General features: G+C 38.2%; 1 protein-coding gene across 6 annotated transcripts; it reads left to right on the forward strand.

The window, feature by feature from the left end:
* The first annotated feature begins 46417 nt into the window (after nucleotides 1-46417).
* Nucleotides 46418-109484, forward strand: ADGRG2 (adhesion G protein-coupled receptor G2). 6 transcript variants are annotated; one of them, XM_029964801.1, is made up of 30 exons: nucleotides 46852-46907; nucleotides 49148-49263; nucleotides 51199-51246; nucleotides 57641-57759; nucleotides 66358-66975; nucleotides 77032-77073; nucleotides 78284-78316; nucleotides 79830-79862; nucleotides 80788-80829; nucleotides 82393-82440; nucleotides 83589-83656; nucleotides 85084-85157; nucleotides 86141-86180; nucleotides 86301-86335; nucleotides 87028-87110; nucleotides 87766-87826; nucleotides 88266-88957; nucleotides 91008-91200; nucleotides 91536-91692; nucleotides 93733-93882; nucleotides 94108-94230; nucleotides 95359-95404; nucleotides 95510-95613; nucleotides 96192-96316; nucleotides 97083-97351; nucleotides 98161-98260; nucleotides 98562-98836; nucleotides 100658-100759; nucleotides 105502-105654; nucleotides 108965-109484. In XM_029964801.1, the coding sequence occupies exons 4-30, from the start codon at nucleotides 57642-57644 to the stop codon at nucleotides 109147-109149; spliced, it is 3969 nt and encodes a 1322-aa protein (XP_029820661.1). In that variant the 5' UTR covers nucleotides 46852-46907; nucleotides 49148-49263; nucleotides 51199-51246; nucleotide 57641; the 3' UTR covers nucleotides 109150-109484. The 6 variants fall into 6 exon arrangements, with proteins under 6 accessions (XP_029820663.1, XP_017939781.2, XP_029820664.1 ...); XM_029964803.1 differs by lacking the exons at nucleotides 46852-46907; nucleotides 49148-49263; nucleotides 51199-51246 and adding an exon at nucleotides 46418-46444; XM_018084292.3 differs by lacking the exons at nucleotides 46852-46907; nucleotides 49148-49263; nucleotides 51199-51246 and adding an exon at nucleotides 46478-46539.
* The last annotated feature ends 3329 nt before the right edge of the window (nucleotides 109485-112813 follow it).

The raw sequence follows: 112813 nt of genomic DNA on the forward strand, positions 1-112813 counted from the left end.
GAGAAGAGAGAGAAGAGAAGAGAAGAGAAGAGAAGAGAAGAGAAGAGAAGAGAAGAGAAGAGAAGAGAAGAGAAGAGAAGAGAAGAGAAGAGAAGTAAACCCACTCTTTGAACTGCAGCAGACAAGAAAAGGACAATGCAAAAACTTGGGGTATCTCTGTGCAGGTAACATAATCCAGGGAAGATCCAAGGATGCTTAGATTCTAGGTCAGAGAGGACCATTATAATAAAAATCTTGTGTGAGTTCCTACCAAACCATCAGACAAAACATCCTGCTGCATCCTCCTATTATAATTGCTGCAACAAGAAAATTAATGAGAGGAGTGCCGACAGCTGTCTTTTCAAACTTGTGTCTTGATTTTTCTTCTCAAACAAATTTTTTACGTTAAGGTGTCTCTATGAAGAGGATCTTAGATTTATGAATGAAGGCTGGATAAGTCAGATTGTCATGAGAAAAAGTCAGGATAAAAGAGGAACAGAAGATTAAAGGGCAGTTCAGAGAGAAGAGGAGGGATATGATAGAGTGAAGCAGTCCAGAAGAGACTGAGATGGAAAAGGGATATGTCAGAATATAAAGAGGTTTTGAAAATTTTCTGTACTTGTGAAGATTGAGCTGAGTGGAGCTGGCCTGAGTAGCCAACAAATAACTTTGTCAAAATATTCACTGTTGTTTCAGACTAATTAGTCTGTCTTCTCTGGGACTGTGCAGGAAGTGTGTTGTAGAAAAGCTGACAGAAAAGTCCCCCAAATTTCCAGCAAGATCTGTTCCCTGCTACTGCGATCCCTTCCCTTCTTTCTGGAGTAAAGCCACATGCTTCATCTCCTTCTTTTCACTGTCCATCCCAGCTTGGAAGATCCCACATTGCATTGTGGGAGGCTTCAATCTCCTGTGTTACAGCCTGGCTCTGTGCCTACATGCTGACAGGTTTTATGGCATCATCCTTTTGTTTCCACTCCATACCTTCCTCTACTACCAAATGGGTACAACTGCTACACCTTCCTCCATGACTGATTACATATCTTAAAATGTAAGGACAATGAAGGAAAATAAATGTTTCTTGGCTTTGGAGATTTGCTCATCTCTATCTTTTCCAGCAGAGAAAAAAATGTAGCCAAAACTGAAAGGAGGAGGAATTTAGAAGACTGAATACCATAGTTTTATTGCCCAAATCTTTTTATAACATAAATTAAAACATAAAATAATGGAGTGATATATAACTACTGAAAAGAAACACGGAAGAAAAGGATGTAACCAAAGTGGAGAGCTTGGAGAAAGATATCTGGTTTACATATGTTATATTCTTAGAAAGTTTAAAGATACATTTTGTTTTGGAAACTAGGAATACTTTTCCCAAAACCATAAAACTCCATCATGACCCAGATTATGAAAAGGCTTTTCCCTGGCCTTACTAGAAAGGAGAGTCCATAGTGGTTTGGAGGCTGTTTGACAGCCTGGAGCACGGGGCTTAAAATGATCTATTTTTTCTGGACTTGATTTTGAAGTTTGAGAATACACTGTCAGTCAGCAAACCGCAGAACACATGTAATCCAAAACAAAGCTACTAACAAATTTACAAATGCAACTAGATACAGGATTTTTCATAATGTCTATTCACATTGGGCTAAACTGTATCCAAAAGCTATCAAAGACACTAAGTTCTCCAAGATTTCAACACAAATTCTCAAAACACATGCATGTGTCGATATATATTTTTACACACACATTTTTAAATGCATTAAAAAAGGAAAAGATTACAAAAGTAAACAGAGATGACTGAATGGTTTCGTATCCAATTAATTTAAATTTAATTATTATATTTCCTGCCTGATTCTTGCACCAATGCTGACAACTGATGTAATGGAAATGTTGCTGTAAATTTTGAGAGCCTGATATAGTAACACGGATAAAAGTCCCACTGTTTCTCATGTGGTCATCTTATTTTTACAGGCACATTTTTTTGGAGGAATTGTTTCAAGATGTCACAAACTCAAGCAGGCAAAATTTAATCTAGCTGATTAGAGGTATTATATTCATAATGGCAAACAATAACTACACCTACCATTTGTAGAAGTATCTACTTGGGTCCTTACAAGACCAACTACCTCCATGGAGCACTTTTTGTGTAATATCAACTGTGAAAGTAAAGACTCTTGAGGGACTAGACAGAAAAGTATTGATTCTTAAGATGAATTTTGAATGAGTATTTTTTTTCTTGACTTATGAAACAGTAGGTCTCTTCCTCTACCCTATGAAAAGGTTAAATTCAGCAAAAAATACATTACATTATTCATAACTAGAACAAGTTCACTGTGTTCTTATTCAGTATTTTCCTCTTCTTGTAAGTGCTCTAGAATGGTCTTTGCATCATTCTTGTATGGTGCCCAAATGAAAAAAGGAGTAAACCTGAAAACTGAAAATAGCCATTGTAATCTTCAGACAAAGACTGGCCAGAGGCAGCTGTGTACAGCTGTCATTTGCCCTGCTCTCTGAGAAAATCAATCCAGCCTTCCCTAGCACCTGAACATTTCAGCTCTTGCCTCCTAACACAATTCTACTTTACAGATTGTTTTTCTTCTTGGCTTTCTTAGCTAAAGTGAATTCTGGGATTTCCTGGGCTGCTCCAATCCTGAAAAAGTGATAATAAAAGATTTAATACAGTTAAGGGACAAGTGAGTTAGTGTTAAATACATAGTGAAGTCAGCTGAAACTCTGCTAACATTTCCTGCGGGTCTTAGGTAACATTTAGGAATCTCTACTTTTAAACTGAAGTTTCCAAGGCAACTCCCTGCTATAATACTGCAGGTATCCAAAAGATGAGTCTTCCAACAGTCTAGTTTACTAGAACTTCACAAGAAACAAGCTTGATATGAAAATTTCCAGGGGTATTCTGAGAAATCAGAAGTGTGTGTGTAGGATTGAAATAAATATTTCTATTTAGATTCTGCACAAAGCACTCTTAATACCTGAAACTTAAAGAGTTTTAAAAATACTGGATTTTATCGCCTGATTCAGTTTCTTGGTAGACGTGGGGATAGGTGGCATTTTGGAAAGCTGAATGCAAGGACCCTCTCCAATGTTACACATAACTCTACCTGGCAGAGGTTCCCTTCACTCAGATCTGAGCCAGAACTGATGACCACTGTTATCAGTGCTGTTTCACACAACAGTGGCCTCCTAAGAAAGCTCATTTAGCCAATTCTTCCTGTTCCAAGCCAACAATAAAGAAATTAATTAGCAATGTTTAAGCAAAATTTCAAATTCAGATAGTCAATTTACATTCAATTAGTCTTTGTTTGAACCAGTGCTTTTACCTGGGATTCCAGCTAGCACTGACTGTTCCTTCTCTGTCTGACAGGGGTCTGTGAAGACACTGTGCCAGCTTCTTGTTCTGTCAGTGTGCTGCTTTACTTGCAATTGTCTCTCATCCTCAGCAGTAGCACTGGCACTCACAGTCTACATCTTCCCAGGCAAGGTTTATTTTTCGTTGCTGGCTTTTTAAAACTGATTTCCAGGTGTCATATACTCAAGCTCCAAAAAGCGCTTTGTTCTGTGTATCAGTGCTGAACGGTGTCTCTATAAACTCCACTTTTCTAACACTGATACTGTGCTCAGTTTACAGACATTTCTAATTGAAAAAAAAATCTGTCACTATGGGATACAGAGACTGTTTATTTGTTGGGTGAGAAAGGTGCATAAGGTTGAAGTATTCAACTCTGTGGCATGCATTTTACGTGCGTGACACCCACTCTGTCCATAAGTAATATATAAAACATTTTATATGCATGAATCATGTTTCGAGTTGTGTGTTCTTGTATAAAACAATGAAATTCATTTTTACAGTTTCTCTCCTATCATCTAATAACTTCAGTGAGGCCCTCACTTTTATGTTATATGTATCCTTTATTTAGTAGTCATCATTGCATACTAGTTCTTCCAAGCTGCTTGTTGAGGTAGTTTAACTAGGCAAATATTTCCCTATAAACAGTAAATTCCATTATAAAGATCATCTATTTATCTTCTCATAAAACTGTTTTCTGATTTTATTTTAATCTAATAATTAAAAAAAGTTCAAATAGGAGGATGCCAAATGCTGGGGATTTCAGATACTAAATAATTATGACAGTTGGCAATACTCTGAAATAAAAAGTTTGCAGTACATCATGCTTCTTTATTCCCTAACCTGTGATTTCAGATGTTTCTGTTCTAGTCTTTACCAAATCCTTTATTCTGTAGGGAAGTAAAATATCCCTGACAAATTTTGTTTTTCTGAAAGCAAACTGTTGCTATAGCAAAATCTGATGTTTCAAATTTGACTACAATGGAGGCTAAAGAAGAGCAAGATATTTTAGAACATAAATCATCTCTGCAAATTCACTGAACATTCTGTTTAATAAACAAAAGAGGGTGGAATTATTATTTAATTGGAAACTGTCCTGTTACTGAAAATCCTCTTTTTTTTTGTAGTGGAATCTACCAGCTCATGTTTTCCATTTAAAAATATTTACATCTCTCTTCCAGGTACAAAGTACGTATATTTTCTTGAACTGTATTCTTACATAGGTGTAACTTATCAGATGAGGTTGGCCTTGGAGTACTCAAGGAAACCACTGCTCTGGGTTTGTCTTCTTCTGGATACTCTGGGACAGCTGCCCCACACTGAAGAAATAAAGGAAGGAAAAGAAATGTCTTAATCTGAAGGCGATACTCAGTTCCCACCTGGTGGCTGGGCTCTCCTGCTCAGACAGCAGTTCCCATTGTCCCACAACCCTGATAGGAAGTCCCCTGATGTCAGTGCAATGCTGGGTTAGACAAAGTAATTGGCCAATACACGTGAGCTGCTTGACTCTCAACAAAGACATTTGACCAGATGAAAATAAAGCAATTTACAGGAAAAAAAAAAAGAAAATTATTTTGTGACTGGACATAGCATTGCAAATATTTGCCTTCATCTGGTATCCCAGCCCATAGCTGCCCCCAGCCTGATGGGAGCCTCTCAACTCCATCTCCCAATCACACTGGCTAAATCACACTGGTGCTGGATTTAAATACTCACAACATTTGAAAACATCCACACACAGGTCCAAACTATACCATGGAGCATGCCTGTTGGACATCTTCAGACTAGCAGCAATCCAGTCAGCATTAGGACCAAAGACAGTATTGAATCAATATGGACTCAGGTTAATTAACTGTGCTAAGAAGTAGGATTAATTTAGCTCAGGGACAGTGTTGCAAGCTCCAGAGCTTTATGATGCATGTGATCCCACACCCCTTCATTAGAAATGCTGGGAGCTAGTTTAGGGGCTTTTGCTCCATACTGTGTGGCACAGCATAGACATCACCCTTCAGTCCCAAAGAGTGTGTAGTGATGCTCAGTGACACGATGAAGTAATAGGCCAAATCATTTGTACACCTTGACCTCCCTCAATCTCAGAGCTGGATTTTGTAATGATTATATTAAATGCTGCTCCACAAAAAAGCTCTGTCTGTGCCAGGAGCAAGATGTTACTCAGCAGGGTGGCAGACTCTACTCAAGGGTAAAAAGTTGTTTTCCTCTCTTTTTGTTTTCATCAAAGATGTCAAGAACAGTGCAAGTGCCTTCCAAAATTGTATTTTCAGTCTTTACTAATGTATGAATGACAACAAATAAAACACTTTTCTTCAACTGGTAGCCTAACTTAAGTACAGACCACCATCAAAAATAAGTGACTACTTCCCACATTTGCATAGCACAGGACATAATCGAAGCTGCTATAAAGATGCCACATAGAGTCATAAGGATGACATTGTGAGGTAAGTCTTTAATTACAACAACTCTAAGTATTTATCCAACTATGAAGGACAAAGAAATGCACATCTTGACTATTTGGGAATTAAAATTTTTATTCTTTTAAAATACAGTACTGCAAATATGACCTCTTTTTCAACTGGTAGCTGAAAATGGCTTTTATGTCATCTAAGGAGTGCCTACTTTATGTATTCAAACAAAACAAGTTCTGAATAGCCTGTCAGCAATACAAAGTCACTAACCAATCCAGGAATATATTTCATGTAATTCTTTTAATGAAATGGGTAAACATATTTTAATAGAGCAAACCACATTTGAATAGAGAAGTTTAAAGACCAAGTAGAAAAAAACATTTTTTATGAAGTATTCCACTCCTTTTGGTAAGGCCTATCAATGACTGAACTCTCCCTCACTTAAACCTTGTTCTTCTGTTAGGTTGTGTGCACCACAGTGCCAAGAAGACACCACCGTGGTCCATCCTCCTCTCCCAGGAAAGGGTCAGCTATTCTTAAACTATTTCTAAGGGACTATTTTGAATATATTTGTTAATAATGGAAATTTTTACACGTCATGTGTGAGCTTCCTATTAGTTTACCAAGCAATTTTTTCCACTAGTTTATACTGTTCTGTGTGTTTTCCACATAAATGGAGTTAAAATAGTTGCCAAGGATGCAAGAAGCGACTACAGCCCAAAGTGCTTATTAATATTCAACTCAGGTGCTGGAATGGGCAACACCTTGTTCGGGAGAATTTTACTTGCCTGACTCCCAAATGGCATTGTTTAGATGCAGCTGTTCCCATGGCATGCCAGAAATGGTGACTGTCCTTATAGAATCTCACACCAAATTGTGTAGATCCAGATGGATAATGATAAATAGAGCTCATATGGTTAAAAGAAGTAGGGAGTGTTTTAATAAAACCTACCATTGTGACTGATGTGCTCGAGCACAATATTGGAAAAATTAATGAATTACTTGGAAATATCTGTGATTTCTTACAAACAGGAAAATTGTAACACATACCAATATTTTGAAGATATCTGGCAAAATTCTTCACGTGTCTTTAAATTTTATGCTAAGAATTAAATTTTTAATTAATTAGCTAATATTACATCTTAATTTTTAATTTTTTTTTCTTCTAAAACTATTCTAAGGAGTACAGACATTAGCAACAGCACAACACCATTCAAATGACTTTTTCAAAACACTGAAAGTGATTCAAAATGAAGAAAAACAGCTTACAAAGAGACTTGAGCCTCAAGATGGGTGTGCCCAGACTTTGAGGCAGCCATATTCTTGTGCAAGGGGACCAGGACGAGTTCACAAGGAATCCTTTCTGAAGATGGAGTCCAAATATGATATCCATATGGTGAGGCTGAGGTCTTACTCCCTGGCCTTGGTTAGTCCCTTACCAGCGCCTTGGAGCTGCTGTTGTGCATCTCAGGTGGTGCCACCAAGTTGAAGTGAGTCTGAGCCTCAGCACTGGCTGGGAAACTGCCTTCTTCCTCTGCAGTCTGGGTACTCAGGAGTAAGATTTTGTACTGTTCCACCAGGCATGGGGTGATCCTTTCTCCATCAGAAGACTGGAAAAGGAGACCTGAATAAAGGAGCTGCTGCTGTTGGCTGCCACCGAAACTCAGAGTTTTCTGTATGATTGCTCAAAGGGGACCTTCATTTTCCTTTGTAGTTGTAGGGAGAGCAGCAGTCTGCTGCCACATTCTGTCCCCTTCAAGACTCTGTCTAGTTTACCCTTTAATGTGTTTCTGAATATTCACAGTGTTTTCAGCTATTTTGTGCTAAACTGACCTTCCAAGGTAAATTTATTCCCATTGCCAAGTGAAGGTGGTTTCCAGGGGCTTACTTTGCAGTTGCTGCTTATCCCAAGACTCGAAACATTTCTACTTGCTTAGAGGAAGAGCAGATTATTTTTCCCATGTCCTTCTGCATTGCCTCAGTCTGGCTAACAGGATGGATGCCATGCTGGATGGATGCCCGACATTTGTGCTCTGTGCCATGTCCCCATCCCTGGCAGCCGTTCCCACTCATGGGATGGCAGGGGTGACACCCTTCACTGTCCCACTGTCCAAAAGCCACCACACCGCTCTCTTGCAGGGTGCCTTTGCATCCGAGTGTAAAATTAACTACTGTCTCTGTGTGCTCAGGGCCCTCTTCAAAGCTCTTTGAAATTGATGGGGATTTTTCTACCCACTTCAAAGGGCCTCGGCTCATGAGCGTGCAGCATAGGGTGCACCAGTTAATTTTTAAACTCCCATTACCCGAAAACTTCTTGTAAAGTGTACTGGAGCATAAGGCTGAGGACAAGCTTGCTGAAACACTTGACAGGGCACAGATGAACAACTGGGATTGAGAATTTCTTTCTTTGCTATTTATCTGTTTATGCCATGCACATGCTGTTTAGTCATTCCTTGTAATCATTTACCTGTGCTTTCTGCTGTCCTGCACATTTAGTGCTGGGTCATTCCCCTTGTGACACCTCACCCAGCGATGTGCAGGACCCAGCAGGGTTGTGAAGCAAGCAAGGCTTTCCTGAGCTGATCTTACATCTCTGAGCAACCCAGAAGTTTAAAAATTCCTGATCCGTACCACCACACGGGCAGCTCTGCAGGAACCTGCCACCGCCAGGGAAATCCGTGGGCTATGTGCTCACTTGTCAAGGTGCTGGGTGTCCATCCCTTCCTGCCTCCTTCTCTTTGCCAGGGCATGACCCCCAAACTACCTCCCCCACTTCTGCTTGGGATGCTTACTGTCACAGGATGGTTACTGGCAGGACAAGAAGTTATTCAATGGTGTGTAAAGGCTGCTGTTATATTTGGCTCTGCTTTGTGAGGTGTATAAATATATGATGTGAGATTAAAAAAAAAAAAAAGAAACAACAACAACCCACCAAAACCAAAGAAAGCACATTCCCTTTATTGACTTTTCCAGGAGAACTTCATGTCTTTGTTTCATACAGAGTCCTCTCCATCCGTCATTTTACATTCCAGCTCCAATAGTAATAAAATAAAGTTAAAAAAAAAAAAACAACAAAAAAGGTAATTTGAAAAGATGTTTTTGAAGTAGTGAGAGTAGGCAAAGAACATTTAATTTATAGAGCAAGGAATAAATAAACATACCTCTGAATTGAATTGTAGAGTAGTCTCCCAAAGAAAACGGTGGAAATCAAATCACTTGAATAATTTAAAACTTGACTGAACAAAGCACTCAATAATAAATGGCAGAAAAGAAGCCTGCCTTGGCAGGAAATAGAGTGGATGACTTAATCGGTCTTTTCCCTCTCTAGTCTGTATTTTATGGTTTGTTACTGTAGATGACTCAATGCTAACAATGCTTGGTTTATTTTCTTACAGTTTCAAGATGCAGGACAGTGTATGTCCATGTCATTACACTTTATTAATTATCCCCAGTTACCAGAAAAGCACTGGAGATGTTAAGCAGTGTGTTGTGGGAGTGTCTCTGTTTTAGGGCTGCATATGTAAGAAGAATGGCCAAGCCATCTGTCAACTCCATAGATTACCCTTTAAAAGCACCATATATGTCACATATTGCTATCATGCTTTTTCCAGCATCACAAGTTGCAGCAAAACTTTTTGTAGAGTGTTTTCAAAAACGTTGAAATTGGGTTTGTACCACTAAAGGTAAAACTCACTTTTCTTTAATTAACCCAGTGTAGTGTTACAGAGCTCCTGTGAGAGAGGGAAAAATATAGTGTGAATTGCTTCTGAAGTGGACCTTAAAAAAAATAACATATTCACTACAGAAGTGTTTATAAACACTTTTAAACGTGACTGGCACCTGTTGTTCTATCTTATTTGGCCACAAAGGAGCTTCACACTTCCTTAGATAAAACACACAGCATGTGGGCAGACATACTCATTACAGGTTTAGGAAGTGTTTATTGGACATTGGGTAAGGTAGAAAGTACATAACGAAGGAAAGACTGGACATAAATCAAGAACTTCACAACTATTATCACACTCACTGTGAAATCTTTACTGTTAAGAGAATAGACAAACACTGATCAGATAAACACAAGTGACTTAAATATGGGAGAGCCTTATTTGGTTCAGGGACTGGAGTAGATGAACTCTACGAGACTTTCAGAAGAGAAGAGAAGATGACTAAAAAGACTCAGTTTAGAGAAAAGTAGATGGGGACAAAATATAAAAACATCTAAATAAAAAGAAAAAATATATAGAATCTTCTACACATTTTTCTGTGTAAGAAAAATGGACTTGCAGAGAGGGAAGTGTAAGTTATACACATTGAGAACCTTTCTAACAGAATACCGAAAAACTGAAATATTTTGCTTGGATAGTATGAAAATCTTCAAAAGATGCCAGACGAATATCCATTTAGAATGATTTAGGTCTATTTGATATTATTTTGTGGTCATTTCTTCACGTTCCTTTCATCCCTCCTGTTTATGAATTTACGAATCAAAGGAGAAGGCATGTGTGGAAAGAAAAATCCTGGGAAGATAAGGACAACAGGGCTTACGAGACTGGTGTGGAAAAGACTTGCACACAATTATTTATAATATTGCCTAATTTTTACATTTTTCATGCTACTAAAAGAGACAGAAATTGGCATTTTGGAACCATTACAAAATTTTTGCAGTTGTCATATTTGGCATTGTAATCCAGAGCACTGACAAGATATGAGCGCCAGAAAGGTGCATTTACAGAGATACTGACAAGTCTGTGGTAGTCCTAGTCTGAGGATCCAGACGGTCCTGGGCTGTGTAATTTATTTCCACGAAGGGGTTACAAATAGGGCTGTGCTTAGCAGAGGGAGGAAGATGCCAGGAAAGAAGAACATTGCCAGTTCTCTGTGTTTTGAAAAGACTATCACAATATTTCAAAAGCAACATCAGCAAAAGTTTTTGTCATGGTTTTTCGGCCATATTAATGCATATTGGCCTTTGGCAGAGGGCACATTCCACATACAAAAGATCTGAGCCATTTTAATATTTAGATTAGCACAGAAAAAAGTCCTCTTATCTTCTTGGTTATTTCTGCTCCATAAACCTTCAATACAGCTTTGGGCTATCAGAGTTTCACATCTACAAGTGCCTGAAACAGGCTGAAAAGAATCAGTACCAGATATGTTGTGGATCTCTATCTCATTCATCCAAATTTTCAGAAGACCCAAATGAATACCACCTGTGATGAAGAAGCAAAATACTAGCTTTATCTACAGATAATATATCTGATGATGTATATCTGATTTTGTCACTACTAAAAGCTGTCTGCACTTTCTTTTTAAAGTTTTTAACTTTAAAATTTTTAACTTTTTAACTGTTTTGATAATAATCAACATAAACAGCTATCTGTTTATGATAGAATATGGGCTTTTTTTACTACTTCTTTATGCACTGAAAAATCTGTGGATTTTTTTTTTCCTTGCATGAGATTTATGTCTTCCCTTGTTTTATTGCTCTCCTTTTAGTTCCCTGTGTTCTCTCACTGGAAGGCACAGTATAAATAACTGAATACAAGCTATTCCCTCATCAGAGCTGCTATCCCTTACCAATACTAACAAGCATAACTACCATAGTGATGAACTCATAAAGTAAAGCAGAAAACACCTCCCAGAATGCCATCCATTCTCCACTGTGCCAAAAGGCTCTGGTTCGTTGTTCTCCACAACTCTGCTAATATTTTTTCAACAGCTGCGTTTACTAGTCAAGGCTGAGCTATTTTGAGAGTTCCTTGGGCAAAATAAAATAGTGGCACAAACAACTTGGAACAGTATCACTCTTATTTTCCAGATATCTTATTTTTCCCCTATACTCAGTAAAACCAGTGCAATACTAACTTCTTAAAGCTACTTCATAAAATTATTTGGCTGTCGATGTTACAGTCCCATGGGGTACAAAGCTCATTGATAGAAGCAAATTAAACTAGGGTTTTCTGCAGTCACATGTTCACACCCACTCTTCTGGTTTGTTTTATCTTCTTTTTTTCTTTTTCTTTCATCTTCAGAGATGATTAGAGTGGCCTCGGATGTTGCAGAAGAGAGTAGGTGAGCAACTGACCCTTCTTAGCTGTGTGTCAGAAATCCTCAAGTGAGAAGAACTACCTGTACCACAGAAACTCGAGGGGAAAGGCTTTGATCATGAGTCATAAGCAGAAGTTGCCAGTGGCTCCTGGGAACGGCAGGGACCCAGTGTGGGTGAGTGCTGAGGGCAGCATTCCACAGGGGCATGAATGGAACACCCAGGACACCACACCACAGCCACTGATGGTTTTGTCCTGGTGTTGGGGATTTAGATAACTCGGTGCTAACACAATACTTAACGTGTGGTGTGCATTTGAGCTGCTTGCAACAGGTTGGTGACATTTGATTTACACTGTCACAAGCCTCTGATCTCCTCTTTTAGATCGAAAGTAATAGGAGGGACCCAAATTTGTCTGTGCTGTACTTTTTCACTTACAATTTTGAACAAGTCACTTTGGCTGCTCTGATGTTGATGAAAGTAAGAAACACCCGAATATAGCCTCTTCAAACCAAACCAAACCAAACCACAACAAAAAACCCAATCCATTCTTCCAAACAAATACATCAGAACAGAGACAAGGCAGAATTTGGATAATTCTTAAATTTGGCAGATACATGCTACTAACTGAAAAGGGTGTGCATCACTCGGCTTCAGGATGAAACACATTCAGTAACATTTAAAGTTTTAAAGTACAAATTATAAGAGGTTGAAAAATTATTTCCAGGCTTGCTGCAGAGTATGTGCTAAGGTTTCCAGCAGAGGCTAATGGAACCACACCCCTCGTTATCACACATGGTGTGGTCTGGAAGAAACTTGGAGAGACTCTATTGCAATTATTGGCCTTTGCTGAAGCAGTTAGTATGAGAGAGATAGTAATTAGAAGCAACAACTAATTTCTTATAAAGCAAAAACCTCAACAAATAGAAGAGTCCCCAGTCCTCCCTGAAATATGATGGGAGAAGAGGTGAACGCTGAAGAGATAAAACAAGAACGAAGGATTGACATAGAAAGGAAGACTTAAAAAGTACTTTAGGATTGCAAGCCTGAGAATTTAAATTCAAACCTCTGCCGGACAGTAGAAGTTTTTAGCTCAAGAGACATACTTGCTTTAAAATTGTAATTCTGCTACATTCTACTGCAGTTAAACTTCCCATTTTGACACACAGGAAGTACTTGTCTCCAGCTGTGTCAGTGATCACCCCTGTGTGCTGGCTCAGGAATATTTTTCAGTAGTTCATTCTGAAGGTGTCCCAGATCCACACAGAAAGTCTATGCTGCTGTGAGCTTTGGAACTCCACCTGAGCTTCACTCCTGAGGCACCTTGATGTCCACACAGAGAAATTCCAGTACGTATATTAGAGGAGAGCAATTGTTCTGTGTATTCTCCAGTAGGAATAATTTGAGTCATTCGAGTGTATTGCTGTTGCTAAGGACCAGATCACCTTATCAATGATGCAGTTTGGTGGCCTGCATGGCTCCATATGATGACAAAACTTCCAATTCTTTTTTTCTTCTCCTCCTGCCTCTCCCCCCCACTTATACTTCCACATTTAAAACACTGTAAAACCAACTTGAAAATTTCAGTCAAGTATTCCTGATGCTACCATATTTCACCTTTCTCTTCAGAACAATTGCTTAATGGGAGATCTCTCTCTAGTTGCTGTGCTGAGGATTTCATACAAAACTTAAAATGAGCAAGTGCTTTGTGCTAAAACAGTCATTGGTGCTGCCTGGAGGAAGACAATCATGTTTCACAGTGAGCTCTCAAAATGTGTTGGTTTTGTGCACCTGAAATAAAACTAAATCCTTTCAAAACAGCAGCATCAAAATATATGGTATATCTATTGGCATATTTATTTTGAAATCATAGAATCATACAATCATTTAGGTTGGAAAAGACCTCTGAGATTATCGAGCACTCAGCACTGCCAACACCACCACTACACCATGTCCCTAAGTGCCACATCTACACATCCTTTAAATACCTCCAGGGATGGTGACTCGACCACCTCCCTGTGCATCCTGGTCCGATGCTTGACAACCCTTTCCATGAAGAAATTTTTCCTAATATCCAATCTAAAACTACCGTGGTACAACTTGAGGACATTTCCTCTTGCCCTATTGCATTTTACCTGGGAAAAGAGACCAACCTCCACCTGGTTACAACCTCCTTTCAGGTAGTTGTAGAGAGCAGTAAGGTCTCCCCTCAGCCTCCTTTTCTCCAAGCTAAACAACCCCAGCTCCTTCAGCTGCTCCCCATCAGACTTTTGCCTGTCTTCAGACTTCCAGTCTTTTCAATTGTCTTCAGACCTGCTCATCAGACCCTTCACCAGCTCCGTTGCCCTTCTCTGGACACAATCTAGCACCCCAATGTGTTTCTTGAAAGACTTCAAAACTGAACACAGGATTTGAGGTGTGGCCTCACCAGTGCTGAGCACAGTGGGACAATCACTGCCCTTGTCCCGCTGGCCACACTATTTCTGATACAGGCCAGGATGCCATTGGCCTTCTTGGCCACCTGGGCACACTGCCTGCTCATGTTCAACCAGCTGTGGACCAACACCCTCAGGTCCTTTTCCACCAAGCAGCTTTCCAGCCACTCTGCCCCCAGCCTGTAGCACTGCATGGGTTTTTTGTGACCCAGATGCAGGACCCAGCACTTGACCTTGTTGAGCCTCTTACAGTTGCCCATTGATCCAGCCTATCCATATCCTTCTGCAGAGTCTTCTGTCTTCTTGCAGATCAACACACACAGTCAATTTGGTGTCATCTGCAAACTGACTGATGGTGCCCTTGATCTCCTCATCAAGACTGTTGATAAAGATATTAAACAGGACTGAGCCCTGGGGAACACCACTTGTGACCGGCCACCACCTGGATGTAATTCCATTCATCACCACTCTCTGGGCCCAGCTGTCCAGCCACTCTTTTACCCAGCAAAAGGTACAGCTGTCCAAGCCATGACCAGCCAGTTTCTCCAGAAAAATGCATCAGGAAATGGTGTCAAAGGCTTTACTAAAGTCCAGGTAAATGTTCACAGCCTTTCCCCTCTCCACTAAGCAGGTCCCCTTGTAATAGAAGGAGAGAGATCAGGTCAGGCAAGCAGGACCATGGTCCAGAATTTTCAGTGAATAAACAGTAAAAACTTTAACAATGTTCTCCCTCTTTAGCAAGCATTTACTAATGGATTTCACAATAACAATTCATGTTTTCAGAATAAAATCACATGCAAACTAAACATGTTATACTCTGTATGGGAAAACCAACAGTTTTCCAGCTTCATTAAGGGTGGGTTGGACCCAAACTTTTTTTTCTGTAGTTATTAAATCATATTACATGTTTCCGTGTTGACAGGTCTGGATTTCTTCCAGAGTGCTATTGATACAGAAGGATGCGTAATTTCTGACACTGGCTAATTTTTGAACAATGATGTTTATCTGTTTTTCAGAGACACAGCTGTGTGACTGATGGCTTTATCTTATGAACAGGATGTATTAGTTTTACTAGTTTGCATGTGCAACATTTCAGGGTACCAAAATGACTATCTGAATAACCATGACAAATGTGAAAGCTGAATTGTTTGATTATTCTAAACTCTGGGAATGGTTTAAAAATATTTCTCCTGGCTTGTCCCTCCCTGATTCCATTCACTGCCTTCTTTCCTTTTGTATGGACAGCAATGGTTTGACAGGCAGGAGTTATAACATGGCCTAGAAGACTTTTTTGCTAATTGACATCTCTCAGTAGCCTACATGCAGTGAAATGAGGTCTTGGGAGTGAGTGAGGAGTTTTCCTCCTAGTGCTTTGAATACACCTGCAGTTTAAAATAATAACAATTTTACACCACCTCTTTTTGCACTTCCTTTGTGCAAAAGAGTTTCCAGGTAAGTCCACTCATTAAAATTTAGTTTTAGGAGAAAGTTCTCGTGAATCCCATGCTTGAAGCAAGACTCATCACAATGTTGCTCATTGTTAAGTTTTGATTAATGTTCCCACTCAATTGCTGACTCACTCTCTTTCCAGCATGAGCAAATATTTACTTTCTTTCTTTTTCTGGAGTATGTTCTGTAGAGCCCACTGCTGTAGTATCCAAGGAAATTTTCAACATCAACCAAAATATTACCAATAGAGTAGAGCTTTTGTGACATCCTTCTTTTAAGGGTGTCAGACTGCTCAACTTAACCAACTCAGCATTCACACTAAACAGCTAAGTGCTATTCTATTGTTTGTCACAGGAAAAAAGTAGCATATAGCACTGAGAAATATCTTACTGCAGGTCTGTGGCTGCAAGGTAAACCAGAAGTGATATAAAACATCTAGACATACTGAAGGCAGAGCTTATGTCTGCAATCCCTACAAAGACAGCTTCACAAAACCTATTTACAGTCAAATATTTGATGCTATCAAAAGTCAACCAGCTTGGGTAAGTTTTTTACTGTTTCTGTGGTCAATCTAATACAGGTTTTCCAGCAGTTCAACCACATCCATGAATAAATCGGTCTTCCTTTTCTTGCAAGTCCTTTTTTTTTTTTTAATAAAGCTTCTTTAGGCTGACTGAAATCTGAAGATCATTCTTGATGAGCATGTTGAAAGTAGAACATCATCCTCCAGCTTGATAGTAAAGCAGACATCTTATGCTCCTTTGCTACTTTATACTTTTCAATAAACTTTCAAAGACTACAAGATATGCCTTAACACAAACTGTCCTTATAGAAAGTCTAGAGGCAGAATCTTTCAAATTCAATGACCCCCTGTGTCTCTGGGTCACTAAATTCTCATGTCATGGCCATGAAGTCACTCTTCCATCAGTTCTTTGCAGCCCTTCAGGCTGATTTTTCTTTCTTCTAGCATCTTTCCCTTCTTCTTCTGCATCTTTCCCAATTGTCTCAGCAAAAAGTGTTTTTATTATGCTTCAGGAATACTCCTGATTTTCCCAGAACAGAGCTCATCTTCTGGGAATAGCTTTGCTCTACCTGTGGGATTTTTGGAATGCTGAATGAACATAGTCTTCAATTTCTTGAAGCTCTTCCTGGAAAATCTAAGCACCCATGCATACATTGAACTTCAAATGCAAAAAGAAACGTGCCAAAAGCCTCTCACCAGGGAAGGACTTTTTTCCCCACCTACAGTCAGTGGTTTCTACACTGACCTTTTTCCCAGTCAGAATGTAATTACAGTCCAGCCTTCAAAAACAGTTTTGCTTGAAGTGTCCTGTCCCTCGTTCCCTAATTTGTAATACACAAATTATAAAAAACAACCAACGAACCAAAAACCACTTTTAACTCCCTGCCTTCCATGAAACAAAGTGTCATTATAACACTGTAACTTTTATAGCTGATGTCCAGGATAAATACTGGTACCTGCTATTTAGAAGCCGGCACCAATCCTGTCTCAGCAGTGCCTCTGAAAGAGATTTCTTGATTGCTCTTTGGAATCAGCCATGGCTTCCAGTACCTCACTGCCTGCCAAAGAGCCTTCCCTGTCACCCAATGATCACCAGGCATGTCTTCCTGCCCTGGCCCCCGTGAAGAACACCCTGTTATTCTCTGATGCACAGGAGGTGCATATTGCAGTGCTGTTAAAGTGCTGTGGTTTACATTTTCACTGAGTATTTGAGTGGAGAATGCTTTGTTGTTATTCAGTCATCTTGAAATCACTCTTAACGCATGTCAAGTTAACCAAAGATGCAAATAAAAGCATTCATTCACCGAAACCAAGCAGACCATGCAACCTAAAAGTCTTACGAAAGACAAAGGTGAAGAAAACAGAAGAAGAATGCACTTCATCTGTTTGAAGTATGGGATGGCTGAACCTGCCCAGGGGCTCCTGCCTGCTGAGGGAGAGCATTGGGTAGGCAAACAGACCACATTCAGTGGGAACATTTCTGGGTTCCCACCAGTCTGATTACTAAGGTACAGACCAGGTATTGCATGTCTATATTCTAGCTGCCAAAGATCCAGAAGGCTTCTCTGTCATCTTTTTCCTTCAGTCTGACATAGACCATAGGCAAGAAAATAATTGCTTCTGCATGATGCTACTGCCCTTGAAGTCAAACCTGTCTCCCCATTTAGTGTTTGGGCACTTCTCTTGGTCTGTAACCCTTGTATTTCTTGGGTTACAATAGCTGCAGCTGGTCAGGCACTACCCAGAGCCTTCCACCCATTTCCCAATGGAAGTGAAACAGATGAGTGGTGACATGAAGGAGAATATGCTTTGAGGCAGGGAATTGCAGGAGGAGAAAATATGTTTCATGATGAAGGTAGCTGCCATATGGCAGCTTCCATATGAGAGGAAATATTGATTCAGTCCATGGGCTATGTGGCTCAGTTTTCTCTCTCTCTCAAAAGCCAGAATAGATCCCTTTGAAGAATGAGTCAAGGCAAACTCCCTTTTCTCTCCTGCAGCAGAGCTCTCCTTGCCTTCATTTGCATCTAAAATGATTTCCTGAGCCTTGAAATCACTTGAAATAAAAGTGGTTCCCTTTGTGGTTTATTTAGTAACTCCCAGGATCTCCCTTCCAGGTACTTGGTCTGTCCCTCCTGAACCTACATAAATTGCATGCAACTATATGGAGTTCCTGCGTGGTACTGAAAGGGACAGTGACTCAAGCCCTTCTAATTCTACAATGGGTAGAATGTATATGGGGATATTATATGCCTGCATATAGCAGTTGACCTATGATGTCATTCTGATACCTAAAAAAGTGTATATCATCACTTTTCTGATATGACTGAAGGACAAATACATTGCATTTCAATATTTATCAGTTATTACACCAGGAAGCATCAGCCCTTCAAAACTGCTATGCTATGAAGTACCAGGGCAGCTCAACTTCAATTACTCTTGAGGGTATACATGAACTGATTTTGAGTACTCATTTATATAAACCAAAAGTGTCTACAGTAGTACCTATTTACCACAAAGGGACACTTTAAAAACAAATTCATATATGTGAGGCACTCACAGTGATAAATGCTATAAAATTTTACATGTGGGAGACCTATTTTTAGAAAGCTGAGAGCATCTAGTTAAATATCAGGCAAAGGCTGTACAGATTACCATAACCTGTTGCACTCAGTACAACCTTAATACTTGCTTTTCCAGTGTTCCTCTGAGGACTTTATAAATAACAGAGATTTATTCAAGTTACATGATTCTTATCTGGATTCAAATGTATCTGCAATCTGAGGTAGCTCAGATGCATAGTTCCTTAATAAGAATTGTCAGAAATACTGTACTCCTCTCCCCCGGCAAGTCTGGAATTAAAGACAGCTTCTACAGAGTCAGCATAAAACTCCACTGGCACCATCAGAGGGGTGGGTGCTAGCGTTGAAATTCAACAGAAGAGCTAGAGATATAAAGTCGATTTTACTGCCATGTTGTAATTAAGAGCATTAACATTTCTCTCCTTGGCCTCTTTCTTAGGACTGACCCATACTTGGAACGAGGCGTCCCAGGAGCACGAGGCGATTCCGTAATAGAAATAACATGTCCTTTCTGCTTCTCGCCGCGCCGTTTCTGGGAAATTGAGTTACGTTCTGAGAAGATGAACCCAACCGACCTGTGCTCTTCAGCAGCGCATGGAGAGGCTGAGTTGCCATTTGGATACGTTAGCCTGGTTTTTGTGTGGTTCTTAGTTGGAGTTGTGGGAGTAGCTTTTGCTCCGGTCCCCTCACTATACAGGTGGCTTGCAGTGGTGTCTGACTGAGTGCTCAGCCCTGTCCCAGTCCCTTGTTCACATATAGTGTGGGATACAAGGGAATTGCTGTGCTTGTGCACTTCTAAAACTGCCTGATATGGGTGTCTTGTGACAGTTTCTGAAGACACTGAGGCATGAGAAGCATATTTGCTGTGTTATTGGCATTCCTTCAGTGTGAATCTGTAAAGGTTTGTGTATATAAAACTAATAAACGGCCTAAGTAGAGATTTATAACAGGATAATGTTAAGTGTTCAATACATAATTGTGTTGTTTATTTTCATGGTATATAAAACTCTGATTTATATATCCTCCAGTGTAGTACTCGTAACAATCTAGAACATATGACTAATAAATCTATTACTTGTTTTGTCTTCATTATAAAATGAATGTTAATATAAAATAAAACCAAAATGTCTAATTATCTGAACATGGAAGTCCTAGATTAAAATCATCCGTGAAAGGTGAATACTTCATTCCAGGACAGAATAATGTATATAATTCTAAGTATATAGATGAATGTACCTATCTAAGTACAGCTCCAATTTTTCAGACTTGGCTCAGTGTCAGCTTTTTTGAGAATTGCTAAGCAATTGCAACACTAGAAGCAAGTCTTACAAATACATTTGCTCCTTTATTCAGCATTAGTGTGCCAATGGCCTGAAGAAATTGAGCCTTCAGCATGCATTTTGCCCATTTCAACAGTAAATAAATTTAACCTTAAAACTCCTTGCACTTAACTGAGCCAAAGATCAGCCAATGTTTTCAAGGCTGAGTTATAATTTTTAAGATTTATTTTGAGAATGAGACATCTGAACGAAACCTGATGTCCAAGAAATGCTGAGCATACAATAATCAGGCCCTTCCTGTGCCTGCATTGGGAATTTGAGTCATACAATAACCCCCTGAAATTTCTTAGCACTTTTAATATAATGGTAGTGATGTTCCCTGCCAGATTGTGGTGGTACAGAGCATGATTCATGCTTCAAAAATATTGACTATTTTATTTGTTTAAGGTTAACTCACAGGATTCGTTAGACAGCACCTGTGGCGTGTCATTGATTTTAAAGTGCATCTTTAAAATGGGCAAGTTTTTCAGAAATTCTTTTATAGCAAAGGCTTCATAATGAAGGAAGTTCCTTTTTGCAGGAGGAGATAAAAATGTAGACTCTTGGGGGCACAAAAATAATCTTCTTGTTAAAGGACAGTTTTATATAATTTTTCCTGGTATTTTCTTGCATAAGTAACTTCAATAAAGCTATACTTGTTAGTGTTGATCAGTGTGAAAATGGGGTATGCATATTCCTGAAAAAGAAGCAAAAATGGAAGATATAACAGAAATAAATGACATTCAGTTTGCAGTAAGGATTCTTTAAAAGGTAATTTCAACATAATTTTGCTTAGGTCTACCACTCACCTTGTCACTTGTGGGAAGCCGCTATTTTGCATTTAATTTTCACAATTGCCCACAGATAAAGAAAATATTTATCCATGTGTGGAAACAGATCTTGAGATCTCTGTGTGAAAGTGATAGTTCAGATACATATAACATTTTTATTCTAGTATGTATGATGGCATTTGTCCCACAATTGCTTCCTTGTAAAAAATTTTAGTAACTTTTGTGGGTGCTTTGTCTTTGGTCTGTAAGAAGTGTTGCTAGTGATGCTTCTTTATGTCTTTGGGCAATGAGTACACCTCTCCCAGTGGAGTCACATATGTAAGGCTGGCTGATAAAAACACAGGCTTGCAAGACAAAGTCATGACCTTGGTGTTCAAATTCCATGCTTGTCAGACGCCTTCCCGCAGAATATGTGCAGTTCTGCTCCAAGCAAACAGCACCTACATTTCCTTCTGCTTTGTTCAGTGTCTTGCTAAAGCACTGCATAACACTAGGAAATCTGCCAAGTTTGCCTCCAGCCAAGCCTACTTTGAAAGACCCCTCTGGACTTCATTTGCACAGGTGCAGCCCTGAGCACAGAGGAAGATTAACAACACAGGTATCTGAGCTCTCAGCTCAGCTCCCTGTAGGGATCTGATCACCTTCAGAGAGAGACACACACTAAAAACCTGCAGGAGTTACTGCAGACAGGAGAAATTACAGAAGGAGAGCATAACACTGGTTTTTAATACTATGCATGTATGTAAGAGAACAATTGCAGTTAGTGGAAAGATTAAATGACTTCAACAAGCTTTGGATTAGATCCTACTTTTTTTGGTAACTTTTAGTACAAAGCTTTTGCCAGTACAAAGTAAACTGGTTAAATATTTCCTGTGACTCATTGAAAAGTAAATGAGCTATTTCATACAACTGCTGTGTTCATTTCAATGGATATAATCTAACACCAGTCTAACTACACAGGCAGAATTATGTAAATCACTACTGAGCTAGTAGCAACTGATAAGATAATTGCTAAAATACCATTTACAGGAAAGTAATCTGTGTGAAAAAGCAGTGTTGGATTGATGCTTATTTAATTGCTGTGTGATTTCAGTTCTGGACCCTTGTTCCTCAACCTTACCTGTCTAATTTAAATAATGAGATTCTCACAGAGAGCATTATCATATGCTGTTCTTGATATACAAGGAAATGCTTGAGATGCAGTTAACAAAGCAGTAACTCTATTACTAAAAGTATGAATTTTTAAGCTTTAATACTTAAAAAGTATACATACTTTATACACACTTTAAGTATGTTCCCCATTTAATGAAACACAGAAAAACTTATCATTGAATCTGTATATCTTCCACCACAGCTACACAATAATCATGAAGTAAGAAAATATTCCAAATACCTTTTCAAGCAAACTGCAAACCTAAGCTGAGAACCCAAAATGGCTTCTCTGGATTATTACAATGGAAGATTAAAATTACTTTTTGGTATCCTGCAGTCATAACACAAAAATAGATACATATATAAGAATTCATTTTGTTTCATTTTGGCTACTATATACAACAAAACAGAAAATTCCAAAGCATTTTAATTTAGGCCTTATATTTCATACAAAATTATAGAATTGCTCACTAGTAAAATAAAAAAATGGAACCAAAGTTCTTAAAATGTAGGTGAATTGTAAATCAACCAAAGCTGTTCCTGTGCTTACTAATTTAAGTGAAACCTGAGCCACTAAAAACCTAGAAAAATGTCAAGGTCATTGACAATAGCTTTGATTAGCAATAGAAAAGGGACACAAAAACAGGTTGATGATATGAAGGCATCAAATATTAAAAAGGAGTTATTGATTTAAGTGTGCTATTGCTAAAACTAAGTGGCAGTAGCTATTGACCAAATGGTAGCAATAGCTTTTTATTGACCAAATGTATGTTTCTTACATTGTATACCCCAAATCATTAGTATTTATCAGATATCCCCAGTTATCTTGTAAATGTTGCTTAATCTGTTTTGTTTGGGTTTTTTTTCTTTTTTTAATCTAGATTTGAAAACTGAATAAAATATGAGAATGAGCATACCATCCTGTTCACAAATCATTGCACACAGTAATTTATGTTTCTGTGTTCAGGAATGTGTAGAAAATGGAGAAAATAATATACATAATTCTAGGGACACCTTTTTTATATTCAAGTTTCCAAGAAGAGGCATCTATGCGTAAATATATCCTAGGCTGCAAGGATGTGCATCTGTGAACTGCAAGCATACATATCTCTGCCAAATATTGGAGATTTCTCCAGGAAGAAAGCCACAGGAGATGGGAAGTCCTTCCAAGTCAATGAGATATCCCTTTCACTGTTCACAGGGCTTGGGCTGCAGAAACAGGGAATAAGTAAAGAGGAGAAGACCCTGAGCTTACCTCTTGACTGGTCTTCCTTTCACTACATTCCAAACTTAGATTTTTTTTTCAGCAGAAATGCAAGATTTTACTGCCAGCTTATAGGACAGATGCACGTGCCAGGGACAGCTGTACATCATGAGAAGATGGCATAATCTCTTGAAGCGTAAGTTTTACACAGAGAGGAGGTCATTCAAAGGAGAAGTTGTTCCCCAGATAAGCACACTGCATGTTTATCCTTCAGTCTTGTGCTTCTTCTCTAAGTAGTTACAAAACGAATGACGAAGTGAAAGTCACCTTCCTGATAGATTGAACCTCTTGTCCATTACAGGAAGAAATTACTTCTTTGCACAGATATGGAAGAATTAAGAACAATCTAATTTTATGTTTGAAGAAGCTAAAACACCAGTGGAAACTATAGACAAACTAAACTCCAGCAAAGTGCCAATCCTATTTTTCATTTTTCAAATCTCATCTACTGTACGTCAACTTCAAATAAGTTGTATAGTTATACTAAGTTAAGTGTTGCAGGAAATCAGATCACATGTTCAACTAGTTGTCGTGAGCTTATGAACCTGATGTTTTTAATAAAAAAAGAGATATAGATTTAATATGAATTAAAATGAAAAATGTTGTCTTTACAAACTATGGTGGTTTCTAATTAGAATAGCTTGAGTGTATAATGCACCTCGGTGAGGGCTGGATTTGTCAATAGGAACCTTTAGGAGCATTTTAGGAGCCATTCTACAAAACACTGTTAAAATTCAAGATGTTTTAAGTGGAAAATTCAAGTGGACACACCTGAATTTTCCTTTGACAGTTTTTCTCCCTGGAATCTTACTAATGAAATGTGGTTACAAACTGAGTCATCTTTAAAACCTAACATTTAAGTAGGTTCTAAGTAATTTATAAACTATTTTAGGAATCATCCAATGCAAACATTGGAAACAACACATAGAGTGCCTATCTTTATTCTTGGTAATTAAACTAGAAATTCAGTTTTTAGAGTTGGAGCTTACTAGTAAATTCATGGCAGCAATTTCATACTATGAAAATACAGATATTTCACAGAGACTGACTGTTTTTAACCCTATTAGATTCACATACTGTCCGAATTTCCATTTAAAAGAGGGAGGAAAAAGAAACAAAAAAAGGAAAAAAAAAGAAAACAAAACAAACAAACAAAAAAAAAGAAAGAAAGGAAAAAAAAGGAATGTCTGATTGACAGAAGGGGGATGTTTCATGTGATTTCAGAATCAAAGAAATAAAGCAGTGTTTTAAACACCAACACTTTCTAGAACCAAGATGAGTATTCTCATTATATTCAGGTGGAATATTCACACACATAAGGTTATCAGGTGCCTTAATGCATTAACAACTGTGACTCAGTGAATCTCTCAGATAAGTATCTAGAATTCTCTGACATTTTGTGTCTTTATTTTGTAACCTCTAAACTTGGGACTATGAGGATTTTTTTGCATGCTTAGTTTATACCCTAATGATGATAGGGGTCTTTGTGGTGTGCTAAAATGCAAAAATCAATGTAATGTACTTCAGGAAAATAAGTATAAATAGAAAATACTAACACAGGAGTGGATTTAAACACTGGAGGAAGTAGCATAAGAAATAACTTCCCACTGACAGTGACACAAAAATGATGAGCTATCTTGTAAATCCATTAACTCTGTGACTCAGTGAATCTCTGAGGTTAACATCAAGGGCTCTACATAACAGTCTTTGACTTCCTGCTTTCATCCTGTAGCCTCTAAAATAATTTTTCTTTAACTCCAGGTGGTTGTAGCCCACTTTATCTCCTGGGAGTGATATGACAAATATATAATGTAAAAATCACTGAGGAAGCAAAATACTCACTTCAGATTCACCTTTGCCATTACTAGGTGATTTGAAGTTGTGGCACAGAGACTGCTGTGATGAAAGCAGACATAGAGCAGATTAGAGGTGATTTAGTGTGCTATATTAAAATGTGTGTGCATGTACAGAAGTAGATGAAAGGTGTTTTATTTTCACACCATGAAAGTCTGCAAATATTCTCCCGCCACTGTATGTTTTGCCTTGACTTTTAAGTGGTGCCAAAATTAAGAAAATAAGGGGTTAGCTTGGTTACAGAAGAAATGTTCTGTGGTATTCACAGTACAGTATAGCATTATGAAGAGATATACAGGCGTCAGTGAGTGAAGCAAGCACACAGACCAGGAGATGAAGCAAATGTAAATTTCTGCTTTCCCGCAGATGACTCCATGAGAAAGATGATGATGACGATTTATTCCTAGATTCACCAAGGGAAAGTGGTCCACAAATCATGAAGTACGGCGTGCTCAGGTAGGTGGGGGATTCACAGTGACAACTCTTTGGCCTGCACATCCTTAAAGGCTAATGAAGTCCCTGAGAGGATGTGCTTCAGGGCAGGATGTGTCAAGCTTCTTGAGAAGGCCTGCATGGCTGATATTTTTTGATGAGACTAAATCTGTATATTCAGACACATGGTGTGATTTCTGGTGTTGTCCTGTGCAGAGTCAGGAGCTGGACTCGATGAACCTTATGGGTCTCTTCCAGCTCAGGATGTTCTATGATACTACTCTTTTCCCTTCTGGCTCAGCAGAGACCCTCTCCCTGCCTGATGATGCAGAGCACATTCCGTTTGCCCCCCAAACTGAGTGGCACAGTGAAGCCAGCTGGCGTATGATGCAGAGGACTAAATTCTGGCTCTGTTCTGCGCAACACTGTCACCTGCGCTGCCTGTGCTGGACTCCCATTTCTCTCCAAGTTAATTTAAGACATGTTTCTGTCATTCCCCATTTGCCCTCACTCCCGCCATGCCTCCCAGTGGCACAGTTTGTGGCGGAACAGTCCTTGCATGCAGAAACTCAATCCAGGTGACCACTGCCTGGCACACGGGAGTCCCTGCAAGGTGAGTCATGCTGCAGAGGCACACCTTTTTCTTTATCAGCTGTTCTTATCCTCTAGGGCATGAAATATGAATTAAAATTGTTGTTTGTTTGTTTGTTTATTTTCCATAGGAAATAGTACTGATGAGCAAAGTATCTTGTGGTAAACATTTGCCACCCTCAAGAAAATCAGAAATTTTTCAGGACACTGCAAGCCTAAACAATTAATTGTTTTGACTGAAAATACCTGGGGTTAATGATAAAGTATTTTTACTTTTTAGAAGATTTTGTGAATGTTTTTGATATTCTGACACACGGACTACCAATTTTCTCTTCCAGTATCTACTACATTCTGTAGAACGAAAAAAATATAGAAAAAACCCCAGTATGTTGGACACAGAATGAATTCACCTAAAAAAGAGGACATAATCTTTGTGTGTGTACCTACCTCTAACAAACAGTAGCCTTTTTGTAAAAATAGGGTTGTCCAGGGAATTTGTTGTAACCTGTGGTTAATCATTGATCATCTTCCTATGTAAACCTGCAAGTCGCATGACTTGGTGAACAGCATATAGGAGGAGAATGTAATAAGTAAATATTTAGCCACTAGCTTATTATTTCCATTTGTATCATGTAGAGTAAACAGTACTGTGTACAAATAGCCACTTCCTTACTAAGAGAAAAAAAGGTAGTAATGCCAACAAAAAGTGATTTTTATTACAGAATAGATAAGAGGTTACATATTTTTCATGCTTTAGCTTCACTTATTATATAAAGACTCTTCTACTAGTGCATAGTTTAGGTATTGCCTTTGTTTGCAGTACAGTTTGTATATTTTCTTTGAAAAGTGTTGGAAAAAAACTGTGAAGGACTTGCCTTAAAAAAAGAGGTGAAGACATTGAAACTACCTCCAAATATATAAAAATAAGTGCCTCAGAAATGTTCAGGGCACTTTACCTTGGGATGTTTTCTGTTAAATGCTTTTCCAGTATATAATGTGTGCTTTAAAATGTTACATGCTGTTATTATGAAAACAAAGAGATTTACCATGATCTCATTGCATGATTGACAATTTTAAATGTAACCACAGATGCCTTATTTTCTGAAGATCCTCCTGAGAATCAAAACACCAAGAAGTTGACCTTAGCACCTGCACCCAACCACAGCCTTGGAAATATGTGTCATTATATAATCAACATGAGCAAACCATTGAGTCGAAATTGGGAACACCCAAATAGGCTGTGCACACTCAGATGGAAAGACAAAGAGCACGGATGTTGGTGTGTTATCAAACATACACAGTCCAATTTTTATGTAGAGTAAAATGCTGAAAATATTCATCTAAGAAACTTCAGCTGTAACTTAAACTTGTAACTTTACTTATATTCTGATTCACAATGTCTTGTTTTACAGAGTATCTGCTCTAATATATTCTGACATGCAGGAACAAGAAACTCGAGAATGTACTTATGTTGATTATTCAGTATTTGATAATTATCCTCCTTTTTTTTCTCCTGTTTTAAAGCTCTCAGGCATCTGGGCAGTCGACTGGAAAATGTTGTTAGATGTATGTGACTAACCATTAATCACTACTAATAGTGAAGAGCCAATAGTTGAATGAGATACTCTTTGAAAAAAACTCTGAAATTTATTTCCTGAGCTTTCTGGCACAAGCTTAAGGACAGCAAAATCTGTTCACAGCGATCATGGTGAACCTGTGAATTACACACAGGTAATTCCTACTTGAGTGAATTATTCACACGTAGAAAGAAGATCTTTTTGTAAGAAACCTGGCCTCATATATGTTATAAGAACAAAAAACTCCCAGGTGTACCCAGCAGTAGCAGCAATATCCTGGGGGTTCAGCAGTTATCTCAATTCACTTGAATTAGTTCACTGGGAGTGTGAGCCATCCCAGCTGAGGAGGGAGTTGCCTCCTGATCTGAGTTCCTTAAAATCTGCTGGACTAAGTAAGCATCATCCCAGTTCAAGCATCAGCTCAAGTATCAACTGATGACCACCTACCTTCAGTTTAAGTAGTACCTAATAAGAGTTAGAGGTGCTGTCTGGTGAATGAGAGCTGCACCAGGGAAACACTTCAGCTGTAACTTAAGAAAAGAAAGCATTAAAGGTAAGCAAAACTGGCAAAGAAAGACCAGAAAGACATAGGTTAAGGCCATATGATAAGACCAATGGTAGCACAAAGCCAGTTATTGGGTGGCCTGACCAAGGTGAAAAGATTTCCCACCCCCTTTCCAGAGAGATGTTTAAAATAAATCTGCCAGTACTGAAGAGTACATAAGCTTGAATGATGTTTGGTTTCTCTTGGAACCAGACTGGTATTTAATTTCACATATCCCCAACTCCATTACAATGTGTTAGCTTTTCATTCCCTTGTGTTGGCCTAAAAAAACATAGAGATGATTATTTTCTTTCAAATTTTTAGCTGAATGCATGTCTTAATGGAATAGAGATGTTGTAGGCTTGGGGTATTTTTAGGCTTGAGTATTGGGTTTCTTATGATATTTCTTCCTGAACTGTCACATTTATGTATGCTCTTGAAGAAACAATGTAAGAACTTGTTTATACAACATTTTTGAGGGCCATCCTGTTCCATTTTTGGTTGATTGGGAAAAGAGAAAAATTAAATCTGTTGAAAAGTCTGTCCCTCAGCTGTCTTGGTATGAACTGTTTATTTTTTAACAGTTTTCTCAATACTGATTTTCTGATCCATAATGCATTTGAAACTCCTTGGACCATGGTGAGTTTGGGCTCTATTAGTGACTTTTTTATTACACGTAATTTTTTATTACAGTAATCTACTGTTGCTGTCTACTTAGCTACAGGATATCTCATTGTTTATATGCTCATGCCAAGCTACTAACCATGCTATGTCACGTAATAATTTGGCATAACAATTTGAACGGTTTAAAAGCAAAAATCTAGTCTTTGGATTTCTTCAACCAGAAAAATACTGCTGATGCTTTCTACATACTCATTTCAGTGAAATTTTTTTTGCAGTTAATGCAGAAAAAAGTACACTGAATTTCTTTCCTGAGGCTGTCTAAGGCTAGGAAAGCTCAGATGAGAAAGCCCCTGGTTAAGTTGCCCCTTTCAGCCAGATGTCCTGTGGCCATGCTGTGGATGATGGGGATGGTTCCTTCCTTCCCCTTTGTCCTGGCAATGGTTTCCTACCATAACGCTGGTGTTGGCAGTAGCAATCATGAAGCCCATGGTCGACTGGCCTCAAGCCACTCCTCTGACAGTTATATAGTGTTTTCTGGGCTCATTTTCAGCTCCGTTCATGAGCTGGTCCGTCTCATGCTGGGGCTGCAAACTATCTCGGAGCAGAAGCCAAGCCCAGGCCCAGCAGTGAGTGCACGGGATTCTGGCTACAAGGCCACCAGGGAGGGCTCTGGCTGATGCTAAGTAGGTGTTGAAAAGGCCTCATTTGTTTGGGGGAGTGCATGGGCTGGCCACAGTTTCCAAGGTCTGGGACACCACACCCTTGGGTCTGCTTTTGCGAAGGCAGCAGCTGTGCAGTCCAAGGAAAATGGAATAAGATGCAGCTGCTGGGTCCAGAGGCAAGCTCTGCTCTGCCACTCCCTAATGCATCCCAGAGGCTGCTGCAGCTCCCGAGGCTTTGGAAAACATGTTCTTAACTCAGATGTGATACACTGACTCTCAGCCCTTATCAGATGTTGATTCACTTTGAATCATGGATACATGTTGAAAAAATGAATTCATTTAATTAATTTAAGACAGGAAATCACTGCTCATTACAAACACAAGTAACTGTTAGTCTTGTCGTTTATCCATTTTTGGTGTCTAAAGCTCTTAAGTATCTTAGCCCACATTACAGGCTAGAGAGATTTATAACATATTAAAACCAGAGCTCTTTTTCAGGCAATCAGCTTGGGAGACAGAAACCACAGACTGATTTTACTGTGTCCTGTAACATAGAACAGTCATATTAGTTTTAGATTTATTTAGTAAACAACAAATCTTCCCAGCTCAAAAAGCTTCTCTACCAAATGTTACAGCATTCTAAAAAACATTTCAAAGTAAGGATTTAGAATGGAAAGACTGATACACTAACACTAAAATTTCCAGGGGCTCTGCTCTTCTACTACTTCTCTTTCCAAATAAAATGGACTCGTCAAGATTATTGAAGTTGAACTTTGACTATATATTTAATTTCCAAAGTTCTGGAGTAAAATATCCGCTTTACCAGACCAGCTGAAATCTCACTCCCCTGAAATCCATGAAGGGTTGGAGTTTTGCAGCTGTGCTTGTGACGTAGAAATTTTAATAGCTTTGGAGAAACAAGAACTGAAGTTGACACATTCAAGTTGTAAATACAGTTTGATAATTATAGTGTCTGTGATCTCATGTAATAGTTTCTCCTTCTTATTGCAACATTTCTGTATCAATATTTTTATGTTGTCTCACAGCTTTTATTTACATATTCTGATGTAACCAGAAAACACTACAAAATCTCTGAAAATATTTTCCTTTAGTAATTATGGGATGCTCTACTTTAACCTAATCAGATTGCAAACCCAATTGGTTTAGTTTTAGAAACAGAAAGTTCTTTTTATAAGGTTTTTATTGTACATACTGGATGCTGCTAATAATTTAAGAAATAAATAGCATTTTAGCAGCTACAATTTTATTTAGGAGAAAGCTGCAGCCCTTAGAATTCCATCATTCTGGCTTACCGAGCTCTAGGTTAAATTACATAGGTTTTTAAATTTCCAAATATGATAATCACTTTCTTTATACTTCACTTATCCTTCACCAATGTGATCATAATAATCTGTGAAACACTTTTTCTCCTTCTGTGTTCTTGGGAATCTTTGCAGAGATCAAGAAAGAAGCTGTGCATGTAATATTTCTAAAAGGAATTATACAATCAGTTTATTTTACCAAAATGTCAATTACAGAAAATGACGAATATTATCTCTAAATTAGAGAAAGTAAAGACATAATTTAAGCTCTGTAAAATAACCCCCTGTTCTGAACCACCCCCATCCTTAGAAGCACCTTCTACAGTTGGAACTGCTGGTGGGTCTCAGAAGGAAAACTACCACAAATCTTCTATGATGTGTTTCTTCTGCTATTTTCATTAATGTTGAATTATGTCAAGGTGCATTTAGATAGGAATTGAAATACAACTAACATGTCTAAAATAAATTTCAAATATTATGATTATTGAGTGACTTTTTTTAAATAGTGAACCAAAGTAAGATTATAAAAATATTATTTGAATTTTAAGATGATTGGTTTCTTAAACAATGTGTATCTGTAGTTAGGTAACTAAAACACTTATTTCAGAGCACCACATCTTACAGAAACCTTAGGTCCAATCTTAACATCCTTTTTTATTGATTAAAGAGGAAAAAAAAGTTCCTTCTTTTTTTCCTAAAGCTTTTTTTACAATGCCCACATTAAATAGAGGCCTTTAAAAAATATCTAATGGTTTCACCATTATTTATTGTTAGCTTTAAATAACATCCAGCTAGCTCACATGATTTGTTATCTCCCTTTTATGTGTACCTGACGAGCTGATGGAACTGAAATGTCTTTCTATTGGCTGGATAGTTTAAATCCTCTCAGTCCTAAAATCCTGAAAATCCTAAAATTAAAAAAAAAAAATATTACAGAATTTTCAAGTCATATTCCTATAACAGAATAGACTTAAGCATTCACATCTGGATTTAGATGTCGAAGTCAAACAGCCTCTTTTTTTCTTTTGCACAGGAGAAGGGCAATGGCGAGAGTGAGTATTTGCCATTTTGAAGATCCACCTTTGTTTAGATGCCTAATACCAGACACACACTGCTGAAAAGCCAGATCAGTGTTCAGCAGAGTATGTTGTCCGACCCTGCAAAAATTGCCATGGTGCTTACCTTGCGCATTTTATTTTAGAAGATAGACTGTTTGGTCTGCCAGGTGAAAATGCCAAAAGAACTTCACTCATTTAGCATTATTGCAGCTCTTACACTGAAAGCCAGTTCTGCTTCCTCTTTGTGTCAGGTTGATGGTGCTTTCCCTTGACTAATATGCATGAGTGGTCATAGAAATACCCGGGGACCTATCGTTGCTGGAGAAATGAGTTCTACTAAGGGAGGAAGTGGAACTTATCCTTTTTGTAACACAAGTTCCCCAGTCTACTAAAACCTCCATAACTAATTCAGGATGGTGGGTTTTAGTTAGGTTTTGAATACAGTCTCTAAGCAGGCAACATACATTTCATCTACAGTTAGGTCATCATTCTGTCACTTGAAAACTCTTGGGCCATTGTCCAAGAAAAATCAGATGACTTTAGATACTACCGTGAAATCATCCAATTATTCAAAAAATGTTAGCAGTTACCTTGGCACCATTAGATATCACTAAGCCAAGAAGATGTCGTTATTGGAATACACTGGAAATAAACTGACTCGTATTTTGTGCAGATCCCAGGTTAGTTTGACAACACCTCTTGGAATAGTCATCAGTTAGTGAGAAAAAAGCTTGTAAATGTCACTTCTTAAAAATGCTAATTTAGAAGGCAAGGAAGTCATCAAAACATACAGATCCTGTTATTTAAGGAAAAAACAGTCTAGTTTACACTCACTTTAGATCTTCTGTGCAGGAATTCTAGGTATTTACACAGCCTTATGCTGAAGTTTGATAGGAGTTTTGTGAAATTTTGGCAACTGTTCCAGTCCCACAGTAAAGCTTCCCTGACTGGGTACTCGTTGGACTGCTGTGTTCAGGCCTGACACCCTAGATTATGGTCTTAAGGTTTGTGAGCATGAGTAGGATGTTGTTGCTTTTGGAATTTGACATCAATCTGTATGCTGACAAACTCATCTGGGAAGCATACCTCTTCTCAGAGGGGACTGACTGGCTTCCCAGTGCTGTGTTTCTGCTTAAACAGCCAGCTAATGACTGTGGAAAAAACAGTAGGTTGCAGTAGCTTCTCTCCACTCACAACATTCAGTACTTTGTGGACTACAAACATGGGAGTAAAGGGGAAGTTTCTTCCAGAAACACCTTATCTCAGGTAGCCTCCTTGCCTCTGATTTTACCTAACCTGTTTTTCTTATCCCAGTGACTCCTTGTCTTTAATCCTTTCTGCTTTTGATTTCTTGTGTACATACTGCATGGGCAGGGCTCTGCATGAGAAAATACGTTACTAACATTGCTCTTTACCTTCCCAGAAACGTGTGATGATTCAGATATATAAAAATAGGCTTCACGGAAGTTTCCCAACGAATCACATCTCACTTTAGCAAGAAGTAGATCCACACAGAATTACAGTCTACCCAAATACAGTGGGGTAGAGTTCTGTGGGTACAGATCAGAATTACCAGGATTTAGGTCATCATCACACACCATGAGTTCCTGGAAACAGTCTCTACCTGGTAAAGTATGAGAAATGCATTATGATGCTTAAAGAAGTGAGAAGCCTCGGACATGTATAGCCTATATACAGCGAAGTGATTTTACTGTGAATTAATTAAAACATTTTCAGTAGCTCCCTAAGCAACTATTGTCTGAAAGACAGGCTTAGATTATCATTAATCTTCCCATGCTTTTATCACAAATATTTTAATTTAAAAATCTATCTGTTCTACCAATTAACCTAGCAATATATATTTTCCAGCCTCTTATTATGCCATGTTAAGTCTTCACTGATTTTTAACCTCATTCCAGGAACCACTGACTTAAGCAATCAAATAAAGACCCAGATGTCTTCAGACAGGAAGCCTGAATAAATGCATTTTTCTACTTCCACTTTTGTTTTACTGAAGTCAAACGAATAAAAACCCTCTCAAATGCCACCCTTTCACAGAAAGAAAAGTATGTTAACCAGAAAAAGGCGTGGTAAAAACTCTGATATTGTAAGCACTATTTTTTGCTACCACCTGTGATCTAGACCACAGTGCCTTACAGAAAAAAAATACGCTTTTGTTCTGTTTTTTTGGATGTCCAGATATTAGTAAACTTGTTCTTCTCAGGCATCAGGTCCTGCCCAACTTCTCCAAAGTTTCTCAGTACCCAGTAGTGTTGTACAGGGTTTGCAAGTGAGGCACTGTTTCTTTGGGGTGTATATATGTGCCATACAAATGAGACTGGGAATTTTGTCACCTTTCAATCACTCATGTACAAAATGACTGAATTTTATTTTTATATTTGTATATCTTTTGCAATGGGATGTCTTATGCCTTCTAAACTGAATCTGTATACGAAAAGTCCGTATTCTAAATATCTGGACATAAGCAGTAGGTCTCCTGAGAAAGACATAACACAGTTTCATCCCCAAAAGTGAAATGAAAATAAATGCCATTGGCTTGTTAAGAACATGTCTGCTTCTATGACTGAGCCCTCAACAAAATTTGAATATATTAACAACAAACATCTAACTGCACATTTGGTGTGCATTAAAAGGGAGGAATTTGCTAGCAGTTACCATACAGTGACATCTGGCATCACCACTTCACTAAATTTAGAACAGGAAATGATTCCATTAACTGACACAGCAGTCCCATGAGCACTTGAGGTCGGGGCTGCCACTGAAAGGAGTGGCCCTGCCTCACCCCCATCCCTGCTGCTCCCTGCTCCTGCCCCAGAGCCATCCTCCATTCTCCATGCTGGAGCATCCTGCGTGGTCCCTCATCCCCTGGGCTGAGACACAAACGCAGGTGAAAGCTACCCTTGCACCCAACCCCAGTCCACTGGCTGGGCACATGAGTAGCTGTGCTGGTACAAAGCAGGACATGGTGTGAAAAGGGAAGAAGGAACCATGGAAATGGGCAACTGGAGAAAAGTGGAGGATGTGGTACACTGGCTTCAGCCTGTCTAAGGTGTCACGTGAAGCTGCAGCAGCAAACATTGACTTCTGCTTCACACATGCACAGGGACTGAATTGCTTTATATTTGCCTTCTTTATAATCAGATATTTTTATTTCTTGCTGAGGAAGCTCAGGTATATTTGGCAATTTCACAGTTACTTATTATGGAGCAATAACATTACTACAAATCAAAATACAACTTCTTATCTGAAAATACTGTAGTTTTTGGTTGGCATCCTTTCACAAAGGACTCTGCAGCAAGTATGATCAACCTGAAAATCCATTAATACTGAGTGGCTGTGTCTGGGGAATTTACACTTGCTCTTGCTAATGAATTGACCCCCAGAGACTTTCTATGCAGTCCTTAATGGTAAAGGTTTCTCATTGCTTATTTTTCCCCTGTAGAAATCTTTTTGAGGAATTCCTCACCCTTTAGGCTTACCAACTATTCCTGTGGGAGACTGCAGTATCTAAGTTGGATATATAGAACAACTCATAATTATTTAATATTTCTGAAGCTAAATATCAAACACATTACTAAGGTAAACCTCAATTAATTTTCAGGTTTTCTAGTTAAAAACATTCTTTATCTTTGACTATCATTATTCAGAATGCTTATTACATTTTACTAGCACATTTTATGAGAGTTTTATACATCCATTTGAGATTCTAGATTATTTAATCCTCACAGTTATGTCTCTGTTAATCCTCATTTATTCATTCATCTGTAAAAATGTCATTATCTCTCATTCTCAATCAAAGCAGTAGTTGAAAACAGCAGTATTAGCTCCCTGGTCTCTATTTCATTACTGTTTAAATGATTTGACAATGGGGAGAATATTCAGAGTGACATATCAGAGAGAGCTGCCAAGCTTCTGACTCAATATCTGACAAATTTTGGCATAGGATAGCAGCACATTTTTAATCAACAAAAAGCAAATAAGTACTTTTTTTTTGATTAAGAAAACAGTTTGTTCACTCAAAAACACATAAATGGAGAATTCTCTTGCACCCAAACATAGGGCTGGGAGATAGGAGGGACAAATGATCCCTTTGTTTGTCTCACATATTTTCTATAAATCATTGTCCGCAGAGTGAGAATCATCCTTTCCCTGTTTGATCTGATGATTTGACATGAGAATGTATTCCTTTTCTCCTCCCAGTCGAAATAAGCTCACAGCAACCAGACCTGTAGATACTGCGTTGCCCCCATCTCTTCAGTGCATGTTCAGAGGGTAGCTTGGGTAGCTTCTCATTCAGCTTTTTACCCTCTTGTGCTCTCTGTTATAAGATCTTGTCTGAACCTGCCAGAACCATAAAGAAATTTCCTCTCCTGCTCTTTGAATGATGGCAAGACACATTCATCTACCATTAGCAAGTCACTAGAAAGAAACCAGGTCATCTTTATTCCTATCCCAGCTCCACCCATTTGCTTGCAATTACACTGTTGTAATTCAATCTCCAACAAAATTTCTGACAACCATGTGCGTCAGAGATATTTATGCACCTCAGGAAACACTCCCTCCTCTTCTCCAAACTGCAGTCAGTCAAAAAATGTGGGCCCTGACTAAAGTGCAGAGCAGATGAAACTCAAATAGCAGTTGGTTATTCATGTGTGTGCCAGCAGCAAAGGAAAACTTTTCATGTTCCAAGCAATAGAGTAAAATATCCTGGGGCTGGAAGTTTTAAGGAAACATGAGCATCTTTCACATTAAAATTGTTTGAGCGGGATAGTTCCTGATGATGAGATAAAATCACTTACTGTACCTGTGCTGTAATCTGTACCTGTGCTGTAATCTGTACCTGTGCTGTAATCTGTGTTATGGACAACCTAGAGTAGCCTCTAGGTTGCCTCTTCCTGCAGGAAAACACTATCAGAAAATATCTAGACCCTGCAGGAAACCAGCTGTGAAAAAGTTTTCATTTAGTCAGGTCTGATAGCAAATTCCAAACCTTTAGCTTGTTTTTCAGCTGAAGAGTATGAAGAGGGGTGAGCATAACATCTAGCCAAGTGTCATGCCAGATTTACCTCAATATTTGAAAAGAACCAGGCCCTGATTTTCTCAGCAAAGGGCTGAGTGTCATATACCTGTTTTACCTGCAAACAAAATGAACCATGAACAGTTAAATGTTTTTCTGAGATCCCTAAGACAAGCTTTAATTTTCATTTCCCTGCTCTGGCCCTTAATCCATCTGCAAATAGTCTACCTGATACTATCAATACATGTAAGTATTTGGAAAGATAATCCAATTTACACTGACAATGGAGTCAGTGGAGATATGTGAGTTCAGTGGATCTAAGACAGCAAAGACTTGGGTGTTTAGCCCATGCAATGGTAACACACAGATGAACTTGCTCCCTCCTTTCACCAGCAATACTTAAGATTGATGCAAGGGCAGTGGATTTGTCCAAACAAACTGAATACCATTACTCAACAATCAGACACTCTATCTTCTTGTGAATCATAGTGACTTAATAATTGAAAATAATTCAAATGCAAATTAAAAAGTACTTTTCAGACAAAAGTAAATATTTTCAGATAAACTACTTGCTGAAAAGAGTCACTCAAGGGTACTTCTGAATTCAAGTTTGGTGAATACACATGGTTGCTACATATGTAATCAAACTCACTTCGTTTTTACATTTCAGAAAAAGTTGATGAATTTCTGCATATATGCTGCTAAATAATTAAAGCCAAACCAGATTTTTTAAATTACATTGATGATTATAATTTATTATTCACATATACACGTGGCTGAAAGAGAAGCATAAATTCACATAGATATTAAATATTGTACATACCTCACACAAGGAGTGATACAGGTTTCATGGTTGCAACTCAGGATAAATTTATGTTTTTACAAAAGCAAACTGAGAAGAGAATCAGGCATTAGGAGTGCATAGTGCAAGCTGAGAGAGACATATAATATTAACATATTGTCATATATTAATTATATATTATATCCTATATATTACATAAATTATACATTACACGTGGAGAGATATTTACAAATCAAGAGCTACAATGTCACAAAACAAGTCAGAAGAAGAATCCAGGTAGTAATTTCCATTATTCCCAGCCAATTACTTTTCTGTTCCTAGGTTTGTTGTATCTTAAGACAAGCACTTTTGAGATTTTTGGTTTCCAGCTATTAACAGTGACAATAAATTCCAATCATACAGGACTGCTTGAAGTCTCCTTTTGTCCCCCTAGTCTCATTACAATAGCTCGAAGACAGTGCTGAAACATCTGTTACCAGGATTAGATAAGTTACCAGGGCCTAAAGGATCTACATTTTCTGTATTCTTACATCTTTATATTTCAATAGCTGCATATTTTAAACCATAATTATGTTTTTAATGGAATGTTGGAGAACCAGTGCATGTAAAAGAAATCTGAAGGGTCAACAAATTTAAAGTAAATGGAATTAGAGATAGTCAACTAAATTGAGAGAAATACATTTTATCAGCTTTGCAGCAAAATGGCCATTTTTTTCTGGCTTCATGTAAAACAAAGAGCCATTTTTTCATTATACTATCCTTTTATTCCACAGTATCTTTAGAGAACCAAAGACCGTTGTTACAGCCATCCTGCTCTCCTTCAAGCAACTCTCCTTATGCAAAGCTCAGCAAAATGTATCTTACTGAAGCAAGTTCCATGTTTCCACGTCCATTTCCATTTGAATGGACCTTTCTGAATAAAGAGGACTGAATAAAATTCCTCTTAAGACCTCAGTGATGCTTTGGCAAACCAAAGAGAGTAATACACAGTGGCATAAAGAAGTTTCTGCTCAATATTTGCTGGAGGTACAAGGGACCACCATTGGGCCTTTACTGAAATGCAAAACAAAATTATGTCAAACATTAGTGCTGGGTATTTTGCATCTTTGCAAAAATTAACCTATAAACAGTACAGTAACCAAAGAATGAGATAATTTAGAGAAAATAATTTATCACACAGAAAAGATCCTAAAAATAAAACCATGTTCTTTCCAAAACACAGGAGTAGGTCCAATTCTATTTCCAAAAGATAAATACAAAGAATTAATTTCATCTATGTTCAGAAGATTTGTACGAGACCTATTAATCACTCAAATAAGTCCTCAAAACAAACATTTAACTCCACAAACTATGTATAGACTTTCTCCTGAGCTTTTGCACAAGAATGAAGTATACTTGAAATACAGATGTTATTATTTGGAAATTTTTTACCCTGAATAATATAAGCATTCAGGACCTTGATAAATTTTAATTTAATCTTGGAGGTAATATATTTCAGAAAATTATGTAACATCCAAACTTGTGGCAGAGCCAGCCTAAGTTTGAAGTTGATAAAAGATAATTTACAAGAAAAAAAATCACCATGGAAACATCCCACCCTCGGCCACAAAAAGCCTCCCAGACAAGTTTAGGGACTACAAAAAGGTAAGCCTGGCAAAACAAGATTATCCAACAACACAAAACGTAATGGCTTCTATGATAAAAACTTGTTTAATTCAGTTGAGTAATTCCAGTTAGAAAATCTATTAAAAAAAAAATAAAATCAAGTTTTGTGAAAGACCAAAAACTTTTAAAAATACATTCCAAACTATTTGAGGAGACAGGAAGAGAAGGGTAAAAGAAACATAAATTTCCTGGCACTTGAGGCTTTATGCACTTCTTTTTTTATCTCAGCCATCCAGTATTATAGGTTGTTTAATATTTAATATTGAGAACTATTTGACCTAGGTAGAAACAAGAAGTTGATTTTCTGCACAGAGAATTCAGAATGTCAGTCAAATTACAAGTAATGGCAGTTCTGAGGTTTATTAAAACTCCTGTGGTTCACTTAGACAAAGAGGTTTCTGGCTCCACTGAGAATGACGTATTAGTGGTAAAGTGGGCAGAGTTCAACACTGCAGAAGAGGGGAGTAAGTTATAGAATTAAACTGGGGAAGAAAATCTCCTTTGATACACCAAAAGCAGGTTGCTTTATTCAAAACATGATGGTATCTCATATTTTCCTCTGCCTTTACACCATCCATCTCTTATTTTGCAGCTGAGATGCACATACTTTGTTTAAAAGATACAGCAAAGCCAAGAACAGAGTTAAGAAAGGACAACTATGAACACAAGTTTTCCTCTAAGGAAAAGAAGAAAAAAAGTGTTGTTGGGGGTGAAAGGACTTGGCATAAAAGATAAAATCTTTTTAGCTTTCACAGTACGTACTTTTCCTAGTATGAGAGAGATACACATTGCAAACCATACACTGGAAAAGTGATCCCTGATAAAAAAAGATTCTTCTCTGTTGCCTTACCAGTTACACAGACCTAGGAATCAACAGGGGTATAGCAACCTCCTTGGCTTATTTTAACAGTTCATGTCGTGCTAAAAGTCTTGCCACACATTTAATGGGGAGCCACTAGAGTCAGTGTCAACTTTCAGAGGTTAACGCAGCTTTTTTTGCAAATTAAGTTTTAAAAAATGAAAAGCAAAAATGTGAAATGTTCCCAGAATGAGAATTTGCCTGCCAAGATCCGCACAGACTTATTTTTTTATGGACAGGTTACAACTCCTTTAAAATGTTTATTTAATGAAAATACAAATGTCAGTAGAATTTAGAGATTGAGTGCCATAAATAGAGAATTGAAAGGTTTAATTGTCCTTTCCAGGTGTTCTCTTCAGATTGCTTTCCTTGGCAACACTTCCTTGTAGTTTCCCGTAATGCTGATTAGCACCTTGGTCTGGGCTTTTGGGTATGTGAGCCTTTCACCACTCTCAAGTTTTTTACAATTCAAGGATCATTGTCCTTTGCTCGGCCAAAAGGATGTTTTATTCTGAGGGAAAGCAGAGTGTTAGCAGCATTTACTTCTCACAGTGTCACAGTCAGGCTGAGGCTGGAGGACATCTCTGGAGATAGTCCAGTCCAAAGTCCTGCTCAGAGCAGGGGCTGCTGCAGCAGGTTGCCCAGGACTGTATCCTGCCGTCTTCTGAACATCTTCAAGGGTAGAGACTCCACAAGCTCTCTGGGCAACCTGTTCAATGTTTGATGACTCTCACCATAAAAAAAAAATCTTTTTCTTATGTTTCAATTGAATTTCTTGCATTTCAGTTTGTGGTCCATTCACCTTTTACTCCAACAGGTAATAATGAAGGCTCTTAACTCCCCAGAATGGAGTGTTGCATGAGCACATATGCAGAGGGTATTGATGGGCTGATCATCCAACAGAACAGAATGTTCATCCTGCTGCTACATATAATCATTCACTCTTCATGTAAGAAACATGAAATTTCGTTTAAGAAAACTGTATCAAAGATTTCTCATTTCTTTTGGCCTGAATACCTAACAAATTGCCTTCTACCTTTATCCCATTGTGGAATGTAAATGCAATAGGGACATTGAGGTGGAACACAGTCTGACATGACATGGCTGTGTGTTTGCAAGCAGGACCTCACAACATTCAGCAGGGCCAAATAACATGGTGAACATAAATATCACTTGTCATCAGTAATGATACAAGAAGTGAAATGCATATTTCACTAGCAAGGTGAGGCTTAGAAGTTAACCACAGGAATACAGATTTTTTTTTTTGTTATTACTATTTTAGTATCCTTCCTGTACCTTCAGTAGGGAAGATTTTTCTTTCTTTCTTTTTTTTTTTTTTTTTTTTAATGAAGAAACTACTAAAATCAAAAGGAAATCTTACCTGGGTGTTGTACTTAGTATTTGACAACATGTGTAAAAATCACAGCTGGATAGACTAAACCTCCTTATTTAATGATTACATATCTAAGAGATTTCTTTTACATATTAGTTCAGTCAACATTCAGCAAACACTGTGCTCATGGTACCCACACCTATATGCCACTTTCTGACAAGAGAATATTAATAAGTATTTATTCTATTAGAATGTTAGATAGATGTATCTACTCCAAGGACTCTTTGCAAGATACAGATTTATTGGTCAGGCACAAATTTTTAACAAGACAGCCTCTTTTTCACAAATTAAGCTCTCAACTTTGTGCCTAATATGTGCAGTTTTAAGATGAGACTTTGGATCCTCCTCCCTTAATATGTTCAAATCCTTTCAGCATCACAGCTAGTCCATATCATTTCCATGTCCTAAAACTGCTCACTCGTTGTTTAGGTCTTTGTAATGCTGAAAGCAGAAGATAGGCTGAAGGACTCATAGATGATTTTATTTAATCTTCAGTGTTATCATCAGTTAAAAAACACCTAACCTACTTTTTCCCTAGTTATCTGTCATTTACACGACTCATAACTACTACATGATATTATAGAATAGGACATGAGTGATTTTTGGGAAGGACTATATTTATATATGAAGCAGAGAATTGTAACTGTTTTAACTGCTTTTTGTACCTCCAATCAGTTTCTGGTGTTCATAGAAACCTGTAGCATGGCAATGAAGAAGACAGAACCCCACAAAATTCAGAGTCATGGAAATGATCATAAAGTCTTTTTTGCTTTGATTTTAGATCAATTATGTTTCATATAAAAGGTGTTATGTTAATGTGATTCACTGAAACAGCCATTCTCCTAACTATGCTCCCTGGGATTGACCATATACACATCATAGGGCAAAGCAACCTCCAATCCTGCCCACTAGAGACAGTGAAGGAATAGGGAGGAGCAAGAACAGGACAAGTCCGTCCTGACAAGCATCTTTGTGAAACAACATCAAACCTTTATAGCATAAATGAAAAGGCAAACAGACCTTACTTCTCCCACTATCTCCCCTCTCCCCTTTCCCTTGGTGGTTACATATGTTTTTCTTCCTACTGAGACATGAATTACATCATCAGAACAAATTCCATTTAGATACATAAATTATAAACATGAAATGAATACCGCAATATGACACGGAAATGTCTAATCTCCCTAGGAAACATGTATACACATACACACAAAAATAAAGAGAGGAAGAGTTTAAATCAAAAATAATAATAAATTCCAAACCACTTAGAAAGCATAATATGAAATTCTGGTTAAGATGAAGTTAATGTGAATTTAGACCCTGACTTTGTTGGAGTCACTGGGGTTTCTATATTCAATCTGGTTGAATACAGGTGAAAATAAAATGCTTTAATTGTTAAAACCTTGAAATACAGTTTTTCTCCACTAGGAGGATGCATGGCCAAACTTTATATCAACACCAGTTTATGGTATCCATGCTCCTATTTTCTGGAGAATTCCAGGTCCAGAAACTATTAAACTATTAATTTTACTTAAGATGTTTTAATACGATCAATTTTTTCTGGAGACAGAAGATTTGACTCCTTCTCTTCAAGGGATGATCATCCTCTTAAACCTGCATTTATCACCTGCTGTTCCTACTAAACCAGTGTTCAGTATTGCACGAGCACACAATAAAGGAGGCATTGAGCAGCCTGAATTAGCACAACCCTTTTTTTTTTTTTGGCATTTTCTCAAAAGCATAACAAACTAGTGGAATTGAAAAGTTCTCTATTATTCAGTTATTCATTCTTGTTCTTCAGACCTGCTCAATTCTGTGTTTTCTTGGTAAGTGCATACGAGTTTGCCTTTGGCTTCCATGGAACACTGCCCAGATCTTGTGTAGTCCTAGAACTATATAGATGCCATGCTTGTATCTGAGTGATTATACATAGATTTCAGGGACTTTTCCAGCTAAGCACAGCTATACAAGTACACTGTGAATGAAGTTTTTAACTTAGTCTGGGTTTTTAGGTCATTACAAATCAATTCTGTTTAGTTTCTCTGTATGGTACTGGACACTACCCAGTTGTATGTAATACACAGTTTAAATAAACAATTAGAGATATAAATTAGGTAGAGTGTTTTCCTTTTGTAAATTACACAGTGTTTTCTCATAGTAAATGAATTTGGTCTAAGAGGAAAGAGAATAGGTATTTTGAGGTAACTCCTCTGCCCACAATTACATTTTAGTGCTTGAAAATTCAGCAACCAGCTGATTTTTATCCCAAAGAATATATCATTTGTCAGAGCTGTTGGGTGGACTGTGCTGGTTTAAAGGTAAACCAGCAGGGGAAATGAACTCAACTCAAAAGAGAGATTATAAGTCAGAATAACAATTTAATAAAATAATGCAATAAGTACAATTATACAGACAAACAATTGGTTTTAACGCACAAACCCCAAATATATAGCCCTGCACCTTGGGGCATGAACAGAGTGGTGTTCTTTGGGCCCCCTGAGTCCAAAGGAAAAAGTGAGGGGAAAACCTGTGGTGAGAGTGCTGTTGCAGTCTGGTCAAGAGCGGTGATTGCAGTCCAGTTGAGGGTGGTGGTCTCAGTCTGGTTGAGAGCGGTGAGCTGCAGTCTTCCTCTGGATCCCACGAGTGGTAAAAAGGTTCCAAAACTCCAAGTTTATATATTCTCCAGTTCAGGCAGGAATGCTCAGTCCTCCCCTCAGAGCGGGGAATTCCATAAAAGGGTATGAGGACAGGAACATCTTCCTATCTTGCAGGCCTCTACTGCTAACTATTTGTGGGAAATGGCATGGAAGGCTATAGAATACACAGTTTTGGGTTACACCCACACCATGATGAACTGGTCTCAGCTGTCCTAACTAGGACATAGGCAAACTTCTGTACACTGGTTACTATTCACACAACAAACAACAGAGAAAGCTTCCTAACTCTGCAGTACCGTCAGGTAAGGTGCCCGTGGGTAAGTTGGACTTCAGTTTCCAACATCATTCAACTTTTTAGCCTTTCTGAGGAGACACCACTAAGCCACATTATTGACCTCCAGACATCTAGATCAGAAGTGAAGGAGAAAGAGATATAATTCTCACAGGTGGTATAAGCTAGGTCCTTAAACCTTTAGGGAAGTGAAATATATTCCACTAAGCAAGGCAGAGAAAGAAAAATACCTCCTGTTTTTTCTTATGTGAGGAATTACAAAAGCACCGGCCTTGTGTTCCACTAGATGCCAGCTCCAAAGCATCCAAAGACACCACTGATCTAAGCAAAATGAAACAAATCTCTTCATCTAGCTCCAGCTCTTCTTTACAAGTACTTCTCTAAAATTATGCTCATCATGTGGACTCATCACACTCTGCATCCTCAGGAAGACCTACTGACTGTGGAGTTTGTAGAATTAGCCCCGTCTTATCTTTTCAGTAACACCGAGAAGAGTTGTTGCCTAAAGCTCCTAAAGCACATCCCTATCTCATCTCTGAAAAAACTGACCACTTCGGAAGCCAAAAGTAAACCTGCTCCTCATCCAGACATTAAATAAAAATTACCCTAAACAAAAACTGATAGTTTATTGAAGTTTTAAGCATGTGCAACTAAAATGTGATAACTCATTGAAATTAACTAAATTCCTCTCAATTAGTTTGGTAAGTCAAAGTAAATCCTGTACCTTGAGCTGAAAAGCCGCTTTCTGTATTTTCAAATTTGTATTCAACTTTAAAAAAAAGCAGACATGACAGCAACTCCTCTGTTCTAAGCTCTAAGCTTTTCTTCATTCAGACTCCCCCAAACTGAGCAAGAGGCATATGCCACAAAAGAATGTGTAGAAACACTTCTATATTATACAAGCAAGAAGCTATACGTAATCGCTATGGATGTGCTTTCCCAGCTACGCCCTTGGAACCAAGCTCTTCTCAGCAGTGTCTAATGACCAAAGCTCCTCCTCACATGCAGGGAGTAGTTCCTAAAAATTTTGGTATTAAATAAGTCACTGAAAATGCTGCATTTTCAGAATATGTTTCATTCCAAGCAATTAAAAAGGGGAAGAGGAGGGCCACAGCTTCAGCTTACTGCTGACCTGGTAGCTAAGTCAATTTACGATTTACAAAGTTCATTTACACTACCAACTGAAAGTATCAATCTTACTGAAATTAAATGAAGGCTGCTAATTCTGAAAAAATTACGGTTCGTTAGGGCTTAAGGTGAACCATACAAGAAAAAAGGCTATTTCAACACCGAACAAGTTGCCCATCAGAGAATTTGAAACAGTTTATCCGGAGCGGTAGTTCCCTCCGCCCGAGTTTGCTGTGTCCGGGCATAGTGTCCCCACGCTTACTGCTTACTGCTCGCTGCCTCCAGCCTGCCGCGGGCCACCCACTCTCCCTCCTGCTCTGCCCACAGCTCCCGGGACACCGCCCCGCACCCGCGGGCCGCCGGGCGGGGCCGAGCCCCGCCAGGGAGGGGGCGCGGGGGCCGCTCCCGGCAGCTCGCCGCCACGCCGGGTTCCCTCGGTTCCCGCAGCCCTCCCTCGCCTGCCTCCGCCCCTGTCCAGCGGCTGCCACAGCTGCCGGGGCCGCTGCGCCTCTGCTGTGCCCAGTGCTGAGCGAGCGGGCGGGACGGGACGGGACACAGGGACACGCACGACGGGACGGGACAGGACGGGCGGCACGGACAGGGACGGGCGGTCGCCCGGCGCCAGGTGAGCGCTGCTCGGCTCGCGGGGCTCCCCGAGGGCGAGGAGGGACCGCAGCCCGGCGGGCTGCGGGGATGGGAGTCGCCCCGAGCCGGGCGGAGGTGAGCGGCTCTCCGGAGCCGGGCGCCAGAGGTTCCCTGGGGCTGGGCTTTTCCGCCGACCGTGCCCGGGACGAGCGGGGTGATGGCGGAGGGTCCGCCCGGGGCGGCGTGGCGGGCGGGAGGGAGGGAGGCAGACCGAGCAAGTCGGATGGCTCCGACCTCCGCCAGCGCAGACCCGCGGCTGCCGCTTAGTCACATGCCGTCTCCCGGAGTGGCACTTGCGGGTGTTCGCCGGGCCGAGGGAAGCGCGGCCCGGGGGTCCGTGGAGGGAGGGCAGGGGCGAGCGCTGCGGGGCCGTTGTGACTCGCGCGGGGCCGGTGCGGGGCCGAGAGAGCCCGTCCGGAGTCCGTGCTGAGGGCACCACGCAGGTAACATTTCTCCGTGCTGCCGGTGGGGAGGTTTCCATCATCTTTCCAGTCGTCTTTTAAGCGCTTAATCAGCGGCGAGAAATTTTCAGTAGCGTGTTTAAATTGGCCTAGAAAGTAAATGATTTTGACGGACGCGTCAGTAGGGTTTGAATGTGGTTTACGAAAGAACCGGGGCAGCGTCCCGTTGGGGACTGTTTTGCTCGGCTGGGTCGGGGTTTGCTCTCACACGCGTTGTCTGTGGGAACGAGTGCAGAGAATATACTCAGCTTAAAAGTTTTTTCTGCTTCTTTCACATGCTTTCTGCAAGGAAACCTACATCCCTGAAAGTAAGATGTCTTCAGAGTCACCTTTTGTGCACAATAATTATTCCGAGGAGTTTATTTGTCTGGGGTTTTGTCACCTCTGCTGGCTAAGTGTATCAGAAGCATCCTTTTTCGACTGAGTTTATGTTTGCTTTGCAAGTGTATACATTTTGTCATTCGTGGGTAGTACTTATAACAGCACTGAACTCTTGCTTTTACTGTGTTACTATCTTGCATTGATTTATGTGGAAATGTAGAAGAAATGCTTGTAAACTAGTTCAAGGTATGCTTATCCAGCAAATTAAATGTGTGATTGTACAGGCCCAGGCTGGGTTTGACTTGTATGAAATCACAGAGTCAGTAAGGTTGGAAGGAACCATTGTGGGTCATCTGGTCCAATCTCCCTGCTTAAGTCAGTTATAGTAATGCTGAAAGTGTGATAGAATGAGCTTCAACATGAACCAAAATAGAGTTTATAACCTCTAACATGCAGATCTAAGTGTTATTCAATCCCAAAGCAAATTAGTTGGGTCTTCAGCTCTGTCACATGTGCTGAAAAAATAAAGCTGGTATTATGTGTCCCTACTCAGGACACGTTTCTCCTTTTTGCTTGCATAGGCTAACAGTGAGCACCATCACTAGATGAGAGCTGCGCAAGTTGATATTCCTGCTCTTAAGCTTTAAAGTTTAAGGTTATGCCTGAGCTGGAAAGCATACTCCTGTAACTGTTTCCATGGGGGAAACAAGTGGGATTTGTTCCTCTGATGGGTGACCAGTGATGTGTTTGTGGGATTAAACTAAAGAACAGAAAACATGTCTTTGCTTAGAAGGATCTGCAAGCACTTGTCTTCACCGTGGAAGCACACTTACAACTTAATGATGAAAGCAACCTCCAAAGCTAAATGCTTTGAAAGAGGGTGTAGGAAAGAAAGTGCATGTAAACAAACTTGCTTAGATACAAATTTGAGCCACAAAATTTTCTACTTTACTCTGTAAGATAGTATTATGTTATGTCTGCTGTGGCAGTCAGACACCAAGTGAACTAATGTTATTGATATCTTTATTAATATTACTTTAGCAGCTTAAGGTAATTCTGTAGATCAAGTGGAAGTTGTGAGCATGTTTTTTTTCTTCAATGCCTTCCAAATTTAATGTTAAACTCTATTTCTAATACATCAGAATAATACAGAAACTGGCTCAAATTACGGCCAGCTGGAGAGAGATAAAGGACTAAATTCCCATTCTCAAGTTAATTACTCAATTTATATGGGTTTTGTGCTGTGAATGCTTTTAGTCAGGTGTTCCACTGATAACTGCAGAGAGTTGGCAGATTGTGAAAGTTTTGGACTTCATGAGAGAATAACTCTTCTTACATTTGGACAATTTTTAGTTCTTATTATGTAACGTGATCAGTGGCCTTGGCAAACAGAGTATAGGTTTAAAACTGATCACTACACTTGAGTTTGGAATTTTGTGTTTTCAGTGGAACACTAGATTAGATTATTTGAAGGCCAAAATAAGGGTAGCTCATACAATTAATCTTGTAGACTTCAGCATGAATAAGGTATTTGGCCTGAACTGTTAGCTTTCTGATAAATGGCAAGTTTAGTAGTGCTTTTGTATCTAGGTTCAGTTAAAAGCTTTACTCTTTTCCAGATGCATGGATTTAGAGAATATTCATTTGCTGGTGGGTGCTACTCATCTTATGAACATAAAAAGAGTGAATCATTTCATTAGATAGGTTCTCAGAATTATGAGTATCTTATTCTTTCCAGTCATGAATTGCTGAAGTTACAATTTGGAAAGGATCTATAATTGTTCTATGAAAAGGATAGGCTTGTGTAACTATATGTTAATTAATAGGACTCAATTATTTGGGAGTCTTGCATTCCTTTTGTGTTCAAATTTCAAATACCTTTGAAATTTATTGTTGTTCAGGATGGAAAAACGATCCTTTGTAGCTGACATTATATCAAAGACAAAAAAAATGGATCTCAAGCTCCTCCCTGCATGATTTATCTTCAGCTATGAGCTGAACATTTTGTGTACCACAGGTGAGTGTTACTTACATCAGCTTCAGGACAGTTTTATTGCAGGTATTACGTAGTGGAACTGATACAAGATTTTAGAAGTGTGTCTGGCAGTTCAAGTCCCAGACTCGGCATTTTCTGGTTTTATCTATTTTTATTCTCTGCACTTTTGTCAATGAGCACTGTAGCCCAGAAATATAATTATTGTTTGACACAACAGCTGCTTTTCAGCTAGTGCCTTATAAAAACAGTGACTTTTTTCTTCCCTTCTAGGTCTTCTTCTGCTGGCTTATCATCTCATAAGTGTTCTTATCATCTCATAGAAAAAACACAGTTCGTAACATGATTAACTTATTTTTGTTTAAAAGAAAACCGTACAATGTCAGTTATACTAGGTGGAGCAGTATACAGAAAAGAAATAGTTTATAAAGTTCTCCAGTCTACTTAAAATATTTTTTCACTCTTTAGAATGTAGAGAAAATTACTAGAATTTATCACATTTTTGTTTTCTGAAATTTGCATGAGTACCTCAAGTGATGCCTTAGTTACCAAAAAAGAACAGCCACTCACAAATTAAGCACTGAGTATGTTCTCATTTATACTGTTCCTTAAAGGAATCTTTGAGGAGTTAAGATCTCAGAGATCCATCAGTAGGTTTGCCAGAAGTTGTCATGTTTGACAAGATGTGACACATTTAGAAATGGTAGAAATAGTAAGACAATGAGTAATGTGAGTATGCTCATTATAGAGATGTTATCGTGCACACACAGCAAAACTCAATGTCTTTTTACTGATGCTTTTAGTGTTTTAAATCTTCTCATTGTAAGTCTCTTTCTTTAGAGAAAAAATTACTGTGTCCCTCTGCCTGAATTTATTAGATATCTGGGCATGCTTGACTGTGAATGTTGCCAAATTCCATGTTTAATTTCCAAGTTCCCAACCAGACTTTGAGTATCTTTCTTTCTTTTGCACCAAATTAATTATGGACATAAACTGATTGAATGCTTTTCTGATGGACTTCATGTTTTGAAGTGACTTTTTTCCATCATTACTTATTCATAGCATAGGCCAAGTATTCATATAACTTGAATTAAAAATGCTTTCCCTTTTTCATCCTTATCTGTGTTTCAGCAAGTCAGCATGTGGTTTATTTCTAAGAAGGCTAATTAGTTTTTTTTGTAGAGGTGGTGATGATGAAAAAAGCCATGTGGAGTGTAGTTGTACAAAGTACATTTTTTGAGCTGATGTGATTGTGGGGGCTACACACAGAAATGGTTCTAGTTTAAATAAATTTTTCTGAAATTGGTTTGAAGTCATCTACTCACCTGTGTGATGACTTTCAAGTGTTTGAGAATGTTTATTGACTAACTTGTTTCATTTGTAGTAGTCTAATGTGGGCTCCAGTCAGAAATCTGACCTCCTTTCTTTCCCTAACAATTGATTATGGGGTTTGTCCTGGCAGTGGTACCATCTCCCGTTCCCTTACATGGACTTATATTGACCCTAAGAAGGAGGAGTGCTAAAGGAGGATCAGAATGCTGTTCTGGCACAACCCTGTTTACTAGAATGTCTTAATAGAGGTCCCCTAGATATTTACTCCATGGCACTGAAGTGTCAAAGTGACTATATTTCCTTAGACCGTGTAGGGTAGCAATGCCATATCCCAAAACAGAGTTGTAGCAGGACTTTGGAAGGTGCTTGCTTCAGTGCACACATCTTTCCAAACTGATGGGTTTTATTTCTTCAGTACAAACTATTAGTTTTGGTCAGTGGGCTGTTGACTGAAAGAGTCTGCCAGGTTGTTTAAAAGAAAAAAAAAACTAACCAGAAACCTCCACTAAATATTGTGCTTCTGAGCTTCAAGAGAAATTTTAACAGCTCCAAGTGCAAGATCCAAGAGATCTGTTAAGTCCATAAAGTGAGGCCTAGGATGAAATCACAATATAATTTCTTTTTTAGGGTGTTGCTGTTCAAGCCAAGGGAGCATGGAAAGGAGAGTGGAGATGAGTGAGCAGAAACCACTATTTACTTTTTCTTTTCCCCCACTTACAGTAAGATGAAACTTTCAGAACTCATTTTTGAAAAGTAGGAAAATTGAAAGCATGAGCTGGACAGTCTTCTTTCTGGCATGCCTGGCCCTGCTTGATTTTCACAGCCTGCTTACATTACTCACCTATTTGAATATTTGAGCTTTAGGAAAGTCTTTGTCCTTCCCTCTTTATCTCTGCAGCAAATTCAAGTCCTGTAACTGAATATAAAGGCTTTCCAAAACTTTTTGTCTGCTTTTTTTTTATGCTTATACCTTTGTACACCCTTTCTCATGGCTTTACATGGCTCAAGGTGCATGTCTAGTGTTCCTTTAATCTTATTTGATGCACCTGTAATGTGGTCTTTGTTGTATTTGGAGTCTTCTACACTGCAGAACACGTTTTGTGGTTTCCTCCTCCATTAAACCAATATACCTTTAAACCCTAAGTATTATTAATGAAAATGTAAACAACCTGAAGTTGAAATAACCAGACTTGTGACAAACATAACTACTTTTATTACATCTCTGCTTCTCACACATCACCTTGTAAACTCTTTGAAGTGGAAACCTGCTGAGGTGTTGTCACTGAAGGGCTTTTTAGTTTGCTCTGGAAGATTTAATGGAGTGTGGGCTCTCGAGGGAATATACAGCACAGACAAGGATTTCCTGGATAGTGTAAAACTTTTGTAAGAGCTAGAGAGAGGCCTCTTGTTCATCTGCCAGGTGGCAATTGCATATGAAGAGGTGAAACGTTTCCAATGTGGATGAGAGGGAACAAAAACTTGCTTGTTATTGTCCCCTGTTCCATTTTTGCACTACATATGACACAAGTTGCTGTACAACAGAATTAAGTACCAAAAGTGCTTTGTTTTGGCACTGATGTCCATGATGGAGAGCCATCCCATAGCATACCACACTCCTGAATTCACTTACGCAGACCTTAGTGATTAAATTTGCACTTTTACATGAATCTAAGGGGAGATCTGAGTTGGACTGAAGGCAGACCTTGGCTTGCACAGCTTGATAGTTGCAAAATAAAATATATTAAAAGGTCTTTCTGATGCCACTATCCTGCAGCATTGAAAGACTAAACAAAAGAATGGATTTCTCAGAGGGTTCTTCCTCCTGTTTAGTTCTATTAAGAAATGGACCACTGAGCCATGAGTTTTGCAGGTGACTGATGTCTGTAGCTAAGTGGCTTGTTGCTCTCTGTAAGCCAACTTATTAAAAAGTAAAATATTTACTATCTTTGAAAACAGTAAAGATTTATGTCAGGAGGACATCTTTGGAAGGTCCTTGAGCACATTACCATTACAGTCTTAGAAAAAACTGATGTTCTACATAAAGTGACTATATGTAGAACACATATGTATGCCTGTTTTTACAGCCGTGATTAACACTGGAGAAAATTAATGAAAATCAAGCTATTATCAGACAGTAATAATCCTAATAATGCTGTCTTCTGGAAAAACACATACCCACCCCCCCCCAGAACAACATTTTAAAATCAATGGTGCTGCTTCTGCTGTTAAGTCAGTGAACACTGTGTGTGCCAAGATTCACAGTGACATAAGACTTTCCAACATAAGCGTCCTCCCTATTACATCTCGGTTGCTTCAGCCAAAATTTAAAAATAACATACGAACTTTACTGCATTTTGGTTCCAGTCTGGAAAATATAAAGGGTTGATGGAAGAAGTCTACAGTCTTACATTTTTGGAAGTAACTAAAGACATCAAAAAGTTCTCATACCTGGGCAGTATGATTTGTTTCTCTTACTCTTTTTAGCCTTCTGTCTCCTGGTATAGGTTTGAATAAGGCAGACTGTTACAGAACAGTGGTCAGAAGCTTACCATTCATTATTACCCTCCTCCTCAGCAGTAGCTTCTATACATTTGGGAAATATTTTTATTGAAATCCAAAATTTTTATAGAGGATAACTACAGAAGACAGAATGAAGCACAGACACTATGACTGAAATAAGTGTGACCTGAACAAAGGAGTTTGAAGTGCAGCAGCAGACAGCATGATTAGAAGTAAATGAATGATTGCTTTGGGTCATAAGTTTCTGTAACCAACAATTTACGCATTGGTAGTGAGAACCTGCTCTGACTAAAACTTGGCATAACAGCTTATTAAATGTTAAAGACTGACAGTAATTAGATATTTTCAACAGGAATTGTGAAATTTACATGTATTTTTCAAAAAGTGGTTTAACAAAATACACTACGGAACACAACAGCTGTATTTATGTTTTGCACTTTCTTTGGCTTCAATCATATAGAAAATATATCTGATGTAATACAAGGCAAGCAGTTACTGAAGGTAAGTCCTATATGTCTTGATATGTCACCTATAGGTACACACTTGGAAAGCAGTAAAGTAAAATAGCATGGCATAAGCTAATTAGTATTAATGATAAGAATACAGACTCCTTTTTATACCATCTTCCTGTCTTTGCTTCCACTAAATGCTTTAATTTCTAGAGAATGTGATATTGATGCAGAACTGCATCATGTGTAACACAACATACAAAATAACCATCTAATTTTTAAAACTATATGTGTTCATTTGTTTTAAGAAAAGTTCTGTCAATTCTAGTTTGACTTTCAACTTAATAAGATGGTATGAAACGTTGTGAAACCCGGGTGCTAATACTATAAGATTGTGATTGGTCAAAATAGAGCACTCTTCATGGAGAACAAACAAGAGAGGGCAGATTTATGCTTGAGCCTTTATTTTCTCAATTTCCATCTTTTCTGCTGCCCATAAAGAAATGTTTTATATTCTTGTCTACTTCGGACACTTAGCTCTTTGTAAATAAAAGTGACTTCTTGTAAGTGAGAAAGTAAAGACAGCCTGTTACATCTTTACCTGTAGTCTGTGCATAGAATTCTTTCCCACTCTTGGGTGGCTCAGTAACTTGTACTTGATTAGATTTGCTTGATTTACAAGTGAAAATTTTTCATCCAACTGCAAAAACTATGCATATTCATGCTCCCTGAGTCATCTGTTATAAAGAACAATAAAAGTGTTCATTTGAACAAATGAGCAAAATGAATAACAAATGCAAAGAATCACTTATGCCCAATTCTCAACTATATATTTGCAGTTACATTACTGTTTAGGATCATCAAGAGTAAAGCTTTAGGATTCTAATACAGAGAAAGACTTAAGTTTAAGAGGAACATAGTGGCTATGGTGAAGTCATATTTTATATCTTGGTGTATTTTTCCTTTAAAAAAATCTATCAAAGCATCTTTTTCTTTAGTAATGGCTAAACAGCATTGTTGCAAAAAGAAAGGAATACCAATGTTTTTTTCCCAACTCTTTTAATTGTATATTTTATCCAGACTTGGAACAGTCTTGAGCTAGTGTAAATGTACAAAGTCTTGCAAAAAGTCAGTTGAGCTGTGACCATGTCAGTATTTCACTTTATACATTTACTCAGTTTCCTGCTATCTGGATTTTATTGCTTTCCCTGTGATATCAATCTTCATTCATAGCTTCGAATAGTTTCAAAGTTCTTAATGTGACTGTGTTCAGTCAACAAGAAGCTCGCATCTGTCCCCACTTGTCTTTGCTTGGGCCCATCTCAGGAAGTGAGAACAAAAAAAGTGGTCAAAAAACCCAGATGAAATAAAACCCTAAATGTACAGAAAGTATTTATTACGTTCTTCCATTTAAACACTGGACAAATATTAGCAAAGCTCACTCCGGAAGAGTTAGAGTAAGGTCCATTCAAACTCCTAAGGACTACATAGTGCTCAGGCAGAACTGGAGTCAGAACAAGGAATTGCTTGGCTCCTGTCCTCAAATTTAGACTGCTGTAATGCAGTTGTTATTTCTGGTGGATGGGACACTAACATTATTGCCCAATGAGATCTACCAGACCAAATAGAAGGCATGCTTGATGGTTCAGGAATAAACCTTTGTCTTGTCAGCTCATTTCATGTGTATGTGTTTGCAGAACTGAGGCTTAAGGAGAAAACTAAATGCAGGGAATATAGGAGCATTCCAAATCAGTATCATATGTGACACAAAGCAAGCAGTTTGCCTCAGTACTTGCTGGCATCAGTGGCTAAACTTGTGGAACTCCATCCCATTCACATTTCAACTCTTGATGTCAACGTAGTAGAGACAAGGTATGCTGGAATTTTTGTTTGTTTTCGTTTCTAAATACATTACTGTGGATAGATGGTTTAGTGTACAAAGGAAGAGATTTCCCCATAACATGGAAGAATAGATGCACAGCTTGGTTTTGCTTGGAAGTGACCTAATTTGAGACTAGAATGGGAAGCGTGAGTAAGCAGAGAAAGGAAACATGGCTTTTGGATGAGTATCTCTTTTAACCCTAGAAAATTATATTGTAGATGCACAATCTGTGAAGTTGACAGATGTATTTAAGCATGACAGTCATCATTATAAGGCTCTTAGAATAATTAATGTAATTGTGCTACTTCATTTGCTGACTGAACAACTTTATTAATATATGATTTTTAGGCATTCAGAGAAACAAGCTGAAGACAGATTTGAACATGTTTCCTGTGGATCTTTAGAAAGCTAGCCTGCCTTTGACATTTCATGCTTTTTTTACTTGTTTTTGTTTCATTTTGATCTGTTCCTGCATGGGATTGTGTGTATTAGCTATGACCACTGTTTTAGCATACAACTTATTTTCTGTCAGTTTTAGTATGTTTGATTTTTGTGGAAGCAGTATTGTAATCATCCAGATCAGTGTTTTTTAATGCAATCTGTATTACCTTTTTTTTGCTATGTAATACAATGTAATTATTTGAAACACTGGCAACAATGTTGCAGTGCTCTTAATTTTTGAGAAGCCTTTGCTTTATGCATCCTATGCTACATTGTTACATGTGTATAATTTATTGCATGTACATTTAATCAGTTTCCAAAATATCAATCACCTAGCAACTTCACTGTTTCTTAGTTTATTCCTCTAGCACTTCTCTTGCAGACTTCAGCCCATAACAATCATTTTATATCAACAAATATTTAAATTTGTGTGAATACTTGCAAAAAAACCCCAAAACATTTTAGCCCTAACCTTAACACAAATTTACAGCTCCTGAAAGGGTTCACCATTTACAGTGCCTGAACCTACTGCAGCCTGATACAACATGTACAGAAGCACAGTGCAGTTTGGGAGCAGGAGGATTGCTAACCAGTACACTCATACATGCACCAGACTTGTGATTGCAAAATTAAACTTCTGGTGTCGTGCAGAATGCTCTGTTCTACCATAAAGCTGATATATTAAAGATAGTCAATATGTAAAGGTTACTGCTGTGCCTTTGTTTCAAGAATCAATTACAGAGGCACTTGCAACTATGTATCTCTAAACCTTTTTATGTAAAAATTAATGCATGCAGAGAGCACCAGAATGTTTACTTAATGTTTTTCAGTGTGCAAAATATTCAGATATATCTTTTTTGAAAAGATCTTTAAAAAAATGTGTCATTTCATAGAGCATTATCTCTCATAATAGGAGGCACATTCTTTTTCCAACACCATGTCCTGTTGCTCCCAGTAGACAACCATCACCAGGAAGAAATGTGGGCAAACCAGGTGTTCATGGTATTCTCCATGATCTTGCTACCCACAGTGATTTGTGGCATTTTTTTTTTTTCAGTAGCTTCTTGTCTTGAGAAAGACATGAGGATTGGGAATCAAAGTCTTGCTTCTTCCTTAGGAGTTCACAGTGCTTCTGTTAAAATGTCACATGGGAGTCCCCTTCATGTGGGTAGGGGACTGAAGAGATGTTTTCTTACATTCTTGATGAGGTTAACGAAGCTTTTGGATAAGCTCTCCATGCTTGCTCTGCCAGGTTTTGGTTGGGTTTGTTCGTTTTGGGTTTTGTGTGTTTGTTTTGTTTGTGTGTATATCTTCCTTCTGCTGTGCCTTTTACAACCAGACGTGTCTATCTGGTATTGACCTTTTTAGCCACCAGTGTACTTGTAACAAACGTGGGTAGAGCCCTCCACAAATCTTCGTTCGTGAAGCCCAGCCATGATATCTCTTGGAGGTTTTGTTTGTTTGTTTTTCAAATGTTGAAAGTCTTATTTGTGCAAGAAATCGTGCTCTGATGTATTTGTGAGTCTTTGGAGAATTAGAGCTCAAATGAGGTTTTTTGGGTTTATTTTTGTTTTTCCTTTCAGCAAACAGCTCTTTCTTTCTTAGTGTCTTGGCAATATACAGAGTATTTGTGCATCTCTGTACAATATATGACCAATAGTATAACACGGTTGAAAAGATTTATACTCTTATGTTGGAAACATAATTTTTCATAATGTCCACATACCTACACTTTTTCTAGTAATTTTGGTTTATTTATTTATTTGTTTTCTTCTAGAATGGTTGTCTGGGGAAAACAGCACTGCTGTGTTGGCAGAATACAGGACATTTTCTTGAGATTCAGGATTTTTCAAGCAGTCCTTTTACTTCAGTTGTTCCTGGCTACAGCAGGCAAAGGTAAGAGAATTTTTTCCTGATTTGTCTAGTGTTGGTATTCCAAATAAGTCACATTCATCTTGATGAATAGGACTTTTGAATGTATTTAGAACAGGAAAGTTTTTGCCCTCTTGAAATGATGAGGAAAAACTGTCACTAACAAGAAATGAACCAACTGATGCTTAGCATTTTAGATGCTTTTTCTGTTTTCATAAAAACTCATTGGTAGTAACCTCTTTTAGGTTATGGATGAGGAGACAGCTAAAACACAATATGTCATAACAAGACAAATGATTTTCTTGCCATTTTTTTAAACTGCAAGTGTTCCTATTTTCCAAACATATTGTTAAATCTTTTACACTGTTCTTACAAAAACACCACAAAATTCTTTGAGCTTCACTCTATTTAGGGTCTGTATGAGCATAGAACATCTGCATTCTCTTGATCTGAATATGGCTAAGGAGAAGGTAGTAAGGTCCAAAACATGTAACAGAAATGACACATTTGAACTTGGCAATTTATGCTCTTTCTATAACAGTAAACGAAAAATAACTTTATAAGGTTCTTGTACAAATTGGATAACTTTTGTAATGCTTTTGTGTGAGGTAAAGTAGAATAAAGTGAGGTAAAGTAATTTGTAAAGAGGTAAGGTGAGGTAAAGTAATTTCTGTTTTCTCATGGCTATTCTGTAAACTGATGGTTAGTCTGTCACTACTCTGGACCTCAACTGATAGAGATAACAGTGCTTGTCATTCATAAAGTTTCTGTATATCAATAGTGTGTAATACATTTATCATGTTAGTAATATGCTCGAGGTATTAAAAAATTGGAAGTGTTTTTTGCCACGTACTTAATGCTGGTTTCAGAAGCTGCTTTCTGTGTCATGGCATGTTTTTACTTTAGAAGGTCAGAGCTTCTTTCAGTTCAAATTTACTGCTATTTTTTTTAATTTAGATGTGCCTGCTTAACAACATTGTACAAGCAATGAGATTCCATAGGTTTAGTGACTAGACAAATTCTGATTCTAATTCTCCAAATATAGTAATTTTCATAAAATGATTTTATTGAGAGAGAATCTGACATTCAGGTGATAAAACTGCTACTAAGATGTAGAGGTTTTAACGTCTTGTGCTTCAAGTAGTGAAAAGGACAGAGCTGCTCAGCAGGTGGACAGATGTCATAGAAGAGTTCTGACGAAGCAAGCAAAGAGGGACTTTGTTTTTCACGTCTGTACCACTTGCAAATGTCAGAAATCCTTCAAGAAAAGCTAGACAGACACAAGGGCATATTTATGGTTTCATCCTATTTTATTGGGGTTTTTTTGTTTTAGGCTGTTAGTACTGTCAGCAGCATCTCTACTCAGTTCTGACATCTGAGGTGCCAAAGTATGTGTGTTCTCCAAAAAATATGAAAAGAGAAGAACTGCTTGTGTTTTTTCTGATGCCTAGGACACTGGAAAACATGGCATAGTTTATCCTCAGATAAACAAATACAACTGTGAATAAAAAGAAGGGAGGAAATTAATTTTGAGGAAACAGTTCTTAGCTTCAGAGTTCCAAACGTTAAGCAGAATGAAGTGACCCCCATGTAGAAAGTTTAGAGTTTTAAACTTTTTATAAAGAACATTTATGAGGTCTAGATGGAATATATTGGTATACAAGATTCTTTTGACGTCATTTTAATGGACTGTGGCAAGCCAAATGTGTTACAGGTGGCAAACACTTGCAAGGAAGTTAATGACTGTTGTTACTGGTTAAAAGCCAGATTGTGCAGACACATAAACTTGTTACTATACTTTTTCATTAGAATACTTGACTGTATTAATGCTCAACTATACTGACACAGTGGTTATGTAATATAAGGAAAATAACACTGGTTCTCATGTACTGAGAGGATTTGCTCCTGTATGTGTAATTCTTCCTATCTATGATTGGCTATCTCTTGTAAAGACATCAATTGTCACCATCTAAAAATGTTTGAAAAAAAGAAAGATATTGCATTTTTTGTTTGTTTTCATTCTCAGAAAGTTTATTTTAAACATTTGGAAGTATGCACATGTGTTTTAGGATTTCTTTTAGGGCTTAAGAGAATATACTTATTAAGTGGATGCTTTTATTTCTAGTGAGGTTAAAAACCCCAACTTTTGCATCTGTTAGAGTTAAATACAGGAATAAGGAAAAATTTTCATGTTTAAAAGGGCTTATGTGCCCAAATACAGCAAATGACACTGAAAAATCGGCCCACAATTACTATTACATGGAGTTTCTTTCACTCCAAATTGTCATTTCCCCCACACACACAGTAATTTTACTTACTCTAGAGATGTTTGGAGCGTTCTTCCTACTATACTACCTTTTTTGTGCTGTGGTGATAAGGGTGTGTTCATGGATACTTTTCTGTATTGTCTGGACCCAAGGAAACTAATTATAAGTCAGGAATGCCACAGTATGAGCACAGCCAGTTCCAGCTCCCCAGTTCTGTGGTCAAGGGTGGGACACAGCCCACAAGTACTATTACTAGAGAAAATAAGTGATGATTAACAGAACTTAAAAGACTTTAATGTGAAGTTGTCTCCTACTTACATGGCATGCACCCACATATCAGAGACTTAGCCAAGATAATCCTGATAATAAACTTCTAGCATAATGCTGTACTGCACATATTCCACTTGGAACAGCAAAGTGCATTTTCTGACTATGGTTATGATTTCCTTTGTGCTTTTTCGGCATTCTTTGGGTAGATAAAGCATGTGAAATTTTCCAAGCCTTTCTTATAACATTTCAGATAGTATTGGTATTTATTCTCTTAACTTTGGCACCACTTTTTGGAACTTTTTTTTATAACTGTTTAGAGTAAAGTGGGCCAGCCTTTCCAGTTTCCAGAAGGTTAGACCTCTCTATGTAAATGCTTTTGCTACTTTAAATTAATTCTTCAGTCCTTGCATATTGATCAAGAGCAGTCTTTTTTAATTATATAAAGCAGACCAGAAGAATCATCACCAGATTGTTGTCATTTTGCATAATTTCTGTTGGCTACCTGCCTTAAGACTGTTTTCATCTGCAAGTGTATGCCCACTCTGCCTCCCTTGACAACTTTGATGTGTCAGTTCCCCTAAATAATGTAATAGGATTTAGCAGCCCTTTAATTCACTATTGGCACATCAACACTAATTTAACATTTAACATGAAATCAAGCCTCTCTCACCATTTTCTCACTTCCAAAGTAAAGTCTGATGATGATACTTCAAGTTTTGGTTAATATTTTTGCTCAGAAATAGTTTTCCAGTCTGTCAGTTTGGATAGTTAACAGTGACTTCAGGTTTTGAAGCTGTGTCAGGAAACCAGTCACTTTGGCCATGTCTGCATGCTCAAGATTTCTTACAGGAATTTTGGAAGCTATGTGAGTCATGCAAGTATATTTCTGACATATACTCGGAGGAACAGCAGCTGCATCAAATTTTTCAAAACATTCAGCAGAATTCCCACTTAATAATGAAAGACTCAAGCAATTATTTTTATTTGGAGAGACTGTGTCACAAGTGTTGGCATATAACTAGCTAGCTGTTTCCTTTATAAAATCGGTTTCCTCATGATCTGTCCGTGCTGTAAATTGGCAGATCTATTTTAATTGTAGTAATCCTTTTACTAAAAATGGAAGGTACATTTGAGCCTGTATCTAAAAATCTTGTCTTCTGGGACAATTTCCTCTCCCATCCAGTCTTTGTCACCCCAGCTTTTAAGCTGTTTTAAAAATTAGTTTTCCATGCTGAACTTCTGCTTTTAGACTCTGACAAGAGGCTGAACTGAATGAGTGAATTCATGCTGTGGGGTTGGGCAGAGGGGAAATAATTCTGCTGCTTGTTGTTGGGTCAAGTGCGTTTTTCTTTTCCATTGCCACTTAGAACCAATCTAAGAATTATCTCACCATTCAAAATCCACTGTCTGCTCATTAGGATTTTCACCTAATTCAGTCTGTACTCAGAGAGTTTTTTGTTTGGTCTATAGCCTTGGATGGCACCTACATGATGTATGTTGAACTTCAGGAATGATTCGGGGTTGTGAAAGGTTTTTGCTAATTAGTGTCACAGAGGAAGTCTTGAAGCTACAGTATGCAACAAGAATAGATATCGATGTAACTGGATTGATATATTTTGTGTTTAGAATGTTTTCTGGTAGCTTGTACCTATAAAGCTGCATTTGGAAGTTAGGAACTTTCTTCATGTTTTCATTTGTTGCTATTGAAAAAGAAATTTGAGAGCTCTGAGCTCAAGAGACAGAAAAGTTGTCAGAATTGGCCTGATGAAAGATGGTGCTCTGGTTGCTTGAAATTACAGAAGACCTGGCTGTGATCTTGACAGCTAACTAGGACTATGAATGTAACTTGCCCTGGAAAAAAACCCCTGATCCAAATTGCCTGGAAGTTTGTCTTTTTGCAGCAGAGCTAATGGAAAAGCTTTTTTTTCCTATGTTGACCAATCTTTTTCTGCTTTCCAACCCTGACCAATCATGATTAACCCCAAACCTCCTCTGGAGCATTCATAAAAAGTCTGCTTATATTGATAAATAATGGACTCCTTAAAGGTGTCAGTAACATATTCTCTTGCACTGACTGAGCATCTACCAGACTGTTTTATTTTTTTGTAGTTCCACTTCACCTTCCAAAGGACTTTTTTCTTATTTTGATGCTGATGTGTGCACCCTAAAAGCAAGCAATCATGATAACGATTATGTGATTGGAATGTGTATATTCCCACAAAATGAGAGTCAGCTCCAAAGAGCTTACATCTACAGCTACAAAAGTCTGTCCTTTCCTGTGTTGGGACAGTGGAGGAAATGAGGCACCTATAAGCACTGAACAGTTATGATCAAGTTTCAGTGTTTGGGGCATTATCTGGAACTACTTGTTTTACCAGCATTGACAGAGCCAGGCACATTGTTTTTTACCAGTAAATTTACTGTTGACACCACAAATTCCATTTACTATCCAAGTTGAACGCCAGGTTGCCACTATCTTAATGACACAGTATATTTGAGATTCACAGACCAGATGTCTCTGCAACTAAGTTCTCTGATAAACCAGTGGCTCCAAAACAAATTTTCTAAAAGTTACCTAAACTCATTCTCTACTAGAATATGGCTGTTTTCTACCTTTCTTGCTGTAACTGCCAGTATTCAGCTGAGGATTTAAGAATCTCAGGGTTGGGGAAGAAATCATATAGTCATAGAATGGGTTGCATTAGAAGGGACCATAAAGATCATCTCATTCCAACCACCCTACCATGGGCAGGAGCACCTTCCACTAGGCCAGACTGATCAGAGCCACAACCAACCTGACCTTGAACACTTCCAGGGATGAGGCATCCACAACTTCTCTTGTCCTCAGAGCTTGATGCAGCACTTCAGGTGGGGTCTCACAAGGGCAGAGTAGAGGGGCAGAATCCCCTCCCTTGACCTGCTGGCCATGCTGCTTTTGGTGAAGCCCAGGGTACGGGTGGCTTTCTGGGCTGCAAATGCATGTTGCTGGGTCATGTTGAGCTTCTCATCAACCAACACCCCGAAGTGCTTCTCCTCAGGGTTTATCTCAATCCGTTCCCTGCCCAGTCTGTATCTGTGCTTGGGATTGCCCTGACCCAGGTATGGAACCTTGCACTTGGCTTTTTGAACTTCACGATGTTTGCACAGGCCCATCTTAAAGCCTGTTAAGGTCCTTCTGGATGGCATCCCTTCCCTGCAGTGTGTCGACCACACCACACAGCTGGGTGTTGTTGCCGAACTTGGTGAGGGTGCACTCAATCCCACTGTCCATGTCAGATGTTAAACAGTTCTGGTCCCAATAGCAGCCCCCGAGGAACACCACTAGTCACTGGTCTCTCCACGGACATTGAGCTGTTAACCACAACGTTTTGAGTGCAACTATCCAGCCAATTCTTTATTCACTGAGTGGTCCGTCCATCAAATCCCTGTTTTTCCAGTTTAGAGACAAGGATGTCATGTAGCACAGTGTCAAATGCTTTGTAAAAGTCCAAATAGATGACATCAGTTGCTCTTCCCTCATCCATTAATTCTCTAACCCTGTCCTAGAAGGGCACCAAATTTGTCAGGCATGATTTGCCCTTAGTGAAGCCGCGTTGGTCACTAATCACCTCCTTCTTTTCCATGTGCCTTAGCACAGTTTCCAGGAGGATCAGCTCCATGGCCTTACTGGCCACAGAGGTGGCCTGTAGTTCCCTGAGTCTTTCTGTTTTACTTTTTTAAAAATGGCTTGGAGAAATATGATCTTGTTCAGAGGTGGAGGATGCAAGACTGAGACGTAAGAATGCAGTAAGGGCTATAGTGCTGCCTTCTATCTCTGTTTCTGTATTTTATCCAGTATCTATTAAATGCAAAATATATGTGCAGTCCTGGATATAGGACACACAACCTGTGTGGTGGACAACAAACAGGAGAAGCTGGAAACCATTGTGCAGCAGGAAAACAATGACTCATCTGCTGTCGCAGAAACATGGTGAGATGACACCTCCAGAATGCTGCAATGGATGAGTATAAACCCTTCAGAAGGGATAGGCAAGGAGAGGCAGTGGGGTAGCTGTGTTGCATTAGGAGTGTTTGGATTGTCTGGAGCTTAATGATGGTGACAATAGGGTTGAATGTTTGTGGATAAGAGTCAAGGCGAAGGCCAACAAGGCACATATCCTGGTGGGAATCTGTTACAGGCCATGCAACCAGGATGAAGAGGCAAATGAAATATTCCATCAGTACCTAGGAGAAGTCTCATGGTCACTGGCCCTTGTTCTCATGGGGGACTTCAGCTTACCAGGCCCCCTGTTGGAAATACAGCAGAGAGGAAAGAGTCGAGGAGGTTTCCAGAGTGTTTGGAAGGTGACCTGACACAGTTGGTGAGGGAGCCAACTAGGGAAGGTGCCCTGCTGGACATGCTGGACCTCTGTTGTTTGTGAACAGAGAAGGACTAGTGCATGATGTGGTGGTTGAAGGGTGTCTTGGGCAGATTGATATCAAAAAGGAAAGAGTTTTTGGTTTTTGGAGAAGTCGGCCCTTGGGAGACAGTCCTGAAGGGCAAAGGAGCGCAGGAAGGCTGGACATTCTTCTTCAAGAAGGAAATCTTAATGGTGCAGGAGCAGGCTAAAAGATGAGCCAGAGGGGGAGGCAACCAGCCTGGCTGAACAGAGACCTTTGGCTGGAACTCAGGAAAAAAAGGAGAGTTTATGACCTTTGGAAAATGGGGCAGGAAACTCGGGAGGACTACAAGGATGTCATGAGATTATGCAGGGAGAAAATCAGAAGAGCCAAAACTCAGCTAGAACTTAATCTGGCCACTGCTGTAAAAGACAATAAAAAATGTTTCTATAAATACATTAGCAACCAAAGGGCTAAGGAGAATCACCAGCCTTTATTGGATGAAGGGGGGAACATAATGACATAGTATGAGGAAAAGGCTGGTGCCTTCATGCCTTTTTTGCCTCAATCCTTATTAGAAAGACCAGTTGCTCTCTGGATACCCAGCACCCTGAGCTGGAAGAGAGGGATGGGGAGCAGAATGAAGCCTCAGTTGTATGAGGTTCAGCAAAGCCAAGTGCCAGGCCCTGCACTTGGGTCAGAACAACCCCAGGCAGTGCTACATACAGACTTGGGGAAGAGTGTCTAGAAGACTGCCTGAGAGAAAAGGACCTTGGGGTGTTGATCAACAGCTGGCTGGACATGAGCCAGCAGTGTGCCCAGGTGGTCAAGAAGGCCAATGGCATACTGGCCAGTATCAGCAAAAGTATGACCAGCAGGACCAGGACAGTGATTGTTCCCTGGTACTCAGAGCTGGTGAGACCACACCTCTAATCTTGTGTTCAGTTTTGGGCCCCTCATGATAAGAAAGACACTGAGTTGCTGGAGTGTGTGCAGAGAAGGGCAATGGAGCTGGTGAAGGGTATGGAGCACAAGTCTTATGAGGAGCATCTGAGGGAGCTGGGGTTGTTTCACCTGGAGAAAAGAAGGCTGAGGGGAGACCTAATCGCTCACAGCCTGAAAGGAGGTTGTAGCGAGGTGGGAGTTATTTCTTCTCCCAGGTCAAAAATGATAGGACAAGAGCAAACAGCCTCAAGTTGCACCAGGGGAGGTTTAGGTTGGATATTAGGAAAAATTTCTTCACAGAAAGGGTTGTCAAGCATTGTACCAGGCTGTGCAGGAAAGTTTTTGAGTTACCATCCCTGAAGGTGTTCAAAAGACATGTAGATATGGCATTTAGGGACATGGTTTAGTGGTGGACTTGGCAGTGCTGGACTTGCAGTTGGACTTGATGATCTTAGAGGTCTTCTCCAACCTAAACAATTTGGCGGTTCTACATGGTCATCCTTGGTCTTGTGCATGAGTTTTGCTTCAAAGCTTTCATGAGCAGCTAGGATTTATTGACTGCCTCCAAAATTGTCTCTTCCCTACCACAAAAAAACCCAAAATACACCAAAAGAGTAGATTACAAGGTTATTTCCTAATGTGTTGTTTTAAAAACTCCTACGTAAATGCCTGGGAACAGTACTATATGAAAGAATAACATTGGTATAAAAGATACTTTTAAAAATTAAATAATTTTACAAATCACCTTTTCTTTATTTAGATCAGGAAGATTTCCTGGGGCGATATAAAGCTGTCTTTAAGACTGCATGTGAAGATCCTTGGATTATGTCATCAAGAATTTCTCTGCATCCCTTGAAAGAATTCCTTGTCTGTGTGGACCTCAAACTGTATTCATCACACAGTCCATGGATAGCATATGTATACACTCAAGAAACACCTCACGTCAATGGCTCTGCAAATAAGTATGATCTTGGACTTATGGGAGATCATGGCAAATTGACCATATGGTTGTTTGGAAATCAAATCAATAAAACAGCAAGACTGCATGAAAACACTTGGAACCAAATATGTATCCAGTGGAAAAGTGACAATGAGGAGATGAAGGTGTTCATAGATGGAAAAAAAATATTAAACAAAAAACTAAGGGGGAAAGTTAATTTGCCTGGAAAAGGCCAGTTCTTACTTGGCTGTTCAAAGCTGCGAGGTGCAGCTGCATCACCTAACCAGGGTATGACTGGGGAACTGTACATGTTCAGAATGTGGGACAAGGCAAATATAACACAGTCTGAGGACTGCCAGGATAGTGGTGTTATAGGCTGGAGAAAGGAGGATTGGACCTATACCACCACAGTAGAAAAGGATAACTCTTTGCCATGTGGTAAGTACCATTGCATTGTTTTTGAAATAATGATTTAGTCAAAAGTTTCTCTTCCAGATTTTACAAAGCCTCAGTCTACTAATCATTCCTAGCTAAATTCTTAATGAGAACATGTGAGGACCTGCAGCTTTTGCTAGCTTTTATCCAAATGAAAAAGCATAGCAGCAGTTCTTTACAAACTTTCAACTTGCTTCAACTTTTGTGTCCACGTAATATGAGAGCAGGATGCATGCAACCAAAACTCCTTGGATTGTTTGGGCATGTATCAATGTCATCTTAATTAATTTACACACCTTCTGTACAGGGAATAAACACAGAGGAAAGCATTGGTGGTCCTCACTGTGCACATTTGCTGGGCCAGAATTTCAATGAGTGTAACTTTTTACTGCTTCATTGGCACATTACACCATCTTCAGCTGGTATGGTCTACATCTGTAAAAATTACTGGAGGCTTCTTCTTTATGAGTAATGACTCCTTTATTAAAATGGCCAAATGATTTCTCACACATTTCTTAAAATTCCCCTCTGCCCTGAAAAAGAACCATAAAAAAATCTTTAAATCAAACCAAACCAAGATTTTTTTTTTTCAGAGAAATTGAGTTCAAGCAAGAGAATAATCCTGTTTTTAGCTCTTGCTAGCCTATCTGTTGGCAAGAAAGACAAACTTGAATCAAGTTTCGGTGGGATCCAATTTATCAATGATATCAATGATATCATCTCCTAAGAGATTTTAAGGTGACTGGCTCAATTATATAAAAATCCTAAGATTTTTGTATAGCATCAATGATTCAGTTAAACTGTGGCACTGGTCTTAGTCTTCATCACCTTGATCCTTAAAAACTGTACTTATCTATTTTGTACAGATTCAAAAATATCTTTTAGCCATGTAATCTTATAACCACTGCCTGACTGGGTAGATTCAAAGTGTCTTAGTAAGGGCGTTAAAATGAGATCACCAGATTTCTTTTTCTGGGAGAGAAAGAAATCTGTTCAACCAACCAGGACTCATGGAGAATGCCCCTAGCACTGATTTGTAAGGAATGAAATGCCTCTGCTGACCCTGATGCTGTAGTTGGGAGCACATATTTGTTGGGTTGTGTGATTTGAAAAAGGAGCTGAAGAAAGGATGTCTTTCTTTTATTCATGTGTGCCCGTGTTTGAAGGAATACAGTTCTAAGACTGAAAGGGGGAACGTTCTGGCTACCAGACAAAAGTTTTCTACAAAGAAAGCTTGAGAGAGATATGTCGGGTCCAGAGAAGAGCAACGAGGCTGGTGAAGGGACTTGAGCACAAGTCCTATGAGGAGAGGCTGAGGGAGCTGGGGTTATTTAGTCTGGAGAAGAGAAGGTTACCTGAAGGGAGGTTATAGCCAGGTGGGGGTTGGTCTCTTCTCTCAGGCAACCAACAATAGGACAAGGGGACATGGGCTCAAGCTCTGCCAGGGGAGGTTTAGGTTAATGTTAGGAAGAAATTCTTTACAGAGAGGGTTATCAGGCATTGGAACGGCCTACCCAGAGAGGTGGTAGATTCACCATCCCTGGAGGTTTTTAAAAGGAGATTGGATGTGGCCCTTAGAGCCATGATATAGTAATTGGAGTTGCATCAGGGGTTGGACTTGATGACCTTGGAGGTCTTTTCCAACCCAACCTATTCTATGATTCTATGTCTGGGTAGTGTGGAGTGAAGCGGAGTGGAGCAGAGTGGAGCACCTGATTCTCTTTCACTGGTACACAGAAAGGACAACCTCCTTGTTTTCAGTTCCAGCACCTTCTGCCCTGAATATAGAGCTCCCGTGAGCATCACAGGGCAGCTTGGTTAGCCAATGCCCAACTTCAGCCCCAACAGATTAATGATTTTAGAATTCGTGATTTAGTGGCTTGTGGAATCTTTTGTCTGTCTGCAAGAGCTCTCTAGTGAGTGTGTAAGATGCATGGTTTCCAAAGCTCTGCTTCTTAGTGAAACTGCTGACAGGGGTTTGTTTTGGTGCAGAGGCCATCTCTACTGCCAAATATAAGTTATCTCCTCTAGATAATTTGGGAGATTAAATACTTTTCAAACAGAAGCTCACTGGGGTTTTTTTTTACAGTTTATTTGCCTCTCTTCAGTAATAGATGCATTTTAGCTGATTGTCCCTCCCCAAGTCATCCTGTGAAAAGCATGTATTTAGCAAATGCTAGTCCAATAGATAACAAAGCATTTACAGTAGGAATATCTAACGGTCAGTGTCAGGCGATTCTAATTGATAATGCTGCTAGTCTTATAATATGATTTCTTTCAATAAATTCCTCTGAACACCTGTGTAAAAATTACCTGATTTCGGAGGCTTCTCTGTTTTTTGCTAAAACAGAAAGACTTTGAGTAGTAAGTCTGCAGAAAGATCTGATTTTGCATCTGCAAAGAATATAACTGGCAAAGGGATAAAGCATGGGAAAGGACTGTGCCTCTTGTATAGGCACAAAAGGTGAAAAGGAAGTGGTTCATTACAGTCATAATTGTGCCGGAGGACAAGTTTCAGAATTTTTTTTTGTGACCGGGTTGGCATTTTGTGCCTACATAAAACAATTATTTGCAAAATATCAGTCAAAGGCTACCATAATTTAACTTAACATCACATAATTATTTCATGTTTCCTTACCTCCTTTTCCTGCCTTTCTTTTTCTTGTCTCTTTTGATGATTTTTCTTTAGGTTTTATAATTTATTTTAATGGTAGTTTTTCAGATTACCAGAAATTAATTTGATATTTTCTTAACCATGTGAGGTCTAATACGGACCAAAATCCTGATTCTGGTAAGATTTCCATACATGCTTAGCACTTGGAGGCATGCTCAGCTTTAACCAAGTAGTTCACTCCCAAGTGGATGGGATTGCCTTTGCAGTAGCTACGTATCTTATACATCTGAAGATTTGCAAGAAGGGTCATACCTGGCTGTTTCCCAGCTTGTGATGAGGGCTGATCACATTTCTTGGACTAATGGTACTTAGCAACAGCAAACTTTTAGATCTGAGTTGAAGATGAAATTCTTTCTTCCGATCACAGTCTTCTGGTTCTCCTCTGCTTGGTGTGGCCCTTGCAGGCTGGGCAGGTGTAAAAACTGCAGGTAGGGCCAAAGAGGGCATGAGGCCACGCACATTGTGCGTCACTGGCCTTCCACTTACATTCCTCAGGTTCCTTTGATAATTCCCCTCTTGCTGAGAATGACAAGTAGCATAATAGCTGTGATACGGAGAAAAGAGTGCCACAGGTTGAATGTATCTCACTTTACAGGTCATCTCCTGTTATTTAAAAATATATAAGTGAAGAAAGATGCGCTTACTATTCTAAATTCTAACTTTGGGAAATTTCCCTATCTTGTTCCTTGATGAATGATTCCTCTGTAGCTACATACTTTAATGTGGAGAATATGAATGGTATCACTAATGTCTCTGTATAATCCAACAAAAAAGCCTACTAAGCAATCTAAAGTTGGGGGTGATTCAAGAGAACAGACCCACAAGAAAATAAGTGAGTTTAAAATGCTAAATCCTTGAAAAGAAATTTTAGTCACCTGTGAGCCCCAGCTCTTCAGTTGTCATTTTCACATGAGATATTTGCAAGTTGCCTTTAATAATAACTTCACAGTGGGAAGAAATGTACTGTTTAAACATTAATCATTTCAGTTACACATTAAACAGTAACTTTCTTAATCCAAATATAAATATCCAAACTGTTAAGCTGTGCATTTATACAAGGAGCACAGAGATGATGGAATATCTTTAACTAATTTCAATGAATAAACAGATTATTTTTGGCATAACTGTAAATAGTATCACTGGCAGTAAAGCCCTGTCATCTCATTTGTGATATTGGTGCTCTAGGTTTTAGCAGGAGTCCAGTGCCTGTTGCTTTTGGTTGCCTTTGTTTTTTTTAATAACTAAAATTCAGACTATACTATGGCATTTTAGATTTTTGTAAACTGTCTTGTCCAACCTTCAAGATTAAGATATTGCCCCCTCTTTTTCATGTACCCTTTTCACTCTCAATATTGCTGAGCCTGCTACTGGTGTTTCTGGAAGAGGTTTCCAGGCTTCTGAACAAAGCATTTAATGTGGACGGGAGAAATGGGAAGTGACCAGTGTCCTGTGGGACTGTTTTGCCTTGGCATTCTCAAGGAAGAGGAACACTTCAGTTTGGGCTGTTGTTCTAGTCTGCAGGTGTGAGCAGTAGGAGGTGTGTTTTAGGTTCATATCATTCCCTTTAAAGATTTCCCAGTCTGTGTGCCCATCTGATGACAGGATCACCCTTCTTGGATGGGAGGGTGGAGTCCCAAGGCTTTATGTCCTCAGACAGAAAGTGGAAATGAAGCTGTCACTCATCCAGTCTGTATCCCAGCCTGTTGGTTACCAAATTTTGGGTCATATTATTATGTTTACTTAGCGGATCATGAAAGCAGAAGATGAAAAAGTAGATTATTTGCCCCAATACAATTTTCTTTCTAAAACCGTAAGGACAGAATACCACAGAAACCTCTAGAAGCTCTTGAAGGAAGTAAATGTGATGGGAAAAAAGTACCTAACTCTGGAGTGCCTTTTTGATGAGTCATGTACCACTCTACTTTGTACCTATTAACAGACTGCATGTTTAACCTGCTCTTTCTTTGCTCTTGTTCCCTTCCCCTTCTGTGATATCAAAGGAAATGGCTTTTTGGAAATCAACTTGCCAGAGAATAGGTGATTTGATCCACCTCAGTATCTAATGTACAGCTTTCTACAAACAGATAAAAACTATATTTATAATCTGATTTCCTAAAAACCATGTAACATGAAAGTTGAGTTAAAAGTAATTGTGCCTAAATATTCTGTTAAGGATACTAAAACTGGCCCAAGTGACAGACCTTGATGTGAAAAAGCACTGTCATTGTTTTCTTACATATTTTTCTGTCCAATGGTCACTGATAATTCATCCTTTCCACCACAGGGAGTCAGAGCAGATATGAGGTGTCATGAGGGGCACCAAAACATAAAATGAAGATTGTCCATAAGTTTTGTCCTAGAAGTTTATATACAGTGTGCCTCAAAATCTAACTTACATAGAAAATCAAGGTAGGCTATCCTACCATGTACAACTAACTAACAACTGTTAGTTGGGGAGGATTTTTATGTGTTATTATTATTAATGCCTTGTGTGACAGGATGGCTCATTTTGGCAGAATGTTTATTCATTAAAGGTTTCAAATGTTAAAGGGACCTAATATCTTAATAGAAAATATGGATTTATTTTGAATATGAGAATTGAATGTCATATTTTTGGTGCCTGTTTCTGTAAATAACTGGACTTTAGAGCAGCACCATTTTGAAGTTTTGCTATCTGAGCTTCTCAGGTTCTTTTGTGACAAGTCCTGTGAAACGTATTAATGCCAGGCATTTTCATTTCACTGAATGCAAACAGACAGTAGTTGCTGCACAGTACTGGTGATTGCTGTAATACATACCAATAACTATTGCCTGTAAGAATTTGTAGAAGAGGATTTGTATAGAATTAAAAAATGTAGTGTGGAATTGACATTTCAATGTAAAATGGTTTTATTTACTTTTTTTGTTTGTTTTTTAAACCAGAAGGTGATAATAAAAACTGGAATAAAAACTTCCACTTTGGCATTTTTGGTGGGAGTCAATTCCCCTGCCTGAATCAGGTGAAGTTTTGGTGAAAAAACTTTAGGCACTCAAGGTTTTGCTGTAACTTCTTATTTAGAAAATCTAATTTTTAAGTATTTCCTTGTATTTTTATGTGCACCTGTAAGTCAAAACTGATCTTATTAGCAATGTAGGGTCATGGTTATCTAACAGCCAAGTCCATGTAGAGCTCTAGTTCACTACAGCTCAGACTCTTTTTCTCCTCCTAAGAAAGCCGTGTAGTTGTTGTCTCAGCTTGCTCAAAGGATGCTTTCTGTAGAAGTTTAAAAGAGATCAAGAAGTGTTAGGTAAAACAGGATTAGTCAGCAGCAACACTGTTCCCCTGAGACAGGGGGACAAAAACAGCTGCCAGTAATTCACTTCTTGCATGAAGTGTTATCGGCAGCCAGGTTCCAGCTGCTTCTCACTTCTCCGCCCTGGAAAAACTGAACTGCTGCTGGCAGAGCCGGTTGCCTGAAGACAGGTGAATCAGAAAGGGTGTTGGCCTTTCCAAAACATTTAAGAAAGAGCGTACTGCTCATAAGTTAGATTGGAGGTAGGGAGAAGAAAAGGATTTTTTTAATTCTTCCAGTTGGAGGTAGAACAGCGGACACCCTTCGTGCCTTAAGGGATTTTTTTCTGTATGTTGTGTCTGAGTTTCTGAAAAAATAGCATGTTATGAGTGATAGTGCCTTTGGTGCAGGGTCCAGAACCATCTGTCTCATCTTGACCATTGTGTTACAAAGCCTCCTTCTGCCTTTCTTTCCCTTTGGCTGAATTGATTTTTCAGTTCTGTGTTGCTTGGTGGAACAGCTTTAGCAGGACGTGTAGGGACCATCACACCCTAAAAGAGCCAGTTGCTTAAGAATTAAGAGCTGTCATGCTAAGGAATGCTGTAAGCACAAGGCTGTTTTTTAGTTAAGGTCAGATGCTGGTCTCTCTCAGAGCTACATCTGTTTGTGCACCAAGCCTTAAGTACTTTTACTAGTGGGTTTAATCTACCAGATGGAAGATGCTAAAGTTACAGTGGTTCCCACTGTCATACAAAGTCACTGTGAAAAATGAAAGGGAAATGAAGGTTGGGACAATTTTTGCAGCTGTGCTATGGAGTTATGGTTGGCTAAAAGGTTTCATACCAGTGGAACAGTTTCCTCTGCCTACACAAAGGGGTTTCTCAAGTCTTGGCTTAGCCTGTAGCTATTTGTGTCAGAACAGTACAAAGTGATATGAAGACAGTAAGGGACTTGCTACTTCTACTTCTAATGATGCATATTAGTAACAGAAACTGGTGCTTATCTCATGTAAGGGAGTTGCCTTTTCCCTCAGAAAAGAAAGCAAACAGTTCTTGTGGGGTTCTGTTCTATGTCCTTTGCATCAAAAGCAAAGAATAATACTGAAATTTTTTGCCTATTTATTTGCTGTTTGAATTCTCAGGAATGTTTTCTATTAGAGAAAATGTAGCAAAGTATTACTAGAATATATGATGTCATGTTTTGGCATAGGATATGTTAGGTATATTGATTTGATGATCCTGAACTAACAATGTTGCAAATAAAAATCCACAGAGCAAATAAATGGATGTTTCATATACGTGTGGATTTTCTTGCTCTTATCAACAGTAAACAACATAAGGGAAATATATTTTCTCTTGGCTTGTAACTAGCACACCTTGAGTTATTTTACTTCCCTTTTTTCATGTCAACTTTAGAGTTATTTTGGATTGAACTTTAATTGTTCTCCAAATAAACCTTATTAATTTTCTTTTCTAGTTCTTAAACACAGCAAAGGAGGAGGGTTAACAAATGTGATATTTAGTAATATATGATAAGGTGATTCTGATGAAAGACTTGGTTAGTGAACTTAATTCTGCACCTTGATCAAGGACAAGTGTCATGAATAATTTCTATCAACTCTAGGCATGTGAATATTGTGCTGTAAGAGAAGTAATGGTTAGGTTTTTGTCCAGAAAAAAGTGCCCCTCAGATTATATGTGCCATCATCACTGGCTGTATTTGTCAGCTCCATGTTCATGGTTTGTGTTTAGCATATTTTACTCCCTGTACTGCTAGATCTGTTATTAAAAGCATTTGGCATTTTTAGAGTTCACTGTCTTCTCACTAACCTACAATACTAAATATGTTAGTGGGCAATTTTCTTACCTGCCTCAGGGTACTACTTGTGTTCTCAAAAATTCACAAAGCAAATTGAAGGGATATGGAGGATGTGAAATACAGTTTGCATACAGCAAGACTATGTCTACACTGAATCCACAAGGTTATGTGAGAAAGATCTTAAGGTCAGATTTCCTGGGCAAAACTTATTTTTTTGGTGGGCAGAAGAAGCAGTGTGGTGGTGTTTGCTGTGAAATTCTGGGCATTTGAGAGATGGGTTCCTTTTGAGAACTGAATTTCCTCAAGGGCCTTTTTGTTGGAGATAAGGGCTTTTACACAAGGTGCTAACCACTAGTGAGACAGGACCAGTAACAGGTAAAGTTTTGGAGATGCAATTCACTTTCTGTAGTAGGAAGATCAATTTGCCCACCTGTGGAAGGATACTTTCTTCTCTAGCCAGAAATTCACTTCTTCATGTAGAATTGACTCAATTATTTTTATTCACCCCATTCTACCTTAAAAAAACTATTTACCTATTTAAACAATACACAAGAGTTTTATCTGGCTACTCCTTCAGTTCTACATATTATTTAAAGTCATTATTGTATCTTAAAGGTCTTCCTGTATGGGATGGTGTGTTGCCACATGTTTTTCAAGGCCCAGGGTGATATTTTGAGTGGTGACACAGGCTGCAGTGAACATTTGTAGCCATGTGCTAGTTTTCTCCACCACAGGAAGCACATGGCACTTGCCTTGTGGCAGGCTTGCAGCAGTGGTGGGATTTAATTGATCTGCTAGGCCTCATCATTGATAGCCCAGACACCATCTTCTATTCCCGGGGGATTTTACTCATTTGGCTTACTTGATTACAGCACGTTTCACATTCATGAGTAGCTGTGTCATAGCTTTGATTGTCAAATCTACACCTTTATCAGGAGCCCATCTCTATATGGCATCTCTCTCTGGGAATCCCTAGCGATGCCTAAAAGAGCTGAGGAAAAAAAACTCCAGAGCAATTTAATTAGAGATGAGATTTAATCGTGCCTCCAAGGCACAGAAGTTACAAAATGCGCACGCCCCTCTGCCTCAGGTGCTTACAATTTATAATATTGTTTGTCCAATCCCAGGTTTTTCCACCCTCTGGCTTTTGCCCTGGTCCACCCCCAGCCTGCCCGTAGGGAATTGGGGCTGGGGTCTTTTCAAGACCACCTACTTCATCACTTGGTCTTCTTCAGAGCACAAAGAGCACACGGTTACCCAGTTCTTGAGTGTACTCTGTGGTTTAGGCCAGAGTACAAGTGTTCTTTAAACAGAATAGGCCTATCTTGACAAGAGACTAAACATTTTAATGGAATTCGGGCGTATTGATATGGGGAACTGGGGGAAAAGGGTTGAAGAATGTGTGTAGTTACTATGCTAAGGGTAAGGGAAAGGGTAAAAGAATAAATGCTGCTGTTTCTAAAGTCTACTTCTGCTATATAGCTACTTATAAAACTTATAAAAATTAGAAAAATCAAAAAACTAAAAGTACCTTAAGGCATCACTAGGGACATGTTTCCTGAGCCTGTTGAGCTCGAAACACCTTTTCATTCCCAGTCCACGTTCACCTGAACCACTTCCTTTCTGGCAGCCTGATCTGTCTGCTCATTGTTTAGATGTTCTTTGGTGGTGCAGCTCTTGGACACGTGAGTGTCTTTATGATGTATATGCGCATCATGATGTTAGTACATTCTCAAAGTACACCTCATGTAATTTGTCAAGATGTACAGAATAAGGCAACCCTTCTTACCCAAATCTGGTGCCTCCTGCTTTCTTTTGTTGCTGTTTAATTTCTCCAATTCTCTTTGTATTAATAAAATTTCATTTTTTGAATAATTCATCAGCATTAATTTTCCCCATTTTTACAAAAATAACCATGGGAAAGCACAGTTGTCTGTACTTGTTACATTTTGGTTGCTGCTGTTTCAGTCTGCTTCATCTTTGCTCAAGCAAATGTGCTGAACAGCTTTCTAAAAACACTGGCAATGGAAGGGTAGTGGGAAAGCTCATGGCCTAATCTGTATTTTTATAAGTATAAAAGTGATAAACCGAGTAAAAAAAACCAGTTCAATTTACAACTTCAGAAAGACTTGACACATATTTCTCAATGGATGCAAAGTAGTTTTGCAAACCAGCTTGAACTGAGGTGAGTAGCACATCTAAAATGGTTGTGTTTAAAAAACTATATGTATATATATGTGTGTGTATAAATACATATAACAGCTTCTGCTCCTAAAAGATCTTCTTCCTTTGCAGTTGAAACTACTGCTACGTTGCCTGGCAGAAAACAGATAACAGGTATATTTGGGTTCTGTGGGTTTTTTCCCCATTGTTCTGTTTTAGAAAGTGTGTAGGAAGATTGCTGCTGCTGTTACTTTTTAATTCATGGAGATAGCTGTGCATATGCAAATATTTTAAATCGATTATCCATATAATCCTGGTGGTTTATTAGCCAGTTTCATGGTGCAAATGGCAGCAGTAATTTTCCAGAGAAAATACAGTGTGAGCAAGTAATCATGAGTGATTAACATTTCAGAAACTCCTTGTTTACCATTTTTAATCAAAAAACCAATATGGTTTTACTCAGAAACTTTTGGTATCTGTGATTTAAGTCTTCTACAGAAGAAGGAAAGACTTTACACTATAATCAGTGTGTTGTAAGCAACGTTATAGGATGACTTTTGAACTTTGAGAGAAGATGTTGAAATACCTTAAGTATATAGTCCTTCATATTTGCATCCAGCTGTTCTTTGGATTATATTTCTGTGATAACTGTGCCTTGACTTGTCTGTGACACTATCAAAAACCACTCAGTGACTGAAAGGGCTAACTTTCAAGTGGCTATGTGAGTCAGATATCAAATTTCCTAATTTATTTTTGATCAAAACACTGACTGTAACAATATAAAAAATCTAGTGGCCAGTGTTTGCTATATAAATAGTTGGCTGGTTCCTATTAAGACCAGAGGTTCAAACTTGAAATCAGGGGTTTTTTAATGCTGCTTTTTTGTAGGATAGAAAAGAGAACAGATATGTATGGGATAAATTTGAGGTGGCAAGTCTCACTGTTATTATACAAAGTCTGAGAGGAGTTCTTCATACCCAACTGCAGCCATCTTCTTGTGTATGCTTGATTCCCATTCCCAGAATCAGCAAGACAGGACAGGCATGTAGCTTTCAGGCTAGTGTGGCATATATCTTGGGTCAATGATCTTTAGTTTCTTAATATTATACAATGCAAATTGTCCAGTATTTCTTGAAAAGAAATAATTTTGCATCAAAGTCTATTTTAATTAATAAAAACTGTAATTTTTTAATAATCAGAGATTGTTACATCTGCGTTTTTGACAACCTGGAAGTGTCATTCTGAAAAAGCAGGTGTTGGCCCTCTTCTGGTGAATGCAGTAAACTTTTGATAACATAAAAGGCTGCTGAGGATGATCATGTGTGTTATAATGGTCTTTTTTCCCCCCCTCTTTTTTTTTTTAAATCTGAAACAAAATCTGTAGATTCAGGAGAATCAGCTGCAACAACCATTTCTGGTAAGAAAATCAGGACTTCACTAATTTCTGCAATGTTTTTTATTTCCTGTTAGATAAATCTTCTGGTTTTATCTGAGGTAATACAGAAAAGTTTTAATATGAGTTCCAACATTCAGTGTTTTCATTGTTTATTTTTTGAAGAGAAAATTAATTGTTTCATTCTATTTTGTAATGAAATAGCTTACCTTGTACGTGAAAGCCAGTTGCTTTCTTGGTTAATGTATAGTACATATAGTACTCTGGATAGAAAAAATAGTAGGCAGAAACACATATTATTTTGTTCTTTTACAGATACAGTCTTTCTTTGGCTATGCTTCATCTTTAGCAACTGCAACTAATTCAATATTTGTTGTAATATATACCAAGCCAAATAATACAGATGAAAGCAGCACTTAGTTTTCACTCCAATTCCTCATGCTTTGACTGCATGTTAGTTGCATTAGAAAATTAGTTGTCTTCAGTGTTTTTACTTAAGAACCAAATAGGATTAGCATTTACACTGCCTATGGAATTGAGGGCACTATTGAAAATGCTCAGAATAGCTAGCCTAGTTGAAGTAAATGTATCAGAAAGAAAAGTTACTTTTCTGTTTCGTATAGAAATGCAGTAGATTGCTTTTTTTTTCCCTTGATATGCAACTATCTATGCAGAGGCACCAACTTGTCTTTATTTACTTCTTCTAATGACAGTGATGCTTTTAGTAACCAAGTTTGGATAGTATAAAATTCTTCTGTTGTGAAGCTGCTCTGGCCCATGTAAAAAAAGTCACTGTCATATTGGAGTGATACAAAGTGGTCCTCTAACCATTTTGTGTTTCTATGCTGACACTTAAGGTATGCTCACTTAGCACATCCTTCTGTAGATTTTTTCTATTGTCTTAATTTTTTTCCCTTTCTTTTGATGTAGCTGAAAAAAACTTTGCATCATTATTTTATTTATGTATGGTAACTGACAAAAATAGTGTTATCAGAGAAACGGTTTGCCAAAACCAATGTGTCATCTGCTTATGAATGTTGTGAGTTCATGCAGGAAAAGGCCCTTGAAATTAAGCAGTTGTTGCAATTGGATATGCAAAATTCATCTGCATCTTCTAAAGGAATAAAACCAATAAAAGGAACTTTTCGATTATCAACTGTTTTCTGTTCAGGTTTTTTAAATAATATGATGATTATTTCAATTATGGTATTGAAATAATGTGAACATCCTTAACAAGCTTTGTTTTGTTCTTAAAATGGAACTTAGATAAATAATATTCAGTTTGTGTTCAACATTATGCATACTTGATCTTTTTTTCTCAAAAATTCATAGACCTAAAATACTTTATTAATACAATTTTTTACTTCTTTATCTTTTTTTCCCCCAGAATCCTCTATTGTTACTTTTGTCACCTATCCTATTAATCCTTCAGGCAAGATGTTATTAATGATTCTTTTATTTAGATTTTGTTAGATTTAGCATTTTTGGCTTTTTTACATTTTTATTGATTTTACTGTTTTACATTTTTCTACTTCAGATATGTCTTCAGAGGAGACTACACAAAGTGCAGGTGAGAATTTGCATGAAGAGAGTAAGATTTCAAGGGAGATGTTTGCTGCATGCATGTTTTTGTTTTTTGTTTTTTTAAATAACTGGGATTTGTTTAGTCCGAATTATTTTCTTACACGATCTTTAAATTTGTCTTTATCTGCAATCTGTATTTTAAGTCCACATGGGTAGGGCTCTGAGGTGCATTTAACTGACACTGAACTTTTGACCTTTCTTTTTTGTTTAAGATGGCTTCCCAAAGCCCAAATTGGACGTATTTATTTTTTAGCAAGCATATAGTTTTTTGATATATCTACAGATAGAGTGTTTTCTATGCTTTCTGACTATTTAAAGTATTTTTCAGAAGTAAAATGTGCACTCCATTCCTTAGAGACACTTATATATGTTCTTGCAATGAGTTGCCAAATAGGATCAGTAAAGACTCAGTCAGAAGAACTTGCTACCCCTTTCTTTCCTGATTTTTGCATTTGGAAACAAGGGGCAGGTTCATCCCATGTCAATACAGGTTCCTCCATGCCTGTGATGTGAGCTAGAAATCCTGCTACTCTTCATTGCTGATGAAAAGACACATTTTTAGAACATCATTCAATTTAGGCTGAAGAGCCCATGTAAAATGGGATAAATGGGAATCACACTGTAAAAACACTGCTTTCTCCTCTGAATAATAGGGAATCTGGAGTCACTTTTTTTTTATGGGAATATAAACAAGTGATTGGATGGATCTTACTCTGATTGCTGCTTTTGTATTTCTCATGCTGCAAGTAACTTAATCCCCTTATAAATTGTCATATATTTACACTTCTCCTAGGAAGATGGAGTCCAAAGTAAAAATAAGAAAGCTTATTTTTGTGACATGTATTTCATAGACTTTTGCAGTTAAAATGTGAAAACTTTAAACCTTTTTTCTTTTCTTTTTTTTTTAACAGAAACTCTTCGAATCACTGATTATTACTCCACCACAGCACCAGGTAGGATTCATGTATCACCACTGCTCTTCTTTTGTGCTTCTCAAAATTTCGGTTTGCATTGAGTTCAGCAAGTCTGCTCCCAAATATTTTTAATAGGATCTTTTTTCTTGGTGTTGTGGTGTGTCATATTACCAGTCTGCCTTACTTCACGTTGAACTCCAGTCTGGCAGAAGGACTAATTCTAGAATGCTTGTCTAGATGGCTGCATATAGAAGAGTTTGGTTATTTTGTAAGTCAAATCAGCAGGTTACCACAAAGATGTAAGAACCACAATCTCGGGGACCACGTTTGCTTAAAAAAAAAATCCTCATGCTTTTTAGTAGAAAGAAGCAAACTGAATAAAGTCATGATGTTTGACCTCAGGGCAGGAAAAGTAGGACCAGGAGTAGACTGAATTTAATTTTTTGATTATCCTTGTAGGAGCCAGGTAGACCCACTAGAATGTATTTACCCTGAATTAGTGCAAGTGAAAGAGGAACTGGCTTGGAGCTGATACAAGTTTTGTAACTATTTCATTGCCAACTGCCAACACAAGGAACAGTAAATTTAGGATCATAGAATCATTAGGGTCCAACAATCAAATTTATTGGACTCTACACTGCTGTCTGAAAAACTATTTTTTTCTAGTAATTTGAATATTACCACCAGCTTACAATTCATATCCTCTGATGGTTGTTTATTGATGGTGACAAAATTGATGAAGCATCAAATTTTAACAGTTAGATGTTTGTACAACAGAAGAAGTGTCAAAAAAAAATTCCCATCTCATTTGGTATTAACTAATGATAACAGCAGAGAAGAAAGCATTTGTTTTCCCATTAGTGGGGGCCAATCTGTCTGCTTAAGTAAGGAAAGTTTGCTGCCATGTTGCTTTTATAAAAAAGTGTGGGAGTTTTATCTTGGATACAAATAACTTTCTGGTCCTTTATTTTGATATTATACAACAGAGTCATCTGTTTACAGTACCCTTGATTTAGGATCTGTGTTATTTCTTAGCAGCCTAGGTAGTATTAAAAATATGGAAATTATGGAGCAGTCAAAAGGCTGCTGTAACTAAACAAAGACACATTCTACTAGATGAGAGCATATGTGTTTGTTATCATCATAGTTGAATTCTGGCAGGTAAACAGTTTTAACTTCATACTATCATAAGTAGCCATAGCAGGATCCTCACAATCAGAAAATGTGCTACCTAGTGATTGAATTCTCTGATATTTGAAGAGCTTATTAATATGTTGATTTCTGTTTCTATTTGGATTTAAAAAATAAAAAAAAAATGAAAAAAAATGAGACCACTTGCATGTAAGTCTTTTGTGGAAACTGTTACAGAAAATTATTCAAAATTAATTAGTCAAAGCCAGCATGTTTCTGAATACCAAGTCTTGAAAAATGTCTTGGTAAGTGCTCTAAAGGAATGAAACCTAGTATGTCAAATATTTCTAAAAGGTAAAGACATTTACATTTAAAACATTAAATGATTGTAAATGTGTGTGTCAATATTGGATTTATGTTCAACTTTTTTACTCATTAGTTGTTTTTTTCCTCTTCCAAAAAAACCTACAGCAGGCGAAACCATTGTATGCAACATAACACATGCCTGTAATTATTCAGGTTAGTGGTTTTCTTTTTCCTTTTATTCTTACAGAAAATATGTCCAATTATTTTATATTCTGAATAATGAAGCAACTTTTAGTTCCCATGTAAAAGCTAGGTCTGTAATAAATTTTCTTGTGAATTTAGAGAGATTTTGTATAATTTCTAAAAATACCAAATGTGGGGTTTTTTTCTTTTACAGGAACATGTAGTCTATTATTTCTGATTCTTGTTTTCTTATCACACACAATTGCAGATAAGAATTACAAACCTGAGAAAAATAGAAACTACTATGCTATGGTAGATGCTAATGTCTGCCACACTGAGTCTAACTCTGTCAGGAATAGAAGTTGAAATACTGTTTAGGAGAATTATTTTAAGAGCCTACTTTTATTTTAAAAGTGTCATGTGACAGAACAGACAAAGGCAAATGGAAATGGCAGTCATATTCCCTTTGTGTGTACTAAAAAAAATAGTAAAAGATGAACAGCTTCTATGAGACATACTTAAGAAAATGAAGTCACTTCTGCCAAGTAGCCATACGCTGAGTGCTTTATGGATTAGACCCTGTGCCCCCCCTTCTTGTAAATTTTCCCTAGTGTTTGACACAGTCAACTCCTACATGATTTGGGTGATGTCATATATGCATTCCTGTTTACTGCTTTTTCTCTATAGTCTGCACTTAATGTGTGGATGCAGAAAGAAAGTGTTGTAGGAGTTCCTCTTTTTCTCCAGAATTGGCCTATGAGCTCTCAAGGACTGTTGAGTGATGGTTTGAACTATGGTATCCTGAAAGTTCTTTAATTCCCAAGAGAGTGATTTTTAAAGTATCACTTTGCCTTTATCCACACTTTTTATTCTCACTGTGGGAGTTGGAGTCGCATTAATAGTAATGTACAGTGCAGTTTTTCTGTTTTGGGGAAAAGAATTGCTAGAAGGAATTTAGTGAGAACTAGCAAAATTAAATATATAGAAAATAAATAGCTATTGGACTAGTTAATTTGTTGAAATAGTAAGTGAAGAGATGGAAGAACAGCTGCAAAAATATAGAAGCTAGTTCTTATTTCCCTTATATTGTAACACAAGACAGTAAATTTTTAAATTCTCAAGTTTACATCATGTGTTTTAGCATTGATTTTCTTAACTCTTTTTGCTTTTGGTTTTAGTGTTCTATGTGGGCAAGGTAAAACTTAAGGCAAGTGAAGAAAGTAATACGTCACTAAGTGTAGAAATTGTAAGTATTCTTTCTTTTAAAACTTTATTGTACAGAAGGTTGAAATTAAATTCTTTGTCTACACTTAAGATACTCTTACCTTTACATGATTCTTATTGTGTTTGCAGTACAAGGTACTATTTGCAGTGGATGGATCTATTCTCTCTTAAACAGCTGCTTTGCAACTAAATTTTAGAATTCCATCTAAGTAAACTTCCTACAGTAAGGAATTTCCTGTATTCTTTGTATAGCCACTGAAAGAGGGGGAAGCCGTGGGAAATCTGGAGAGAGGAACTGCCTGATTAAGAATCTATACTTTGGCATACAGGATCTTCATTTCGAGATTAATTTAGGCACCTGCCTTTAGAAGGCAAGCATCATTAGATGGCAACAGTGTGGGCATAATTAAAATTAGATTGCGCCCTGGAAATAATACATGTTGAGACTCTCATAAATAGTTTTATGCTTTTTTGCATATTTTTGATTATGCTTTTGCATAATCTTTCTATGCTTTTTGGCACGTGGTTAATCAGTTATTTATTTTGCAATAGGCCTATGTGACATGAGTGTGTCCACTTACACAAGACAATAGAGGTTTAAGAAGACAGTATCATGGAAAGCAGGGACCATATAGATGGAGCACTGAGTTTGAGCAGGGATATACCCCTGGCAAAGGCCACCCCTACACTGCGTTGTGTTTCAGTGGTGATAGTGCCCTGAAACTGTCCTAGGGTATTAACATGATGCCTACAGCTACTAGAAAAACTGGTGTACATCTCTTGAAACTCTTTTATTCTTTAGGATATTATTTCTTAGGTAAAGCCAATAGCATGTATGTTAGATGATGCTTTTCCTCATGGTGTTTACTGTTTGCATGAAATGTTAAAATAACTAGTAATGGTGGTAAGCAGAAGAGCATAGGAAGCAGATCTGTAAAGGATCTTTAGATAAACCTTAGTGTATCCCCAGGCCCTAATGCTATACAATATATATTTAGCTCAGTTCTATCATGTCTTTCACCTCAGTTCATGACTTCTTACTCCCAGTATTCTGCCCTCTGTTACTTATGTCTGTTATGGAGCTTGTCACATTGTTGCACTTATAGTTACAAAGTTAGACCAGTGTCTGGTCTAAGCTGTCTTTGTTGCAAACTAAGCCAAATTCCTCTTTTTCCAATATGAGATATGGTGGATTCACTATTGTATTGCCCATATCTTTCAAAAATCAGATCTTATTTTTTGCTCTATACTAGATCAACAATTCCTTTCATAAGTTGTGACAACAATGCTATGATAAATATTTGTTGCAGTGTACTCATGAGGAAACACATTTCTTATATTTGTAATTTCAGCCTATTAAAATGTGTGAAATGCACATTTTTCTTTTAAGGCTAAAAGTTACTAAAGGCTAAAAGTTGTACTTACCATTGGAATCTTTCTTTCTAACAGATTAATAACATAACCACCAGCAGTCAAATTAGAAAATTAATTGCAATTCCAGCATCTGCCCCCCAAGAATTGAGGTAAGTAATTTTGAATAAGGATTGAAATCTTTGTTATATTTGAAAAAGATGAAGTGAGACCTACCATGTGTTGAGCAGACTGCACTTTAAAAATTTCTGGAGTTGTAAGTTACTGCTCTTTAACATAAAGCTCATATTGGTTAGAATAGTCTTAGTTTATGTACCACTGGAGTTCTTTTAAAAAATGGTACACTTACTGATTTACTTTTAGGTTCTTCTGGTTCCTTGGGGCTCAACAAGGCCTGAAGTCCTTCTTGTTTATATGCTACTGATCTTAGTAATAGTAGTAATAATAATAGTAATAATAACAATAATAATAACACCACCTGAGAACATGAGTTGTGCTTGTTGAGAATTCCAGTCTGGCTGCTGCTCTCCATAAATAAATGGTTTGTATAATTTCAGGATAGGTCTGTCTGGTAGGAAGTTATGAAGAGAACTTTCACAGCTGCATGTTCTCTTATAAATATTCTTGAAGTCATATCTATGTTTTTATTTTGGTGTAGCTTTTTCTTTCACAGTCTTTGTAAGGAGGGGTTTGAATGAATGAATATTTACTGCTACTTCCAAAACTTGCCCCGAAAATCAGAAAGATGTAATTGGCCAACAGATCTTGTTTGTAGAATAAATCCATATTTCTTACTCATTCTATTTCTATGGCTTTGAGCATAGATTTAGAATTCTGTTCCAAATGCTTGCTTGCCAAAAGGCAACATTAAGATCTATCTTCTTCTCTTTTAAATAACTTTTATAATGGGTTCATGTTAAAATATGATGACAGAGGTTTGTGTAGTTGACTTTTAAAATGTTTAATGCTTTGAAAAGTGGTTTTACAGTATTAGAACCGGCATGACTTTAAAAAATCACTGATCAACTGCAAAAATATCTTATTTCTGTGTTATTTATTTTTTTATTATAATGTTGTAATTGTTTTTAGAAGCATAACTAAAAATCCTCCATAATGGTAACATTTTATTTTAAAGCATTTCAGAGTTCAACAAAACCTTGCAAGCAGTAAGTGAGGTAAGACTACTGATTGTTGTTACTGTTCGGAAAACTTTTTTCCAACTTACTTCTGACAAAGTATCACTCCTGCTTTCTCCTGATAAAACAACTTTTGTCTGTTATCATTTGTCATTACAGTCCTCTGTTATGGAATGCAGCGCAGAAAACCAGAGGTTTGTTATTAAATTTTTAAAGATTAAATATTTAAAAGCTCATATATTGTCTTGTGATATATGCAGTATGCATGGCTCTGTAACAGAAGAAAAAACAATCTTTCTAGGAATTTAAGCTTAAGAAACAGGCTGAAGAAATATTTGTAGGTTAACAAATTCTGATTTCAGTATTCTCCTAGCAATAGTGATTTTTAAAAAACTTTTTAGAGTCTGTTGGTTTTTTTTAACCAAACTGTGTTGCTTTCATTAATCTTCTGCTAAAGCACAGGCTTGTGTGGCATATTCTGCATCTCAGTATTAGCTGAACCCTGTAATAACTGGGAGCACCAGATTTCCAGAACTTGTGAATACAATGCAATCTTTATGACTACATTATTATCTTTACAAAATTATCAACTCTTTAACAGCTAACATTGATTAGGGAGGATCCCATTTTTAAGAATCAACAGTGTCTGTAGAGATAAGGGATAATAAGCTGACACAAAATGATGTATTACTCTTCTAATTAGCCTGCCATAGTGATTTATTGCATTACAAATATGCCCAAATCTGACAGGGCTTAGGAAAAATGTGCTTTCACCTTTAGCATTTGGGCTAATGTGCTTTCACTTATTATTTGATGTTAGTTTCATGTGTTTTAAAGATGAGCCAGCTCTGTTTCTTGAGTCTGAAGCTTTTTCTTCTCATTATAGTATACACTGCAACTTCATAATGAAACTGGCAGAGAGAGAGAATATAAGCAGTTTAACAAACAAAGTAAAAATAAGCCAACTTGGTAAGTCATGTTTTAAACACAGTCTCATCACAATTTTATGTCTTTACATGTGACTTCCAGGTAGCTAAAAGAAAATATTGTTACTTATTTTTAGATAAAAATATTTTTATTGTTGAACAATATAAATACATAAAAATGCAGCCTTCTGATTTTTGGGTGGGTGGGTGATAGAAATAACTTTTTAAAAAATTTGGTATGAAATTACTGGCTACTTTAATAAAGCACATTTTTGAAAGGATTAGGTGTAAAATTAGCTGAGAACATAAATGTGTTGCCAAAGTGATGATTAAAAGATTTGTTAAGTAGCCAAGTTTTCTTAGTGATATTGTGATAGTATGGAGTAGTATGGAGTAGCGGTTCATACCATTTGTCTCTGTTTCAAAAGCTGTATCTTTGTATTTTTGTTTGTTTACAATAAGAAAAAGAGAAATCTGAACTTGTCAGACTTTGAGCAAAAATCTGGGGGTATGGCAATATTCTAACTGTCAAGATTTCTTTTGTTTTGCAAAAGTAATTTCAGAAAAAATCAAAATAAATTATGCAGTAAATACTGTTGTTTACATACATAATACACAGGGTTAAATATTTTACTTAACAATATTAATAAGTGTTATGCTTCAGGATAAACTAGGTTAATGCTTCTTTGTCACATCAGATCAGTGCTGCTGTTCATCACCAAAGTATTGTTCCTTGACTGCTGAAGAATTACAAATGTAGTAAGTATAAACACAAAATTTGACTTTCTTATTTCCTAAATTTCCTAATACATTAGTACAGTCAACTTCCATGCTGCAGTGTAATAGCCAGGAAGGACTCCTCAAGAAAAAGCTGACAGTTATTTTCCTCTATAGCTTCTTCTCCATTCCTCCCTCTTTCCCTCCTTTCCCTTCTTTTCCTTTTGTGTTCAACATCAAGTCACCTCCAGAACAGGCAGCAAGGGCAGTGGTAGTATTTATGAACTTGCTAGTTAACAACTACAGCAAAATAGAATGTCAGAACCCTCAAAATGTTAGAGCATGAAACATCCAAGTTGATTGTTTTTTAAATATATCTTATTAGTATGTCCATATAATTCATATATATAACTTATTTTCTTTAAAATAGAAACAATGTTAAAATTAACATGTATTTTTGTGTTTTTTTTTTCTTTTACAGTACTATACAAGTACCACCTCATTCTATATGGGTTCCTTTCCCTCATTCTCCTTCTCTCTCTAAAAAGACTTCCCCCAAATCTAATACTTTTATTTCCTCCACTATGCTTTCTGCTAAACAAAGCCCTACAATTAGACCACTGATCACACCATTCACAGAAACTCCTTTTTCTGGACCTCTCTCCACATCTCCCACTACAAACCCTCTTGCTGAAACTTCTGTGTCTTCCACCATTGTTACCACTACACATTCCTTTTCTGAGTCTGTTGCTCAACCTACCACGCCAACTTTTTCTTCTGTAGCTTCTAATAAATCCGCCACTAGTTCCACACCTGCAACAAAATCTGTCACTAATGCTGCTTTCTCAATTAAACCTAATACTGCACACCTTAGCAAGCCTTTTACAATACTTTCTCCTTCTGTAGGTTTCACTAAACATTCTGCACTTTCCTCTTCTGAGCTTCCCCACAAACTTCCAATTGTAACTCGCCACTTTGAGACTATCACCAAATCTGTTGCACAAATTCCTCCTGCTACAACTCAGCTTATATCTGGTAACAAAAATATTAGTACAGTACCTATTCTTCCCTTTACTCCTTTCACAATGTCTTTGACCCCTACTGTTAGTCCTGTCAACCATTCTGTCTCAGCTTCTCGTCCTCATTCTACTGTTGATGGCCATGGGAGCACAGGTAAATATGACAAGTAAATTATTTTTTTTTTATCTTAATGCAATGTACTGGATTTGCTTTTAAACTTTATTAAACAAGGTTATATATATGCAAGGTGACCTGGCAGTTACTGTGAATACTTTGGATGTGAGTGTTGATCTGCTGGAGTGTAGGAAGGCTGTGCTGAGGGATCTGGACAGGGTAGATTGATGGATCAAAGCAAATTTTATGAAGTTCAACAAGGCCATGTACTGAGTCCTGCACTTGGTTCACAACAACTCCATGCAACACTCCAGACTTAGAGAAGAGTGTCTGGAATGCTGCCCAGCAGAAAAAGACCTGGCAGTGTTGGTCAACAGTGACTCAGCATGAGCCAACATGTGCCCAGGTGGCCAAGAAGGCCAGTGGCATCCTGGCTTATGTCAAAAATAGCATGGCAGGCAGGGAAGTGATTTTCCCTCTGTACTCAGCACTGGTGAGGCTGCACCTCGAATCGTGTGTTCAGTTTTGGACCCCTCACTTCAAGAAAGACATTGAGGTGCTTGAGTGTGTCCAGAGAAGGGCAACAAAACCGGTGAAGTGTCTGGAGCACAAGTGTTATGAGAAGCGGCTGAAGGAGCTGGGGATATTTAACCTGGAGAAGAGGAGACTCAGGGGAGACCTTATTGCTCTCTACAACTACCTGAAAGAGGGTGTAGCCAGGTGGGGGTCTGTCTCTTCTCCCTGGCAACCAGTAACAGGATGAGAGGAGATAGCCTCAAGGTGCACCAGGGGATGTTCGGCTTGGACATCAGGAAGAATTTCTTCACAGGAAGGGTTGTTAAGCATTGGAATGGACTACCGAGGGATGTGGTGGAATCACCATCCCTGGAAATGTTCAAGAAATGAGTGGACATGGCACTTGGTGCTACAGTTTAGTTGACAGGGTGTGACTGTTGGTAAAATGCTGGACTTGATGGTCTTGGAGTCTTTTCCAACCCAAATGATTCTATGATTCCGTTCCATGTGAAAAACCTGAGACAACTCTCATGAGGTGTACACTTATTTTAAAACACATTCTGATGCCTTTGGCCATGATGAGTGATATCTCACCCTACAAAGGTATTTGTAACTGTCATAGGTCAGGTACTGTGCTAAGTTCCCAAAAGAACAAATTTCTTTTTGGCAGAAAAAATTTATGTCAGCGAGCAAGGTAGCTATTTTTTTTAAACTAAGCTAGTATTTAAAATATTGCAAATTACTGTTGGGTCATCCTTAAAATACTACTATTGATTAGGAATATTCTTAGTGGCTATGTATTTTCATATTAAGATTGTACACATCTTTACAAGCTTCTTTTTGAATTTCTGACACTTTGATTTTATTCTACTTTCAGGCATCAAGTGGCTAAAAATCCAAAATAATAGGTTATTTAATATCACTAGTGGTCTGATGTGAGGATCTTTGCAATTAATAAAATGTGGAATACTGGCAATTTGAAACCTTACCTTATATTTTTATGAGATTTAAATTATTACTGTCTGCAAAGTATCTGACAGGGAGAAAAAGGGATTCTGTCTCACATAACTCGTTGAGAGACCTTACAAGCTGTGATAGGTTTGTTAATCACAGAATCACAGAATATGCTGAGTTGGAAGGGACCCACAAGGATCATTAAGTCCAACTTCTGACCCTGCACAGGACACCCCAAGAATCACATCATGTGTCTGAGAGTATTGTCCAAATGTTTCTTGAACTCTGGCAGGCTTGGTGCTGTGATCACTTCCCTGGGGAGCCTGTTCCAGCGCCCAACCACCCTCTGGGGGAAGAACCTTTCTCTAATACCAACCTAAATGTCCCCTGACACAACCTCAGGCCATTCCTTCTGGTTCTGTCACTGGTCACCATAGAGAAGAAAGAGGGCACTGTCTGCCCCTCCTCTTTCCCTCACGAGGAATTTGTAGACTGCAATGAGGTCTCCCCTCACTCTCCTCTTCTCCAGGCTGAGAACTTAACTTTTCTGCTTCTCAAAGCTTACTTCATTTGCTGAACATAGTGTTTAACTAAATGCACACCTTTTCTTTTGTCACAGGAAAAACACCTACCACAAATACAACTTCTGTATCCACCACCATTAGTATCACCACAGCTGAGCAAATCGTGTCCAAAATAGAAAATGATTTAGCAGCTGGAAAAGTAGAGCCAAAAGATGTAGAAAGGATGGTTAATGAGGTTAGCAGTGTCCTGACTGCTTCTCAGCCATTACCACCCCGAATTTCTAAAAGGTATGTCACTTTGGCAGTAGATTAAAGATGTGTTGTATTAACTGTCTTGATAAATTAGCTTCAGCAAGTTTCATTTTTTTAATAATCATAATCCAAAAGAATATTTCTTGTTCTTTAATGTACTTACAAAATAGAAGGACTGTCATTCTAAGTTTATCGACTCTGCTGTAATGTATTGCCATGGAAAACTATTTCTTTTTGTGTTGACTCCATAATAAGTGAGCAGAGTCAGCTGTATTTTACACTACACTTGGATTGTTGCTCCATAACCACAACTTGCCTGAGAATTTTCGGTGTATGTGCTTGGTAATACTAAGTGTACTTTTTCTTAACAGAATTATAAAACTGGTGGATTATATTGGCTTAAAATTGAAGCTTTCAACATCATCTGCTGAATTTGCCTCCCCTTCTTTGGCTCTGGCAGTTGTCAAAACCCACAGCATCCGCTCCAACGAAATGTCTTTTGCTGTCCAGGACTCAGCTGATCTCCAGGTTAAACACTGATAATTCTAAATATTTACAAATTGTCAAAGATTTATTTTTAAGTATTTATGGGTTTATATTTATATGAAAGCGAGTTTGTTCTGTGCTTATGTCACAGTTTCAGGATCTTTTATTTGTGTTCATTTCAGAGAAAAAATATTTTATTTTTTAAACCCTCCATAGTTTTTCCTTTCTATTGTGTAAATAGATGTAGGAGAGCAACCGACTTAGCAGAAATTGGCATAACTAATAAGCTGTTAGAAAGGGTGCAGCCAGAATGGACAGAGTGCTTGGTGGAATAACTTTGCCTCAAAAACCTGGAATCATGAGTCATTCATTCAGCCACCATGACAGTGCTGACATTTGTCAAGGAGCGTTGCCAGATGGCTTCATCTGGTAGAAGGAGATTAATTGTGGAGAGTTCCAGGAAAGAACTATTATGTATGTTGTTTGGATAATGAATGATACTGGGACATTTGTCACTTATGACTAGTTGGTCTCACCAAGAAAGAAGAGCTTAGAAAGTTTGAATCCACTTTGTCTCATTCAAAACCTTCTTCCTGGTTGAGGAATTAATAGTTTGGACAATACCAGCCTTGGAGGCTTAAGCAAGAAGAGATGGAAAGTTTTGCACAAATTCTGGCACATCCTGCCTCCTCAGAGATGGAAATAGCTTAATGTAGTGTGAGCCATAATTAGTACTGGACCTTTTCTGTGATACTGAAAGTGGTATAAAATGTTAACATTAGAGTTCTATTTCTTAGCAATATGTAGTGCACGAATGTGAGATGACTAGGAGGTGGTAGAGCTGAAATATAGCAACAGATAGTTGCTAAGTAAGGATTTTTTTAAAATTTCATGGCACTGGCAATGACATAGAGAATATTTGCAATAAGTATCATCTACTTCAAACTAGGAATGTTTTTGTAGAATTGATTTAGGATTTCTTTGGTGGTTGTCTAAACCAGTGATCTCTGAAGTGGGGTTTGAGTACCCACGACAGACTATTGCAGTGTGGGATGAAAATGTTACTTACATGAATAATAAAAAAATATATTTTTTTAAATAATGTTTAATATAATTTTAAATTTTTTTAATATATTTTATAACTTGTGTAATATATTAGTACAGTAGTACATACATATAACTTATAGGTAGTTATATACTGGGGCTCATGCTCAAAAAATTTTAGAGGATGCATGATCACAAGCATTTGGAGTCCACTTCTCTGAACAGAAGAGTTAAATCACACTGTTAGGGCACTGTGGGGAGTTCACACTGTTACTCCTATTACAACCATTCTCTGAATACTCAGATAATTTCTTTCTTCACTTCTACTGATGTTTCATATCTCTCAGGAACTCTGAGGTTGATGATATTTGTGACTAATGTGCAACAAGAGAATGCTGAGAGATTTTATACTAAACAAAGCTCTCTGGCCTCTAAGTACAGCATGCAAAACTGGGTGAAAGTTCAGATCTTTTTTTGTATAATGTTAGATCACTAAGCAATTCAGAAATCTGAATTGTAGCTTTTTTTTGTCATTTTTGCCAGATGATCAAAAAGTTAGGTTTTACATCCTGAGATTCTGCTTAATCTACTGTACTTAAAAACTTACTGACAAACAATAGCTATTTACACTTTTTCTGAATTCTTACATACTTCCTATGGGGTATAAAAATTCTTTGCCTTTGCAGGCTTCCATGCTGTGAAATGTTGATCTCCCTACACAATTACATAGGCCTACCTGGGTTGTTGCTCTTCACCTTTTTCAAATCAATACTATCCACTACAGTGGTGTGTTCTGTCCCTGTAAGCAAGTGGGTAAAGCCAGATTATTTTCAATGGTAGGCAGACCTGAAATGGGATGCATTCTTTTCAGTCCTGTAGATGCTATTTATGCCTTGGAGCAGGAGAGGAATGAGAGCAGCACTGAGTTTGTGACAATGATTAGAGAGACACATATTTGGAAATTTTAAACTGAAAATAAGTCATAATTTATTTATTTGGAGACTGAAATGAAGCATAATCCTGGCATTTATTTTTCAGATCTCTCTAGGAGCTCAGGCCGTTAATGATTTAAATAATCTCGGATCAATTACACTTCCTTCATCATTGCTGACAAATTTACCCACTGAAGAATTGGACTTGGCTTCTAGAATTATATTCAACTTCTTTAAAAAGACCACTGTGTTCCAGGTATTTTTTTGGTCCTCTGTAACTAAGGGTTTCAAACTCAAGCCTAGTGCAAAATAAAATATGAATAGATTTTTTCCACACAAAACACATTTTAAAAGTTCTGATTTAAAAAGTAATTGTTTTTTGTCCAGAGCTTACTCTGCATAGTAACCAAACTTGTGGGTGCTGTGCTCTAGTATTGCTTCCTTTAAGATTTTAAAACTGGATATTTTTTTGTCGTTCCAGGATCTCTCCTTGAAGAACGCATCTTTAATCAGCAATGTTATATCATCAAGTGTTGCCAATCTCACAATTCGCAACTCAAAGGCAAATGTTACTGTCACTTTACAGAATATCAAGCCTAATCAGGTATGATTTACATTTTGGCAGACTTAAAGTACAATTTCGCTGCCTCCACTGAAGCTGTTGTAGAGGAAGTAGGGTACTAAGAATACATATCAGTAGGTTTTTCTTTATTAGTGTGGACATTTCATTTTCATCCGGACAGTTAAAATCATTCATCTTTGCTTATTTACTACTGGTATAAATTTTGGTTCTCAAATTATTTCAGGTAATTGTGTTCTATCACCCAACCATCCAGCTTTTATCCTTTTTGCTTACCCTTCTGTTTTATTCTACAAAGAATAAAAACTCTTAGATGGAAAACCCTGGGTTTCTTTGGAAGATGCTGCAGTCATGACAACTGTAGGTTCTGTATGGCCAGAAAATAATATAAATTTTTTTCTTAGGGGAACTGAAACACCAGATTGTGTCATCTGGAAGTATTAGGACTCATACACACCATCTCTTTCTTAAATGAGCATCAAGGATTAAAGTCTTCTATCGCAAATCTTAACAGAGTTTAAAATACTAAATTATTATAAACTGAAAAATGTAGGGATTCCACTAATGCACTTGATGCTTTTTTCAGGAGCTGGCTTAGTGCAGTGTTTACTCGTGTTGTCATAATAGTGAGTTTTGAGACATAACCATAGAAGTATTAGTATTTATAGCAGAATGGTGAATTGCTTCTACTATTTTTAGAATTCCCATGAGTGGAGGGAAATCTATATGTAAACATTTAACAACACAGTAATAGAACGTGGTCAAATTTTTGCAAATGAAAAGGTTTTTCCTTTTATGTGTGGTCATGTCCTCAATATTTACAAAATCAAGAAGGATGAAAAATTCCAAGAATTTGTGTAGTGTGGGAAGACAATGAAAGAGCCTTCAGAATGTTCTACCAGGAACAGAATCTTTGCATAAGCATGAGAGCTAGTTCCCATATGGTGACTTGAAATTTGTTCAGCATATTTTTGCATCCACTTTGCAATATTAATCCATTCTATGCACCTACATTAATTTTGTGTTCATGTAAAACAGGCATATTTCCTGTATACAATATTTTTTCTTGCCTGCATTTTGTAGATAATTCATAAATCATTTGATCCTAAACTCATAGTTTGTAATTTTTTTTCCTTTTTACCTCCTGAACAGGATAATTCAACAGTTAGATGTGTTTTTTGGGACTTTAATAAAAATGGTAAGTACTGTAGATCACCCAAGATACTGTGTTGTTTTAGCTATGTTAACCCATGTTAATATAAATAAAGCCATTTATGAATAACAAAGCTGCTTTCTTTAACAGGTGGACATGGAGGCTGGTCACATGAAGGTTGCATAGTTAAAGAAAGCAGAGTAAATGAAACAGTCTGTTCATGCAACCACCTCACAAGTTTTGCCGTTTTGATGGTAATTATTTTCAAAAATTATACAATTTTACCCTGGTTCAAGAACACATTTAAGCAGGTGTTGTCTTAAGCAAATGAGGACCCAATAAGCACATACTACCTATGAAACAATACTCGGGTTCTATTCACTTCAGTGTCAGTACATATTCGGTTAGACACGTGCTTAAGCTACTGGTTGAATAGGAATCCGTGAGTTCCACTGGAGTAAAAAAATTCGTAAGTGCTGCAGCTTTTACATTTAGGCAGTTTTTTTATGTTCTAGGAAATAAAATTTAGGAGAAATCAAATTTAAACCAAGTTTTTAATCAAATGGGTTTTCACAATTAGAATCACAGAATCATAGAGTAATATCTCGAGTTGGAAGGGACTCATAAAGATCATGGAGTCCAACCCTCTTCTCTTTACAGGACTAGATTGGCTTTTTTGTTTTTCAGTTAACCTTTTATAAAATCCATGATGGAAAGAATGTTTTACTTTTTTTTTTTTCAATTGCAGAGGGAAATATGCATTTGGGATTTTTTTGACCTTTTTCCATTTAATAAACATGTTTTCTGAAATTAACTTCTGTTTCTGTTTTAGAACTTGTATGGAAATACTCCTTTGAATCCCACACAAGAATTGGTACTGACTTTTATATCCTACATAGGCTGTGGCCTCTCTGCAATTTTTCTTTCTGTTACTCTTGTGACCTACATAGCTTTTGAGTAAGTACCTGTTCAACTAAGCTCCCATTATTCTTCAATTATGATTGATTGTACTCTTCATTGCAAAGTCCTTTCCAACAGTTATGGAGTTATGGAATCTATCTCCATTAATAATGCACAAATTTGGCCAGTTTACCAAGAAGGTGTTGATTCAGTCTTCAGGAATGTTAATCTTATAAACAAGTGAATTATCATGAAGCTCTATGCAATCAGAAGTGAAGAAGTAGCACTCTGACATATTTTATAATGGATTATCATAATAGAAGTGTGAAGGAATGTGTTTAACATACAACATATAGAAAGCAGTGCAGAATCATAGCATTTTAAATGCATTTGTATTCTTTGTTTATTCTCTCATTATTCTGTCACTAAAGACTTGTCTCTATCAAAGCTTTAGAAGCCCAGTCAAAAGCCTAATCTAGTATAATGATAAAGAACAGTCACATTTTGGGTTTTGGAAGCACTGTAACAAGAAGTCCAACATACCATGTAAAAAAAAAATAACCATGATACTAAACTCAAAGACTCCTAGTTATTGTTTGTATTTATGTAACTTTTTCTAAAAAACTTTATCCATACAGGCCTCTAATTTGGAAATATTTTGTAAATTATTCTCTCCATTTATAAATCCAATATATGAAACATTATATATGAATGAAAACATATATTTTTTTCTAGGCATTTGTGCACTAAGGACTGCAAAAGAGGAAGTAAGCCAGGGATCCATGGACAATTGATGTCATGACACTGATTTGTTTTTTTTTAGGAAAATCCGGAGAGACTACCCCTCCAAAATACTTATTCAGCTCTGTGCTGCATTACTTCTGCTCAACTTAGTTTTCCTCCTTGACTCATGGATTGCACTGTATGATACACGAGGCCTATGCATTGCAGTTGCAGTATTTCTTCACTATTTCCTCCTGGTTTCCTTCACCTGGATGGGCCTGGAAGCTTTCCACATGTATCTGGCCCTTGTGAAAGTCTTTAATACCTATGTACGGAAATACATTCTTAAATTCTGTGTTGTTGGCTGGGGTATGTAATTTTTTTCCCTTTTGTATGCTAAGTAGATAATTCTTCTTACCAAATATATTAGTGAATGTGACACAGTTCAGAAATGAAAATTAAGCAATCATTAAATGTTATGACCTTGCAGTGAGTAGGTATTCATTATCAGTGAGCCTGATCCTGTATGTTCCACCTTACTGAGGTATGGACAGCCTCCCAACTGCAGAACTGAGGCTTCTGCAATGCAAATTGATAATGAATTTTCTTTGTGCTAATACGATAGAAACAATTTTTAATGGGCATACTTCCATTTCCATTTACCAGACAGATGGTGTGAGTTGTATTGGAAGAATAAATGCCAATAAGTGTATATATTGCATTTCTGGGATAGCACTGTCGCTAACAAAAAGCAGCAAAACAGATCTAACTGGATAGAGGATGAAGAGATCCTGGGCCTGATTGTTGTCTCTGGCCATTTGAGTAAACCCGAGTCAAGGCACTAAAATGAATGGAATTGTTTTCTTAGAACATATGTAAGAAAGAAAATCAAGTATCTGGTAATTGATATTTTAAATCAGTTTAATGGCATTTGTTGGCTTATTCAGAAAGTTTTGGAGCTAGATGTGGAGAACTCCTCTTGTTTCTTTGCAAGTTGTTCTCCTGAGCAGTTTGAAAGCTGCAGTTTTTAGATTCTTTCAGACAGCTAGTAGTTAACAGAATTCAACTGATGAATTTCATAAACAAGTTGTAGATTTCATAGAAAAATATAATTTGAAGTCCTCATAATACTGTCTTTGTCAGGATTTTCACTTTTATGTTTGCTCATAATATTTCAGGGTTACCAGCATTGGTTGTGTCCATTGTGTTGGCAATATCACCGGATAATTATGGACTTATAACCACTGGAAAGGTTTCAATAAATGGACCTGATGAATTGTGAGTTAAAGGAAGGTGCTTTGGGGTGGGGAGAGGGAGGTCCTACAGAACTGGGTTTTCTTTAAAGTAAAGGTGGAGAAGGGAAGGAAGCAGTGGTTGTGCTTTGGAATGATACAGCTCTACAGTATATCATGTGTTTTATGGTTATTTCCTGTAGGAGGGCCCATACCCTTTGACTAGAAGAACTTTTCTAAAACAGCAAAAGTGATTTGCACGTGCAACAAATTACATGTTTATGTCCTGTTTATTTTACTTAATTTCTCTTTCTGATAATGGTTGACAGACTGTTCTTTTGTTCTAGCTGCTGGATTAAAAATAGAATTGTCTTCTATATTACTGCTGTGGGATATTTTTGCCTGATATTCCTGATCAATATCAGCATGTTCATTGTTGTGCTGATCCAGCTCTGTCGTATCAAAAAGAAAAAACAACTCGGTGCTCAAAGGAAAACAAGTATTCAAGACCTTAGGAGTGTTGCTGGCCTTACATTCTTGTTGGGAATTACTTGGGGATTTGCTTTCTTCACAGTAAATGAGGTATTTACTTACCTCTTTACCATTTTCAACACTTTGCAAGGTAAGTTTTATCCTTCATGTGACAGCCACTTGCATATAATATAACAAACAAAATATTTGGAAATGTCATTTCCTTGATTCAACAATAAAAATTTAACTTTAATATGTGCTTGAACATGATAATTATATTAGAGATTATACTGCTTTACTGTAATATTATATTGCAGTTTTGTTATGGTAAGGTACAGGAAAGCTAGATAACATTTATAGGTATAGTATATTTATATTTATAAATATTGTAATTTAAAAAGTGTAGGCAAATCAGACATCACTAGAAGTGACTGTGCCTCTCTAGTCAACAGATCAATTGCGAATACTCAGTTCCTGTAAGTGTTCACATTATAAAGCAATAAATCTAGTGAAAACTATATCATTTCTCCACTTCTCCTAAGGCTTAGAGGGACTGTGTGACACTCAGCAAAGGGCCATTGAGACAGGCAAGGCTGCAACATCTAAAGGGTAGTGGCTTAACTCTTAAGCATGGCCTATAGTACTTAAGAACTGTAGGTGCCTACAGTTATCTAAGTGTACCTGAATTACTCTGCTGAAGTTTGGATCTGAACTTTTGCTTAAATGGCACTTAGATGACTGGGTGGGTGATTTCCCAGAGAGACTAAAGCAATGAAAATTGTGGTTCAGTGTATATACCTCTACTCTATTTATTGTGTTGATTTTTGAGTAGCTTACCCTTGGTAACATGAGGGGCTGGACCCACATTTTCCCAGGTCTTGCACAGGATTGTGTTGAACTAACACAAGACTAGATTCTGTGTGGTCAGAATAATCTGTTACATGAAACTAAGTTCCCTGTTTACCCAGTTTCAAGTTAGGTGGTAGGCAAATTTTGATATTGGAAGTGCATAAATAAAGGTGCATAAATTGTATTAATTGAATTAAGCTTATACTGGTGTTTCAAAACTGTTTCAAAATATTTGAAAGTGGCATAGAACCGTTTGGTATAGAGCAACACTTAGTTACGTTCAAAAACTAATCCTAAAAACCAAAGTTAAGAAAGATACTTTAGCAAAAAAAGATGTGAGTAATCTTTTCCAGTGGAATTTTATATATGCTTAATTTGCCCGAAAAGCAGTGTAAACATAACGTACATGTGTGTCTACACCAGTCTGATCATTTAGCTTTATCTCAAGCTATTTTCTATTCACTGTAAACCTAACTGGTCTGTTCTCAGGGAAATATTGCAGATGGACAATGATGATGGGCTTTTAAGCAGGGGAAGTTAGATGCTACCCTGTGTCACTTGGTAGAATCAGTTAGAGAAGCAGACAAAGAATCTGTAATATAGCACTGGCAAGAGACAGCATGAGCACCATCCCTTCTAGAAAATATTTGACTTTGGAATAGGGGGGATCTCATTGATGAGCATTTTAGATACAAGTTATTTTTCTGGTAACAGGTTAGCTTCTAATAGAAGATATGACAGTGTCACACCATGTGCTGAAAGCTGCACAGCCTGACAGTGTCGTATCACACCCTCTGTCTGACATTGCTTTGAATTCTTTTCCAAAAGCGTTAAGTAAATTTCAGGATCAACAGAATTTCCCCCTTTTTATTTGATAGAAGGAAACTTTAAGTACTTTGTGGATTTGATTGTATTCGTTGTTTTTGCATTTGTGTGTATGATTCCTCTAAGCTATAAGTATATGGAATAAGTATACTGCAGTGTTCAGTTGTAAACTTTTTCACCAAAGATGTCATTACTTTTGATTAGAAATTTAAAAGAAATGAAAGAAAACCAAAACACAGTTCATTAAGAAGTAGTGAAAGCAAATTTTGCAATATTCTCTAATGTTATTGGTTTGCAGGGTTCTTCATTTTCATCTTCTATTGTGTAACAAAGGAGAATGTCCGTAAGCAGTGGAGAAGATATCTCTGTTGTGGGAAATTCAGGCTAGCTGAAAACTCTGGTAAATATGATTTTTTTTATTTTTTTTTTTTTTTTTACTTCTGAATACTTACTCTCAGTGTTAATTCCTAGTATGTTGTAAAACTTAAAAAAAAAAAATCAATCATGTTGCTGCAGTTGCAGTTCTAATTTATTAGCCAAGGTATAATAAACCTCCCAAATTATAGTTTTTAAGAGTGGTAGGTGATACAGTTCTTACATGCTTCCATATGTTAGATGCCAGATCAGTTATTATTGTGTTGGAATCACCTTTTGGGGGTTATGTCTGTGTGTGTGTGTGTGTGTGTGTGTGTGGAGCAGGGAAAGGATGGGTGAGGTGAGGTGGCATGACAAGACTCTGGAACCCACATGGGGAAGCCCCAGAGTAGCTGTCAGTCACAAACAGCCTGGGAAAACTATAACACACCACACCTCCTGGAGCCCCTAAACCAGGCTCAGATTGGCAGGGACAGTGAGAACACTGCCCCTCACCCTGGCCTGGGACCCCACAGTGCCCGTGGGTCAGAGACCCCGCCAGGAGGGGGTGGCCATAGGGACTAGAGCAGATAAAACCAAAGGCATATGTTTGCCATGTGTGCCAGCCCTGCCATCTGGACATGTGAGAGCTGGTCTTCCACAAGGTTCCAATGGTAGCTATACGATCTGTCTCTCCCTCTTTCTTCTTCTCTCTTCTTGCTCCCTCTGCTTCTCTTTCTTTGCTACTTTCTTGATGCTTTGGGTGGCTTGGAGCTCGAGGGATTGGATTTTGACTTAGATGTGGAGACATTGGATTTTGACTTAAATGGTGTGGAGTAGTATATGCTGGGTCAGTACTTTGGTGGAACATTTTCGCCTAGCTTGTGTGGTGCCCTTTCGAACTTTTGCAAAGTTCCCTTATTTTCTCCCCTAAATTATTAATAAAAAATACCTCTTGGGAACAAGTCTGTAGCTTATTCTCTTGACGCTATCTCGAGGTATTAAAGAACCTTATATATATATATAAAAGTAAAACTCCTAGCTGAACCTGTGAGCTTGCAGCTCCTTGGGGTGGAGTGTTACATCTTTGGCGCTTGGAGCAGGGTTTACCTTTAGATGAAAAGAGGGGTTTTTTGTTTGGGAATAATTGCAAATTGCAAACAAAGAGACAAAGCATGTCAGTCGCCAGCAGCCACGCGGAAGGTGAAAAGAACCTAAACTGTTCCCCCCTTGCTGAGCAATTAAGAGATTATGAGGCACACCTAGTCCCAAAGAAAGAAAGAAAGATGGGCTGAGGAAAACTGGCATGATCCCAAGTTAGTCTCTAAGAAAATAAAAGAACTGGCAAGACAGAAGAAAAAGAGATGTGGTAAAAGAAAGACTTTAGTCTGTTCTTTGCTGAGACTTGTGCTGATGGCTGCTCAGAGAGAGAGATTTGTTACTAATCAGAGCAATCAAAAACAGAATGAGTCCTTAGCTGAGTTAAGAGCGGCTGTGAAAGCTGAGAGCTTAGCTCATCAAAAGGCGGAGTTGAATGCCTTTTGGTTGAATGCTGAAAAGAGATCGGTTGAAAATGTGACAAGTTGAACGAGTCCCCGTGAGAGAGAAAAAGAATTGTAGTTGCAAGTTGCCCACCTGAGTGGAGGGATGGAAAGTGACTCAAGCCTGGCTAAGGAGGCAAGATATGTTAACCATAATGCCACTTCCCACCTGGGTAGGGGAATGGGGTACGAAATGAAATCCCCTAGCCTGGCTAAAGAAGCAGAGTATCGTAACTGTGACGTTAAGTCTCTTGACTCTTGGGAGGCGAAATCCGTTTCTTTGAAGCAGAATTTTGATACAGTAAAGCAAAAGCTCCCCCTCCTACCCAAACTGTGTCCGCTTGTGAAGACCAGATTTGTGTATGAAGGTGAAGATGGGTAGGCAGAGCCCATGGTAACAACTAAAAAGATACCTTATTCCCCAACAGAGTTGTTAAAATTGCAAAAGAAATACAGTAAGCATGCAGGAGACAGTGAAACAGAGTACATTTGGAGAGTTTCGCTCACAGGTGGAAATAAGATAAAACTTTCAGATGAGGAAACATACAGATGCTGGGGCCTGGAGGTGTTTCTAACAATGCCTGATGGCAAAAAACCTTGATTCCTTACCCAGAGAGCAACTTATTGAGTAGAAAGACTGGACCCCTTTGAGAGCGGAGAACCTGTCGCTATGCCCACCTCAACACTTAGTAAACTCACTAAAAGCATACAATTGCTTGCCTCCAATTAATACACGAAAGGTGGCTCGTCCTTCATCAGCCCCCACCTATGTTGTTTCTTGCCAATCTGGACAGATTTAATCTCCTGATAGAAGGATTATCATCCAAGCTTTATGCCACACAATTCCAAGATCGGCTTAGAGCTGCTTGTGCAGGAGGGCTGCAGGCAGGACCTGGTCTTTCTTACATGGGGGGAAATAGCCGAGGACTTAATAAATTATAGTAGACAGATAATTAGTGCTGCAAATGAAGTGAAAACTCAAACGACCGTCCGTAGGATGGAGTGAAGGGCAAAGCCTCCACGATTTAGAGGCTGAAACTGGGAAGGCAAAGTCTCGAAGAGCCTATTGTAGAATGAGGGATTGAAAAAGACGGTATCCCTTGAGAACTGATGGACAGACAGTCAAGACCATTTTACAAATGATTGTAAAAATGTGGAGACAGTCAAATGATAGTCCCAAAAAAGGAAACAATGCTACTTTGGTGCCTGGCAAGTTTGAAGTATCTATAACCTCTTTAGTGGAAAAGTCGGGAAACTCCCTGGTAAATGAGCTGGGGGCGACAGATGGAAACATAACAGAAAGCTCACTGAAAACAAAGAGGGAGATATGGTAATAACCTTTCCCCTTGGTCCTTTATGATCCCCCTGCCACCTTGTCAGTCGATACAGGGGCCCAAATTTCTGCCTTGAATGAAAAAACTGCAAAAAGATGTGGGGTAGTCCCTGATAAAAAACAGATTTATGTTGCTGATGTGGTTGGCTGCAGCAGACGGCTTGAGTGAAATGCTGGTTACTGGGTGATGATTACCCCACTAAGGCAATAATGATATTGGGTCCTTTCCCTAGGAATATTATGGTATTAGACCTCCTTAAAAGAAAACCCTGGCTAGATTCTAAGAGGAATGATTGGAAATTTGGTTCCTCAGCTTTCTATCCCTTGCCTCTAGGAACCAGAAAAAGAATTGCAAGCCAAATAGCAATTGTTGCATAGGTAGCCACTAATGCCCATGGCAGAGAATACAGAATTGACACCAAATGGATTGTTCCCTCTTTTTAAGACCGGTCTCAGCAAGACCAAGTTTTCTTTTCTCTCCTCTCATACAAATGTCGAAAGAGGAAAGGAAGTGCCAACAAGACTTTTTCTGATTTCTGTATTTACCCACACTTGAGAGATCTACAAGCAGGAAATCCTAGAATTATAAAGTCAACTCTAGAAACAGAAAATAGCTGCAACAGAATTAGAGACTGTAAAGTAAAAAGACTAAACGTGTCACCTTTTTGTGTTAGCAAAAAGCAGTCTCTAGCATAAGATCATAATCATTTTGTGCCTTTAAGTTTTGTTTTGCTGTAATGTTTGTGTTTCTTTTCTGAAACAGCAAGTGCAATAGCTCAGAATAACCAAAGTATTGTATACCTGTTCCTACCTCCTCAAAGTGGATAGCCCCTGGAGGGAGGGAGAAAAGGGCATAACAAAGACTGTTGGTGGCAGCAAAAAGTTTTCTCCAGCTGCAGACAGGTGAAGATTTTGAGTTTAGTAACCACTGAAGTTTTGTAAGTTAGACTGAGTTGGTAAGAACAGTTTCCCCTGTGGCAACCAGTTTTTTGTGTATTACTGAATATCTCTTTCCCATGATACACCTTGACATTGCCCCTGAAGCCTGCTTGGTGGGAAGGATGAGGGTGGTAAAAGTAGTAGTCTAGGATATAGGTATTTGGTTTGAGCTAATGCCTAATGTGTTGTTATTAAGTAAGCAAAGATTCTTTAAAGTGCTGTACCTCACCAAAGAAGGATGCTGTCCACAGATACAAGTGGAAGAAGTTCTCTGGCCACTGCAATAACCAGATTCTGAACTCTTTCCCTGGATCCTGATTTGCTGCAGTTCGGGACCCACTGGGTGAGAGATAGTGATTTGCATAGAGCAGAGTTTCTATATTGATAGAACTCCTAGTTTATAGTTATTGATATAACAACTGCCCACTGTGTGCTTTCTTGCATACTTTCCTCTTTCTCCCGTCCTTTTTCTCCCTCTGTCCACTAGCTTGCACCACGGCTGCCTCTACAAGAATATGAGAAATGGTTAAACCTGGTCCTAGTGGTTGTTCCAACCCAGTGGAGTGGAATGTTAGACATTAGATCAGTAACTATTGAGTTGGAAGCACCTTGTGGTGGGGTACATGTGTGTGTGTCTGGAGAGGAAAGGGATGGGTCAAACCTGGGGTGGTGTCATATCCCTCATGGCAGGCCCCTGGAACCTACATGGGGAAGTCCCAGAATAGCTGTCAGTAACAAACAGCCTGGGAAAACTACTTTTATTAACAAAAGGGACAGGAGAAAAAGGAGCTATATTTAAATAATTTTAAACATCAAGAATCATTGAATTCTTAGGAGAATATAATTCTGTCTAGAATACTGTGAGAAGAGTGGATAAAGCCGTGCTTTTATTTTAATTCAGTTGCATTATTAACTATATTTTTATATATTGCTTGTATGAGTTGTGCTATTTTCTGTGTCATGTATCTGTTGTAGACTGGAGTAGAACTGCTACTAACGGTTTAAAGAAGCAGACTGTAAATCAAGGAGTATCCAGTTCTTCCAATTCCTTACAATCAAACAGTAACTCCACTAACTCTACAACACTGCTAATGAATAATGATTATTCAGTGCATGCGAATGGAAATGGTAAGTATAATGCCAAGTAATATTTCTCAAGCTATTTTTTCCTTGTCTTGAAACACAAATGCTATTCTCTTTTATGCTGATGTAAAGGGAAGTGCTGGCAAAATGTTATTCATAAGTACAGGGTCAGAATACTTCAGGATTTCCTCACAAATAATATCACACCTCCATTTTAGGGAACTATAGGCAAAGTTGTAAAATATCCATTTCTCCTAGTCACTGGGAACTCTTGATTTATGTATCATTTAGTGGGTAATATTTGTTATTATAGCAATTACTTACCAGAAGCTGCTGATAACACTTTTCTTGTCAGATGAATACATGACAAAAAACTTCAAGCACATTTTGAAACAGTTCACATTTTAAACCATGTTAGAACAAATATTGCCTAAAGAAGAAATAAATATAGGATAATAATATAGCTTGAAAGTCTGAAAGAAATCAAGTAGGAGGGAATATGAGGAAGAAAATTAATGGAGTGCTCATATGGAAGCTGCTTATAAGAGAAGTAAGAGAAAATGGAGACTATAACTTATCACCTCAGTGAAGAGAGCACTGCTGAGAGGGCTTCCTCACCGTTTGCTACAGAAAAAACATCAAAACTGAATTTCTCTATAGCCCTTTATTTCCCCTGTGGGGTTTTTAAGGATGTTTTTGCCTAACAGAAACATCTTTGTTGCAAGAAACAATTCTTCAGAAGTAAAATTACCTATCCTTCCTGTTCTGACATAGTACTGTCCTCTGAACTGTTACCCTCTGCTCTGTTCCTGATAAGTTGAAACGCAGGTGTATATAGCACTCCACTCAATTTCACTGGCAATTTGGTGTGGCTTATTTGTCTATTGAGAAAACTAAATATGAATCACCACTGAAGGTACTTATTAAAAAGTGATCTTTTTTCAGTGGACATAATCTAGTTTTTCACACTCTTGCTGGGCACATGTCATGCTGCTGATTTGAGCTCTCAGAAAAGACCATCAGTTTTTCAAAGAGAAAAATAACTTAAAAATCTGTAATGGATAAAAACTTGAGCAAATCTCAGAGGACATTACTCCTGTGTGCCTGACGTATCTTTCCCAATTGATTAAGAGTTGAGGCTAAGAAGTCATATCATCAGCTAGAATGTTAATTATGAATTTGTTGGACATACTCGAAGAGGTGGGGTTGCCCTCATTTCCTGGTCTATGCTGTCAGAAGACAGCAGATAATCAATGGGATAACCTCAGCAGATAACCTCTCAGATGTACAGAGTAAAAGCTATGGAATTCTTATGTGCTGCTCCCTAATAGATTACTGTCCCTTTGAATGTACTAACTGCACATTGAAAAGAAATCACAATACTTCAGGAAATGGCACTTGGACATGCCCTGAACAGTTTTCCAAACTGAGCTTGTAAAACTAGTTCCTTTTTTTTTTCCATACTCGTTTATAAAATCTCTTAATTTGGATACCACACAATGCAATAATTAACATACTTTGTATCTAACAGGTCAGTTAAGAACCAGAATCCAGTAACTCTCACCAGTAAAGTCAGGTAACATTCTAGGTAGAGGTATTACCTCTCAAAGAGAGAAATTTTCAGGCACAAAACCTTGCATGTCTTGATGGGTGTGTGTTTTTCCCCAGCTATATTAATTACTCTGATGAAAGATGCCATCTCTCCCTATGTGTGTATAAGCATTTGACTGCTTTTCTCAACAGAAAGAAAGATAACAGAGATGTTCTATTAAACTACTTTGTTGTAGCAACTGAGTGAATAGTCCTGTTGTGGCTTTCTGGAAAATGTTTTTGTTGTTTTGGATAGCATTTTAGAATGAGATGCTAAACTGATGATCTAAACCATTGAGTGATGCCAATTCTGTGGGACACCCTCCAATTCTGTCCCAGTTTATTCAGATAATTAGATCTTTCCAGTGTGACAGTCTGTGTGTCCAAGTGCCAAAGGCTTCTCAGACAAAGCAGCTAAAGAACATTGTTCCAGTGCACTCACAAACACAGATGTCTCAGATGATCCACTTCATTTTCTCCTGTATTTTATTGTATATTTTGAATATATTGTCAGCCTTGTACCACAGCATCCACTCATGTCATACAGATGCATGGCATACCTGAGAAACCTTTTAAACTTAACTTGATAAAGCAAAACTAAAATAAGAAGTATTTTGCATCTTATCTAGTGATATTTATTCCAAGTCAAGGTTTATATTTTGAGAATCGTGACCCTGACTGTTTAAAACTATGGAATCCTATTTGTCTCAGTTTAACTAGACAGAAGTGTTTGCTAAGGAGGGCGGGATACGAGAAAAACCAACCTCCACCCTCTAAGTAATTATAACTTCGAAATTAAGAGGCTCCAGTTGAAAAGGTGTGGAAAAGAAAAATAACACCTCTTTACCAAAGAATATACGTGTATAGGTAACCCAACAACAGAAAACAAGCAACAGTCCCGCACCCAAACTCCCTCCGAATACAATTAAGTACTTTTCGGCGCAGTTCTAACCAGGGCCAGCAGGGAGCCCGGCGGGGCTCCGACGGGACCGCACGGAAGGGGAGGGAGGAGCGGGAGGGTGAATCCTCCTGTGGACTCACGCTGTCAAAGGCTCTGGCTGGAGCTCCCCTTCCTCGTCAATGGGTGTAAACTGCCACCGGCACGGAGAAGGAGGAGTGTGTGTGTGGGGGGGGAGAAGAACATCTTTTCCCCTCAAAAGTTCCTCTGCAGATGCTACCGGCTTCTCCCATGAAATCCGAGGCAAATCTGGGCCGTGGGCAGAACAGGGCGTGAGGGAACGAAGGCGAACCGGCTCCAAAGTCAGCTAGATGACTTGGCCGAAAACAAATGAATCCCGGAGCTCTTTCTTTTCACACACACCCCCTCCCTGAGTCCGGGCAAAAATGAGGTGCTGTCCCCAGAAGAAAAAAACCAAAACCTCACCTTCCCCTACAGTCTGCTGAAGACATTAGCTTGGAATATGGGGGTATTAGCCAGTCCTTTTGTGTGTGTGCTCACTCTGACCATCTCCTCTCCCTCCCTCACTCAACACCTTTCTGCCACAGTAGTAAAGGGAAAAAATTCCAAGCAGGTTTTGTTTTTTTTTCTTTAAAACAAGAAAACCTATGACACTATTGTGCATCTCTCAAATCTCATGGTTTCACACAGAGAACTATATACAAAATAAGTACAGAAAAATCCACATTTTTTTAATTGTTGCAGGGATAAAATGAGAGTCTAGGAACTCCCTTCAGTGACTGAAAAAGCATGGGAGACTTAATTCTGAACCTTTCTCATGCGGGATGCACTTTTTTGTTTCAACAGGCCACCTTTCCAGTGAGAAGAATGGTGTTCTTTTCAGTGTACAGAATGGTGATGTGTGTCTCCATGACTTTTCAGGCAAACAACTTGTATTTCAAGACAAGGATGATACTGGCAGCCAAGAAAGCCACATCTCATTCAGAAGGACTTCAAAAAGAGAAAGCCTAAATTCTATGGAGAAAATGTGATTTCCTTTTAAACAGCGCATTGTTTTACAGTGTGAAGTAGAGTTTTACTTTAACAGTTTTACATAATGTGAGCACACCAAGAACTGATTTTATTTAATATATGGTACTGGAACTTCAAGGCAGCCATGCAGTGGATTGACAAGGACAATTATTAAAGGAAAAAAAAAGGAAGCTACTATTTTTACAAGGTCTTGGATGTCAGATTACAGCTGGCACATTTCCATTTTGATTCTCCATCAGAATGGGTTTTTTGAGGGTTTTTTTTACATCTGAACAAAAGTTTTGTTTAGACTTTTTTCATTACAATTAAGTTTATCTGGTTATAATGCTTAGTAGTATTGTATAGATGTAGAAAGTTACAACTTGTCCATACAAACGATGTTAACTTTCAAAATGTTAGCTACACTGTCCTCAACTTTTTGTACGTTGTAGTAGTAAACTCTGTAGTGATGTACATAAACAGAAAAATATCAACTCTTAAGCATCTCAATGATAATTTTATATTTATTTCTTGTAATATAAATATTCCTATGTATAGAAAAATAATTGGTATTTTGTTTTTAACTTTTATTGTAAGTTCATATTTTTCTTTAGTTAATTAACTTTAACAGAATGATATAGAAGTTACTTTGTTGAGTAAGTGGAATCACTTACAGTGGTTTGAATATATTCACTAGATGGAGAACTGTAAATAACAAACACGATCAGTCTTGAACCTCTAGCAACTTTTTAGTACACCACAGAGGGATAAAAACTGAATATAATCCAACTAGAGTGCCATGAATGAGGGAGTGATAAGTAAAGTAGTCAGAGGGTTATTATTAAATAGAACTAAGTTATGTTGTGGCTTGAGTAAGTCCATCAGAATTTTTGCCGCTGATTTCAGCAGAGTCAGTTTTTGTCTTGAGTGGTGGTTCCAGAGATTATACACACTGCCATCTCTCATTTGCAATGATGAAAGTAGAGAAGTTTGTGGTTTTTTGGGAAAAAAAATAGAAATAATAAGTACCAACTGCTATGTTTAGTAGCTGAGAAATTGTTTGCTTCATTGTGTGGCTGTTTCTTAAGGGGCAGCTCTTGGGCTATTTTATGAGTATTTCTGCCCTTGCTCAGTAAGTGCTGATAAAGGCTGGATTTTTGCTCTTCATGCAAAACAACTGAAAGCCCATACAACGTTGTGAAGATTCTTCCTGAACAGAAATTAGCCTGAGCCCTGGCTGTACTTCTTCTTCCTCACATAGGTGTGTGGCTGTGACCACTGCTTTTTTAATCTGTGTTCTTGGTCAAAGGCTGGATGCTCCTGGAGCAAGAACTAGAACAAACTGGCACCTGACTGCAGAGTAACAGACCCTGTGGATGTGTGAAGCAGATGCATGTTGAAGGAGAGCAAGGGCTTTGCTTTCCCAGAGGACTCAGCAGGGAGCTCTGGAAACACTCTTCTCAACAAAAAGCATCAGCTAAATGCCTCCTATCTGGGGCTCTGTTGTAGTTCAGCAACTGAACCTCTTCAGTACTCAAACCCTCTTGTGGTTCTGTGGATAACACATGGGTTCTTTCGGTCACCTATATCTAAGATTACTCTGAATATGTTTTTAATGTGAGAATTTAAAGTATTCATTGTGTTTATCCGCAAGGTTTTAGCTGCATGTTAATAAAAGCCCATCCTGGAATGCTAGTAGCTGGAATGCATTTCTGTGAATGCTTTAACTATTTGGCTAATTGCCTTTGCAGTGTTTCTTGTAAATTTATTTAATGTTCTTATATTTATATTTTCAACTGTAAAAAAAAGTAATAAATTTGCAGCAAATACAACACATAAAATATATAAACTTTGTCTTTTAGATGAATGTGTCATTAATACTGGCCTGTATTACAGTTCTTCAGATTACATGAACTGCAATAACCTCTTGGAGAAAATGCTAACCTAGCTGTTACATTAATTGTCTCTCACGTATTTTACCTTTCACAGTTCTAGAGGATTTGGATTTTAGCAGAGAAAACCGTGGTAAGTCTGTCCAGCCAATGCCTGTCCAAGTCTGCTGAAGCTCTCCCACAAGTATGCTGTATGCAAAAGCACACAGCTGCGTTTGGCTTCAGTAGTTGAATTCCCTATGAAAACACATATTCCACTGTCACTGACCTGCTTGGAATCTTCCTTTTGTTTCTATTTTTTGCATACTAAGATATGTTAGGCTTCTTTAAATAATTTTTATTTTATATATTCCTAGGGGTGGAGAGCCCTTTCTGACTTTGCCACTTAAAAGCACACACATATTGTAACAAAATTTTGTGCTCACACCAGCATATTATTTTAGCTCAGTGAATAATCATCATCATTAAACTAGCTGAAAATGTGTTTTCACGTTAGGTGTTATGGTGTCCTTTTGGTACTTGGTCTGTTGGGCGCTGCTAGGAGTTTAGCCACGGCACCCAGAGCTTGGGGAAAGATGCAACCCCTTCCCAGAGCACAGAGTAAAACTCTGCATCAACTCGTGGGTGCAAAGCTAACTTGGGGACATCTGTAAGGAGGTTTTAAGCTTAGTCATAGATAAACAGCAACCTGCCATGTACAGCTGGCATCACCTTGCTCAGCAAACCTGTTCCCTCAGTGCAGGCAGTGTCTGTAAAAAGCAGTGCCCTGAAGCAAGGAGCTGGTGTGGAGTTTAGGGGAGTGAACTGGTGCAGGTCTTGGGACAGCACAGCTCTGGCAGATGGAGATGGTGAACCTTCAAGTAGTGCCCTGTCCCTTCCTGGTGAAACCTACAGGGAGTAGGTGTCTGATATTCGCTGAAGGAAAGTGTCTCCTTTGAATGCTGTTCTCTCAACCACGGTTGTCAGCTACATAGTCAATGAAGGAAGCACAGTAAGAAAAAGTTACAATATTAAATCTGTTAATGCTGCAATTTCACGTGAGAAAAAAAAAATGGAAAAAATCCTTTCTGAAATGAGTGAATCCCGCACCTTCAGCTACTCTGCAACATCTGTTCAGCGCTTCCACATCCATCCACACTTCACACTCATTTACTTCCTATTGCCTGGAGCACAAAGGGAAGGTGCTGAAGATTTTGCAACTGAACGTAACACATGTTGTGGTTTGTGTTTGTAAACTTCTTGGTTCTATTTGCCTGACATCCCTTATTCCTGCTCCTTGCTCCTGTTGGGGAACTGCAGATTGCGGTAAGGCACGGGCAAATCAAGTCAGAAGCCCAGCTGCTCAGTGCCCCTCGGGAATGCCTGTGGGAATAGCAGGTTCGTTTCCTTCAGAAATCTCGCAAGTCTTGTTTCTTTGTTGAGTGGGAAAGCCAAGGCTGGGGCTGAGGTGTGAAAACACCTGATAAAGCCTTGGATTTTTTAGTTGTTTTTTGTTGTTGTGTTTGTTTGTTTGTGGGGGTTTTTTTGTGTGTGGGTTGTTTTGGGGTTTTTTTGTCCTTCATTGGATCAGATCTCGGAACTGTGGGGTTTCTTAAGGCTGGGGGGGGTGGGGGAAGAAAAAAGGAAAAAAGCTTCCAAATAAGTATTCTGATCTTTTCAATTTTATTTTACGAACTTAGAAGAGAATGGATAAAATCGACTTTGTTTTTAACAGATGCCGCATTTTTACAAATGTTTTTGTCCTTTCTCGCGTTACGGCCTCCCCCCTGCTCGGTCCTCGGTCCCCATCACC

Source organism: Manacus vitellinus, unplaced genomic scaffold, assembly GCF_001715985.3.
Source record: "Manacus vitellinus isolate BGI_N305 unplaced genomic scaffold, ASM171598v3 scaffold_7_pilon, whole genome shotgun sequence".
In the NCBI taxonomy this organism is placed as follows: Eukaryota; Metazoa; Chordata; class Aves; order Passeriformes; family Pipridae; genus Manacus; species Manacus vitellinus.

Excerpts from the sequence above, each read along its gene's own strand:
- ADGRG2 (XM_029964803.1), top strand. The coding sequence starts at position 57,642 with ATGGTTGTCTGGGGAAAACAGCACTGCTGTGTTGGCAGAATACAGGAC. Across the intron at positions 83,657-85,083 it reads CGTCACTAAGTGTAGAAATT|ATTAATAACATAACCACCAG; the intron begins GTAAGTATTCTT and ends TCTTTCTAACAG. Across the intron at positions 85,158-86,140 it reads TCTGCCCCCCAAGAATTGAG|CATTTCAGAGTTCAACAAAA; the intron begins GTAAGTAATTTT and ends TTTATTTTAAAG.